General features: G+C 35.9%; 1 protein-coding gene and 1 pseudogene across 3 annotated transcripts; both read right to left on the minus strand.

Moving 5' to 3' along the window:
• Nucleotides 1–17,419: 17,419 nt before the first annotated feature.
• Nucleotides 17,420–99,594, minus strand: LOC308559361 (sodium channel protein type 2 subunit alpha). Of its 2 annotated transcripts, XM_081142086.1 has the most exons (27): nucleotides 99,519–99,594; nucleotides 97,570–97,884; nucleotides 96,473–96,591; nucleotides 88,950–89,039; nucleotides 88,077–88,205; nucleotides 87,602–87,693; nucleotides 86,260–86,532; nucleotides 83,540–83,603; nucleotides 81,990–82,131; nucleotides 81,642–81,848; nucleotides 79,995–80,282; nucleotides 74,379–74,726; nucleotides 70,893–71,025; nucleotides 66,402–66,640; nucleotides 57,546–57,719; nucleotides 55,574–55,930; nucleotides 49,776–50,255; nucleotides 40,251–40,371; nucleotides 36,055–36,209; nucleotides 34,972–35,145; nucleotides 31,317–31,439; nucleotides 29,194–29,475; nucleotides 27,823–27,876; nucleotides 26,235–26,376; nucleotides 25,768–25,865; nucleotides 22,611–22,881; nucleotides 17,420–21,068 (listed from the first exon to the last, which is right to left on the minus strand). In XM_081142086.1, exons 2-27 carry the CDS (start codon nucleotides 97,834–97,836, stop codon nucleotides 19,873–19,875), a joined length of 6,018 nt encoding a protein of 2,005 aa, XP_080998212.1. In that variant the 5' UTR covers nucleotides 97,837–97,884; nucleotides 99,519–99,594; the 3' UTR covers nucleotides 17,420–19,872. The 2 variants fall into 2 exon arrangements, with proteins under 2 accessions (XP_080998212.1, XP_080998213.1); XM_081142087.1 differs by lacking the exons at nucleotides 79,995–80,282; nucleotides 81,642–81,848; nucleotides 81,990–82,131; ... (6 more) ...; nucleotides 97,570–97,884; nucleotides 99,519–99,594 and having other exon boundaries at nucleotides 74,513–74,701.
• LOC308559748 (heat shock cognate 71 kDa protein pseudogene) lies at nucleotides 59,181–60,878 on the minus strand (annotated as a pseudogene). Its single transcript has one exon. The product of its transcript is annotated as a heat shock cognate 71 kDa protein pseudogene (transcript).
• Nucleotides 99,595–116,490: the final 16,896 nt, after the last annotated feature.

Below are 116,490 nucleotides of genomic sequence, written 5' to 3' on the forward strand. Positions count from 1 at the left end.
TTCCCATTCTTGCCAGCCAAAATTCAATCTCTTGTGCAGAAAATCCTGTACTATCTCTGGAATGCTCTTACATCTTCCTTTGTAAGGTGGGCTCTACTGTGACTATGTGCCTGAGCATGTCTAGCAAGTGGTGCTTAGTTCCACCAAGGCCCCAATCTCCTCTATTGCTTATTTCTGAGCTTCCAGAGAATTGAAGCATTTTTAGTTTTTCAGACACAGGTTACTTTATCTGGGAGTCTTTCCACTAGACAGACACCTTAATGGCAATGATGGATTAATCAGCTTTGGTGCTTAGGATGCACTTAACCAGGGCTCTAGGTTCCCTCTCCAGTAGTCAGCACATCTATATGGAACTGAGATAGATCTGTCTCTCCTTTCCAGATACTGTTGCTGGATATCTTGGGATGCAGGAAGGAATTGGTGTGAAGATTCAGCTGAGAATTTACCCTACTTCTGGATCCATTGCTATTTCAACCATGTGCTGGCACTACTCACTACATGGAGATTCACTGGGATGAGATACCTTTGTGTCCACCTCCCAGATCAATAAAATCAGAGCCCCTGGTTGAGCACTGGTATTTTTTTTTTTTTAAGTTGCCCAGATGATCTGGGCTGAGAATCACTCTTGTAGGGAGTCATCTTTATTAAACATTAGAAGTGTGCCTTGTGATATATTTTGTGATGTAGGACTTCCTTAATCTTTGCAGCCATATTCTCTTCTTCAGATTTTAGCCACTTTTGATCAGGTTGATCTTATTTCCAATCCTGTGGAGTTTATTTATTTATTTATTTTTTAATATGTCTTTATTGATTTTGGAGAGAGAGGAAGGTAGAGAGAAACATCGATGTGAGAGAAACATCGATTGGTTGCCTCCCAAACACACCCTGACCGGGGAACAAATCTACAACCTGGATATATATCCTAACCAGGAATTGAACCTACAACATTTTGGTGTATGGAACAATGCTCCAACCAACCTCAGTTGGCCAGGGCCTGTGTAGCTTATGAAACAAGGAACAATACAAGCTGGGGTGTCTGAATATAAAATCTCAGAAATGACCAACATTTTATCTAAGGAAATAGAAACTTTACTTCTTATAAGAATGGTCTAGTAGTTGATAGTTACCAAAGATCTATTGGAAGTTTCTTGATCCTTTATAGAAAGAGCACTTTAAAAGTAGAAAATAAAATGCAATGTGATAATATAAATTTGGTGAAAAACATTATTCTTGCAGTTTGGTAGATAATTTTCTCCTCCAAATTACAAGTAAACCCTAAGATATCCATCAAAATAATAATCTAGTAGAAGTAATATATAATGTACCACTTTCCTTGAATTAACAAAACCCTATCTGAAATTCAGAGATTGTTATGTTTTTCTGCACAAAAGAGCTTGGAGTTGTAAAAAAAAAAAAATTGCAATGAGCACAAATTAGATATTTTTACCCTACCTGCCTCTCAGATGTTGGACCATATTATTTACTCAAAGTCTCCCTGCCACTTCCTGATCTGCAAATACAAATGCCTTTTTGCCCTATGAACAAAGATATAAAACAGTTTCCAGATACTTTATCCCCATGGAGGACATGCTTGCAAACTTCCTTTCTGACTTCTTAAGGAAATATTTTTATCAAGTCATCAATACGTATGGTTGAAGAGCACTAGAGTTTTTGTCTAAGATCCAGCACTTTAGTTTCTCATCTGTGACATGAGACTTTGGTCTAACCACATTTTGAAGACTGGCAGCTCATGCCCTAATTTTGGCCAGAAGATGTGTTTTATTTGACTGGCTGCACATTTTTTGTGTCATCAGTTGCCAACATTTGGGGTGTTTACATAGAAGTCCATTTTTTTATTTTCTAGAAAAAGATTGGTAGATTTGGCCTACTTTCTTGCTTGGCAGTAATCGGCTGGAGCCGAGTCTGCCACACTGCCCCCTGTAGATGGATTTGTGTTTCCTAAGGCATCACAGTCCCCAGCAAGCCCTTCACTCACGGCAGGGCTTCCTGACTCCAGGAGTTTTAACACTTGTAATCTGTGTTCTGATAGTCTCTGAGGCCCCCCAGTTCTGAAATTCTGTATTTCTCTTTTTCCCAAAAGGCCAACACATGGAGCAGAAGATGAAAGGTGGATGGGAAGGGACAGAACAAAATGAGGAGGAAGTGAGGCTCTCGGAGTGTGAATGTGTAATTTCTCTTGGATTAAAAAAATAGACTTAATCCCTTAAAAAATTTGATGCATAATTTCAGAAGGAGTGGGAGGTGAGAAAGACAGACATCACAGTCATTTTTACCAGGTGATGTGGTACTTAGAGAAATGCCAAGGCAGAAAAGTAACTACCAAATGTAATTGTTATTTCAAAAGTTAGATTCGTTTTCTTTCAGATTATAAAAATCATCTCTGTTAATTTTAGACTGTTTTGAAAATTCAGAAATGTATAAGGCACTACCAGATTAAGATCCATTCAGCTTTAATCTGCAGAGGGGAGCCCTGGCCAGTTTTGCTCAGTGGTGAGAGCCTGTGGACTGAAGGGTCCCAGATTCGATTCAGGCCAAGGACATGTACCTCGGTTGCAGGCTCCATTCCCAGCCCTGGTTGGGACATGTTTGGGAGGCAGCCAATAGATGTGCCTCTATCACATCGACGTTTCTCTCTCTCTCTCTCTCTCTCTGCCACCCTCTCTGAAAAGCAATGGAAAAAATATCCTCCAGTGAAAATTAAAAAAAAAAAAATCTGCAGGAGGGTAAAATACTTTATTTCAATTAATTATGCCCTGGTTGGTGTGGCTCAGTTGGTTGAGCCACATACTCCAAAAGGTCACCAGTTCGATTCCCAGTCAGGGCACATGCCAAGGTTGCGGGTTTGGTCTCTGGTCAGGGTGCATATGGGAGGCAACCAATCAGTGTTTCTCTCTCACACTGATGTTTCTCTGTCTGCTTGTCTGTTTTGCTCTCAAATCAATTTAAAAAAACAAACATATTTCAATTAATTATAACAAGAATTTATTGAGCACCTATGTGTGTGTTAAGTTATACAAGAGATACAAAGACCAACCAAAGAAATACTATTGAATGCCTGGGAGCACATAATATACAAGGAAAAAAAGAAATAGAAGTACATACTCAACTGATGCAAAGCAAAAGAATACAATCTGTAAAAGAAAAATACCAAATATAGTAATTTTAAGGTCTGTAAGTCAGAGAAGCTTGCCAGCGAAAGAATATAAAGAATTTTATATTTTCCAAGACAAAACAAACAAACAACACTTTCAACTGTTTAGTTATAGCAAATAATGTAATTAAAAAATAAAGGATTAATTTTAATGGAACAATCACCTATCAGTGTGATGCATATACATAATTATACTTCATCAAAAGTAATCCAAGACAAAAAATAATACAGTATTGCACAAAAAAGAGTAGAAAGTGGAGCCATTCCGAATCACTGTGGTAGTAGAAGAAATGGCATTAGATTTCACAGTTTACTACATGAATATTATGCTTTGACCAAGACTTAATGGGACCTAGTGCTGAAAATAATTACCATAATTTAAAATACCTCTGTTTGAGAGATTTTCATTCTCATATAAGTTATAAACCAACCAGGACATAATTTCAGTAAGTTATGAATAATACTTAGGAGAAAAATGATCATGTTTGGACATATACTGGTAAAGAAAGAGAGAGAAAAAAACACACCTTTCTTTTGATTTAATTTAAAAATGATAATTGGTTCATTCCTCAAAGGACCTTAATTCTGAAAAAATTTTGCCATAGCATTTTTGTGTATGTAAAAGCTAATGATACCCTAGATAATAAGTTCCCAAATGAAATAATAAACAATTTGACACTACATATATTGTTTTCAAGTCCACAGTGTTATTAAATTATCATTGCTTTGCAAATTAATATTTGCTTTCATTTTTGTAGTAAGGGGCCAAAGGGAAAATAGGCTCAACGTGAATGCAAAACAGTAAATATGAATCACTAAAATTTGTGGCTGTTTTTCCCTAGAATCATTTCCTCCCTCATAAAAAATATGGCTTATAACAATAATAAAATATTTCCCCCAGATTTTTATAGTTTTAAAGAGTGGTATGCTTCCCACAGGCTCTTTATTTGTCTAGAAAATTTAGTGGAAACAGCATACAGTCCATTGGATAAAGCATGTGTAATAAATATGATCCTTCAAATGTACTGCAGATTTATCAAACGTACAGTTGTCAACCTAATCAAGTCATTTGATGGATCAACATTTCCATTACTAAGAGGAAATGTACACCTCTGAGCTGTATACTATTCTCTGCAGACCAAAAAATGTGGTTGTCATGGCAACTGCAAACCGTAGCGAGCCTGTGATGACCCAGTAACAGTATAATGGAAAACATCTGCCAGGAAATCGCGGACTGGCACAAGGTCTTTGGGAGGAAGTACTTGTGAGAATTTTACCTTAAAAGATTTCCTCAATTCTAATCTCAGACTCCCCCAGTGCGAACGTTTTAAATGGGGCTCTTATTGTCAACATCCCCAGCACACAGCATAAAGGGAAACGCAGAGAAAATGTGAGATTTTTTTCACTGTCAATAATACAATCGTCAAGGATTGAGTTTTTTAATATAAAGTTGTTTATTATAAAGTTCCCTCCCACCCCCAAATTAATTTCTGATTCGGTAGGTTAGGGTGGGGCCTGAGAATCGGTGTTTCTAGGGTTCCCAGGTGATGGTGTTGCAGCTGGCCAGGGACCCACCATCTGAGAACCACAGATCTAAACCAAAACCCTCAGAGGACTCGAACAGCTCGCTAGCAACAGAATGTTGAGAGGAATAAAGAAAATGTCAGTTTTTACTACAAAGCTCACTTCAAGGATATAAACTGCAGAGGTTTCTATACTTGGTCCCGCATGAGAAATCACTTTCAAGATACAAATTCCAGGTCCTACCCCTAGAGCTTTGGGTTTAGTTTGTATTGGATGAAATCCAGTGTCTGGATATTTTTAACAAGCATCCCAAGTTAATTCTGATGTAAGTCTGTTCTACTTTGCTTGGGAATCAGTGATTTGAGGCAAGTTGACACTTTCTGGTGTATAGTAATAACCTCTAAAGCTTGCTTTAAAACTCTGATCGTTACCCTGGTTATTTAGATTCAGTGGGTCTTGATGGGATCCAGAAATTTAAATTGTATCAAGCACTACCAGGACTCGGTGAAGGTGACGACAAGCATTAGTATTCAAGACATCTATTGAAGAGGGGGGAAGAAAATGTTAGATCTCTCTCTCTCTTTATTTTTTATCTGAAACTGAGAAAGACATTGGGCTGTCATGGGTCACCTACTGTGGGAGGGAAGGTGAGCCTTTAACATGGAGGAGGGGCTCAAAGCAATATTCTCATTCAAGTAATATTACAATACAGTTCTTTGAGAATCATTTAGGTGAACTTATGGATTTTTTTCTCTCTTAATTTTCACTAACCTAAACCTTCGGAAAATGGAGTAATGGCTTACAAAGAACTGTGATTGATTAAAGACATTGCAAATAATGCAACCACAAGTGAGCCATCTGAAAATGGCCCAGCTGACACATTTCTTACACTCAGCTTAGTGCAAGCCATTTCCCAACCTAATTAAGAGAAATAAGCTAATAAGATCCAAGAAATTGATCAATAAAAGGAAAATAACCCTTTTCTGAAAGAAATACAGGCTGTGGAAAGAGCAATTTGAGCATAGATCTTTCCATTGCCATACAATTTTCTTGCTAAAAATCTGCACACTTAAAAACACGAAAACCAACTTTTTTACCTTGATTAAAAAATCTTCTAAGCATCTCAGTGGGCTTTGAACCATTGTTTAAAGACATAATTAATGCTTGATTAGCTTAAACTTCAGGAAACATTAAAACTTGCTTGAATTCCAACAAAAATCTTTAGTGAATAGCATAGAGAAAGAGTAGAATGATTTGGTAAGCAAAGTAAAAATACAGACATTTTTCCCATTTTTATTTGCATTTTTTTTTCCCAGCTAAAATGGGTTGCTAAATCCAAGTATCTCTAAACCAAACTTAAACTCAGACCTACAAATTTCTATAATATAAAGTGTTAGGCCAAAATGTTTTTATAAATAATGAGGCATATCAATTTTTGCTTCTATAGCATAATGTATATTATTTATTTTAAAAGGAAAGGCATTTTGTTCCTTTAAAAATTAAAATAGTTATTAAAATAATGTTTATATTATTCTTGGTACATTTCTTTAAAAATTCTATTGCATTTTTTGTAATGTAAGGAATATAGAAATATATTTCTTTATAACGTAAAAAAATTACATATACATGCACTGGGGATATGTTTTTGAAAATATCTTACTGATTTGGAGATTAGACTTTTGAAAAACTGGATTAGAGAAAATACTTTTCCTTTGAGATCTAGTCAATAAGTTGGAAATCCTTTCTTTTCTCATCGATGAATTAAAGATATGTACTAATTTATGATGATAATGAGAATATTAATTATCTCAGTATCATAAACATTGTATTAATACTACCTATAAGAGATGTTAAAAACTTTTATAATTATCAAATAATTATTGGGTTAAAAGTAACTAACTGACATTTATTATTCCTTTTGTGAGTGAACAGTGTTTAGTCTCAGAAAAGGCGATGGCATTATACTTGAGCAGATATTTATCAGGATCTTGAAATTGAAAGCCATAAAAATTAAATACTTTCACTAAATTATGTTAGCCATCTTTGGGAAGTTGATGAAAGATTTTATTAGTGAAAAATATGTCATTTGATTATCTATTTTACACTGAATAGGCTTTAAACAAAATACAGTATAATTACTTTTTTAAATGGTTACAAATGATATACAACACATGCTTCCCCCAAATGGAATGTGCAGTCTAGTTGGAGAGGTAAGAGATAAAACTGTACCCTATATATTGTTTTACTTGAATGAAAAGCGTATCACACAACTCGATCCTCGACAGTTTCCTCTACCGTTCGGGGTGCACACTGTGGGTAGTGAGTGACATTCTCACCACTGCAAAGATAACAAATAGCACTGGCAGCAAAGAAATGCTTTGTTGAAAGTTTATGCCATAGTTAGCAGCGTGGAACCTTAGCACAGCTTTATTAGTTTTCTACTGCTGTGTAACAAATTATCACAGATTTAGCAGCTTAAAACAACATCCATTTATTATCTCAGTTTCTATAGGGCCAAAGTCCAGGCACCGCATTCCCATATTCTCTGCCCAGAGCCAGCAAAGCTGCAAGCTAGGTGTCAGTCAGGGCTGGAGTCTCATTTGAGGGTCAGGAATCTCCTCGCTCAAGCTAATGTGGTTGATGGTAGAATTCATTCCTTGCAGCTATAGACTTCATGGTGTCTTGTTCTACAAGGTCATCCATCAAAAAAATGGCTCTCTTAAGACTTCACCTGTTTTTAAAGGGCTCACCTTGATTAGATCAGATCCAGGAAAGTTAATCTCCATTTTTGTTAACTCAGAGTCAACTGATTGGGAACCTAATAACTGGGAGGCTATCCCTTTATATTCACTAATCCTGTCCACATTCAAGAGGAAGGGATTAAATAACACGTGTACACCGGAATGTGCAGTTTTGGAGACTGTCTTAGAATTCTGCTTTTCACAGAAGGTGTGGATACAATCTTTAGTCACCAGATTTTTCAGAGAAAATATCAATTTATTCACACATTCTTTGACTTACATTCAGTATTATTTCAGCTATGCGCTGAACTCAAGGGATTGTTTCTTGCTTATAGTCAACAATGCAGCTCAAAATAACCTTGATCTGTAACAATTTCAATTAGTTTTTCCAACCAAGCACCAAATCTAGCTCTTTTTGGTAGAGAGGCTTTAATGAAAATGTTGTAATAAAACTCTTTTGAATGGTCTGTAGAAGACTTTTGCTCTTGGTTGGTTGGTATAATGGTCTGAAGTCTAAAAGACAGTAAACCTCTGGGGGGGTCAGAAAATTCTGTGGTACCCTTTGTAGTGAAACTTTCCCCTCCAACTCGTGGATGGTGACTGCTGCTCTACTTTGTCACAATGTTGCCTTTCGTAGAATTCAGTATGGATGTAATCATACAGTAGACATGGCCTCCTTTACTCAGCATGATGATTGAGATTTCGTTCATGTCGTTGCATGTATCAGTAGTTCCTGATTTTATTGGCGAATTGTATTCCATCCCACGGATATAGCACAATTTGTTTATCCACTCATCAGTTGGTGGAAATTTGAGTTAACATCTGTCTGGGGCTATTAAGAACAAAGCTTCAACAAATGTTCACATAGAAGTAAAACTATTTAGTAAGGAAATTGTTAAATTGGATGGCAAATATATATTTAACCTGGTAAGAAATTCCCAAACTGCTTTCCAAAGGGACTACCATTTGCACACCCAACTACAACACTGCATGGGGGCTGCTTCATTGTTCTCACCAACGCTTGGTATTATCAGTCTCTTTAGTCAGTCTAGAGGTTTAAATCTAGTATCCTACTATTTTCTTTTTGTTTGTTTGTTGTCCAAAATTATCTTTTCCTTTTATTCTTTTTTTTTTTTTAATATATCTTTATTGATTCCAGAGAGAGCAAAAGAAAGGGAGAGAGAGAGATAGAAACATCAATGATGAGAGAGTCATTGATCGGCTGCCTACGGGCATGTGCCCTGACCGGGAATCGAACCCTGATCGCCTGGATCCCAGGTCGAAGCTCAACCGCTGAGCCACACCCGGCCAGGCTTCCTTTTATTCTTTACTTTCTTTTAGATTGAGTACTTTTACGATTTTATTTTATCTCTATTATTGGTTTATTAACAACACCTTATTATTTTATATTTAAGAGGTTGCCAAGGGTAAAAGGAACCTTTTTATTTTTATACAATCTATAAATAATGTCATGCCATTTTACATTTAGTATAAAATGTTAAATTAGTTTATTTCCATTTATATCTTTGTACTATTTTTGTAAATATCTTACTTCTACATATGCTTAAATCATTCAATGTGTTACTGTTTTTGCATTAAGCTGTTACCTTTTAAAGAACTTAAAATGAGAAATATATATATTTCATATTTACCATCAAAATTTAGCATTCCTGGGGCTCTTCATTTCTTCATGTGTGTGAAACTCAAACTTCCCTCCCGCTTGATGAACTCCCTTCAACATTCCTTGTAGTGAAGGCTGCTGCTGCCGAATTCTCTAAGCTTTTGTCTGTCTACAGTTTTTCCTTTACCTTTGTTTGTGAAAAACAGATTTGCTGGGTACACAATTCTGGAATAAAAGGGCTTTTCCTTTATTTCAGAAGAATCTAAACACGGGCCTTGCTGTGCTCTGAGCAGTCTGCCCTCATTCTTTTCTTTTGTGCTTTCTATTCAGTCTTTTTTCTCTGGATATTTTCAAGATTTTCCTTTTATGGCTTGACTTTCAATAATTCGATTATAATATGCCTTGGTATGGTTTCCTTTTTTGTTCTGCTTGGGGCTGTTGAGCTTCGAGTGACTGAGGAAGCCCCAGCTCTGGCTAACAGACCACAGCCCCGTGAAAGCCGAGGCGGAGGACCCAGGTGGGTGGTGCCCAGGTTCTCACCCCACAGAAACTGTGTGACAATAAATGTGTTCTTTGAACCGCTACGTTGAGGTCATTTGTTATTCAGCAATTGGAAACCAATGCATTATAATAACAATATCTGAAAGTTATTTCATGGAGATTACAAAAGGGTATTTCATTTGATGCTTTTTAGAGTAACTGAATTGAAACACCTCAGGAAATCTATATATAATTTATATATTGACTAGAGTAGGTTCTGGTATATTTACAGTTTTTCCTAAATAAAAGCCTATGAGTAAGCTTATATTTCTGGATTTTTGACTTATTTTGCCAGGCTCCACATTGAATCTTGTCCCAAACCATATACTGGCCTGCCTGCTTGTTTCAAGGAGGACATGGTAGTGATAGCGTTCTGACTTTGCTTAGAGGATGGTCTTTATGGTATTACCAGCTGGTTCCTTAGAAAGACTCTACTTCCTCTTAGTGTGCCTTGAAAAATGCTGACTGTTGACCTTATTAAGTAACCCAAGAATGACTATACAATCATATAATTTTATGGTACTACTCAAAATGCTTTGGACTGGAATTACTTTTGGGACTATGTTTTCCTGGTCTAATTTTTCTCTGCTACATTTGGGATTTTGTTGTACACAGTACCAGAAGGATATTCTTTTTGTAGGAAGAGTAACTTATTGCATGGTTTTGGAGCTGAAAATAAATATTCCACACATGTGGAGGCATGACACTTCCTGTATTACTTTGTTAAAACCCCAGGACACAGAAGCTCAGGGAGATTATGGTCTAATTATGTTATTCCTGATGCAACTCCCACAAATGTAGCTTTATTACTTAATAAATGACAAGTTGCCAGGCCAGGCGTGGCTCAGCGGTTGAGCATTGACCTAGGATCTGGGAGATTGTGGTCTGATTCCTGGTCAGGGCACCTGCCCAGGTTGCGGACGTGCAGGAGGCAGCTGATCAATGACTCTCATCATTGATGTTTCTCTCTCCTTCTCTCTCCCGCTCTCTGAAACCAATAAAGGTATATTTAATAAATAAATAAATAACAAGTTATTTCATGAATCAGAGGAAGAAATTTATAAGACATGAGCCAAGTTAAACAGCCAAATTTTGCTGTTCTCATGAAAATATGAATAAATACTTTCAAGACTCTCCCAAGTACTCACAGTAATAATAAAAAATTATTTGAAACTCCATATTGATATGAATACTTGGACACTTTGCTTATGTGAGTCTCTGAAATGCTTTCCATGAAACTTTTCTTTAGTTACATGATTTATTCATGTTGGTTAAATTTTTAAACTGTGAGGTCTTTGCCCATGCAAAGAAATCTTTTCTTAATATGGATGCTTCACAAACTTTTTTCTTGTAGAGATACATTCAAATGTAAAACATTGTTTTTCCAGGAATGTTTCCAGAAAATGTATGTTTTCTTCTTTTAAAAAAAATCTAAAATAGATGCCAAATAAGTGAAAAATGTATTTGTAAGGCTAACTCTCCTTGTTCTCCGTTAAAAAAAAAAAAGAAAAGAAAAAAAGCTAGTTATGTTTCTTAATGAAAGCAGCGCCTCCTAGTGGATAAGTTTGTAATAATGTTAACTTTTTTTTTAATATACATTTTTAAGGTAAACTTCACATCATATAACCATTTTAAAGTGTACAATTCAGTGGTCTTTAGTTTACTCACAATGTTATGCAGCCACAGGCTCTCTGGTTTCATAACTGTTTGACCATCCCATAGAACACCCAAAAACCAGAGTGTAACCACTCCCTGTTCTGCCTACCCCCATTTCCTGGTAAACTCTAATATGCTTTCTGTCCCTATGGATCTACTCATTCTAGATATATCACAAACAAAGAATCACAAAGCATGTGAACTTTGTGTCTGGCTTCTTTCATTTAGCATAACATTTTGATGTTAATTTAAATTGTAATATAAATCAGTCCTCTTTTCTTTTTATTGTTGAATAATATTTCATTGTATGTACAGGGGTGGTCAAAAGTAGGCTTACAGTTATTTGTATGGAAGAAGACATGCAGATTATGATTATTCCAATAGCTTTATTAACTCAAAAGAATGTCACCATGCAACTGTGAACCTACTTTTGCCCACCCCTGTATATATCACGATTTGTTTACTAATCCAATGTTAGACATTTGAGTAGTTAGCACGTTTTTGCTGTCATGAATAATCCTGTTATAAACATTTGTGTACAAGTTTCTGTCTAGATATATGTTTTCCTTTCTCATGGATAAATACTTAGGAGTGAAATTGCTGGGGCATATGATAATTCCGTGGCTAACTTTTTGAGAAACCACCGGAAAAAAAACACACAACGGAATATGATTTCCTAAGATACTGGCATGTTTTGCAAGAGAATGCTTGTTAACGTGGGAAATAATGGCAATAGTTAAAAACCTACTCATAGTTCCTTTTAATAATGCCAATTTTTTTATAGGAGTTCTTTCTATAATTGAACATTGAGTGATAATGTTAAATCCCATAAATTATCTCTAATAATATAAAATGTCATAAGGTCTACTTCTCACATGTAAGAGGATCCAGAATTTCTTTGAACCTCTGGCATGGGAGAGATAGAAAGCAGAGTATGAAAGACCCCAAAACACAGTGGATCAGAGACATCTGAAGGCAGCAACCTATGAAGAAGAGGGGATTTGAATCAAGAGAGTGCAGAGTCCCTATTCATGCAAACTCACCTGTGACCAGCAAGTAAATGTCAGGTAAAGATCATGGGTCTCTGTAAACAAAATCCTCATTTGATCATGCTGTTTGGATTCTTATGGATTTTCTCATTAATTAATGAGTTAAATTAAATCTTTGACATATATTAATTTTTTATTCATATGAAAGTCATGGTTTTAGGTGTGTGTGTGTTTTTCATTATCATTTTATAGAAGACAATGATGTTATCTTCAAAATACTAAAATAGAAAAAAAATACTACCTTAGAGTTCTATATCTAGTGAAAATATTCTTCAAAATTGAAAGTAAAAGAGAGATACTTTTGGACAAATTAAACTTGAGAAACTCAATAAGAGCAGACATACTGTAAAGGAAATACCAAAGGGAGTTGTTGGGTTTTTTCCAGGTAGAAGGGAAGTAGGTAGGTAGAGCTATAGATAGGTTAAAAAAAAAACAACAACTAGGAGGAAAAGAAAAGCATAAATATTTTGGGAAATGTAAGTGAGTATTGACTGTAACAATGTCTTTCAGAGTTTAAAATATTTATAAAATGAAAATACATGACAATAATAGCACAAAGGAAGAGAGGGGAGAAATAAAAGTATTCTCATGTCCTAGCAATGTACAGAAACCGGTAAAAGTACTAATTTATTTTAGAATTTAATAAGTCACAAAAACATGTGGCAATTGCCGGGGCAGCTATATGCAATATAGTAACAAAATGTATAAACTGGAGTAATACAAATAATGAATCCAAAAGAAGTTATAAGTTTAAATCCAAATGTTTTGTGTGTGTGTGGTTGATAAAAACTGTCAGACTGAATATAAAACAAAACTCATCTATATTCATTATTGAAAATGATGTTATAGAAACATTAAAATAAAACAATAAAAAAGATATACCATGTAACCACCATCCAAGTGAAAGCCATTGCAGCTATAATAATATCAAAGTGAACCTAAGGCAATCATTAGTACTAGAAATTAAGGAGCCTATTTTATAATGATAAAGGAGACAATCTATGAAAATGTAGCAATTTAAAATTTTAGGCAGCTGATATATATCATATAATCAAACAAAAATAAGTTAACAGGAATAAAAGGAGAAATGAACAAATTCATAATCATAGTGGGTGATTTTTACACACTTTTCCTGGTAAATGATAGGAAAAAAAAACATAAAAAATTTCAGTAAAGGTGTATTTTGAATGACATGATTAATAACCTTGACCTATTAAACATATATAAAACCTTGTATCTAACCACTGAGTAATGCACTGTTTCAAATACGCATAACAGTTATATTACACTTGATAAACACTGAGCTCCAAAGAAGTTCCCCTCAAAATGTTCAATAATTAAAATCATGCAGAATATATTAATCTTAATGAAAGAAAATTCAATTAGAAATAAAAACAAATATATCTTGGAAATCCCTCAAATATTTGCAAATTTAACAGTACTTTTCTAACTTTCTAATAAGATAGAAAGAAATCAGAATAGAAATTAGAAAATATTTTTAATTAAATGGTAACAAAATAAATTTAGCCAAATTTGTGGATGATATTAAAGCTGTGCTTAGAGAGAAATTTGTAGTCTAAGTGCATTTGCTTAAAAAAGAATAAAGGCTGAAAATAAATTTTAATAATTTAGAAAATAATGGTAAATCAAAATCAAAGAAATAGGAAGAAGGAAATGATAATTATATACATAAAGAAATATCAAAGGACGCAGAGAACGTTTTTAAAAAGCCAAAAGTTGGTTCTTTGAGAGATTGAATAAGTAGAAAAAAGAAGTCGCAAAATACAAATACTAGAAATAAAAAAGAGGCCATTACTACAGATCTAGAGGGTTTTAAAAGATAATATTAAGTTATAAACAACTTTATGTTAATAAACCTGAAATTTTATTTGAAATGGGCAAATTCTTAAAATAATTAGTGTTATAGAAACTGAAACAAGAAGAAACAGCAAATTTGAACTGTCCTTTATCTATTAAAAAATTAAAACATAATTAAAAACTTGAACCCCCAAAACAAATCAGCCCCAGAAGGCTTCACTAGTTAATTATTCAAATAATTAAGGAAACTTAACAACAATCTTCATCGCTACTAGAGAGCAAAAAGAGAGAAAACCATTTCCAACTTGTTTTAAGAGGTTAGCATAATCTTTTGATCAAAACCTAACAAGCATAATAAAAGAAAGAAAAATTACAAACCAAACTCTTTCATAAACATACGTGCAAAAATATAAAACAAAATACTATAAAAAGAAAAAATCTTAAAAGCTCTATATCTGTTAAAGGAATTAATATCTTTAATTAAAAACCTTTGCATTAGGAAGACTCAAGTTTCAGATAGATTTACTAATGAATCCTATTGATATTTATGGGAGAAATAAGTCCACTGTCACAAAAATTCTTTTCAAAATGAGTACTAACTCATTTTATAACTTGTTTTATAAGGACAGAACTATGCTGATAACCCAAACTGACAAATTATCCAGAAAGAGCACTACAAAAAAGAGAAGAAATATTGAGGGAGCACTATGTAAAGTGTATGATTGTCTAACCACCATGCTGCACACCGGAAACCAATACAAAATAAAATTGAAATATAAAAAAATCAGAGAGGGACATTAGGAGAACATGGAAAAAAATTTAGAAATTTCAGCATGTAATCCTCAGGAATTCAAGATAGAGAGAATAAAATATAGGAGAAGAAAGGCTTTGCTACTCACGGACCTTACTAACAGAATTCCTCACACATTTCAAGAAAGGAAATAGAATACTAAATAAAGAAGTAGGCGGGAGCAACACACTTATGGAAACAAATTCATTAATATGCAAGGAAGTCTAAGAAAGTCCTGCCTACACACATTCACAATCATAATTACTGTTTAATTTGTTGGGTGTCGGAAAAGGTAGAATTAAAACGGTGGGCCAAAAATAACAGAAGAGACGGGCAATGGTGTGTAATTTGTTTTAGGGGACTTCAATGTTCCAGATAAGGGTAAAACTATTGATTATATTTCACTAATTAGGTATGCAGGTTAAAATTTAAGAGTAATCACTTGCAGAAAGAAGCAAGACAAAAGGAAGAAAAGAAGGAAAAGGAAGGGTGTGTATCTTCCCAGCCATTAGAGATGGGAAAGAAAATAAAGAGAGAATTAATGCAGAACACAAGAAGGAAGGGAAAAAAAAAAAAAGAAAAAAACTTTAAAAAGGCATGTAATAAGGTGATAAAATAAGGTAAGTTATATCTGTATATAAAATAAATGTGAGTAGATTAAGATAGGCTGTTAACAGAAAATGTCAGATTAGATTTTTTTTTAATCCAGGTATATATCCTTTTAAAAACATATATTAAAAGGTAAGAACACAGACGTCTTTAAAAGTAAAGAGATGGGAAAATGGGATCTCCGTAAGATTTGGGGGGAATAGAAAGGGCAATGCCGCAGCCTGCGACTCTCAGGTTAAATGGGCAGATGTCCCGTCTGATTTGACCGCCTATTCTATTGCTCAAGAGCAAGTAATCACCGCTCGCTGCCAGCAGAATCGATTCCAGGCTCTTGAGCTTGACTTTCAAGGGTCTTCACCTCAGGCTTCCTTTGGACAGTTAAGTTCTTCTTTGATCTTAGCTGTTCTCACAAAGCTGGTTATGTAGTAGGCACTCAAATATTTAGTTCAGGTGAAAGAAAACACACAACACCACCCACTATCCACGAATCACTGTCACATTTACAGGCACGATGCCCTCTTTACCTTTTTCATAGGTATTTTTTTCTTTAAAAAGAATGGGAGGAGAAACACGTGTGTATTATTTATTTAATATATTGACAATTAAGCAAAATGTCTTCCCCTCTAACCTCTTCCTCTCCTCCGTCATTGCTGTAGGTATAACAACAGAAGACCCTTTTCCAGAGGCTGATTTGTAAAGCATCCCCTCCCCTTTCTTACACTACATCCCTCCTTCTCCTCCCCGTAGTTCTTCCCTCTTCCCTCCCCTCGCCTTCTCATCCCCTCCCTATTTTCTCTGCTCCTTTCTACTCTTTGTAGATGAATCCATATTATACCGAGATCAGGAAAACGAGTGAAGATGAGAGGTGTTCTACGAAGGGAGAGGTTGAGAAGGGGAACCTTTCCTGTTTAAATTCGTGACTTGATAATGACAAACTGAAAGTTTGTTTTAAGGTGATGAATGTGAGCTGCCTCCCATTGGGCCAGATTCATGATTCTACACAAAAAGGCACATAGGATTCACCTGCGGGGCTGTTCTATGAATCCATACTGTTTCCCAAACCAGCCCCTACTCATCTCGTGCAGTATGGACAAGGGGTGGTTGCGGTGCCATGTTATGTGTGTGAGTGTGTTTGTGTCCTTTGAAAACTGTCTAAACTTTTCTTATGGAATCCCTTTTCCCCCAACGACGATCCTAGAAGAGAATCTGACATGAATGTGTCAGTGTCACTCTATAAGACAAACACCTCCAAAGCCATTATGCTGGGAGCCTCATGTTGTACATGATGAGTTATAATCTCTGAAGGGAAGAGGAACATTTTCTGTAGAATGTTTTACCTATTGGGCAAGGATGCCATGACTCATTAAGTCTCATTCTTTCGAATGAATCACCACCAATTAAAAAATTAGATGCTTAAGGTTCTTTCTCGGAAATATGAGTTCAGGTGGTCTGGTCTTGGTCCATGCATTGGAATTTTTAAAAATCTTCTCAGGTAATTCTAATATGCAATTAGAAACGAGAATCATTTCATAAACTGCTCATAATTAAATGGGAAAACCAAAACTGTCATTTTGTTTATGTGTTATGAAGTCTCGACATCTAAGCTCACTTAGAATTTTTGGCAGGTTAACTATAGAAATAGATACTATATGGATTTTTATAGTGACAATAGATTATTAGGGCCGTAAGTGCACAAATCAGTTATCTCCAGATTGTAATAAATAAAAAAATTGGTAAACAGAAAAGAAACAAGAATATCCTGAATGAAAAAATACTGAAAGCCCAAGGAAGAGGTGGAAATGTAGATCTAGAATACATAGAGAAGACACTAAAATGAAAAAGAGAAAACACCGAAACAGTAGGTAGATGGGGAGGAGAAAGGATGCACAACTTAAAATGTTAGTCAATTTTTTATTAATTTTTTTTTTAACTTTCCACTACCCAATTCCATATCTAGGCTTTTGACCAATATTAAAACTAGACAATCCAGTACACTCTTCTTAATTAATTTCCATTCCATGAAAAAATTTAAAGATGAATTATTATATTTCATGTGTATTCTTTACATTTATCTTTTTCCAACAGATCATTTTTCCATGATAGAAATTTACCTTTTAATGGCATTTCAAAGATAGAAACAAAGACAGAACAATTAAATACAAAAACAAAAGCAAAACCTTTATTCTTTTGGCTTGATTGTAATGTGGTTTACCGTTCTTTATGGTAATAGCATTTTCCTGCATGCATTTCACCAACACACTACAAGTCAATAGCTTTAGTTAGAATCTACATTTAATGTTGCTTGTGAAAGAAACACAAAATGTTTTGCTATAACTGGTAATATAATTTCACTACTTGGTTCTGTAGGGGGAAAGAAAAGCTTGGGCGTCATATCGTATCTGATGAGTATCTGATGCTTGTGGGTCAATAATAAGATCTATCTGTATAAACAAACACTGGAAAAGACTGATGATTTATTCAATATAAAGACTAGGTGGAAACATCTGACCAAGCAACGCCAAGAACATCACCTGATCCTTCCTTAAGCCTTTCGATGATAAGGCATTACTATCTGAAAGCAAATAAACATTGGACGCAGTCTGATATTGGTTTCACATTGAATTGTGTGCAAAGCTTACAGTACTAATGAAAAAGCGGGAACCTACGCTGCAATCTTAGTCTTTGTTTCTTATTTTGTGAAGTGCTTTCATTTAAAAGTGCTAGGAACAGAAACTAACAATAGTGACTGTGACATCAACCTGAAGATACTTTTTAATTTCTCCTTTTATGTACAAAAGGCTGAAAAGAAAATAAAATGAACTTTTTACAGTATTTATATTTTCTTAGAAAACTCTAACCATATATTTTTCAACAGGTTTAAGTGACTTGCAACGTGTTTGTACAGTTGGGCTTTTTAACCATAGAGTGTTCGTTCATCAAGCTTGGAAGAGGAAAAAGCACGAAGCTCTCCTTCGCTGCAGCCTATTGCTTCATGACATGGAGAATGAGGTCTTGGTAGAACAACTGGTGTCACCGTGCCACTGACATATGGCTTCCCACACTAGACTTCTGAACGTGGAAGGAGCACGACACAGCAGCACAGGCGAGGAACATGCAGCAGCGACAGCTTCAAACTATATTGGAACCAGTTACGTCGTGTTACCTGTTGAAAGCTGGAAACTATACTCGCTGTGGTACATATTTGATGCAATAAATACTGTGCTTAAGTCATCATTTTTGTTTGCTCAAACATGCACCACTGGGTAAAATCACTATTTACAAAGCAGACTTTTATTTTTTAAATTGACATACGCTATGTCAACCTTACCAAGAGCAGAAAATGGCTAACCAATACCTCAGGAAAAAGCAGAATCAACTTTATAAAGTGGTGGCGGGGATGCTTTTTGGTCAATTCGGGTTCTTAGAAAGGACGGATAGAATGCTTTTATTTTATGCCGAAGGGCACTTATCAAAAATGTTATAGTCATGCTGCCGGGACTCTGAATGACTGTGCAATGGTGTGTGTGTATCCATATGTATGTACATACACACACATATACATATGTACATATATACATGTACATATAATGGATTATGTAAAAATAAAACAGTTCTTTAATGCTTGTGAATTCTATGGATCATTTACAGGCACATTAAATTTTTTTCTGGATGAGACACCTTAAAAACATGAATAGCTATTTAAGCACCTCAAAAATCTAAAAACATCCTGAAGCAAGAGGTAAACTCTTTCCTTCTGTGATGTGATTTTTTCCACGTGTGAATGAGAAGTGCAGCATGCCTTCATTTAAAATACATCGTTATACAATAGAGAAATGTAAAGATTCCCTACCTTTAATCCCTCTCCCCGAACAGAAACCCATTTACAAAAATAGTCACATATAATAGTAAACAACCTGTGAATTAAAATGAAAAAAGCGATAAATTCACAGCATACATTTTGTAGAAATATGGCAGGTGCGGCAGTTAAACATGAACAGTGGTGACAATTACTATTATCAAGTGTCACGTGTTGAATTTACATAAAAATTTAACTTCCCTCCCCCCTTTAAATTGGTTCCTATAGTCTGAGTAGCCATTACATCTCTGCTCTTCAGCAGTGTCAGCTGGTTGTGAAAACAGAAACCTCCTGTCAATGCTGATTTTCTGGTTTATTGAGTCCCAGTTTGCTGACCAGAGGTCCCTGTCTTGTTAGAGGCACTGACCTTAAGTATACATTTGTAAAAACAGTCAGTTTGGCATAGACCTCCTGTGCGAGTCCTGTTGACACTAATATATCACCACCACAGGCTGTAAACAATTGATCACAAAATGAAATATTCTTTGTTTCTTTTTTACTTTTTACTTTCCCTGATATCTTTCCCTTTGTCTTCCTTTTCTGACTTGTCTTTTTCATATTTGTCTTTCTCCGGTTTGGTCACACTATCATAGGAAGGTGGAGAAGTTGTGGACGGTGTCACATCGGTTTTCTCTGGAGTTGAGTTCTCATTTAGTTTATCAATGAGGATATCTTCTTTGATAGGTGTTCCATCAACTTCTTTGTCTTTGTCTTTCTTATATATAGATGAAACCTTTTTAACGTTTTGCTTCAAGAGGTAACATCTATAAGCCCTCTGAATAACTGTAGCAGACACCTCCTCTTGTTTGCGTTTCAAAGTGGTTGTGATGGGTTCATAGGAGACTTTGGATGGATTCGAAGCCATGAATCGCTCTTCCATCTGTACTCGAAGGGCATCCATCTCTCCACTCTCACCCAAAACACGCTTTGTAAAGGCAAATAAAATGTCGAGGCAGTGGATCCGGTCCCCACTGACCATGGGCAGATCCATGGCAATGAGCTGGACCTTGTTTGGTTTTGCTATGAGAAGAGGAGGATCCAGGGCAGCTGCAAAATCAGACAGCTTGGAAAACTCTATAAACTGGGTCGCATCAGGATCAAACTTCTCCCAAACCTCATAGAACATCTCGAAGTCGTCCTCACTCAGGGGCTCTGCACTTTCTTCAGTGGCAACACTGAAGTTCTCCAGGATGACAGCGATGTACATGTTCACCACAACCAGAAATGATATGATGATGTAACTGACAAAAAAGAAAATGCCAACAGAAGGGTTCCCACAGTCTCCCTTAACTGAGCTGCCAGGGTGATCTTTTTCAGGGTCACAGTCTGGAGGGCCACTATTAAGAATAGGTGCTAGCAAACCATCCCAGCCAGCAGAGGTGGTAATCTGGAACAGGCAGATCATGCTGTTGCCAAAGGTTTCAAAGTTGAACATGTCATCAATTCCAACTTCCCTCTTAACATAGGCAAAGTTGGACATTCCAAAGATGGCATAGATGAACATGACCAGGAAGAGCAGGAGGCCGATGTTAAACAACGCAGGAAGGGACATCATCAGAGCAAAGAGCAGTGTGCGGATGCCCTTTGCCCCTTTGATCAGACGCAGGATTCGGCCAATCCTGGCAAGACGGATCACTCGGAACAGGGTAGGGGACACAAAATATTTTTCTATCAGCTCAGCCAGAAACATGCCTGTGGAAAACCAAGAGACGACAACAAAAACAGTGTTATATTTAATAGCAACACGTGAAAATTTACATTGCTAAGATAAACACTAACTAGTTTTACAAAATGTGACCATGAGAATTAGGTCTATACATACATTAATACACACACATACATGCACAAACAATCTGCAATATTTGTTCAGCAAACTAAAACTGGTATGTTTGGTGTTATAACATTAACACCTATTTACACATGAAAGCATTAATAGCCATTTTTCCTAGTTCATGAAAAACATCTATCAAAAGACATACTCAATCACTGAAGGTCTAAATATGTCACAAAGTACAGGGCAGACAAGCACAGAAATGGATTTATATTTCTAAAATACTAGTTTTGGTATTTGTGTGAGAACTAATGGATAAAGCATGTGATTTTTGGATCAGGAATATGTGAGTTCTTACTCTTCTGAGATGGCTGTGATCTGTTTTATTTGGGAGGTGATAGACTGGTGTACAGGGGAGAATATGGGCTTTGGAGACGCACACACTTGGGACTGAATCCTGGTCTTGATTTTATGTATCACTAAATGGTGATAGTCTCTTGGTTGTGTGTGTGTGTGTTTGGTTTGTGTTGTTATTAAACTTAACATTTACTGAACCCTTTCTTTGTGCTAGGCACAGTGCTAAGTGCATTTATTTGAATAATCTCATTTAATCTTCACAACAACACTTTACAGAAATATTTTTTAGAAACCAAGGATTGGAGGAGAGGTGAGGTGACCTGCCATTGGTCACAGGGCTGGTAAGTAGTAGAAATAAGAAGACTCCAGGCCTGGTATGTATGACCCTTGAGTCTTATCCTTTAATCCTTTATTGCTACCACATAGCACTTTTGTGAGGATTAAATGAAATGGGACATTTTTTCAAAGTTCCGTTTTACCAGAGAAAGGGTGTAACTAGTGCAATGCTATTTTTCTCTCAATGTGTATGTTCTTACTCCTTGAGTAGGCAGGCCCTTGTCTTAAATCTATTATATTTACTTGTAGTACTTCATTTAATGTTCCATACATAAATAATTAATGTGTATTAAAGATAATGAATGTTTTGAATTTTTGAACAAATTTCTGCTTCTGAAGTATATCACAAACCAAAAAACACACAACCTGAAATCAAAGATAACATGAAGCTTCTATGCATGTAAATATATATAAACACACATGTGTACTATTCCAATTATCAAGGAGATCTTATTTATGGAATATGTCCAGAGACTTATATGTGCATGCATGTATGAATTGTTCATTCAAAGCAAATACTTGTCTATACAACAGCAGTATTACTGATTATTACGCCTTTGTTGCAGTTACTGTCTTCTAAAATAAGGCAAGATGATAAATGAAAGCCAAAAATAGAAATTCTTTTTTTTAGACATAATTTCATGCACAGCATGCAATTAGGGAAATGATAAGCTGAAGAATGAACTGTTAAATTTTAATTTGTGATTTCTGGATGAATGAGAAAGATTCACTACTAACTTCCTTAATTGAGTAAAAGCACCTCTTCTTACCTACAATGGATAGAATGACCACCACAAAATCAAAAATATTCCATCCAATGGTGAAATAGTAATAACGAAGAGAGATTAGTTTCAGCACACATTCCCCAGTGAACAGAACAATAAACACCAGATTAATCCAGTAGAGAATGTTTGTCATTTCTTGACTCTGGTCATCAGTTTCCACCATCATGGTGACCATGTTCAGGCAGATAAGGATCATGATGCTGATATCAAAGACTTGTTTGGTTACAAAATCGAAGACCATTCCTTGGAATTTGTTCTGGAACAAAGAGTATGTAAAAGTTCATATAGAAACTGGAAAAAAAATCAAGTTCAACTTATCTGATTTTAACACAGCAATATGAAAATGCAGCTTTTCTAAAAACATACCACATCTGTTTTATACTTGGAAGAATTTGATATATTGGTACTCAACTGCCTCCAAATGTATTCATTTTATTCATACTGTTCATGATACCAGATTTTATAAACTGACTTTATGTTAAGAATCACCGATTATGTTCTCAGTGTCCAGAACATCATCATGTCTATGATGGATAGTCAGTAAATATTTACAGTTACAATAAATCTGTCATCCCATGTGTTGGAGGTAAGAATCAAAATTAAATTTGAAGATCTAACAAATAAATACTTCTCCAGCTTTTTCTGTCATGGTCCCCCCCCCCCCCCCCAGTTTCTGCCTTTATATTCTCTGTCCAAAGCCACAGCATCTTAAATTCCACTTTAAGGTTTAGCTGAGATGATTTAAAATGCCAGGGTGTAGCATATGCTAGAGGAAGCTATATAACCCTGGAGACCTTGTTCACCAAAGATTTATGTTCTAGCACTTCATCCTGGCCCTTGACAACAATTAAAAATTCTTTGTACCTCAGATGCTCCCAGGATAGTTATAGACGTCTCAGAAATTTCCCATTCTCTTGCCCTTTGTTCTTACTTCTTTTTTGAGAACATTAAAGTCAATCGGTGGAAAGAAATTTCTCTGATTCCTTTTGCATTTTATATTATCTTAATTTCTACATCTAACGTTTTTGATTTTTTATATTTTTAAATCCTCATTCGAGATGTTTTTATTTTGTTTAAAGAGAGTGGAAGGGAGAGAGAGAGAACATCAGTGTGAAAGAGGAACACTGATTGGTTGCCTCCCGTACACACCTTAACTAGGGCTTGAAACCACAACCTAGGTACATGCCTTGACCAGGAATCAAACCCACAACCTTTTTGGTGTCTGGGATGATGCTCCAGCCTCCACACTCATCACTGAATAGCTCAGTCCCTGATCCTCTCTACATGTACCCTTGACCATTCCTGAGCCATATCCTGTGCATCTGTATTCTACATTAATTCCTTTATGAAAATCTTTCTCAAGAACTCCTGCTTTGCTTTAACTTATTCTCTCAGTCTTAAGAAACTTTATTTTACTACTTTTTCTGAATATTTATTCTCTCTCAGAACCTTCACCTCCTTTTCATGGTCAAATTCTACAAACTAGCACCTCCAATTTTCTCTCCACCCTCGTGCCTACTTCACATCCTGCACGATGCTATTATTCATCCAGATTCTGTGAGGCAGAAACTCTTAAGTCATATTTGTTGCTTCCTTCTTCACTTCTCATATTCAAAGCCATGAAAATAAATATTTCAGTTGAGAATAGTGACATTGGAATTAGTGAGTAGTAAACATAGGGTTTTCTGGGTTAAATGAATGAAGGCAACCGCTATGAGTCTGAAGAAATCGAACTTAATTAAGCAATGCAACACAGTATAATGAAAAGAACAGCATGGCAATGTGAAGAAGAGACTTTAGAGGCTGGTACAAGAAGATTAGAGACAAAATAAAAGTGGGCCACAGACAAGAAGGTGAGTCCATAATGTTGGGTGATGCCAAGTAGGACTGGAAAACGGGAGGCCGATGAGCCAACAAGAAGACTCACTGGGAGGCAGCTATAAGTGTAGGAAAAGGAGGGCACGTAGATAATACAGACTCTAAAGCAGTTGATGTTTTGTGGAATTATTGGTTCCAATAATGTAAATGAAAGTCTTGTAAATGCATTTGGAAATACAGATTTAGGTCCTATGGGATGTCAGACTGAGAGGATTTTAGAGTTGTCAGAATTCAATGGGGCGCTGAAGCATAGATTCATTTTTGAAAGATAATTAGAATAGAAAAAAAAAAGTGCTGAGCATGAAGCCTTGGGCACTTTCGTATTATAGGAAGAGGTAAATCAATGAAGGAAGAGATTGATTAATAAGGCACTGTAGCCCGGCCAGCGTGGTTCAGTGGGAACGTACTCTGCTTTTCTTCCCATCCATTCAAACTGTATTATTTCTCAAAGACGAGGCTCAAACTGTACATTCCTTGTTTTATCCAGTAAGGCTACCTGCCTTCTCTGAGTTTGTGGCCAACCTACAAACTGAACAAGGGCATAGACACTTTCATATTATCACCAATCAATTCATAGAATCTTAATTCCTGGAAGGGAGGAGTTCTGAGACTTAATCACTGAGGTTTTCCTTCAGAAGTGATAAAAAATTCAGGGACTTTCCTGACAACAATTCCCTGAAGCAACTAAATAGAACCTGTAGCAAATGGCAAACATATCATTGGAATAGCCATAGAAAGTCATAAAAAGAATCATGTTATCCGATTTAGGGGCAAGATGCTAGGGGGAAATATGTGATTTTTTTAAAAAACAGAAAAAAACAAAATCTGTGACTTATTTCATTAATGATTCCATTCAGTCTGCAGAATTAGACAGAAAATGGGACATATTTGAGATGTACCAATTATCCCAATCAGCCCCCACTACACTCTGAGCATATGCAATATTTTGACACTATATATATGAATGTTTTCTTCTCTACATTATTAGAAGCTCTTCAATGATATCAAGCTTATGTAATACTATTGGCATAGAAGTCTGACATTTTTATTTTTATATATATTTATATGTCTGTACATATAAAATATATATTTATACATAGTGCATATATAAAATACATATACTTAGGCTATTTGATCTAGCTGGTCACATCCCTAAGGTAAAACTTTGTTTTGCAAATTCAAAAAAATACTAGTATCTAACAATCTGAGCTGTGAAAGTGATGGATAACATAGCTTTTACTGGTGATGAAAGTGTTATTCTTACAGCAGGCCGAGGGATGGGTTTTTGTGGTTTCTTTGAACCCAACTTTTTCATTGCATTATAGTATTTCTTCTGTTCTTCTGTCATAAAAATGTCTTGACCTCCAAAGTAAATAAATGGAAAAAAAACCTTGTTAAAATCATGCTCTTTACTAGTTATATAATCCATCTTAGTAACTGTGTGAACATTAGCCCCACGTTCTATTCTAATGTTGCTAATTAATATCTGCATTTATAGAGATGCATATATTCAATACATGAATTGTGCCATATTAGTCAGATTTCTATACTGGAAATAGCAATACATGCTCTCTTAATTATCAATTACTTAAAAACTTATAGCTAAGTAAGTCTCTCAAAAGAATTTATGAATTTTACACTTTTTCTTTTCCTTGACTGCATTTTGGAGCCAAAAGGAAACTATGACACGTTCAGTTCACATTTTAGAGCAAAGATGATGTTTTAGTATACTTATCTTCTTTTTCTGTTGATTGAAGTTATCGATGATGACACCAATAAAAAGATTCAGAGTAAAGAATGAACCAAAAATAATAAAGATGACAAAATAAAGATACATGTACAGATTGTCTTCGTACTTGGGTTGTAATTCTACCTACAAAATATAAAGAATGACAGCTATTAGACCTAATACTTGTTTCATAAAAAAGACATCAGTGAATTTTCAATTTTCAAAGCATGTCTCAGTCACTGGGAATAAAATTAATTTCACCCAATAAATGCCAAGATTATGAATGCACTTTATAAGCAAAGACCCCTACCCAATAAGGCATGCAAAGTAAGGATTTCCTCCTTCAAAAGAAGAGATGTCATGTTAAAACCTTTAAAATTTACTCTCTCTGACTCAGTTTCCTCACCTGTAAAATTGAAATAAGAAAACCTAAACCTCATATGGTAGTTGGAAGGTTAAATATAGTAGTAATATATAAAAGTACTTAAAACAGTGTTTGGTCAATAGTACTATAATAGCTAAGTATAAAGATTTGATTTGTATTACACATTTCTTTTGATAGGTATGTGCGGATATAAGTACATCAGTAGGATCTTTTCAATCTGAATATGAGTCTATTGATTCATCCTACTAAGTAGGCCTTAAGCACTGGTTCTGTATGATACCTTCTCTTGTCCAGCACACTTTTGATCAAAAAATGTGTGATAGTTGGTTTGTGCTTTGGCTGTAACCTACAGCTCAGGTCTTCAGGATATTGTTTGAACCAACTAAGTTAACCAGTCACAGGAGATAATGGATGCAGGTAATGACCTATTGTGTCATGAAATCACTTTAGAGACTAATGGCCAACATGCGTTTTGTTTTTCCCCCCTAATGAAATAGAGTAAAATAAGAAATATTATAAAAACACCTATTCTTTGGTGAGATTTTATTCCATTTATGTGTGTGTTGTAGAAAGTATTATAAAATGATATTTTTAAATTATATACAATATGTACAATGTAAATGTAAAATATAAATGTAAAATATAATAAATTGTTATAAAGTGAATTTTACAACCCAGGACATTGTCAAGACCTCAGAAACCCTTGGTGTATCCTTTCCCAAACATAAATTCTACTATCCCTGCTAGAGGTAATCATTATCTTGACTTTTATGGTAATTATTTACTTGCTGTGAATCTTTTAACATATTTTCTAGTATCTAGCATGGCATCTGGCACTTAAAAACTTGTTGAATGAATTTGAGATGAGATTTTATTTTTGGCTCTGATAGTTATGGTTATTTGTGCACGAGAAGCCCTCACAGGCACCTTCTTCATCTGACCAGGTTTTACCAGCTTTGGATCTTCCCCGTAGTAGAAGGGATCTGGTTAATAGAGGAAAAAACAAGCAGAATACAAAGCAAACAAAAACCTCAGTAGTGCTTCCCTATAAAGAAGAAGCAAGAAAATAATATTTTATTTTTGTAATATAGATGTGCTTTGTAAATTGACCCAGAGTTTCATTTTATTGATGATATCATGAAAATATAACACTGTGGAAATACTCACTGGAACAATTAAGCAATTTTCCCTCTAAGTAGACTTACATTTCGTGAATCGACAGCTGCATACATGATATCCATCCATCCCTTAAATGTGGCCTGTAAAAAAGTCACATCATTTAATTTCATTTTCCTCTGCAAATTATAATTTTAGAAAAGAAATTAAGCATCAGATTGATAGACCAAGATTCATTCAAAACAGGTATATACAATAATTTAGAATTAATATCTAAACTTTTTGGGCAAAGTTTTATAATATATGCTTTGAAAATGTTTCAACTTTATACTCTTCTATGACATCTTTATATACATCTTTCACATCTTTAATTAAATCCTCATAGATTATAACAATATGCTATCATAAAAGCAATTATTAACAACCTTTCTATCTGCTGCGCTTATAAGAATATAATATGAAATTTGATGAAATAATTTAATGTATGTGGTAATAGCATCGGACAAGTTGAAAAGTATTGTGTGTTTGATCTTAATGCTTTTTTCCCTATGTTTTCTGTTTTAAAAGGTACTATCACTAATCATGAATCATGATGGTTTGTACCTAAAAATCTCCTCAATATTGTTGAATATACTATTTTGAGGCACTAATCTATAAGAAACAGTTTTGTAACCTGAAATCAAACATTATATTCAGCTGCAATGTACTCTTTTAAGTATTTGTGTTTTTTTGTGTGGGCATAGTAATCCTGAAAACAAAAGTGTTGTCCATTTTTTTTTTTCAGTCCTTAGTGCCACTAAATCTTTCCTTCCCTCAAATATTCATATAATGTTGGGAATTGTGTGGGTGGATCATCTCAGGGAGCATGTGGGCATAACTTAGGGTGGTCATTTGAGGAGCTGAATGAATTTTTATGAATTGATAGTGACATAATAGACTTGATAGGAAGGTTTTCATTTGCAAGAGAGCAATCTTCCTATCTGTTCAAGCAGCAGGCAGGAAGATGGGAATGAGGTGGCAATCTGCGTGAAGGATGTAAAGATGCGGAGTTTGGTTAGGGTGGTGGTGAAGGTTGGGGAGGTGAAGACTTGACAAGGGTATCTCCACTCTCAGGTGCCTGAGAAAGAGCACAGGAATCTACCACTCCCCACACACACCTTTCCAGCCCCACCCTAGGGCCTGTGCCTCTTCTTTCCTAAAGCAGAGACGGGGCAGTCAATGGGACCCACATAGAAATCTCAATAACAAAGTACTTGTGCTGGGGTCTAATGCACGGCCTGGGAGATTATAAACGTTGCAGAGCTGTCCATTCTCAGCACAGCGAGGGAAAGCTAGTTCAGTAATTTTTGAGAAAGAATCGATGCAGATGGGCCTGAAGAAGTATATATTTACAAATACAGAAAAAAATTTTAGATTCATTTTAATAACACACCACAGAGAACAATAAAGTGGTGACTTACTACTTGAAGCAGAGAAAGATATCCAAGTCCTACGTTATCAAAGTTCACTTTCACATTTTTCCACCTGGCGGTTTGATTGCTCTCTATGAGGGCTTTGCATTCGCTGTAGTTGTTGACCACGCTTACGTCAAACATTTCTCCAGTGGTGTAGTTAATACAATGATAAAACTTGCCAGCAAAGAGATTCACTCCCATGATACTGAATATTAGCCAAAAGATCAGACAAACCAGAAGGACATTCATTATGGATGGAATGGCTCCTAAAAGGGCATTCACAACAACCTGGCGTGAAGAAAAACACAGGTGAGGGGTCAACAACATTTACTTATTTTTACCTATTTTTAAACACTAGAAAAAGAACAACAGTCAAATGATAGAAAATATATCTGTTCTTAAAGTTAAATATTGGGCAAAAACTAGTTTTCTGGAAACTAGTCTCCAACTAAAATTTTTAATTATATTTCAGAACCGTATAAAATAGATAGCAGGTTGTGGAATGCTTTGCCAAGAGGTACGGCTATATGCCTATCCAATTTTCATCGAAGAATGGGACTAATTGTAAATGCAAAGAATAATTAAGAGTACAAATAGTGACATGACCACAGAAGCAATGTTATCATGTGAATATCACAATTTTTAAAAATCATGCAAACCATAAAATTTACTCTCCCAAATTTGAGAGTAAAAGAGAACACTTTGAGGGTCAGTTTCCAGGGGGAAAGGAAACATTAATGATAACTATTCTGAGACAGCAAGTGTAAGGCAGAGCTTTCCCAAGCAATGTAGTAGAGGGTCAGCCTACATATAAAAACTCTGGAGCAAAGAGGTTGAAGCATGGAGACTGAACATGTGCTGAGGAGAAAGAGTTTGGAAGTCAGGAGATCGGTATTTTAGTTTGTATCACAAATTAGTTATGCACCTTTGAGCAAGTTATTTAACTTTTCTGGCCCAGGGATCCTCCTTTGTGGAATCCCTTTCAAAAATAAAAGAAAGTAAGTTTTAAAGAACTTATTACAATGTTAAAGCACTCCTAGGATTTCAACTCTCATAATTCAGAGGTGCTTAGACTTGACTTTTAAGTTCACTACAATGAATGCTCACAAATGCGAGGAGATATTGTTTAATACAGTTATAGTTTTCTTTTTAAAAGCTGGGCAGCAAAAAAATAACACATGTGTTTCCCAAGACAGTGAAATCTATGGAAGGATTAAAGATTTAGGTTCTTATATATGCAAATTCGATAGAGAAAATATGAAAATTATTCTAGTACTGAAAGTTTGATTCAATTTTTTACAAGAAAAACCACTACTGCAAAAACAGCAATTTTAAATTGGTAAAGTGACAAGAATTTAAAGGCTAACAATTCCTTTCCATGCAACCTTGTGCACACAAACACACAGACACACATTTACCCACACTGTTCATTTCTGGTGGTGTTTGCAACATTCGCAGAAAGCCCCTAAGTAACTATTTTCAAATATTGCAAAAGGCATAATTTTTTTTAAAAGTTCCTTTTTAAATAGCTAAGTCCACTAGGACACAGCTTCATCACTTCCTCAGTGCTGAAGATATGTGGTCTCAGATTTTGTGCCCCAGCGATGACAAATGACAAGCACAGATTCCTCCCTGTTCTTTGTCCCACCTTTCTAAATGAGTGGTAGATTTCCACAGCTGACCTACTTTCAGCCAGCTCAGCCTGTGTTTGAAACCTAAGAGGCCGGATTTGGACTTCGACAGGCTCAAAACACATCAGTCATATGAAACAATGAAGAAGTGATGAGACATGATTTGGTGGTTTTAAATTGCAGTGAGTGGGATTTCCTGTACATTTACAAATGGAATAAACATAATTAATCTTGACTCACATCAGAACTCTACACAATATGATAGAGATTTCCCAGAATGAAAAATCTAGTAAGAAACAATCACTCAGGCATTATATTCTGTGGGTGTCCACAACAGTGTCAAGTTTATGGATGTCTGACAAATATTAATGATTGATTGGTTATGTCAGTATGAATGGAGAAGACACAAATTCTCCATGGGTATGTCATTTGTAAGGTACAAAATGCCTGTCTGTTCTTAATTATAATTCCAACAAATTCTAAAGCATTTGGTCTTACCCTCATGCCTTCAAACCGGGATAAGGCTCTCAGTGGCCTCAGAGCTCTTAGTGTCCTGAGGGATTTGATGGCACCAAGTTCTGAGTAACCCAAGGCATTTGCAGTTAAGCTGACCAATGAGACCTATACAGAAAAAGCAACATGATTTTCTTATTTACAAGCAAAAGTGCTTACACAGTTCAGCCTTGCTCTATGCAATAAACTGGTAATTCTCAAGCCACAGTTGGTAACAAAATCACCTGGAGAGCTTGTTGAAAACACAGATAGATCCCTTGCAGTGTCTGATTCAGTAGGTTTGGGGTGGGGCCTGATCATCTGCATTTCCTAAAGTTCCCAGGTGAATCTAGTGATGGTGGTCTGTGAGCCACACTTTTAGAACCACTATCAAAAACTTACAAAAAAGAAGATATACAGGCTCTCTTTTTCAAGATTCTTGACAAGAACGTTTTTATAAATTAAATGTGAAGCAAGAAAAATAACGACACATATGCAGTCTTCCCTTAGGTAACTATAAAACTTTACCATTTTTCATATTATTAAGCAGACCTGAAAGGGAAATTAAAATTTGGTACAAGCCCTGGGTGGCATGACTCAGTGGTTAGAGCATTGGGCCGCACACCGGAGGGTCTCTGGTTTGATTCTGGTCAAGGGCACATACCTGGGTTGCAAGTTCAATCCCTGGTCCCAGTTGGGGTGCATGGGGGAGGCAACCAATTGATGTGTCTCTCTCATATCGAAGTTTCTCTCTCTCTTTCTCTCCCTTCCACTCTCTCTACAAATCACTGGAAAAAATATCCTCAGGTGAGGATTAACAAAGAACAAAAAAACAAAAAAAACCCTGATACAAGTACACAAGTAACTATGCAAAACACTGGTGAATCTCAACATAAACACACTCAGAAAGATCAAAGCTTCTAAACAGTGGCTTTTGTCTTCATGTAAATTTTAGTGAGAGGATATAGAATCATTAATTAGCTCAAATTAATTTATAAAAGCTGATATTTTAATATAACTAATCAGAAATTACCAAAACAATTTAGTCATGTATACAAATGACTAATGTAGTTAATAAAAGTTTTAAAATCTCAGCTGAAAAAAGAAAGAAATAACTGTCAGGTGGCACAGAAATATCTGACATCCTTTGAAAATATACAGAAAACTCATTAAAACTATATAAGCTAAGAAAATACATATTCTCTTAAAGTGCACCTGAATTTCAAAAGTAGATAAATAAAAATAGATGTATAATATAGTTTTAAGGGTCTGGTATTAATGGATATTTTTAAAATATATTTTTTAAGGAAATTAAGTGAAACAGAACAATTTTACAACAAAACCTGACTTATTCAAACTAATTTTGCACATGTAATCTAAAATAGCAAAACCTTTAAATTTGGAATAAAATTGAGCTATAAAAATATTTTAAGTGGTTTATATATTTTACCCAAAATCTAACATTTTAGGCTTTGTTAGTCTCCCCTTCACAGATAATTAAAAAATAAAGTTCCTAATTGGTCTTTTGGCCTCTAAATAACCCCCATTTTATCCCATCCATCATTTATACCACCACCAAATATCTTTCCCTCAAAGAGTGAGTTTTTCTTGTCACTTTCCATAGAAAATCTCCAATGGCTTATTTTTTACTAAATTATAGGTCTAAATCTCTCTGGATGGCATCTCAGGTTCTTCAAGCTCTTCCCCACCTTCCCTTTCTCATCTTATCACCCAGTGACAGAACGCTTTCCCTCACTCTGCGGCACTGCTGCCCTCCAGGGCCACTTGTTTCTGGAACATGCCCTGTTGGCGTGCACAGTGTCCTTCCCCTAATCTGAACGCGCTGACATTCTTACTCCTCACACTCGGGCTCACACAGCGCTGCCCCCATGAAGACTCTCCTCTCCCTCAGTGCAGTGAATGGACTTCTAATACAAGTGTCATCTTCTAGTCATAGACCTATCTGTCCTCACCGTAGGCCCAGAAAAATGACATCCAAATGAGTATCTTTAGTAACAAAATAGATGATCAATAAATATATTGATGTAAGGCAAAGTATTGATTAATGATTAATATTATGATTAATATGATCATAATAGTTACTTTTTAAATCTAAGAAGATAAATATCAGGATATGTTAAGTGATATGTACACCAGCTGCAGGACAACTAGATTTCTCTTAAGAGTTTCTTTATATTCAGGTAGTATTGACTTAATGCTTCTATTATTACATAGCTATATTAAATATACTTTATTATAAATTTACCAATCTATCTTAACCACATACAGAAAAAGTGTCATCTGTAAGTTCATTATGCAAATAAAAGAATGATATAGTCTTGGTATATTTTTCCATTGTTTGTAATGTCCAAACATATGGGTTTTAAATATTATTTATTGTCATTTTATTGCCAGAAATTTTTTCATGTAATTCTGCATATAACTTTATATGTTATATTTAATAGTAGATTTGTTTCAGGCAGGTTAAGAAAAAAATAAAACAAAGATATTTTTCTCTTTTCAATTAAAAGAACTCTGTCTCTTATACAATTTTTTCTTCTGTTTGGTGATTAGAAAGCTCATACTGGATTAAAAGTTGGTATTTTTTCTACCTGAAACTGTAAAAAATAATTTTTTCTAAGAAAGTGTCTTTTTTTCCTCTTTTGTTAACATGATATGTAAATTTTATATATCAAAATATGTCTTTAATTATGAAGAAATTATTAAAATAAATAGAATATCCTTTGTTATGCACTATTAAACACATTTGCTTTCCTGAAACTTCCAGCGTTTTCTTCCTCTATGTTGATGGTGAGCATTGATCTGTTCTGTTCCCCCACATCCCCATTCCTTGTGCTCACAGGCTCCCCTAGACTTTTCTAGATGAAAAGCCTTTAAGTTCCTTTCCATCCATTCTGAGTGAACTACTAATTTGAAAGACACTTAAGAAGTAAATCTCCAAAACTAAATAAACATGATATAAACTTTTTTTATTCAGTTAAGATCTTATATTTGTGAATAAAAGGTGAGATGTTCCTCAAACTTCTCACTCAGAAATAAAGAAGTAACCTCAGGTTTAACGTTTTAAAGCCTCTTATATTCTGGTACTCCATCTTACTTTATCTTCAACACCAGTGCAGTTTAATAAAACCTTTACATAATTAGCTCATAGCCAATCTGTTTCAACCATCAAATAAATCAAAAGGTGCCTTTTGCTATTTGGACTTTCACATTTCTTTGTAATTAGTGATCTATCTGTGGGACAGACACTCCTCAATGCTCTCAGATAATAACAAAGAGACTAATGCCAAAGATGTGAAGAATTTAAATAGTTATTGTATTAAATGAGAGTGAAAAAAAAACAACCTTCTATATTAACATATTATTTGTATAACTTGGGATTTTAAATATTAATTTGGAACTAAATCAGTAATTATAATAACAGCATTTGACTATTTCATCTATGAAAGTATAAGTATTTTAATTGGCAAAAAAATGTTTTGGGACTTTTTATCATTAGAAAATGAATCATCATTTATGCTTGGGCCCATGCAGACAGCACTGCCGAGTGCCTACGCTCTATATGCCAGGCGCCACTTTGAGGACCGCCGCGTGCCATCACATGCTGATGGAGTGAAACAAGAAAGAGAAGTATACTCACATCCACAATCAAAAAATCTAGCCAGCACCAGGCATTGGTAAAATACATTTGAAAACCATATGCAACCCACTTGAGAAGCATTTCCAGGATGAAAATATAAGTGAACACTTTGTCAGCATATTCTAGCATAGTCTTAATGGTTTTTCGCTGCTCAATATATATATCTTCAAAGGCCTGTAAGGAAAAAAATTCAATTCAATGTCATTGTATTAACTGTCTCTAATTGATAGCTTATTAGAAAATACATACTGCAAGCCTTTTCTCAAGTGCCCGAGGTGGGAAGCCTTCGTGTTTTCCATGGCTACATTTTGCTTTATAGTTGTCTACATGGAAATGACTGCTAACCGGGCATTTCAGTCAACCAATAAATTTAAATAATTTAAAAATTTTAGTATCAGTGTACCTCCAAAAAGTTTAAAACTTTTACTGCCAGCTGCTTCTCTCTACAGCAGAAAGTAACTGCAAGTAGACCTATTTCATTTAGTGCAGTCACTGGAAAGTACCCTTTCACTAATGCAAATGCAAAGCAAGGAGCCCCTTTAGCCTGCGGAAAGAAACTGAATTATAACCTCTCACTCTTTCCTTTCTCTCTCTCTCTCTCTCTCTCTCTCTCTCTCTCTCTCTCTCTCTCTCTCTCACACACACACACACACACACACACACACAAGCTCTATGTTAGTCTACCATTAGTCAGTCTACCATTCACTATGGCTGGCACTAGTGAACCAGCATGAACAAAACCGGTGAGCTCTGTGCAGCAGCGGAGTTTATGTTGAGCAGTTTGATATTTAGCCGATAAGCCCATATCATGGCTGCATAGTCATTCTGAATAAGAACTGTCTCTGTTGACTGAAAGTCAGGAGGGTACTTCTTTAACTGCTACAAAAACAACAGTGTTCTGAGTTTGATTCAACCTGAGGCCTACTGCAGAACAACGCATTTACTGAGCCTATTTATTGAGCCCCTCACAGCTGTGCTAAAATCACCACGCAATGCCTCTCATCCTCACCAATAACTAATTGTGCAAACATGGAATCGGAGGCTCCCAGAAAGGAAAGGTAAAGGAGATCACAGGTCACCTACCAGCGCCCCGCTGCTCAGCAGGATCATGAAGACTATGAAGGTTTCAAACCAGTTATGCTCCACAATTTTGTAGCAAGTTTTTCTCAAGTTCCACCAGAGTTTTCCTTTGCCTTCCTCTATGCTTATCTGACAACACTTAAACTTCCGTACACAGTCTGAAATATGTCAGAGTAAATGAAGAAAAAGAAAATACTCTTTAATTACATGCATTTGTGTTGGTGGGAGTTTCATCTATATTATTATCGGATACCTTGCAAATGACTTCATTTTTTGGAGATGGCCTCCACTTCCAGAAATAGAAATCCTCTATATGGCTTTTTAATCACTCATTCCACAAAGTTTTTACCATAGATTATATTATATTATAAAAACAGAAAAACAGAGAGAAAACTGAAATCCCCAGACGTAGAAATTTCCATCCTATTCTTATCTATGAGTGTGATTCCATTCAAATATGGACATTATTTATATTTGAATTCTAATTACTTCACTTAATGATGTAATATAAACATTTCTTTTTTAAAAAAAATTTTTAAATTGATTTTAGAGAGAGAAGGAAGGAGATACAGGGAGGAAGGGAGAGAGAGAGAAAGAGAGAGAGGGAAACCTGGATTGGTCACCTACTGCATTGCTGCCAATGGGGGATCAAACCTGCAATCTGGGCATGTGCCCTAACTGAGAAATGAACCGGCGACCTTCCAGTGCATGAGATGATGCCCAACCAACTGAGCCACACCGGCCAGGGCAACATTTCCTTTTTATTTATTTATTCTCACCTGAGGATATTTTTCCATTGCTTTTCAGAGAGAGTGGAAAGGAGAGAGAGAAAGAAATATCGATGTGAGAAAGAGAGACACATCGACTGGTTGCCTCCAGCACGTGCCCCAACTGGGCTGGGGATCGAACCTGCAACCGAGGTACATTGGTGCCCTTGGCCAGAATCGAACCCAGGACCCCTCCATCCACGGGCTGACACTCTAATCACTGAGCCACACTGGCCAGGGCAACATTTCCTTTTTATTACAAGTAAACAGAATATGAAAGGTTTCACAATACCTCTAAATAAGAATACCAGACTTAACCAGAATTTATATAACTATTCCACTATTATTGAACATTTGTGTTGTTTTAATTCTATTATTAGCAACAATGTAATAAAGCTTATCAACAAATATTTTTTTTCAATACCTGCTGTATTCAATAAATTATATCAGACAAATTATATTACTAGAATGTATAAAATATAGCGTTGCTCTAAAAACAGTGTGCATTTTAAGCAAGGGAAATTTGCCCACAGGTTCTGTAGTTTTAAAAAGCAACAATTATCACAAAATAAATAAGGTATTGTGAGAGTTTGTCGACAGAGATTAATTTCAGCTTTACGGAGGTAATGGATTTGAGACTGGACTTTAAAGGATGTGTAAGGATCAGTTCTAGTACCTGGAGCTGTAAGGAATGCAGAAACAATGACACAAGTAAAACTTGGTGACAGGACAGTCTGGAAGTTGCACGACGGGGAGAATTAGTAATCAAAACTAGAAAAGACACTGAGAGCCAATCTGGAAAAAAAGGCCTGAATGAGTCACTCAGAAAATTTAAAGTTTATGTGCTGTCTAATGGGGGAAATATTGAAGGATTTTTTTTTTTTTGTAAGTTATGAAGATTTACCTGATAAGAACACTGATTTAGAATTATCTATGCTTATTTTAAAAATTGTATAAATAGAAGAAAGAAGATGGAAAAAAAGTCGTGAGTCTATGAGATACAATCAACTGCACATTAAGAGTGAAAGCAAAGGTCATGGTGGTGACAGTGGTCAGGGATCAAAAGATACTGAGTTGGCAGGACCTGGCAGCACATAGAACAGGTGGCATTGGTGTGTGGGAAAGAGAAGAATCAGGACATAGGGTTTTAACCACAGTGGGGGGCTCTTATTCAATGATAGAAAAATGGATACTTCATCTTCAAGGATCATAATATTTTATGAGTAGATATTTATCAGATGCTACTTTATATTATAACTAGTGAGATCATATCCTTTGTTTCATGAACACTTAATGAAGTGCTATTAATTGTTATTAGTTTCATATCTACAAAAAGCAGGATTCCCAAAGGATTAAGAAGAATTACATGCACTAAAAATATTCACTGTAATTAATGAAATGAAACTGTAGTTAATATTTTCCTTCCTAAAGAGGATATGAGATTAAAAAAACACTGCTTAACCAACAAAAGAGCAAGTTAGTAGGAATAATAAATGCCAAAATATTGAGACACTGGTTTACCTCTAAGGTGGAAGAAAGGAAGGAGTCCAAAAGAGGCCTAATCTGTATCTTTTTATTTTTAAATAAAAACTCTAAAGCAAATATGATAGAAGTATTCAAATTGTTCAAGTTGGTTGGTCAGTATCTATGCATTATTCATTATTACTATCTATAATGTTATGTTGGTAATACTTCATTCTTAATTTTTTTTAACCCTAAAAGACAAACGTTGATAGCATCATAATTATTATGATGCATATATTGTGACCCTAAAGTAAGCTAACTGTCTGGGAAAGAGTAACAACTAATAACACAGAAATAATTTTTGTGATGGTATATACCATTTGAATGTTTTGCAAAGTCATAATTTTTTTCATAATCAAGTAACGACATTGAAATGTATGCAGATTTTTTGAAGGCGTAAGAAAAAAGTGGCTTCCCTCATAACTTATGCTAAACAAATAGCTCTCACTCTAAAATTATTTAAAAATTGATCATTAATACTTAAATATTAATTTTCACCAATGCATTTAAGTCCAAAATCAATAAGTGTATGCAACATAATCTTTTGTAATAACCTTGAAACAATCTGTGACATCAATTGTAATTTCCAACATCTGTATAATTGCATTTTTAAAAAATTAGCTTAAAGTTTAAATTAAAACAGTTTTAATATTCTTAATATCAATATTAAGAATATTCTCCCAAATGAAACATTTTTAGAATTAGTTGTAATAAACTAGTAACAATTTGAGGCAATCACTATTATTAAAATAAACTTCTATTTCAGCAATTACTATATGGGATTGAATTTGGGACTAGACATAGTATGAATTATTAAAATGCTGTTAACTAAAAAATGAGTTAAAATCAAGTGAGCCCCAGGGTTTTAGAGAAATGTTTCTGTTTCTACAATAGTAGTTTCTATAAGAAATGTAAAGAATTTTGTGTCCTGTGGTCCTGCACTCATTTTTTATGCCTCTGTATTATGAGCAGTGCATTTCCGCACTGGATCTGGATTGGCCAGGTGAACAGGGCAGGAGCAAAGCTGGCACAAGTGGAAGCTTGACCTTAGTATTTAGGTTTCCTCTCTTGCCCCTTTGCCTTCACCGTTAGAATAACCCCAGGCCAGTGTGTGGAGAATGGGATATGAGCAAAGTGGCGCTGAGTCCCCTCAATTGTCTCATCCAAGACCTCAGACTGTGAGAGAGCCCAACCAAGATCAGCAAAACTAGCTAGTTGACAATGGAATTGTGAGCAAAAGTATGTTTGGTGTTATATGCTAAGAAATTTTGTGTGGTTTGATACACAGCATTATTGTTCAAGAGATAATTGGTCCATACCTCAAATAACATACTTTTAGCTTTCTGCAGAAAATCCTCTTCAGATTACTCCAATGGCATGGTGCCCCACATTATATAATATATATTAACTCATACTATATTTTGGCATTTAGTTATCTATTTAAATACAGAACTAACAATTTTTTTTTACCTTAACAAATACAGGTAACCCTTTATTTTGGGACAGTTTTAAATGTACCCTTATCAGTTAGTACCCATTATGATCTGATAAAACAGTAATCAGAAAGCTACTCTGACTTTAAAACTTTTTTTTTCTTTTTTAAAGCTAAAGAGAGAGACAGGTATGACTTGGCTTTCTCTTCTATTAGAGATTCTAGGAGGCCACCCAAAATCCCAGATAGTTAGCATTTCTAAGAGTTGAAAAGGATCCACAAAAATAAGAATATCTGATTGCATAAATTAAATCTTACCTTTTTAAAAATCGTCTTTGTTTTGATATAGAAAGAGCAGAACAAACAAATAAATAAACAGTGGTTAAATAGACCTAGATAATTAAAAAGAGAGGGGAGAGAGAATAGATGGATAGCTAAGAGAAGCCTAATGAACACGTTTGCGTTGTTTCTCCTACCTTCTGTAAAACAAGCTTCAGGTTCCAGGGATTCTTCAGGCTCCACCTCAGGCTGTTCTCCCTCAGCGGGAGCTCCTATATCAACTGTGCTGCCTTCAGATGAGCTAGTTGCATTTAGCTTCTGAAAATCAATTTCACAGAAAAGCTTTTAAAATATTTTCTTTACAATATATAAACTCAAAAAGTGTGCCCTCAAGTCTTCAGGATGCATTTCCTTGATCTGTAATTTAAGAATATCTTAAACAAAATGCCAGTCTGCTTTAGTAGAGGTGGGGGTCACAAGATTAGATACAGCACTACAGGATATTTTTTCTTTAAATATATGGTGCTCACAACTTAAATAATTTTTAATTAAGACCATAATAGAGATTCTGAAATAAAATCCTGCAGAGAGCTTATGTAAGCTGCCAGAGTTGTATGGTCATCTGTGATCTTGCTTTTGTAAATTAGTTTGCAAATGGTATAGTGTCTTTTATTCTAAAATTGTGACCCAACCAACGAAAGCTGCACAAGAGTATTTTCATGTCAAATGCAGAAAAGATTTGATCAAGTGCACATAAACAGCAACAATCTAAATTTATCCACTTTTCATTGACATGAAAACATATACCACTGGTTGTTATTAAATATATTCTATAGTTTTCTAATTTCAAAAAAGAGCAGCACATTGTTAGCTTTATAGCAAGAGCTGATATTTTGCATTCTCTTTGGCCAATGCACTCCTGTGTTTCATTGTGCATTTGGAAACTACTTGTTACTCTGGCACTCTTACCTGTTTTGTTAATACAGGCAGAAATACATCTTTGGTTGTTGTTTTGTTTTCCTTTAGATTAAATCAAATACCATTTAAAAATATACTAGAAAGAAATTGTTTTAAACCTTGAAATGCAACAAAATTCAGCCAGGTCAGGTCCTTCATGGATCAGCATAAATGAAGGGATCGCAGTCGTTAACCTGGTCTTAAAATGCTGCAGGAATGACACAGTGCCAGGTATGAGTGCCACATGGAATCAGAGTAGTTTGGGCCACAGCATTCTCGAACCTGTTACAATGTTATTACCATTAATGCATAGCATTAGGAAATGGCTGAGCTGGTAAGAGTTCCATTATAAAGGGGATGAGGTAAGCACATGATAAAATGAAAGTTGAACTATGTTAAACTATTATAAAATAGATGTTGTAGTCAGTACTAGAAATAGTCTACTCACATTTGGCTTAAGGATTATATGAATTACCCAGGGAAAATGGTTCGTTTATTAAATGAAAATAATTTTCTTTGTATAAATTATTTACTTGAGAGTGGTATTGATGAAGTAAAATATTTATAGATGATATATGAGACTGAAAATGTTTTGTTTGGTCCTGGCTGGGGAGCTCAATTGGTTAGAGCATCAGCTGGATGCCAAGGTTGCAGGTTCTATCCCCGGTCAGAGCACATACAAGAAACAACCAATGAATGCATTAATAAGTGGAACAACAGATTGATGCCTCCCTCTCTCTCTCCCCCTAAAAATCAATAAATAACTATTTAAAAAACAGAAAATGCTTTGTCTTATGTAATTTAACAATACCAATGATAGAGTGTAAATATCATATATGTCTGCCTTCTTAGAACTAATTTGGGGATTATTTTTTAATTTGACCAAATTATTGAAATCAAGAATTATATATTATAAGGTGTTAGTAGGTTGTTGATTCATTTTTCTAGTTATCAAGTATATTGCAATACTAGGCAGATACTCAATTATAATATCTTTGTGAATAAAATTTAAATATATTTTGTTTTCAGATGAAACATCAAAGTGAGATTTATTACAAATATCCTAATTTCTTAGACTTTTTCTAATTTCCTGCCTTTTGTTTTGATAAGTGTAGCCTTGTTTATATACATAATTGAGTAAGAAATGACTTAATTTCCCTCTCTTTCTAACCCATCTGATTCACATGAAGTTGTTACATATTAGGGACCTGAAAATACTGATCTTATCATTTGCAAGATGTTGAAATATGAAATAAGTAATCAGAAACACTGAAGCACATACATATCTGCACAATCAGAATTGGAAAACATTCCTTTTAGGAACAAGCATCACACTACAAATACAAATTAGAGGCAGTCCTTGGGGTGGGCCCAAGTCAAAAATGAGGCTCCACATTCAGTGTGCTCCACACACTCAGTCTGGCATTGGTGAATTACTGCATCAGAGCCTACGCCAGGGCCAGGTATGTTGAAGGTACTCTATAAATACTTTTTAAAAACGAATGAATAAATGAATGAATGAACTTCATAACATAATGAAGGTTAGCCCTTGACAATGATTGGAAAGAGTCAGCAGACAAAATATTCCAGGGAATCTTTGTTCAATATGTTCAAAAGTTCCCAGAGGATCCTATAACATCAGCTTACCAATCCTTTCATTTAGCTCAGTGACTTAGTATTGACATAGAATTAATAGATGATTTTTAAAACATATATATATATATATATATATATATATATATATATATATATTGATTTTAGAGAGAGAGGGAGAAAGAGGAGGAAGGAGAGACAGAAACATCAATGCCATCAGTTGGCTGCCATCTGCATGCCCCCTGCTGGGGATTGAGCCTGCAACCTGGGCATGTCCTTCCCTGGCGGGAATCGAACCAGAGACCTTCTGGTGCATGAGATGTTGCTCAACCAACTGAGCCGCACCAACAAGGGATAAGTGTGTTGTGTGTTTTTTTTATGGAAGCTGAATATTTATGTACTCAAAGGTCATGTTATTACTTTTTCAAAAGTGCAAAGTAAGATATTTTGTACTTCTAGAAGACATATCTCACCAGACTTAATCTTTTGAAATAAATGTCATGCTCTTGCCATCTCTGTATCTCTAGTGCCTGACACCAATGTCTGTGTTTGATAGATGTTTGTTAGGTAAATGAGGGAATACTACATGGACTCTTATTCCACCACTAACTATTTCTGACACCTCCTATCTAATACCTTCACATTCAAGGTGTACACATAATATTCTGACTTCAGGTGCAGAATAACACAGATCCTTCAAGATTTTGAATTGTGTAATGACCAACAACACTTAGAATTAGGAGTGCTGTCCCAACACCAGGCTTCCAATTATTCAGACCTGAGATGAGTCTATGAAGTAAACTGTAGTTTAACTTTGAAGTCAGGGAAACTAATAATAATTTTGACAGTGTTTTCTCTCTTTTCCCTGTGTACATGGATCTACAGTCCCAGCAAGTGAAGGGAAGCTCTTTAAGGAGAGCAAGTCTCCTCCTTCTCCATCTTTCCTCTGCTGTGGAACAACACAGGTCCTACCTCTCTCATGTTTATTTGAATATCTTTACTTGGTTTACAAATGAAGGATTTAGGCTGAACATTAATCCTCAACATCAACATTCCAGTGTCTGTTTAGAGAAGGAAATGGGTCTTTGATCATCTTGTCAAAAGTCATAATGAATCAGTAGCCGGACTCTAGATCTTCTGTACCCCATTTTGCCAGAATTCCTTAGGGAATTTCTTTGATGATTCATAGGTAAACCCAAAGTTTATCAATTTAAAACATTTAGTAGAAGTGACATGTAATTAAATACTGTAGGTTTAAAATAGCTCTTGTGATATTATTGATTCCCATGTCTCATGACTATGAACTTAGTATAAGTTCAAGTTATATTCATATTCTTACATGTAATAATGTAGATTAGAGCTAAAGATGCATTGGGATATTTCATGAAAAAAAATTGCTTTAAATGATAATCCTGAGATGTAGGCAAGAAATTCTGATTCATAAAACCTTTCTAGATAACCTCAATTCAGTGACTTTCTTAAAATCACAAGAAGTAAATATCATAATAGTATAAAATACATTGACTAAAACAGTAAAAATTTGTAAAGTGCCTATAAAAACCAAATGAATCAAATTAAAAATATAAAAATCTTCAACTTCAGATAAGGTCATAATTACAATCAATCCTAACTACAGTGCCAATTCACCAATTAGAAGGGTCAAACACTTATCATTACATGGAACTATTAGTACCCATACACAAAAAAATTCTCAAATAAAGGTTGCTGCTAATACTTCAATCTGGGCATAGTTTACTACAAAATGCCACATGAGTAAGAGATCAGAATATTAACTGACTAGAAATAAAGCCAGGTCTGTAATTTCAAGTTCTGTTCTTGACCAGTGCTATACTTCCCCTTGCTAAATTTAGAGGGGTAGTTTATTTTTTTATTATCTGAGAATATTTCTCATGAAACCAGTAGACCAAATGATATTGTTAGAGTAGCCCTTACCTCATTAAACTTTAACAAAATATGAAACTACTCTGGTGTCAGGATAGTAAAGATATCAAACAGGAATCGCAAATTTTTATTTGCTATGAATAGCATTGGCAATCATTTAATTTAAATGAAAATATTAAACCTTTTTTAAGTGAAAATCCTATTACAAGGCTTGTATTATTTAAATTTTTCTGAATTCTTCTAAGAGCTGGGTTATTATAGTTATAGGAATTAAGCAGGGCAAAATCATATTTTGCTAATAAATAAATATCAAGACACAAATATTTCAGTTTGTATTTTTAAAAATATAGTTCTTTTACTTTCTACATCATTGATAAATTATTAACATCAATGTATCAAAATAATTGTCTTTCAGAAAATACTTGCAAAAATAATTAAACAGAAAAAGGGAGAGAAAACTTTACTTCTGATTAAGTTTTTCATAAGCACACTTGTTTCTCATGAAGTTATTGCTAAGGAAATGTAATTATTAAAAATTGTATGTAATTTAGAAAAAAGAGTAGTATATTCTAATCTGAATCAATAAAAATGAGATTTTTCAAAATAAAAAGATCATTCAAATACAGATTAAATCAAGTATTCCATATCTAACTAAAAGTTTGGTCTTTAAGAGTGGCAATCCTTTGTTCCACATGGATCCTAATTCTACTCTCTACTTAAAGAGCTCTGGGTCTTTCTACATGAAAAGTTTTAACACTGGAACAATGAAAGTGATGGCCTTGCTTGCTTTGGGATAATCTTAAGGCCAAAGTCACACTTTAGTACTCAACAGAGTGGTTGGTGTTGCTTCCTTAGTAAGAAAGATGGAAAAATCAAAAGTATCATTATTATTGTACTACATTATCCAGAAAATCTTTTATTCTTCATAATGAATACATTACAAAATTCTCTGATCTATGAATCACAGGATCTTAAATCTCTTTCTTGGGATGGCAAAAGTAACCCTTATGACCTAACCCTCAGCAGATTACCAGTGCCCCAAGGGCACACATATTTGGCTTATTTTGTTCTTACAGGATATTTAGAGCGTTTTCCTTCCTTACTATCCTACTGGAAAAGATTCCCTTGAGAACTTCACATTCTCCAGGATAAAATCATCGATGGTTTCCCATTGAAACCATTCGGACATTGCTTACCCAAGCCTTCCCTATGCAACTTTTCCCCTTCCCACCACTTAAGTATTAGAATTCATTATGTATACATCTTTAAAAAACAGAGAATGTTTCCCAAGGGAGGACCAGAGATCTATTAAAGAAAATTGGCAACTGTAATAATGTGAGAATTGAGAATAAATGGTCAATTTTAATCAGTTCCTATTTAGTTTGTGTCCTTCTATACTTACTGCAGCCAAATCTCCTTTCTGTCTTATACCTCTCTTCAAAGGAACTTGGAAAATGGGATACTTGGAGAATAAGGAAACTAACCTTGTCTCTTTTCAAGAAACTGAGAAAAATATGCCATTATCCTAAGGAGTCGTATAGTGCGCTTTTCCTGAAGAATTAATACATAATAGGGAAAAAAATTATTTCTAGTCGCTGTGCATATGTGTTAAATTGTGCACAATTATACTATATCTTTGGTCTCATTCTATATATCTTTCCTCCAATATATGAGGCTCTATCTTTCATGAATGTAGAGTGTCAGTGACTGAATATTTTGTTCCAAAGTATAAGAGGATGCTCCAAGAATGGAAAGACCCTTGCTCCTTCCAAAGAAGCAAAAATGTTTATGGTAGGGTTGTTTTATAGTTTTGATGACAGAAGAAAAGGAAACTGCATCTAAGTGAAAAACTAATAGTTTTGAAAAATAATTATTAGATTGAGTAATTTGGTTAGCATATTTTGGCACAAAAAAGTGATTTCAACATCTGGAAATGAAAGATCCACCAAATAGATCTCACAGAACAGTATTACACCCATTTCCATAGTTACATGACAACGGAGGTCCCTTCTTTTCAAAAACACCAAAGGGGCAAGGGCTCACAATGATTCTCTTCCTATATAGGAGTCTATAGTAGGTGGCATATTTAAATAATATTCTTCAGGAGAAAGTTTCCCAGCAGGCTGGATAAAATAAAGGAGAGATAAAAACACAAAGGACTTAGGAACAATAGGATAAAAAAAGTGGATTTCAGATCTATTTTCAGAATGAAAATACCACCTATAAGACTGTCTTTCTTATTGTTTTTTGCATAAAAAACATATTTCCTGTTGTTTTTCTGTCTTAAGAGTTTTAGGGGTAAACAGCAGAATCTCCAAGGGGATCATATTATAAATGCAAAATACTTTTAGTCAATTGCTAAATAAAGCAATGCTATTTTCTCTAAAATGAAGCAGATAAAAATTATACCCATGCTGCTAGCAGCCAAAACATAAACATTCCAATTCATTTACGTTATTATAACATAAAGGCATCCTTCAGGAACTTTGCACATGTATAAAGGATTGCTTTAATTTGCAGATTACCCTTCAGAAAAACTTAATATGATACCAAACAAAAAAATTACCAATAAAGTACAACTCATTAAGGCTATGTTTTAAAAAAAATTGAAAAAAATAAATAAAAAGGGGGGGGGGAATGGCAAGAAAAAGCTTTTCTGCAAGAGTCTTTCAAAGAGTACCTACATCTCTCCTTTAGACCCTTAGCATGTTCAAAATTCTGTAATGTTAAATGGAAATTAAATAATCCATAAAGGCATGCACTTTTACTTTTCACTGCACATAATTTCCATTGAAAATCTATGTAAGAAAACTAGCAGCTAAATCATGTTTTTAAAAGTTGGGTTGCCACACTTGCCTGACCATGCTTTATGACTCAGCATAAGAGCAGCTGTGCATGTTTTTATTTTACTGCCAATGGATGGGCAAGGAATGTAGCTGAGTAACATGCAGGCCAGTCAAAATTCATTTAGAAACTGATTCTATTTATATATGTACAACTTGCTTAGGTAACCTGGGTAAAAGTGGTGGCACGAGCCTCTGGCTGGTTAAAAACCCCCAGAGCTGCATTCTTGATGGCTCCAGCTTGATTTTACCCCTGCGAGAAGTAAGAATGGTAAGCAGTGAAGGTCACCATATTGCACTAGTAAAGTTCACTTCGAAAAATCATTCGAGCATGCTTTCAGCGTTATTAAAACGCTCAAGAAAAATCAATCATTCAAAATCACAAAGTACAAAACGAATTACATTAAATATAGTAAAAAGTAACGTAGGAGTTAAAGCGTACATGATTATGACATGAATTTAAAATTACGTATTCTAGAGAATCTACAGAACTATCAAAAAATCATGCAGATTTGGCAAAGACAAAATGGAAGAGATTAGTTCAAAACCTAAACAACCTCTGGGTCTCCGTGGCTAATCTGCCCTATAAAAAGGAAATCATTTAGGCATTCCAAAAATTAAAAAGTGCTCTGTTTTTTCCCTTTAATTTTTTTAGCCACTTAGAAAAAATATCAATAAGCCTCACACCATTTTTTACAACTCTACATGCCATGCAATATTTAACAGCATTATCCCATCCCACCAGTTAAAAAAAGGACCAGATAAAAATAACCTGAAGACAGAACACTGAAACAAATATTTCAGGTGGAAATATTGGGAACCCTTGATTGTTTCAATTCTCTTGTTGTCTGGTGTTAGAGAGATCATGTAAAATACCAAAAGGTTAAAACCTGCACATATTTCCCTTCCTACCTATTGCCTAATCTTTTATTAGCTTATGAGTCTATGTTTAGGAAGTTTGAGATAAAACCACAATTGAAAATTTCTCCAAATAATAAATTTTAACACCCAGGTAACAATCTCTAGGGTGGGAAGATAATTAAAGGACTCCACAGCTGAACCAATAAAATAATTCTGTTTATAACAATCAGTTGTCTGCCTCCAATTCCAAAGTACCGACTTCACACATATGATTTTGGAGTACTTAAATCAAAAACAAAGGAAAAATTTAATGACAACAGGAAAAATTGGGAAGACAGTTTGGGTTTTTCTGCTATAACCTCCACCTTACTGGACATTCCTTTCACAGCAAATGCAGTGCTTTGAGGTGAGGAAAAATGTGTGGCCTTTTGGAGAAGCCTGAGGCCTTAAAATTTTTGAGTAAAAGACTGGATGACAAGTTACTCACACCTCAAAAGATACTCAAACTTAGCCAAAAGTTTAAAGGGACTGACGGCTTCAACATTTGATTTTTTATAATTCATTCTTAGTTTACACGATAGTCTAAAATTAAACATACATAAAAATAAAAATTGACTTCCTTTACTATAAGGGAAATATTAACTGTTAGGAATAATTTCAAAACAATAAGAGGAGGATAGATAATAAAATTTAATGACCCAATTTTATTTTCTAAATGCTGACTTCAGTTTCTAGTCATATAAAATACCAGAAATTAAGCCCCACCCTTTCAATATACCCCAACAAACTATGCTTATCCAAAATTGTATTAACTATATGTTAAGATATTTAATTTTAAGGTAATTGTCTTATTAATAAACATTTGACTTCAACTAACTACAGCAATTCTTTGCCCCAGGCTATAAGGTTTTAAAATGTTCCCTTTGAATTTTATCAGTTATTTTGTGAAACTAGTAGCTATAGCCTTGTTACTTATATGTTAATTTTAGTATCTACACTTAAATTTTCCCTGAATTTATGATTCCTCATTACTGTCTTCACTTCCTTAAAAAAATTATTTACTCCAAAAAACATGAAATTATATGTAAATATCAAGCCAAGATTACAATCCAATTTTCATGAATAAATATGATGTGCAAAGTAAATCAGATCACATTTTATGAAGTATTTCATAAGAGCCAAGAATGTAGCATAAACAGAATTGGAACTAGCCTCTTGCCCAAGTATTTTTCTAGTCCATACCAAAAAAACCACTGTTGTGTGAGAATCGTACGGAGGATAGTGGATAACCTGAGGCATTTTCAGCAATCTAAATTTATATTTAAATATTAGAAAAATTCATAATCATCGGCATTTTCATATTAATTCAAAATAGTAAATACTGGGAAAAAGAGCATATATTATTTGTCTAGCTATATTTTAATCTAGCATCAATGCGTCACCAGTTTGCCACAGCAACTGTATCAATAGATATTTCTTATTTTCTTTGTAGAAAAATATATAATTTTAAAAGTCTGACATTTTAAAGCATAATACCAAAATATCTTCTTATTTAAAAATTCCTACCTCTTTGCTTTCCTCCATATCTGATTCGCTGCTGAACTCTTCAGTATTTAAATTTTCAAAGTCCGACTCTCCCACAGCAATCGGCACGGTCACGGTGAGGCTGGGGTTGTTGATGAAGGACATGTAATCACTTTCATCCACGACGTATTTCTCTACACTGCTGCCGAGGCCACTGGTCGTCCCATTCCCATCTTTAAGGTAAGTGAGGTCTTTGCCTATTTCTACGGTGGTGTGGTTGGAAATACAGCTGTCTTTTTTGTTATTGAGATCTTCAAGAGGTTTAATTTCATCTAAAGCTTTCTGCTTTCGGACAATGGCTTTCTGAAGAAATTCATGCAGTTTTCTTTTCACATAATCAATTCCTTTCTGCATCCTTCCCACAGCAATCTGGAGGTTGTTCATTTCGTTATCGTCATCGGTGGCGGCAAGGTTGTCGGAGCTGAAGGAACTCAAAAGCAAGGCCAGGAAGAGGTTCAGGACCTACAACACAGGAGGAAATTAGAGATCAAAATAGTCTGCCGTTTCAGTGGCTCTTGACTGAAGTTTTCCAAATTGATTCTTAAACTTAATTTTTTTCATAATAGGTATTTTTTTCTAGCTCATACTAAACTATGTTGGAAAAAAAAACGGAGTGAAATAAATATCTGGCCAATATCAAAGGATACTATTAACATTATTTCCTTTTTAATCGTTGTAAAGTTACCGAAACCATTGTTGCATAATATATCTATATTGTCTCATTCCAAAAGAGAAATCTTAGGGATCTAGATAATAATACATTGAAAAGAAAAAAAAGTTTTAACTGAATGCAAAGTACTTTGCCCATGTAACTTGCATTTTCCAGGACAGTGATATTTATTATAGTTTTATTTTTAAAACCAAAGACGATTCCAATATATTTAAATAGGATTTGATTTTTATGCATTTATACCAATTTTTCCACCTAGATAACTTGCCAAGTTAGAAAAAACAGACCTTTTACTAGATCAAAATCCAGATTATTTATTTTTTGGTTCAGAAAATCATAGTCGTTAGATTTACACAATGGTTGAAAATATTACAAAGAAATGGTTATTATACAATAATAATGATGTCAATATTGAGTTTAAGATTGTGGAATAAAGGCATTCCCATGAATACGACCACTAATTAGTCTATAACTTGCATCTCCAAAAATAGGCCCCATTGGTATGAGTGTGTGAAAAGATTAGTGACATATTTTGATTTACATCAAATTTTTTTTGGCTATTATGTCTGGACAACTCAAAATAGATATAAAACCAAATTTCTGTAAAAAATAAAAAAGAAAGAAAGAAAAGATTGGTGACTGTGTACCCACTGTGTTCTCATAAAGAGGTAATTTACTAAGAAATCAGGGCACCAGACTGTCATATAAATTTTTTCAGGATTTGATTGACAATATCCATGAGTTCCTGATTATTCAAGCATTCAGAACAAAAGAAAGATATAGCTGTAAAAGGGGGTCAAAGACAAAAAGAAAATAGTACAAAAGAAGGATCCTAAGAAAGAGTTTAAGTAAAATTTCAATAAAAAAGATGCAACATTCTTACTACATTCTTATCTTTCCAATAAACTAATGAGACTTGGAACTCCTTTGTTTAACTAGTTAGTCTAATCAATGGTAGGAAGAAAGGTAATAAAACAATTGATGACCAATAAGGACTGTACCTAATTTTATGAGTCTATACTGACACACCTCTCAGTTGCTATACCATGGCTCCTGGAATTCATACTATGATCTGCTCCTTTACACCTGGAATTTACCGATAAATTTATATTTTATTGTGACTTGTCTGACTTATTATTTAGATGAGAAATAGATGAAAGAGAGAAAAAATGCTCAATTTTGGTTTTTATCTGTAATAAAACTGAATATCGGTGTCATATTGTTTTCCGGACCCGATGGCTTCAGATTTATGAATGTAATGTCTTTGTCTAAGTGGAAATTTTCTTAATATAATCAATCAACCCTCCCAGAGTGAGGTCCAATCTATATTTGTTTTTCTAACTTTTGGGGCAGGTACCCTATTTGTGAAAGTGTCATTTTCATTTTATGTAAACGGCCTGCTCCTTTCCCTTATTAAAATTAGAGTGCTGGGAAAAAGTTGAGTTTCTGTCAGTTATTAACTATATGGCTCTAGAGAAGTAGCAACACAAATCTGAGCCTGTTTCCTCATCTCTAAAAGAGATATAATAATTTTCCCAGTGCCTAGCTTATAAGATAGTTGTAAAGATTTAATTAAAGAACCATGTGGCCCCCACACAGCTACTGGCACACAGTGAACCCTTGAGAAGGTTTAGCTGTTATTATGATACAACCTACCTCTGCAATACTATCTTTCAATTTACCTTATTTTCTTAGAAATATTTATGTGAGCCAAGTTAATCTCTTTGTCTAGACCTCCTCTGTTACCAAAGGGTCTATGCACAACAGCTGACCAGGGTGGTTGGCGAGGTCAACAGTAAGGGAACACAGTTTAACAAGCTCACTCGGGGACTGAAATCCTGAATTCTGTTTCACACGGACAGACTTCTAACTCATTGAGTGAAATCAACCCTTTCACGTGGCCCTTTCACGTGGAATAAAAGTTTTAGCTTAATTTCCATTTGGGGTCCAAGATTGAAATACGTTACCGGTATCAATGCTTTCGCCAACCTGTTTCACAATTTGTGAGACCCAAAACTTTCACAATACTCCTGTGAGCTAATTCCCCACCTTCACTTAGAGAAGGAGACTGGGTCAGCTGCTTCTAGAAGTAGTAACCTCCAAAAAGTCACATTCTTTTTCTGCAACACCTGCCTTGAACCTGTAAAAAGATCTCTGGCCATAGTATAAAAAAACCAAGAATGGTTATTAAAAAATCCTGGCCCTGGGAAGAGCAGTCTGTGGCCCCACCTCTGTCTTGCCTGTGGACCTGGCAGTGATCACTCACACCTCCTGTGGTGGAGCTCCATGGGGTATTTTAACCGTATTTAAAGGGGGCTATGCCAGCTTTTCCTTGGGGACTTTTCTCTCTGTGGTGAGCACGAGAAGGAAGAATTGTAGGAGGCAGTGCATCAAGCTCGTTCAATCTCATTTCAGCAAATGTGATACGAACACATTTCCTTAACACTGATAAAAATCACATATCACTACCTTAGGTACTCCAGAAATATATCCAGTATATCACAAAACAAAGGAACTTTTTTTAAAACTAATACTCAAAAAAGGAAGAAAAACCTTTAATTTTTTTCTTAAAGGTACAGATTTTAAATTTATGCCAGTAGACTGAGATTATTATTTTACAGGCTATGTCTTTTTATGTATGGATAGCAATCCAATTAATATTAAATGTCATCCATAGGTATAGATACTAACTGAAATTCTGTTTTCAATTTTAATCCTTTGTACAATGACATATTAAAGAGATGGATCTTATTTCAGTACACTTAATAGAAGATATGTGATATGTTTTTTTCTCTTTAAATCCAGTCTGCATTTTCCTGGTATATAAACTTTACTGAAATGCCACTTGCACTTTGTCATCTTCCTGATAAAAAGCCATCTGTAACTTTGAATTGAGTATTAAAAAATTCAATTTTGTTATGCATAGTCAGCCTTTTCATAAATTAAACTCTACATAGCCTGGCCTCAAACTTCCTTTCTACTACTCCCACTATGAATTCCCTGTTATGGTCTGATCTGTTCATGTATTATTGTCATAAAGGACTCAGTTTTCTGCCTTTTCATTTCTTCTTCCAATGTATGCCATATATATTATATATGTTATTTATAATTTATATTATATTTATTATATATAATCAAATCTCTAATACAAACTTATGATCTTTTCTTTGTTTCTGTTCTATTTAACCCTATGACCATTTCTTTCTGTTCTATGAAATTTTGCACTTTTCTGAAAGCAAATTGTATTGGGGATGGTGGTAGCTTTAAAATACGTTTATAAGTGATTTAATACTCCTCCTTTCAAAATTTAAGGCCTAATTCCTCTTCTTAAGGGCGAGCTCTTAGTGACTACTTTCTAAAGAGTCACTTTCTATAGCGGAAGTGACAGTATGCAACTTCAAGATTAGAACGTAAAGAGGGTTTTCTCGTTGCCTTCTCTCTTCATCACCTGCTCTGGGAGTAGCCAGTTGCCAGGTCATAAAGATACTTAATAACCCTAAGGAGAGGTTCATGTGGACAGAAACTAAAGCCAATAAGGAATTGGGATCCCCTGTCAGTAGCCATGAGAAAGAGCTTTCTTGGAAGCTGATCCTCCAGCCTCAGTTAAGATAACTGAGGCCTCAGCCAACATCTGGATGGCAATCTTATGATAGATCCTGAGCCAGGACCATCCAGTTAAACTGGTCCCGAATTTCTGACCCACACAAACTATGAGATAATAAATGTTTGTTGTTTTGAACCACTGTTCCTATTTCTGGATTGTACACTGTTCACGTTTCTTATTACCTGAAGAATAGGTCAGCATTATCTAACCTATACCGAGGAGGTTGCAATCTAATAATGTATAGAAATAAAATGATAATCTTCTGTCTTTTGTTACCCTTCCTTTTTTTCTCCCTTTGGGGAATTCAGGGGTATTCTTATGTGACATGAAATTAAGTTTATAAATTACATACTTTAAAATATTGCTTATGACAACCTTTGTTCTGTTACACTGGAATGGGACCTAATCAAGCAACTCAGTATAGTTGCTTAACTATAAAGTACAAGAACCTAATCCCTCCCACAGGGTCTACTGTTCCTCAACCACTGGGTTCACTGTTTCCTGATTTTGGATGGTCAGTCTTTCTTCCTATCAAGTTAAAATCTACACCTCAATTAAAGATATTTCAGGTCCTAACTCCCTGACAAAACCTTTCCTGGTGATCCTTGCCACTGTAAATCAATTTTTCCCTTCTGTGAACTTGACATAAGGCACTTTGTTTTCATATCTTTTGACATGTATTAGATACTTCCTATTTTAACTTCTGTTTGAGTAAATGAATTTATGACTGTGGTATATTTATTTTCTTATCATCTTTCCCTTGCCTCCAGGGCCCAATGCAGAGGTACTGGGCCTGGCTCATTTTACATAGAAATGATAATAAGTACTTCTTGAGTCAATGTTACTTGTTCATACTGTAGTTTCTAGGCACTCAGGACTCCGTGTACTCTTAATGGACTGAGAAAATCACTAATTTTTTTTTTAACTCCAATTTGTTGGAAACTCAGATTTAAAACAGTTTCAAGTGATACTGTTGTTAGTACTTATAAATAAAATGAGTGGCAGTTCTTAATAACTCTTCCATGTTTTAGCACAAGAACTGAAAGATAAAAGCCAGAAATGGCTCTCTCTGTGGAATAGTAAGAGGTAGTGATGAAGAACAACTTTGGCTCAAAAGGTATCTTAAGAGTTTATGTTATAAATCCTTTTGTAGTTCATAAGCATGATGAATGGGTGTTCACACTTTTGTATGAGATGTGCCTCCCTCAAACCTTGTTCCAACTTCAGCACATTATCCATATGATGTGCATTAAAAAAAAGTTTATGTTATATATGTCAATTATATTTCAATAAGAGAATAAATAAATAATTTAAAAATTTCTAAAAAGAGTTATGTGGATTTCAATAGTCTAAACTATACATGGCTCCTGAAATAATGAATAATTTAGAATTGGAAATGGCCTTGATAAAAAACAAAACAAAACATATAAAACATTCTTCAGCTGAACATAGTTTTATATGGTTACATTATATTTTACTGAAAATGAGAAAAATAATTTTACATACCACTAGGTTTCCAATGACCATGACCATCATGAAGACAGTAAGGCACATGGTTTGGCCAGCGACCTCCATGCAGTCCCACATGGTCTCTATCCACTCTCCACACAGCACGCGGAACACAATCAGGAAGGAGTGGAAGAAGTCATGCATGTGCCAACGTGGAAGCTCACAGTCGTTGGAAATCTTGCAGACACATTCTTTGTAGCTCTTACCAAAAAGCTGCATGCCAACCACGGCAAAAATGAAGACGATGATGGCCAACACCAAGGTGAGGTTGCCCAGGGCCCCCACTGAATTGCCAATGATCTTAATTAGCATATTCAAGGTGGGCCAGGATTTTGCCAATTTGAAAACTCGGAGCTGGAAACAAAATTAAGAAGGCTGTTACTTCCTGTCTTCTAAAGAATCTACAAATCTATTTATATGGAAAATCTACAATGTCTCAGTTGTAGGGTTATGAATTATTTGTGTGTCAAACTATTATCTAGCAAATGTATCAGTTTATTTGATATCATGGGGTATTATTCATTTGGAATTAATCTACAGTATAAATAAAATAATTATGTTGTACAGTTTTTATTGGTATTTTAAGAATAAAAGACACCAAATTTCCCAGAATCTTACATAAGCATATGTAATACTCTTTTGTTTTTCTGTAAGGAATTGAGGTATTTAAGATTAATGGTAATTAACTAAGACTTTCAGAGAGGTAAAAGCTCTCATTATTTAAACCAAAGTGGATATATTGTTTCAGTGTACTTGAAATATTATGCTAAAATGCAAAAGTGCAGATAAAATTTAAAAAATTACATAAGGTATAAGAGAAAAAACAAGTAATTTTTAGAAATTAAGGTTGCTTTAAACTTACTATATCTTTAGCTGGCTGTGATATTAGGTTATATTTTAAAGATTTATTATATTCAAAGAAGAAATACTTGGTCTTACATAAAAGCTGCATTTTGTCAACCTTTATGTCTTCAGTGACTTCATTAATCAACAACTCAGAGTATGTAAATGGCTCTCCATCACTGTCCCTGACTCATTGGTTGTATTAGGTCATAGAGACCTCTAAAATGCCATTTATAGTTAAACAGCATTAGCATTTTATTTCTGTTGCTTCAATAAATGTCAGGCCCAGAGCACTGCATTATTTAATGGCATCTAAGTGACTGAAAGAATCAAAAGAAGCACCATAATGTTTAATTTATTCCCAGAGAATAATTAATGCAAAAAGCCTGACATTCTAAGCAAGATGCTAATAATATTATGCTTCCTATTTCCTTAAACTGCATCACATTATCACAAAGATTTACTAAACATTTTTAAAAGTAGTTGGGTCAGGGCATGTGCAGAAGGCAACTGATCGACGTTCTCTCTCACACTGATGCTTCTCTCTCTCTTTCTCTCTCTGTGTCTCTCTTTCCCTTCCCCTCTCTCTAAAACCAATAAGCATGTCCTCGGGTGAGAATTTAAAAAAAAGATAAGTTACCCAGAAATCTACTTTTAGCAACTATCTACAACCTCTGTTATTTGGCAATAGCTCACCAAAAATTGGAACTAACTCAAATAGAACAATAAAGCATATGAAACTTTAAATGGAAATGTATCAAGTGACATTTTTGTCTCTTAATTTTATTTTTATTTTTTTATATCTTTATTGATTTCAGAGAGAGGAAAGGAGAGGGAGAGAGAGAGATAGAAACATCAATGATGAGAGAGTCATTGATCGAGCCCACAACCCTGCCATTCAATTACTAAGAAGATAACTGTTGTCTGTTCATTTGAATATAATTAAGCTATCCATTTAAACTACGATGTAGAAGAAATTACCATTCAGTTGCGGGGCAATCTGGTTTGTTTTAAAAATCTATTCAAATAATATTATAACCATGTAAAATCTCATAATGGTTACTAAAAAGGGTGGCAACAAATTAAATTAATTATAAAATATTATGGATATGCCCAGTTAATTTACCAGCCGGAATGATCGAAGAACTGACAGTCCTTCCACATTTGCCAAACCAAGTTCCATTAAACTAAGGCTCACAATCAAACCATCAAAAATATTCCAGCCTTCTTGAAAGTAATAATATGGATCCATGGCAATTATCTTGAGAAACATTTCTGCTGTGAAGATCCCAGTGAAGACCTAAATGAGAAATGTTTATTACATGAGTGAATAATCTTAAAAACATAAATAATTATTGAGCAATTTAATTTACTGCCAACAAATCACAATTCTGTATTTTAAAAATTGGTTCAGGTCAGCAAACTATATCCTCAAATGATTTGTATTCTAATCAATATTTAATTGTTTACAATATTTAAGGTTTATCAAGTGATGAAGAGTGAATGAGTTAAGATAATAAAATTAATATTCTAATTTTTATATTCTTATATAAATGGCTCTGGAATTAGTGATTCACACCTCCCTGAATACTTTTCTTTCTCTAACAAATTATTCAATATTAAATTTCTTCATAGGTCTCTGTCCTGGACCTTGTTACTCTAATTTTCCTTTTACAATAAGTTTAAATTTTGAGATTTTTTTTTTATTCTAGCATACCTCCTGAGCTCCAGAACTACACACCCACCTGCCTATTCAACACCTCCACTGGACGACTATTTCACAGGTACCTCAAATTCAACAGGTCCAAAATTTACCTTACCACTTTTTCTGTACACCCTTGCTTCTCTTCTGATATTTTCTAACTCAGTACACGTAAATGGAATCACCCTCTACCTTGGTAACCAACTCAGAAACCCAAGCAAGAGTCTTACTGAGTTTTCCACATAGTTCTTGAATATTTTAAGTTGAAATTCACCCCTTCCTGTATTATATTTATTGTCCTTTTATTATTGAGTAGAATTCCAATGTTTGAATATTATATGGATATTTAGATAATGTATAGCAGTTTTTGTCTCTTTTCTAAGAAATCTTTGCTACCCTAATCAATTTGCTAATCTTTTCATATGTTTTACACTTACATAAGCTATTAACCCTTGCTTTAAACAGTAGTCTTTTAAAGAAATTAAGATAAAAAGTATTTTCTATTTACTCACATTTATTTATAGTGACTATCATTCCCAAATTCAAATTTCCATCTGATGTTTTCGCCCCCTCCAGCTTGAAGAACTTCATTTAGCAGCGTTTTTTTTGTATGCACCAATTTTAAGTAGTTTTATTTAAGACATCACATTTTTCATATTACTATAGAGGGCTTAAAAACCGCATTTTTCCCTTTTCCTGTGCACATATTCCATATTCAAGTATGAAGAATGCTCAGTTATTTAGAATATAACAGCTCAACTTTTAAAATTGCCATGAAATTTGTTGTAAATTTGGGTCTTTCTATATTTTATGTGAAACAATGCTAAATCTATGCTCAAGGTTGGCTACATCCACCTCTTTGATGGTCTCCTGCACTTAGGTACAGCTTGGTAATGGTGAAGTTGCAGACTTTTCCCAGCTCTTTCTGCTGGTGTTCACATTCTTCCTTCTTTGCAGTCTAGTTCGATTTATCAAGCCAGTTGATAATGTCATTACACTTCTCAAGAATCTTCTATTTGTCTTCATCATTAATCTTGCCCTGAAATTTTTCATCTTCAACAGTTGCTTTCCTGCAGAATGCATAGGATTCAACTGAATTCTTGGAAGACACTTTGTCCTGCTACTTCTCATCTTCAGCTTTGTACTTCTCAGTTTCTTGGACCATGGGCTCAATGTCTTCCTTGCTCAGATGACCCTTGTCGTTAGTGACGGTAATCTTGTTCTCTTTTCCTGTACTCTTAGCCACAGCAGAAACATTGAGAATACCATTAGCATCAATATCAAAACTGACTTTAGTCTGAGGATCACCATGAGGTGCAGGAGGTATGCCTGTGAATTCGAACTTGCCAAGCAGGTTGTTATCCTTGGTCATGGCACACTCACCTTCATTAACCTGAATGTGCACACTAGGCTGTTTGTCAGAGCAGGTAGTGAATTTCTGTGTCTGCTTGTTAGGAATGGTAGTATTGTGCTTGATGAAGACAGTCATGACTCTACCATCAGTCTCAATGCCAAGAGAAAGAGGATTGCCATCCAACAGTAGCAAATCTTAAACATTTTTGAATTTGTATCCAGATAGAATGGTTGCCTGGACAGCTGCACCATAAGCAACAACCTCATCAGGGTTGATGTTCTTATTCAACTCTTTTTCATTGAAAAAGTCCTCTAGGAGCTTCTGAATCTTGGGGACATGCGTAGAACCATCCACCAGGACAGTATCATAGATCTGGGCCTTGTCAAGTTTGGCATCCCAGAGGGTTTTCTCTACAGGAGCCAGGGTGCCACAGAAAAGATCAGCATTCAATTCTTCAAATCGAGCATGGGTGATAGAGGCATGTATAGAAGTGAATTCCTTCATAGAGTAAATCATTCTTAATACTGGCACAGGTGCTGGAAGGGAGAGTGCATTCATAAGCAGTACGAAGGTGACGGACAGCTCTCTTGTTTTCACTGATGTCCTTCTTATGCTTGTGCTTGAACTCTGCTATAAAATGTTTGACTATTTGGTTGTCAAAGTCTTCTCCACCTAAGTGGGTGTCTCCAGATGTATATCTGAGCTCAAAGATTCCATCTTTAATTATGAAAATTGACACATCAAAAGTGCCACCTCCCAAGTCAAAGATCAGTACATTTCTTTCAGTTCCAAACTTTTTGTCTAAGCCATAAGCAGCAATTGGCTCATTGATAATTCTAAGTACACTGGGACCAGCAATAGTTCCAGCATCAGTAGCCTGACTCTGAGAGTCATTGAAGTAAGCAGGTACTTTGACAAAAGCATTGGTAACAGTCTTCCCATGGTAGGCTTCTGTGGTTTCCTTCATCTCTGTCAAAACCATAGATGACACCTCTTCTGGATAGAATTTTTTTGTCTCTCCCTTGTATTCTACTTGGACCTTGAGCCTGCCAGCATAATTCACCAACATGAAGGGCTAATGCTTCATATCAGACTGGAAAACAGCATCATCAAATCTACATCCAATCGAGTGTTTGCCTTCAAAAACTGTGTAGGTAGGATTCATTGCAACTTGATTCTTTGCAGCAGCATCGATCAATCATTATCAGTAAAGGCAACATAACTTGAGGTGATTCGGTTTCCCCGATCATTGGCAATTATTTCCACTTTCCCCTGTTGTAAACACCCACACAAGAGTAGGTGGTGCCAAGATCAATGCCAATGGCAGGTCCCTTAGACAAGTTTGCTTCAGTGTTTGTGCATGGCTTGTGAAGATCAAGATCAGAACAGCTGTTCCCGAGCATTTCTTATAGCATAATTTCAGGGCAACAACTTTTCTCAGTTTTTGTTTATATTAAAATTCTTTATTTCAGATTAGCTTTTAATGGACAGTTTCATTGTAGAAAAATGGGTTTGCTTTTTCTTTCTTTTATCAGGTCACTTTCTTAGGGCCTAAATTGTTTCTAATGAGATGTCAGTCCCTTGTGTATTACAGTCATGTGCTGCTTTAGGACAGGGATACATTCCTAAGGCAATTTTGTTGTGTGAACCTCAGAGGGTGTGATATAGCCTACTACACACCCAGGCTATATAGTATAGCCTATTGCTCTGTAGGGAAGGACAAATAATTTTTTCTCTGTCTTTTTGGCTTCTTGACTGAGACATCCATGCAATGAAAGAGATTAACAGGAGAAAAAAACACACCAACGTTTAATAACATGTATACATAGGACACCCAGGAAAATTGAGTAATCTACAAAATGACTGAAGCTGCAACCTTAAGTACCATCTCCAGCTAGAGACAAAAGGTGATGTTGGGGATTAAGGGAATCATTTGTGAAAGGTTAGCAGGAAAAGCACAGTTAACCGGGTAAGATTGTTATGCAAATTTAAGTCCTGTCTTCTGCTCTGATAAGAATTTCTAGAGATAAGGTCATGCTCTCTTCCTGGTACAGTAGGCAAGTACCCTTCTAAATGGAAATTTCCCTTACAAATGTAAATGTCTTCTGTAAATGTCTTCTTGGTTTACAGAGCTTCTAATCCTTATGCAAAGGAGGCATATTTTTATGTAACAAATTCAGTTCCCCTACAGTTCCTAGGCCACACACCTGTACAGCATGTTATTGTACTGAATACTGTAGGCAACTGTAACACAACATTAAGTATTTGTGTTATGTAATGCAATGTACTATGACATTACTATGGCTATGACATCATTAGGTGATAAGAATTTTTCAACTCCCATAATTTTATGGGACCTCCACCATAGGTGTGGTCTGTCTTTGGCTGAAATGTCATTATGTGGTTGCATGACTGTTTATAAAGTATTTTTCTTTAAAAAAAAAAAGTTTGAAATTTTCTTTTCAGAAGCTTGACTAAGCTGTGCTCAATGTAGTTTCCTTTATATTTATCCTTGTTGATGTTCACTGAACTCTTATAATTTTATAATGTTATTAAAGTGTCTAAGTTAATATTTTTCAAAAATTTTGAAAAAATGTTGGCCATTATTTCTTAAATTATTTATTTTGTTCCATTCTCTTTCTCTTTTCTCCTCTGGGTCCCCTTATACAAACATTAGACCACTCAGTAGTATTCTACAGATTAGCGAGACTCAAGTTCATTTTTTTCTTTCAGTTTTTTCCCCTGCTGTTCAAATTAGATAATTTCTATTGATTTGCTTTAAGTTTAACAACCCTTTCTTCTGGCATCTGCTAGTTTCTTATAAATATATCTGAGACAGGCTGAGGCTCTCCTAGAAAAGTCGGAATTTCTGTCGGTTGCCCCTCAAACACTGTACCTAATTAGCACCAGACAAAGAGGCGCCAGATAAACGCTTTATCTGGAAAAGGGATTTTCTCAACCCTAAAGCAAGGGCATGTAAGCCCAGGAAGACCGACTGGTGACCTTACCCTCATTAAAACAGTGAAAAAACACAGCCCTGGGTGGAGATTTAACATGCTAATGCAACATGGGTACACAGGTGCCAGAGTCCCCGCCTCTACATACTCAGGCGTCAGGCAGAGGCGTCATCTTTCCTGCCTCAACTCTTTTAAAAGTGTGTCCCGGCTTTTGTTCTGGGAGCAGCAGCCACGTCTTTTCCCCTTGGACACCGTTTCCCTTGGGAGCACAAGCTGTTTAATAAACCTTCGCCTGAGTCCTGCTTTTGTGGGTACACTCTTGATTTCCATCCTGGGAGTTACCAGGAACCCAGGGCACAGGGAACACCACATCCAGTGCAGATTTCACTTTAGAATTTGTAATTTTGGGTTCTAATTGCTTTTTGTAGTTTTCATTTTTATAACTTTATATTCTTCATCTCTTTATTCTTTGTGACCATTTTTCTTCTTCAGATTGTTAAACCTATATAGCTCCTCTAAAATCCTTTTTAAATAGTAACTCCTCTAAAATTATTTTTTTATAATTCTATCCATTCAGTCATTTCTGAATCCATTTCTACTGAGTGCTTTTATTAAAAACTATGAGTCACATTTTCCTGTTTCTTCACATAACACGTAATCTTTTATGTGCTGTGGATGATGAGTTGTAGAGATTCGGATTCAATTATTTTCCACTGAAGAGTACTGATATTATTTCTAGCAGGCAGTTAAATTGCTGGTTGGCCGCCTGGAACTTACAGTACCTTGGTTTTGTATTTAATTAGCGTAGGTCTATTTTGTTTTGCTATTTGTCCTTGTTAAATCTGGTTTCTCACATAGTTTTTACTCCTAAAGTGTAGCCCAGCTGGGATTTCAAAGGTATTTCCCCAATTTCTTTATCTTAGTTGGCTTCAAACTCACAAACTCTGTCAGCAAGGATTCCCTTCTATTCTATCTTTTGGAACAGTTTGTGAAGAATTGGCGTTAATTCTTTTTCTTTTTAATTGATTTTAGAGGGAGAGGAAGGGAGAGGGAGAGGGAGGGAAGGAACCAAAGCACACCCTGTGTGTGAGAGAGATCTCTCGCGGATCGCTTGCCTCCCGCACACGCCCTGGCAGAACTGAGAGCTCGGCCCTTCAGCGTATGGATTATGCTCCGGTCAACTGGTCCACGCTGGCCAGGGCTTGGTGTTAATTCTTTAAACAGTTGGTAAAATTAACCAGTAAAACTATTTTGGCCTAGGCTTGCCTTTGTAGGAACATTTTTTTGATTACTGACTCAGTTTTTGCTTGTTAAAGCCTTTTTCAGAGTTTCTGTTCCTTCTTCAATAAGTTTCCATAGTTTGCTACTTTCTATGGATTTTTCCATTTCATCTAGGTCATCTAACTTGTTGGCATAAAATTGTTTGTAATATTTCTTATACTCCTTTTTATTTCTGTAAGGTCAATAGTGAGGTTCCCTCTTCCCTCATCCCTAATTTTATTGATCTGAGCCTTTTATTTTTATGTCTAGTTAAAGATTTGTCATTGCTGTTGATCTTTTCAAAGAATCAAAATTTCAATTTCGTAATTTTCTCTGTTCTCCTATTCTCTATTTTATTCATTTTCACTCTTCATTATTTCTTTTCTTCTGCTAGCTTAGGGTTTAGTTTGCTCTTCTTTTTTTAGTTTCTAAGGGGTAAGGATAGATTATGGATTTGAGATATTTCTCTTTTTTTACTATAGGCATTTACAGCATGAAGTTCCCTTAAAGCACTGTCTTCGCTGCAGTCCATAGTTCCCATTTGGTGCGTTTCATTTTCATTCTTCTCAAAGTATTGTCTAATTTCTCGTTTGATTTTCTTCTTTCTTCTCTTGGTAATTTAGGGATATGGTTTTTTTTGCTTTTTGTTTTTTTAAATGTATCTTTATTGATTTCAGAGAGAAGAAAGGAGAGGGAGAAAGAGAGAAACATCAATGATGAGAGTCACTGAACGGCTGCCTCCTGCACGCCCCCGACTGGGATCGAGCCCACAACCCGGGTGTGTGCCCTGACAGGGAGTTGAACTACAGTCTCCTGGATCCTAAGTCGATGCTCAACTGCTGAGCCACGCCCAGCCAGGCTAGGGGTATGTTTTTTAATCTCCACATATTTATAAATTCCCCAAATTTATTTATGTTACTGATTTCTGATTTCATTCTATTTTTGTCAGTAAGCGTACTTTATATGATTTTGATCTTTTTTAAGGGGCTTGTCTTATGACTTAACATATAGTTTATCCTGGGTAATATTCCATATGAACTTAAGAAGAATGTGTATCCTATCTCTATATATTTTACCATTCCATGATTCACCTCAAATACAAATTTACCTTCCTTAATACATAAGACAAGTCCCACTTTGAATTGTCCATTTGTTACTTATGTCTTTCTAGCAACTACTTTCTCTTCTTCTGGTAACAGCAGACCAGAATAACTTACTGACTTAGAAATGACCATGTAACTCCAACCAGGTCAATGATAGTCAATTCTTGGGCCTCTATTAAAGCTACTAGTTAGGAAGTACAATTATTCCCCACAAAAATCTATGTTGGTAGGATAAAAGTTGTGTAGATCATTGCCATCAATAGAATACCCTGTCAGAGATGAATGAAACACATTGGGAAAAATTAGGGCAAGAAGCTGACTCCCAGTGACACTGACTGAGAACCTGAATCTAACCAGGTTAAAACCTGGAGCTATGCCCAAATGGACTTTACTTACTTGAGGTAATGGATTCTTTTTATTTTGGCTTAAGCCCATTTGAGTTGTTTCTGAGAACACCTACCTCCACAAAGCTTACTTTTATCTCTTGCTCATATTTTAGAGATAATATTGAAGAGATTCCTATGTAGATGATAATTTGGACTAGGTAATGTTATTGTCCTTTCTTCCTCTAAAGTTCTGTGATTTTTGACTATAGTCTCTGAAATAGCTTTTACAGTCTGTGATGCAGTGCTCAGACCTTCCACTGCTACGTCAGTTTCTCATGGGTACAGTTTCCCAAATGGTAAAATGCAGACAATCACAGTATCTACCTTAGGACTAACTTTGAGGGAACCTAGAGAGAAGAATTTCATGTAAACCATTTAGTACTGTGCCTAGTATAAAACAAATGGGCAGCATATATTAACTTTATCATTGGATCAGTTAAGACCAATCTGAAATACAATAAAAAACATAGTGGTTACTTCGGAGCCTAAAAATATTGTACATTATACTTTACAATATATTATTTACTATCTATATACAACCTGTTTATATGTCCATATATCAAGTTGGAAAGTGCATGAGAACTAAATAAGCCTCATATTTTTGTTATAAAAATTTATTCATTTTGTATGTCTGTAAAGATCACTTTACTTTCATTTCTATCACTCTATCATGTATCCAGTGAAAGTTAATACAGAATTTTAAGTAACAATATATGAAAAAACCATCATTTATAAATTCCTAATTTTACAGAAGAAATTCAAACAGAAATAATAACTCCTATATGATGTTTTCTCCCCAAAGAATCCACCTTCAGGTATTATAAAAGATATTTCAAAATTATCTGACTTGGCATATTTTATAATTTGTTTGGCAAATGTATACATGTCCTAAAAAATCTATTCTAAATACTTGAAAAAAATACATCAGGATCTTTTTTAAAATCATAGCCTAATGTCCTCTATAATTCATAATCATCTTTCTAATGAATGGGCAATTTTAATTTAATTCTAAATCAAATTGCACATAAAATCTTTGAACTTTTTGCACTCCTTAACTGTGATGATATATTTTTGCTATTCAAAATGGGATGCTAAACTTTTGCTGTCCAGGTGTACATGACCAATTGATTCATATTTAATTTGAGAGTGACATTCATTAATTGTAAGAGTAAAATTCATGATGACAATCATGAAGTCTTCCCATGGAAAGTGAGCCTTACCAGGTTCCCGACTGACAGCACACTGCTGAACTGCTCCGTCATGGGATAATGCTCCATGGCCATGAAGAGTGTATTTAAGACAATGCAGATGGTGATGGCCAGGTCTACAAATGGGTCCATCACAACCAGGTTCACAAGATGTTTCACTTTTAACCATGGCTTACAGCAGTCCCAAATCAAACACATGTTAGCAAATTTATACCAGCAGGGTGGGCATTTCTGCCTGGATTCTTCAAGTTCTGGAAGAAAAAAGTTAGAATACTCATGAAAACTGTTTCTTTTCTAGTAAGAAGTCTTTGGTTTCAATTGAAAGTGATAATTAAAAAATCTAAAGTTATTCAAAGGCGTTATGGGTGAATCTGATGGTGGAGCAGGAAAACACTTATAATGGATCAGCTGTCATAGAAGGTATGGGCACAGAAAGGCTAATAAACTTGCCAAATTTACCTTGGCTAAGCATAGTTTCCAAGATTTTATTTGCAGTATTAAACTGTCTGATAATTACCTTCAAAGCTATTAGAAACGAATGGGTAGGACTTGTGTTAAGTATATTGAAAACTCATCCATGTTCCAGATAAAGCAAGATACACATATATTATTAAAGAACTCCTCTCAAGAGATTTCCTAAAACCTTGATCAGTCATGCTGAATCTCAGTTTCTATGTTTTGTAGGTCAGTGCCACCAGTCTTAGACAAAAAGTTTCTAATTAAACCTTATTAGATATAGGCTTGTATATTAAACTCAACAAAATTCATTTTCTTAATTTAACTAGACGGTATGAAAGAAGAGAAAATATCCACTCTAAGAAACTGGGATTCTCACTATATAATAAATCCATGTTTCACAAAATGGGACTTATGTACTACTGGTAAAATACAAGAGGATTTTAAGTGGAACATGTGTAGAATTCATAAATTTTCATGGTATGCTTTTGTGTATTAAAATGTATGACTATCATACCAAACCTATGATATAAAGTTTCATATTAAAATATTTATTTTTTTAAAGTACAATGATTTCAAAAAGAATTATAACTAAATAATAAGAGAAAGAAGATAGAAATGCACAGATCTTGAAGATGATACTCAAAATACTGAAATTTGGTAAATATTGGAAAATAATTTTAGGGAATTAGGAAGTGGGAAATTACTCTCTTCCTTTGGTAAGATGATCTCTTAATCAGCTGTTTCGTGGGAAAAGCATGCAGAACTTGTTTTCTGACAATGTCATTGCTGCACAACGGACTTACTACCTGCTGTTAAATGAGGCCACCACATCTTAGCACTAAAATAGAGGGAAAGGTTCTTTTTTCGTTTATGGCATAATTGACTCTGGTAAACCACGTCAGTGTTACTACTGTGGCAGTGGAATAGCCCTCTAAACATGGTATCGTTTACTAGGAAGTAAACTTTGTAAAGGAAGAAGCAGCATATGAAACAGACAAACACAACCATAAGTAATGATTTTTTGTTCTGCTGATAAGCATTCACTACCAATGAATGCTATAAAGTTTACTACTTCCTTAAAATAATTTCCTGATAATTTTTAACAGAATTCCATCAGCAGTAGATTCTTCAATGGTCTTTTTAGATATTGAAATTCTTTCAGTGCACAGTGTATTTGTATTTCTTTTAACATGCAATTTTGTAAACAATAAAAAATAGTTGAGTTTTAAATCAGAAAAATGTAAATATAATTACTATGGGCTACTTGTTGTGTAGATGCTTTTAGGACTCCCAAATAACCTTATGGTTATGCTGAAGATGAAAAGATATTGTCATTTACAGCAAGTAACAAAAGAGAAACGAAAAAAATCTCTTTGTGTACAGTCAGAGTAAGTATTTTTAAAATGCTACCTGATATTTGTTAGATAAACAGAAGGAAACAGTAATTGTGTAGAAAAGTAAATAAATCAGAGGAAAGTTCAAAAGTGGAAATTCAGCCGGTGTGCTCATCTTGACACCAGGAAAAAGTGTAGCAAAGCTGTTTAAGTTCTAAAATAAAATCTTTCAATTATTCATACCAGAAAAAAGAGAATTTTATATTTTGAGACAACAAAGCACTCAGGAGGGAACTATAGCCATGTCTCCATTATTCCTGTGTGGATTACCCACACTGAGAGCCATTCACAGCTCAGTTCAGACTTCTCCTGGCTCTTCTCAACTCCTCGGGTGCTTCTAACTCACCCTCCCACTATCCTTCCCAAGGCTGTGACCAGGAAACATTTCTATGTGGCTTTAGAGTTTTGCTTGAAAGGCAAACAATTCATTTTTGCTCATCTCCTATAGTCTCATTAAGTAGGAGCCTATTCATTACCCTGGACAATGGAGACTTGGCTGTAGTTCCAAAGAAGGAAAACAAAAGCTGCCAACCAAATCGACAAGCCTGCTTCATAAAAATGGAAGATGAACTAAACCATAATTAGACTTAGAAGAAAGGATCCCCAAATAAACAGGTTATGTCCACCTAAGAAACCTTTCCTCCATTATCAGGAACAAAAAAGAGACTATAAAACAAAAGACAGCTCTAGTATGCATGTGTATTGCTAACAACAGACTATGATCAATGCCACATTCAAAGTTTTTAGATATAACTGAATAAAGAAAAGTAAGCTTTTTCATCCTATACAAACAATGAAAAATGAATAAAACTTAGCCACTGTTCCTCACGAAAATATAAGGTCAAAAGCTCTGCAGATATTAAAATCAAACACTCAGTCTCCCGCTTCCTCAGTTACACTTATTTCGAGGACACCTTTCTTCCTGAGCAATTCATGAGACATGTTCCCATGGAGGGTGGGTGGGTGCGCTCATTTTGAACTCCGTATCTCAGTAAGTGGACAAGTTCAGTCTTGTGGTGGGTTGATGTTCTCTAAGTAATTTCTTATGTTAGCTCAAAGTTAATGTTATCAGAAGTGCAAAGTAGGACTGTTGATTGAGACTTACCCTGTCTCCTTCTCTACTTCTTGCTTTAGGGAGCAGACATGCTGCTGACATCGGTAGCAGAACCACTGGCAGCTTCCTCTCAGTGGTTTTGCTATGGCAAGGAGCAGAAGACCAGAGAATCTTCAAAAGATTTACCTGGAGGGACAGGGAGGAGCAAGCTACTGGCAGCTGGGAGGGAAGAGGGAGTGCAAGCTAACGCAGGCGAGGTTGGGGAAGAACGGACGGAGTTTAATATTCCATAGAAATCAGTGAAAAGATTTCCGATACTGCAGCAGGACATCATGAAAACTGGGTGTTGTAATACTGGCATGACTGTGATTTATACTGCTATCTACGCTGTGAGTTTCTTCTGGCTGTGACTTCTAGGTTTTTTGGTACTGTTATTAGTATCATGGGATTTTTTTCATTCAGACTGAAAAGTAATTATTCCAAGAATCTATCCACTATTAAGAGAAACTATAACTAAAGATAAGAAAGTCATGCGCACATGTGCTCTCTCCTCTCTCTCTCTCTCTCTCTTTTTCCATCTTTCTTTTTCCTTTGACACATCTACACACACACCACACACACACACACACACTGGGAGGGGTGGGAAAGGAAGGGAAGGGATAGAAAGGGGACAAGGGAAAGAGGGGAAAGGAGGGTAAGGGAAGAAGATAGAATATATTTCACATGAAAGTATTTTCCAAGTACTTGACATTGATATTCCAGCTCACTCATAGTATGGAAAGGCACAAACATGTAAGTTAACCAAAACAATGAATAATGATAATATTTATTGACTGCCTTCTACATGCCAGGTACATAAGTGCTTCATATGATGCCCCATTTAATCCTTACAACAACCTCATGCCTAAACATCATTTCCACATTTTATTGATGAAGAAAGTGAAGTTTAGAGTCATAAACTAGCACATTTAACACATAGTAGAGCCAAGAATTGATCACAAATCAAGTTGTCTTCAAAGTCTTTCTTTTGGCCTTATAAGATCCAGATCTCTAAACAATATGTTAACTACTCAGACATAATCTGCAACTCAAGAGAAAGCTAATATAATATTCTGGTCAGAGAGAGGCAAAAATAGATTTACAAAAATGTAAAAACATTGCTTCAAAGAGGTTTATATCAAACCCTAATTTACAGTTTTCATTTACATTTCTGGTTAAATCGGAGGAATTTGTAACCTGTGTCTCAAGCAGTTAATGCATTTCAAATGGGTTAGCATCATTATTAAAATAAGAATTTATCATTACACTCTTTTCAATGTCATACACGCAACAAATTTCAAAGGTTAGTATTTATTCTGTGAAAGTAGTATTCCAAGTATACCTTGAATTGGCAGTAGCTTCCTCGAGGCTAAATATAAAAATCTATAGTAGATGGTAGAATACATGTGCTGTACATGGATTTTACTTTTATTTAGTAAAAGACATAATATGATGTGGTATGAAGTCAGAAAGAATTTTCTTGGAATTTATGGACTTATTTTTTTCATCATTACCAAAGCACCGCCAAGTAGCTATGCTGTAAGACCTCTGACATACCTTCCATGGTGTTGGTCAAAATACTCGCTATACTCATTGCTCTTTGCCTTGCTGTAGGGTCTTCCAACAAATCCATGGAAACATGATAAGAACTGGACCGTCTTTTTCTTATTTCTGTTTCAGTAGTCGTCCCCTAAAAATAAAATTTCGGATGAAATAACCATTATTCTTAAAGAGAGTGGGACAGAAAGCATTCCTATAACAGGTGCTACTTAAGCAACTGTTCACCTTGCTTTCCCTGACATGAACAGCTTATTAAGACATTGATGGAATCATCATTCTTGGGAATTTGTTTGAAAGCCCATCAGGTTCTTAGTTTTAAGGAATGCCTGGGTTTGCAACCAAGATAGACTTTTCTGGTTCCCTTATCTTGGAGCGTTAGGCTGGAGGGACCATGCCTACTATTGGATAGATGACATTTTAGCATTTCAACTAATTCCACTCAGAACTTTAGTATGAAACATACTGTTCCTTAATTTACTCTCAGATTGAGTTATTAAGCCTTTATAGACATATATTCATGTGGTTTAAAGTACAAAAAGTATTTTTTTAAAATATGTTTTTATAGACTTTGGAGAGAGAGAGAGATAGAAACATTGATCAGCTGCTTCCTGCACGCCCTCTACTGGGGATTGAACCCAACACCCGGGCATGTGCCCTGACTGGGAATCAACCCAGTGACCTCTTGGTGCATAGGACAATCAATGCTCAATCCACTGAACCACGCCAGCAGGACTACAAAAAGTCTTTTTAACTTTCTCTAGTATGTATCAGTAATAGTTTCCTTAAAATGAGAATTCCACTGTAAAATACTTATGTTCATTATAAACAGGCAACATTTCCCAACATCCTTAAAAAACAAACAAAAAAACCCCACCAAATATTAGAAGTTATCTAACTTTTTTACATTTATAAAAAAGGCTCCAACAGCAAAAGAACTCATCCTTGTCATTGAAACTGAAATTTAAGGCAATAACACCAATGTGTGTGTGTGGGGGGGGGTCTTTGATTTTTAACAATTATATGATAATTTGGTACTTTTCTATTACAAATTAAGTTCACCAAAGTTTTAACATGGGAAAATTTTAACATGGTCTCCTACTTTAGGAGATCAAACAACGAAGTTAATTATCACAGAAACAAACATTTCAAATGCAGGTCTGAGCTGCCAATAATAAATAAGAAGCCACTTTTAGTTCTCTGAAAATTTCCCTGAATTCTAAAATAACAACATGAGTCCTGTTCACCTACTTTGACCTTATTGTGATATGAGTAAAATTATTCTTATAACATGTATACCTCTAATGCATATACATACAAAAGCAAAGTTTCCATTCAACTGATACTAGTCATTAATGGTAAACGTCCATATAGGTCACTGTAAAATTAATTTTACAGTAAAAGAGAAGTAAAATTAATGAGAAAAGAAATGACCCCTCTCTGAAAGTAAAGCTCTTTAAATCAAAATGTTGTCACTCAAAATTTAAAATATTTTCTCTGGTCAGGAAAAGGCAAAGTTTTTTAAGAAAAATATAAGGTCACTTAAAGGTCATCTAGTTCCTTCAACTCAATACAGAACTATATGTGCAATAATCCTAGATCTGTCTAATTTTTAATGATAGATTCCAAAACCTCTAATGATATCACTGAGTAAATTCTTTAAATTAAATTACTTAAATTGCATTTATGTGTAGAGTACAGGATATTGGGTGCTTTGGAGGGTGTCATTTGCCTGCGGCTGTTTATGTTTTATTCTCATTTCCTCTTTGCAGTCTCTCAAGTTTATTTCTTCTGTCTGCACCCCCAGCTCAGGCTGCACCTCAGTGCCCTGCCTCTCAGAGCCTGACTGCGAGACTGAAGAACGGACATGAGGGAACTGGTAATAAGGGGATCGCACGAGGCTTTGTTTCAAACTGGCCCCGATTTGCCTTCCAAGATTTAGTCCATCCTTTCTGACAGCACTGGAGTTTTATGGTAAAGTCCTGATAAACGCTAACTACTTTCTGACAGACTGACATTTTCTGTGTATTTATGTAATAAAGCTGTGCACTTGCTTCGTTTGCTCACTTAACAAAATTGGTGACGCTCATGCTTTATTATGTGTAAGAACCATGCGGGATGCTTTTCAAGAAAGAAGATTCCTTGACCTAGCTTTCCTCAGTTTTTTGGTCTGAGTAAGTCTGGATTGACCCAGGAATCTCCATCTTTTTCCTTTATACCACTTCATTGAGGACTGATTGACATGGAAAAAGCTGTATGTATTTAATGTAAACAACTTGATGAGTTTGGAGATAAATATACAATCTTAACTATCACCATCATCAAGGTCAAAAACATTTCCATCACCTTCCAAAGTTCCCTCCCACTCCCTTTATTGTTGTTGTTGTTAAAAAACACTTAATATAAGATCTATTCTTTCAGCAAATTTTAAGTATACAGTATAGCATTGTTAACTCTAGGCACCATGCTATGTACTTGACCTTCAGCGCTTATTTATCTCGCATAACTGAAATTTTGTAAACTTTGACCATTAGACTCATAGAAGCTGAGAGGAGAATGGTGGTTGCTGGGGGTAGGGAAGAGGCGAAAAAGAGGCATCTCCATGTTTAAGAAGCATCTTGGGAATTCTGATGTCAGTAGTCTGAGGGTGAAGTATATTTTGAGAAACGCTGGGTTAAAATGAAACTGTTTCCTTAGCCATCCCTTCTTTGCCATTTAAGAAAGTTAAAAATATTCAATGGGAGGCAATATTGCAATGTTTATACAATGTAGTTTCAGTAGCCAGCGTGCCTAGGGTCAGGTCTTAGTTCCGCCAGTCACAGGCCTCAGTTTTGTCACCTGCAAAATGGGGAGAATGTCACTAACTATATAAAGGGTTGTTGGGAGGATTAAACGAATTAACACGTGTAAAGGGTTCTGGACAGTGTCTGGCAGTGAGTTCTGATTATTTTTAAAGAGAAGTTCACATTCCCTCTGCATTCTTCCTGGTTCCTTCAGTACGAAGTCCTGCTTTTTTCATGATTTGATTTGACTCAAAGATACCTGCACATTTCTTTGGGAGAAAGAGGCCATGAGGGAAAAGGGAAGAAGATAATGGCGATATCTCCAATGCAAGGTAAGAAGCTCCTCTTATAGGCGACTGAACGCTCACTGCATGTGATTTTAATGGCACTTAAAGAGCTTGTCTAACTATAATAATGGAATTGTGTAAAAATTAATAATGCAAAGATTTTAATATGATTCCGCAAATTATAAAATACAACCAAATGACATTGCTGGAATATTTTTATATTGGCAAATGAAATCTTATTTAATACCAAAGTGATGTTTTACAAAGGAAATGTCAATAATATAGCCCTATAAGTATCTGGTATTTAGTAGAAACCCTTTTCTATAGGCCTAGGACAAATAGACTCAGCAAAGTTCTTAGAAACCAAAACCACTCCAGCCTGCTCCAGCCTCAGCTGCTGTTTTCATTGGCCTCACCTCTGGCAGGAGCTGTCCAGTGGGAGACGTGAGGGCTGAAGGGCCCCCCACCAGGGACACCACTCCGTTGCAATCGACTGCGCTGTGCATCTTCCCATTCATGGTCAGAATGGGGAGCACCCTGGAGGCGCGGCTGGCCTGGCTGACGTTGCTGTGGCGCCGCTCTCCGTGTCTGTGGGGCACAAACAGAGAGTCTCTTCTGCTGTCGTTGTCTTCAAACGTGCTGTGCTCGTCGTCAGCAAAGTCATTCTCAGAGCCAACGTCCTTCGTTCGACCTCTGAAGCTGAAAAGACTCGCTCTACTGTTGCGTCTTGGAGAGAAGAGGGAGCCACGGATGCTCAATAAAGACTGTGAACAACAAGGAAGGAAACAAAAAACAAAACAGAATTAAGAGCTGGCATCCTGATAAATAGGACATGTGATTCATTGTTTCAAAATTGTTGACCTGCCTACAGATAAGTCATTGGACAGGTGGAACCAAGGGCTCCCGCAGTACCTGCTGGTGGTCTGAGCTCTCTATGTTCACCTGTTTCATTTTGCTTTCCCTTCGCTCGGTTCCTTCAATTTTCCTTTTCTGTCATTTTCTTCTACTTCACCCATGCCTTAAGATAGTCAAAGTACCCCTCTACATTGTTTATCCCATTACTGGCACCCAAAACTGAAGTTTTTGCTAGACCCTTCTCTAGAAGCTAATCTGATTTAACAATCCAATGGAAAGCAATCAAATACACATCTACATTTAGATCCTTTGAAGCCAAAAATATACCCAGTTAGAGCTCACTAGTGACCACACCCTGATGCAGATCTCACCACAGAGGAAAATAAAATTCATCTTGCTAGTAGTTCTGTTTAATTATAGTACAAGAAGCTCCTTCGCTGCTCTCTGCATATTTTATAATGTCTTCATGAATAAATTAAATCAAGCTGAAAGAACTGTATGACTCATTCTCTGATTTTTACTCTTCTATCTTAAGAAATCTGAAAAATACCTATTTACAAAAACCTCGTTTTCATTAAGTGTCTGGTCCCAATCATTTAACAATTTTCTAAATAGCTACATTGTCACTGCCATTGTGCAGTTTACCTTGATTCTTAGCTCAGCAGCAGTGAGCACAATGAATTATTACAAGTGTACTCTTCTTATAACTCTCCTGCAGTGAGCACTTGTTTTTGCTTGTCCAACATCTACTTCTCCTTCTGTTGACATTACCCTGATTATCTTTGAGAAATGATCCTCGGGCAAGACTATGACCCAGGCACAGCCAATGGGTATTTGTAGTCTGTACCTGTGGCCATAGAAGAATGGATTATATATGGCCCATTGACAGCCACCTCTTATTTTTATAATTGTTAGGAAATAGGTACATTTTAAATTAGGGTTGGTAAAAATGTTGAATATAAGTGTGGAGCTGCAGTGGGCTTCTTGCCACCATATTGGAGGAACCTGGGCAGAGGTATGGAGAAAAACTTGGTCATAATAATATGTTTTGAGCCCTTGGGTCCAACCATGCCGAAAACTGCTCACAGGTATTATTTATATGATCTAAGAAGTCCTCTTTTTTTTTTTTTTGTTTTAAACAAGGCTTGAGTTGGATTCCTGATTATTAATAGAAAGAATACCAATGTCATCATTTAAATATTACTAAATTTTTTTCTCTAAAGGATTTAAAGTTACCTAAAATTATTATTTTATACCTATATATTGTTTTTACATTTCCTGACCAGTAAGTATGTTTTAAATTTTATTTTAAGCTAAAGAGTAATTTTTATCAATAATGCCTATAATCATCTTTATGATGGCTGTAAACTTTCAATATTGTCTTATGTTATGTAGTCTTCTTCACTATTTACACAAAGAAGCACATCTAAGAAGACTGATATGCTCCCCCAATGGAAGTCATTTCTCCTTTTCCTGGTCCCATATTTTTCATCTTATCAACTTCATTAGTAAGGTTTCTTGTTTTCCATATAAGTATTTTTTAAAGATTTTTAAAATTGATTTTTTAGAGAGAGAAGAAGAGAAAGGGAGAAACATTGACGTGAGAGCCAAACATTGATCAGCTGCCTCATGCATGCTCTCTACCAGGGCTCGAGCCTGCAACCCGGGCATGTGCCCTGACTGGAAATTGAACCAGCACCCTTTCAGTGTGTGGGATGACACCCAGCCAAATGAACCACACTTGCCAGGGAAGTTATTTTTTAAGTCTCTCTTAAACTACTCAATTTCTTTCATGTCTCTCTTCACAAGGGACATTGAATTAGCTATAAGAACATAACAACTACAGGATTTGTGACCTGTTATCATTAGCTCAAAAAGAAAGAAAGGCAATAAATGCTTGGCAATAAGAAATAAAGTAGAAATTATTTATATGTATCACTCTTACTAAGAGTTTATATCTTAAATTACAAGCACTCCACTCAATTAGAGGCAAAGGGGGGGTTGGAGGAAAATAAATTATAAAATTGTACACAGGTTTTTCAAGGTTCAAAGGTGAATTATGCCATATTAGAGCATTATTCACATACGACAGGAACATGAAAAATGATTGTGTCCCATCTGTTAGCATCAACCTCTACTGCTTACATTAATTATGTAAATCCATTACAATCAAATGCTGTGCCACAAATAAAGGATGGTCAGTAAGAAAAATCTGCCATACCAACTGAATCTCTAAAACACAAAACTTCTTGGTTCTTTACAAATAGGGAGGTAAATAATAACTTACGAGGTTAACTGTATCTTAAAAGGGTTCAAAATAAAACATCCAGATTTTCTTAAGACTTCATTACAGATTGAACTCGACTGCCTTCTCTTCCTTATTGCATGCTAATAAGTCAAACTGAAGTCTAAAAAATATTTCATACAATTCACCTACTCTACTGAGAAAATTATAATCTTGCAGTAAAAGCCTCCATTATATATTTTTTCAATATGAAAGTAGAAGCGGTTACCAATGCAATTCAACACAATTGCCTTTCCATCATGTCAAACAATAGCTTTTAATACTTTGGGGTCTTGGAATTTTGAAAAATCTAACAAAAGCCATGGGCCATTCATCTCTGTGTCCAGGTTAAGAACCCCTCCCTAGCTTGATATTTTCTGTATTACTTCCAGGAACCTGCAAAATGGAATTAGTGTGAATTCAGAATGATCTGTTTCCCTCCCTCCCTCTTTCCATCATTCTTTCTCCCTTTTTTCCTTTCTGATGGTTCTCTCTCTCTCCCCCTCTCTCCCTCCCTCTACATTTTCTTAGCTATTTGTTTGACTATTTCTTTATCATGTTAAAATAAAAAAAAAGCCTATCACTTGTTTTATAGATATCACTTAAGAAACAAATATCAACTTGAATCAGACATTCCATGTTGTATAAGTCAGTGATCACTTATAATGTCCAACTAGCTGGGAAATAGAGGTATGAAAAATATAGTACTGGGAAAATGTTATATCTGTGAGCAAAATTTGCAGGAAGGAAGAACGGAGCCTAACCTTTTCATGCTTAACTATCCCCACTGGTTTTTACAGCCAGAAGTTACGGGGATTTCTCTTCCCAGCACTGGAACTTTGTGCTGGGGATTCTGGTGTGGGGCTGGGACCGCTGGTTCCTCCTGGGGGAGCTCCACAGCCGAGATATCCCTCCTGATTTTAAACACCACACATGGGTGTGGGACATGCTCTTTCCATGCCTCCCTCCTATAGGCACCAGTATTATAAAAATGTTAAAGGGTCTTCTTTAAGAAGAATAAGAAAAAAAAGATTACCCTAAGTAATAAAATGTCAATAAATACATATCTATCAACAATTACTTTAAATGCAAATGGATTAAATTCTCCAATCAAAAGACATATGGTGACTGAATGGATAACAAAACAAGAGACTCACTTCAGATTGAAAGACACACGCACTGCAAGTAAAGGGATAGAAAAAGGTATTTCATGAAAATGTTGTGGGTAATGGAGGAGGAGAGCTGGGGTAGCCATACTTATACCAGACATATGGACTTTAAAACAAAGGCTATAAAACAAAAGACAAAAATGAACCCAGCAATTCTACTCCTGGGTGTTTATTTAAAGAAACCCAAAATACCAAGTCGAAAAGATATATGCACTCCTATGTTCATTGCAGCATTACTTACAGTAGCCAAGCTCTGGAAGCAACCTAAGTGCCCATCAGTAGATGAATGGATGAAAAAGAAATGGTGCATGTATAGAATGAAATATGACTTAGTCATAAAGAAGAATGAAATCTTCCCATGTTCAACAACATGGGTAGAGCCAGAGGGTACTGTGCTGAGTGAAATAAGTCAGACAGAGGAAGAAAAATGCCAGATGATTTTATTTATACATGGAATCTAAAAAACAAAACAAATAAACAAGCAGGACAGAAACAGGCTTACAGATACAGAGAACATTTTGACAATTGCTAGATGGGATGGGGACCAGGGCAATGGATAAAAAAGGTGAAGGGATTAAGAAGTACAAATGGGTAGTTACAGAATAGTTATGAGGATGTAAAGTACAGCATTAAGAATGTAAGTCAATAATATTGTAATAACTACAGATGGTGTCAGATGGGTACTAGATTTATTGGGATGATCACTTTTTAAGTTATATAAATGTCTAACCAGAAGATAGTACACCTGGAATTAATATAACATTGTATGTCAACTGTAATTGGAGGAAAAAGAGAATGCACTCTTCAAATGAAGTTGGCACGTGGATGGAACAACCGCACAGATGGTCTGAAAGAGTCCACAGTCCACTACTAGGAACCTGCCCCTCAGAAAACTCACCTTTCCCTGAGTTCAGGCACAGTAGCTAAGAAGAAATGGGAAACATCTGCTGATAATTCCCCATGTGGAAAATTGCCCTGAGATGTTTGAGTCTTTAATGAAATCTCAAAACCACAAACCTTCCCATGCCCAGTGGAATCCATGCTCTAAAAATGCTTTCCTGGAATCAAGAAATTGTGTGGAAGAAAAAGGGCCTCTCTGGCAAGTAACTTCACAGAGTGATCTGATCATAAATTCCTAATTGTGCGGGTCATGGTGGGTAGTCACGCCCCAGGAATATAATAACTTCTTTAATAAAAGGTGTATCTTTGCAAGCTCCGTCCACCGTTTCTGTGCATTTGGGTTAACACATTTTTTAAATGGCCCCCTTCCACATCCCTCCTCCTAATAACTGATCACACTCTCAGATCCCTCCTTCTAAATCGTGAGAGCGTATTACCTTGATTACCTTATAATCTGATTCACACCTTGTTTTCTCCCACCTTCACGTACTCTTCCTTACATTTCCTCCTTAATTCAAATGCATAAGAGAAACTACAAAATTGTCATTCTCGGGAGCATGTGAGATCTTGCTTCCCCACATATGTTTTCAGTTTGGCTCGAATGACCTTATAAAAAATTACCTACAGGTTTGGAAGTTTCTTACATCAACAGTTGTAAAACACAAATTCTCTGAGGTCATCATCACAACACTTGATGGTCGTTACTGTTCTGAAAGCAGTGTGCCATCCAGGGGAAAGGCAGTCTTATCTCTACCAAATTCTGGCACATCTTTAAAAAAGTTGTCTGTTATGAAAATGCAATTTATGTCATGTAATATTTTTACCTGGTGTGGAGAAGAAAACCTCTTTTCGTATGTCAGCCTGCTTCCTTCTAAGGAAAATCGGAAACCTTTTCTTCTAATGCTGTCTTCAGATTCAGATTTGCGGACTCTGTCTTCCTTCTCTTCTTCTCCAGACTGTTCTTTCTGTTTCTTTTTCTTCCTTCTGTTTTTCAGCTCTTTTTCACTCTTGGAGCTCAACTTGGATGCTACTGAAGAACTCTCTGAGAAGACTCCTAGCCCACCCGCACCGCTGAAGTCTCTTGATTCCGCAGATGTTGCTGCAGCTGCTGCCTAGAAGGGCACGAAGTAAATGGCACCGGCATATAAACTTTGAGGAACTCTATCCATGTTACTGGTTAGTTTACCTTCAGTATCATGAATATGATCTTGAAATACAATGCTCCATTCTGGTACATATTTTGGAAAACAATATATTGCCATCATACCAATTAAAGAATTAAAATGAACAGACACGTGGAAGATGAAACACGTGACTGATGAAAACCTTCAAGCTCTGTCCTCACACTATGCTTCCTAACTATCTAATAATATGAACAAGACACTTCAATGTCATAACAAAATTTTCTCTGATTTAAACAGTGTCATAAGAAGGAAAGAATTTAAGAATTAAAGGTTTTCTATTTTAACCTGATTATCACACTTTCATTTAACAATGACTTTCAGTGCCAGTCAAAATTACTGAATTTAATGCAGTCAAGTGCTGTTTTATTTTAATGAACTTTTTTTCTCTTTGGCTTAAATTATTTCATTAAGAAAGGCACAACAAAAACATATTACATATAGGGAAATCCCAGATCATGTCATCTATGAATTTGTATATTACAATAGTACAATTTCTGGAAAGATACAGTATTCAATTGTGTTGTTGCTACCCCCATGTATTTTATTTATCTGGTCTTTATTCTATATTTAGGATACTCAGTGTTAAAAGAGATCTAAATTCAAGATCCATGAAAAGCCAAAAACTATGCAATTGGACTAGTTAATGTCATTAAGTCAAGCAAATATAATTAGAGACATTCTTGCCTTGTTTGAAGCCTCATCAAGTACAAATTAAAGGACTTGTGGGGACTAGGCAGAGAATGTATTGATTTACTGTGCTCGCCTACTAGTCTTCCCCTTATGCAATCCACAAGCTTGCATTTAAATACTCTTCAAATAGAAAATAAATATTAAATAAGTATTTCTTTCTAGACTCTAGAATATAATCTTCCTAGTTTGACACCAGTTTCCTGACCGAATTTCCCATGTCTAGTGACACTAATAAAGAAGCAGCTATAACTGATCTCCTCCTCTCCAGAAGATTAAGAAAATACTTTGATTGAGGGCATATTGGTCTAATTATTTTGTGAGCTTGAGTAAATGAGGGGTCACAAGGGAGAAAAAAAAAAGTCAAAAAGCAATTACAAATCTCCATGTTTTGATGCCATTAGTATTGACAGTAATTATCAAAATACAATAATAATCTCCTAATAACCAAACAGGCTTCCAAGCACACATGACATGTTTTAAATAGCAATGTAACCACTGCTGATTTTGTCTCCTAAATGCCACTTGACTTCACCAGTGTGGTCAGAAAATTAATTGAGATAAACAAACACAAAAGAGCTCAGTGTTTGCTAACTGTACCTGAGCTTCTTCTTGTTGCTTTCTTAACTGTTCAAGCATCTGCTGAAATTCAGCCTCTTTCTGCTCTGCCTCTTCCATGGTGGCCTGATTCTGTTCCTCATAGGCCATGGCCACTACAGCCAGGATCAAATTTATAAGGTAGAATGAGCCCAAGAAAATGACCAGCACAAAAAATATCATGTATGTTTTCCCAGCAGCACGTAGTGTCTGCAAAATGGAAGAGATATTTTATTAAATATTATATAGGATGTGATGAGTTCAAACTCTAAGTAACAAAGTATTCTATAGCAGTTCTCTTGATCTCAGTATTTCAAGCTTCTCAGAAGAATTCATTTTATCTGTTCTCACCAGTTGATAAAGGTTTTCCCAGAAGTCTTGTGTCATGAGACGAAATAAGGACAGGAAGGCCCAGCTAAAGGTGTCAAAGCTCGTGTAGCCATAGTTGGGGTTTCTACCAGCCTTCACACAGATGTATCCTTCCGGACACTGGCTGAAATTAGGTTAAAGCAAAGAGGGGAAGTCAGTAACTGCCAGTCTGCTGGCTGGCTTTCTGGTTTTTACAGATGCTGATGCCTATTTCATACAACACTGAGGAAAGCAGATTGCTCTTACCTTTCCCAGCACTTACGTGGACTGATTTACATAATAACAGAATCTATTAAGGTTATTTGTGAACTCCTCTGTGATTTATCATTGTCGTTATTATATTTATCACATCTCCATATGAAAGCAGTCATGTCATGATTAATATTTTTGGGGACTTGGGGGCGTGAACAGAAAAATGAGTCTACAGAGGAAAAATTAATTTTCACTGAAGATATCTAGAGGCAGAAGTGTGTGTGTGTGAGTAGAGAAGAAGGGTGAAGGAAAGGTCAGTGGAGGGACAGTGAAAGGAGGAGATGACTCTGCATAGTGAAGATGTCATATGACCTTGACGATGACGCTGGCGCTGACCTTGGCTTGATATTGTGCCTGACATTTCAGGGCTGCATGATCAGGTGCAGGTTTCCTAACCTTGCTCCTCTTCGGGCACTTCATGTGTGTGTGTGTGTGTATATGTATATATATAAAAGGTTTGATAACAGAACCTGCCTCACAAACAAACAAGCATTGAATATGATATTGTATGTAAAGCACTCAGTGTAGTACAGACAGGAATTTAAAGCACCCTGTTTTACTGATCACTGGGATCTGAAGATAAAGGCACTACAATCTTTATCGTATGAATCAAACGCAAAGCCTCCAAGCATTGAGAATTTAGCTACAGGTATTAGTTACTAACGTTCACAGTATCATCTTCCATAGAAAGAACTCACTGAGTGTTATGGTAGCTGCATGTTCACTAACCTATTTAATTCTTACAGTCACCCTATTATTATACCCTTTTATTACCTAAGGAAACTATAAGGTAAGCCGATGGGACATTCTATGGTGGAGTCAGGATTTGAATCCATGCAAACTCTGGTCTCTGCCCTTAACCACTTAGCTAAAATATGCTAGGACAGAGGCTCACCATGCCTCAGACACTGACATCATCTTCAGAGAGCATACACTTTAAGCCATGGGGACCACACTAGCATAAAATATCACACTTATAAAGGTACATGTTTATAAATTCTATTAACTTAAGCTTATTATTTATATGCACTGCTTTTCTATTTTCCATTGAACTAATTTGGAAGATCAGCCGTGACCTAGCATGGAAAAAGAATGCTGCATATGAGTGTGTGAAAGAAGTGAGAATCCACACTTACCTCAGCTATTTTGCGAGTCAGTGTGAAATGGAATTTCTGGAGGCTTTGAATGAGGAGCAGCAGGGGCCGGGTGGGCGGGAGGTGGCAGGTTAGGGAGGCTGATGGAGCAATGTGGACCGAAACTCAATATGAAACATCACTTACCCTGCATCCGAGCTGTTGCCGCAAAGCAGAGCATCGTTTTGCCCTTCCAAGAAATAAAAGTGACCTATTTAAAGAGTGAAGAATAGCAAGCATCATTAAAAAGCCCTCAAAACACTGCAGCTATTATGTTTAGAGAATAAAGCTTATAATTTTCCAATTGTAATGAAATAGATAAAATAATAAATATGTATATGGATAAATGAAAATATTTTAATAATAACTGAATACTAAAAATATATCATAATATAACATTTTAAATTAAACAAATGTTTAGAAAGTCCGTTTTAAAATTTTTTGGAAGGAAAACTATTATAACATTTTTATGTCAGCATTTACTGTGAATATAAACTCAAATTACTTGAGATGCCTCAAAAAGAGCTGCCAAATTAAGGCGGTGTTCTTGACAAAAAAAAAAAAAATTGAGAGAAAGATAAGCCTTGTTGCTGTTAAATGCTTTCATGCAAATAAGATTTTACTTTACGAATACTTTTTGCCTGGACTCCAAATAGATTCAGACATTTTTCTCCTACTCATTTTAACTTAATTTCCATTGAAAAGTGGGCTTAGGTGTTTGCTCTTTCTATAATGCTATAAATAAGTGTTTTACTTAAGGTTTTGGCTTGATGACTATATTTCAAAAGAACTAAATAGACGTTTCTCTGGAGATATATATTTTCTAATTACATCTAGTTCTTATTCATATAGAATACCTTACATATAACTTTAATAAGTTGCAAAAGTGATCTCAAGAAACACACACAATTTTAAAAAACCACACACAAATACCGCACAAAAATTATTATGATTGTTTTAGGAAAACTTAAAGTCTGTATTTAAGAAATATGCGAATATATTATGCAGGGAAACCTGTGTCATGGTTTTGCAATAAAACAATAACAAAATTTTAATCCTTACCTCACAACATATATCAAAAAATAATTCTAGATTTTTTTTTAAAGATTAAAGATTTAAAAACAAGCCCATTAATATGATATGAAGGATATATAAGGTTTTAAAATAGAGAATATATAGGTGGTTGCTTTATATGTAGAATATTAAGGTGAATATTTTCGTTATCTCTAAATCAAAAATTTTTCTAAACTAAAATATAGAAAAAAAATTTAAAAAATTAATGAGGCCATTGCCAAAAAATCAAAATCACGTAGGCATCAAAAACAAGTAATAAGATGAAAAACATGAGGTGGAGGGGATCAATGGGGATAAAAAAAAAGGGACATCTGTAGTACTTTCAACAAGAAAGATAAATTTAAAAAAATAAATGATGGCGCACACACACAAAAAAGATGAAAAACAAGCCCGAGAATACAGTTGCCAAAACAATGTTAATATACTTGATAAATTAAAGTTCATATGAATTCCCTAAACATACTATCACCTGATAAAATAATGGGTAAAAATATCAACAGATAATTCACATTATATAAAGTGTATAACTTGCTAATGATAGTAATAAACATATCTTTAAAATTTTATTGCATTAATAATTAGGAACAGAGGGTGCACTTTTTCTTCTACCAAAAGATTTAAAAATATGGTAACAGCAATATTAGCAAGTGGTCTGACCTCTCTGGAGGTCAATTTGACACTGTCTCCATAGGCTTAATCTGGTCCTACTCTTGACCCAAAAATATTCTATTAATGAAAATCCATTTGAAGGAAACAATTAGAAACAGAGAAAATATTTATGTGCAAATATTATCATTGTGCTATTATTATAATATTAATAAATGGAAAACCTAATAAGTAATAAATTGTTTGCTTTATTTATTCATTTATCCAATGAATCTTAATCTCCCCAGTATAAATCTCCGTAAATATTCTTCATAAAAATACCAGCTCTTAAAATATTAATATAATGCGAGAAGAGATAAAATTTCAAATGGTCCTATAAACCATGAAGGGTAGCACAGAATAAGTGTCCCATTGGAATACTGATCATCAAGGGATCAGCGGAAGTTGATTTGCTAATTGTACATGGAGAAGATGAGACTTGGATACCTAAATGATGGAGGGGCTGGATTCAATGGTAAGAAAGTATGCTGAAGTCTATGGCATTATACATTTATTTTTATGTCCATCTTTAAAAATAAAATCAAACTATACTGCTAAACAAATCTAAAACAATGACTGACACCAAAGGAATACATTGGGACAAGAACATTAGAGAGGCAGGTCTCAAGTTTACTCTTTCCCATCGCCAATGAGAAAATGGCCAGATTGGGGCTGCTTAACATTTTGATGAGCACACACATTCAGATTTCACCCTGGTGGATAGTTTCTCTACTTCCAGAGACATAATATGTACTCAATACATATACTGAGTCAACCAAATAAGACCGTGTTATTTTTCCCCAGTCTTCTTAACAGTACATTTCAGTGTAAAATTCTGAATAGTCCAAACTACTGACTTACTAAAGATGACTGAAAACGCCTGATCAGTGCCTGCCAAGTAAACACAGCTTAATGTGGTACTGCTCTCAACACTGCTTTAGAAAAAGATAACGCATAGGATAACTTTTATCATGTTGATTGACAGATAAGGGAAAAGGTATTATTTAATTTCTGTATCACATGTAGTGATTTATCTTAACTTGGTCTAAATCATTTGGTTCACAAAAAAATTGAGACAATTTTCACTATGTGTATTCTTTAGTATTTAAAGGATTAAACAACTTAATGGTTAAAAGAGTATATCTTACTTTTATCCTCAATATATTCATCCCAGTTAAACATGCTCACTGTCCTATTGAAAATGGTACCGTTCCCATCCAATGAGTTATTAAAGAAGGAAGTGACGTTTATTTCAAAGGAAGAATTATCTGGGGGCCATTGCAAACATTTATTCCGCAGGTTGCCCATAAACAACTGTAGTCCTATTAGCGCAAACACGCTCAGACAGAACACAGTCAGGATCATGACGTCAGAGAGCTTCTTCACAGACTGGATCAGGGCCCCCACGATGGTCTTCAGGCCTACAAATAAAATCAGAGGGAGAAGTTTAAATATACTGTTTAACAGCTATTTTACTGACAAAACATCATGAGCTTGTCCTGGAAAATAAAAATGTCATGCAGAATGCCAAGAATATTAGCTTAATGTTTGTGATCGAATAACATTTTCATGAAAGGCCTGCTAGCCGGTGAAAATGAATGAAAGCAGAACTCGTATGTTCATTTGAAAACTGTGAATGGAAATGAACCAAAGTGTATTTCCAAACACTCCTTAGAACAAAAAAATGATTTTCTTATTCATGCTTAAACATCAACCTTTTGTAAATATTTTGCTTATATTTGCAGATGTCTTACTCCCTTACCTCTTAGTGATTTTAGAAATATCTATATGAATAGTAGTAATAGATCTTTAAGTCACTGAATTATGAGGTTATATATTTGTGAATTCTATAAGCTTGAGTATGGGTTAAAAAAGGAAGACATCTGAAAACTGAGCCTCATGCAACACTCATGCTATCCTTTGCTCTTTCATTTATCTGCAGGTAAGAAAATTACCAGTTTTTACCTAAATGTTCCAATTCCCATCAGTTTGAACGCCTCATAGTTTAGCTTCTATGCAGAAAGCTTGATGTTATAGGATGCAGACCATGTAGCCTGTTACTGCAAATGCCTCATGCAAAAACTTGTTAAACTCAAAGGCTGATTTAGAACAGTTTTAAAGAAAGCAACTAGTAAAAGCAAAAAATCAAGTCCATCCCAAAATATGATGTACTGATTCTTGCTTTTTTACATATTTATTTGCAATAGGTGACAAGCAACAAGGCTTATGCACAAATGCAGCTAAACTCAGCCAATGCACCAACGCAGCTAAACTCAGCCTCGGTGTTTAACCTAGCTCTCACCTGGAATGACTGAAATTGTTTTCAATGCTCGGAGAACTCTGAATGTTCTCAACGCTGAGACATTGCCCAGGTCCACAAACTCTGTCACATATCTGCAATAGGGGAGTTCACACACAAACACAATGACAAAACACAAGAAACAGTTGGAGATATAAGGGGCCTACCACCTTATACCGGTTTCTTCTTACCTGGAATTACAGAAATAGTTTTCAAAGCTCTCAAGACTCTGAAAGTTCGAAGAGCTGAAACATTGCCTAGGTTTACAAATTCTGTTATATACCTGTAGAATTAAATCAGAGTTATTCAGAATTTAGGGAAATCTAAGTCTACGTTGGTCTTACATCAAGACCTTTGTAACTTCATTGAGTGTTGCCATTAGGTTTCCCAATTAAGAGAAAAATGGCATTGTCATCAAGCATAATCTCTGTTACACGGGAAACTATTATTTTACAGTGTTAACTGAAACCAAAGCCATATAATTTATTATGTTAGTTCCTAATTTCTCCAAAGTACATCATTTAATTGGAAGGAAAATATTCTAAATTCATATGATAACTACAAAAAATGCTTGATCTGTCAGGGGAAGCCACCAAGGAGAAATATAATGTAGGCTTCCACCAATGATTTATCCTTCCAGCATGGAAAATGTATTAAAATACTTACGCAAAAGTAATGACTGTAAAATCCAACCAATTCCATGGGTCCCGTAGAAATGTGAAATCTTCTAAACAAAAGCCCCTTGCAAGTATTTTTATAAGTGATTCAAAAGTATAAATCCCTGTAAAGGTGTACCTGAGAAAAAACAGCCAAGCCCACATTAAAGATCTAGTGCGTAATTTACATGTACATATCTTAAAAGAGACTTAAACAACAAAAATTGGAGGTTTCTATATGGGTCTAGGTCTGTCTCCCTACAATGTAGAGTCTAGGTAGGGATTAAAGTAGAAAAGAAACATTACATTTTGAAAGACATTCTCTTTGGATTGCAACTAAATGGGTACTGTACTTGCTATATCAACTTGAAGGCCCAAATAATATAGTTCTGTATGAAGATATTATCTAAAATACACTGGCTTTCGGTCTGATTGAAGCAAATAGGTATTAATCCAAAAATTGAAAGAAGTATTGATGTTCAACAAAATATGCATTATTAAGATACATGAACTATATACTAATAAAACATAAAAAAGTAATAGCCATGAGTAAAGGAATATACAAACTAGGTCTAATTTTTGTCATTGGATGTTAGTAGTCACTGATCTTCAAAAGACTGTGAGACTCACAAGGAACATAAAGGGCTACAAATATTGGCCGTCAAATCAGTGCAATAATTTGAGCTACTGAATAAGCCACCACTGCAAGCTTTGTCCTAGAGGACATTAGTGCTTGAAATGAACTTAAATCACTGTCTAACTTGTCCAGTTGGGAGGAGCTAGTATGATTTGTTAGAGAAACTGAAGTCTCAAGCTGTTAAATGCACAATTTGAAATACAAAGGGATGAGCATATTGAAAGATATATTTAATTTTCTACTCACTCTACATTCTTTGTCCAGTCTGGAGGATTACTCATTGTCATAAACACACAGTTGGTAAGAATGGTGCACATAATGAGCACATTGAATAAAGTAGAATATCGTCAAGGAAGACAAAGTTCACTGGAAATTTCATTTTCATGCGCCACCATGCCTTTTGCCACCATGAAGTTTAGAACCTTTATGCCCTTAGACTTTTATTATTGAGTTTGTTCTTTCCATTTCTGTCATTCAACAACCTCATAGCTAGGCCATGTAGAACCACGTCACCACCTATTTTGAGGCTACTTTGGTGCTTTTTAGTAATTAAAAAGATTAAGTGCAAAGCAAAGTGTTCATTAGTCAATAATTTATCAATTTAATTTTTTTAAATGAGAGACTCAACTCACTCAACCACAACTACGAATTCAACATTTTATAAATCATGATGAAATTTGGCAGAATTCAAGTGATTAATTAAGTGCATTGTACCCCCATTCACTCTGGTGGAAAGTCTTTAATAAGATCTGTTCTATGTGGAGTATATAATATACTGTAATAGCTTATAAAATTCTGAACAGTAAGAGAAAATAGCTGATATTTGTGTTGGCATGTCTTGGATTTGTAACTGTGGTCAAATTACCCGTTAATTTTTCTGAGCCTTGGTTCACTTCATTATAAAAGTAAGAAAAAAATAACTATTTTGCAGGATTTCTGTGAGGATCAAGTTATTTAAAATATGTTAAAGCTACTACACTTAATGGGTCTGGTACAAAGTAGGTGCTCAATAAATTGCTTTCCTAACTTCCTGAATCGTAGAGAACATTACTCATAAAAGAATATCTAGTCTGTTTCACTCTACCCCACTATGCTTTTGTGGACATAGTCAATGTCCTTCACTTTTCCGAAAAATAACAAAACTCTTTAAGAAAATATTTGGTAGTCAGGTAATGAAATGACTTTCTGTTATATTTGATAAAAAGCACTAGAATTCAATTGCAATTATACAAAGAAGAACCTTTAGCAATGTAAATTTAAACACAAAAAATCCCAGAGAATAAATGCTACTCATAAGCCTTCTCACCTTTATTTTAATTATAAATTTTCATATTACTTGCACATAAAGAAATATCACATGATTTTAAGTGCGGTAAGAGGGGACAGTGAGTAGCCAATGTTGCATTAAACTATAAAGGAAGTTTCTTTGCACCTACAGCTGGCTTTAGTCAAAACAATAATAGATTTTTTTTGTTTTTACTAGTAGCAGTATATTGCACAAGCTTAATTCTCAGCTTGTCCAAAGGCATCCACATGAAAACAGTCGTAAGTGAATGATGCAGATCAGCCACGTGAGGGCACTACAACCTAGAGAACACAGAAAAACACCATTTCAAGGAAGAATCATCTTTTTCCTTTACTGCTGAAAAGAAACAAAACATAAGATAAAATTAAAGATGATTTGCTATTAGCATATAAAACTCCCTTTGGCAGATTAGCACCATTCTGAATGCATGGTTCTCAGCCTCCAGGGTCTTCAACACAGTTCTGTATTTCCCCACTTAGCTCCATTTCTTACTCACTTTGGACAATTTCAAATATTTCCCACTCTCCTCCGACTTCCAATCTTCTTTTTCCCCCCTCCCACCTCAAGCTGATGACCTTATTTCCTACTTCACTGAGAGAAGAGATCAAACCATTCTGCCATATCTCTACTCCTCACTTCCAAATTGACAAACCTCTCTGTACTGGGACCCATCCTTTCTCCTTCCTGTTTCAATAAGGGAAGTTTTCAATTCCTCCACCCATACTCTGTGCACCTTCTATTTTCCAGAATACTTCAGAAATCTCGTCCTTCTCTTATCTTTACTATTTCCCACTCTACTGGTCGCTTCCTGTCAACATAAACTTGTTTACGTCTTTCCTATCTTGGGGAGAGAGAGAATGCCTTCTTGTAACCCACAATCTTCTTTAACTACTTCCAGCCTCTTCTCTCCATTCATAGCCAAACTTCTTAAAAGAGATGTTTATCTTTTCCTCAGCCTACTAGCTTTTCTTTCTGAAGAGAACAAACTCTCCATGTTTTGTCACTAAAATGAGAAGGATAATTTTGAGTTTTTATTTGACTTGCTCACCCAGCAGTTTTTGACAAAGATGATTCTTTCTCCTTTCATTATGCTCTTTTCACTTCATGAGGTCCCAATCCCCTGGTTTCTTCATGCCTTGTGGACAACAATTTGCTTGTATCATTTGAACCCTTGTAATTCCTTTTTGAAAAGAAGGACATAGGATATCTCAGCCATTTCCCCCCCTCTCCTGCTATATTTATCCTAGTAGAGTAGAGCTAATCACACATAGCTTCAAGTACCACTTATGTGCCCCCTGATCTCAAATATTTCTCTCCAAGTTAGACCTCTCTTCCGAACTCCACAGACCCGATTGCCCATATGATATCTGCACTTATGTATCTCATTGATACTTCAAAATCATTTCAAAGATTTTGAGTTCTAAACTGAACTGAAAATCTTTTCATTCCATCCCTCTGCCATACCCCCCCCCCAAAAAAAACACCACCCTGCTCCTTTGACATCTCTGTATCTTATAAAATGTCCCATGTTCTAGCCAGGAACCTAGAAGCAATCTTGGGTTTCTCTTTCCCTAAACTTCCACACACAACTTAGCACCAAACATTGTCAGTTCTACCTGCTATCTCTGGATTCAGTCAACTTTTTTTCATCCCCACATTACTACATAGTCCAGGTGTGTACCAAGTCTAACCTGGATTATTGCAGTTTCCTCCAAACTGGCCTTTCTGACTCCATGGTTGGTTCCTTTCAACCTATTCTACATACTGAGCCAAAATTATCTTTGTAAATGTAATTCAGATAATTTCAATAGCTACCCACTATTTTAAAGTGATGATCAAATGTCTTATCATTGTCTAGACCCTAGAAGGCATGACTTCTGTCTACTTCTCTAGTTTTGTATTCTTTACTCTTCATTGCACTCTCTCTTATCCCATATTCTTATAATTGTGTTAGAGCATCTAATGAAATATGCCCTTTCTTAAATAAGGGTCTTTGCAAATGCAAATGCCATTTCTTCTCCCCTTCTCTCTAAGCTATATCTCAGCCCAACCTTTTCTTCAACTTGAGACTCCTCCACTGAACATCTAATAGGCATCTCAAAAATAACATGTTCAAGTCAGAACTCTGGATTTTACTCACCATTGTTATCCACCGGAAGTCACCCCAAGCTCAGTCAACAGGAACTACATTTTTCTTTCTTGAGCAGACCCAACACTTGGACTCATCCTTAGGTCTGCTCATTTCCTCATATACTACACCCATTTTCTCAGCAAAACCTGCCAGCTCTTCTGCAAAATACACCTGAATCCGATGACATTTTGCCATCCTCATTGTTTCTACCATAGTCTAAGCCGCCAGCATCCCTTGACTTCATAATGGCAGTAGGCCCCCAATCTGTCTTTTTGCTTCTACACTCCCCCCTTCCCCCATGCATCCTATTATCTGTGAAGCAGATGGGGTGATCTTTGTAAAATGAGAGTCAGTTCATAACGTTCTTCTGCTGAATATCCTTCAGTCATCTCTTCCCATCTCATTAGAAGTAAGCATGGTGTCCTCACCATGGACTACAGCTTCAGCCCCTGACCTCCACTCTCACTGACCTTGTCTCCTCCTACGCCCTGCCTTTCCGACTCTGCTGCAGTCACACCGGGTTCCTTGCTGATTCTTGAACACCCCAGTTTCACTTCCACCTTCATACTTTGTCCTCATATTTGCCATTCCCCTTACATTTACTTTCCTCCTAAATGTCCATGTCTCACTCCCTTATTTCCTTTGAATCTTTGTTCAAATGAGGACTTCCCTGACCATATGATCACTCTTCTCTTTTTTATGCTGCTTTATTTTTCTTAATAGCACATATCACTAGCTGGCATACGATTTATTTTTACCATCTTTCTCCTCTCAAATACACACATACGCATCAATGTAACTACATGAGAATGGGACTTGGCTTTGTTCAATGTCTCATCCTAATGCCTAAAAGAACATCTGCCACATAGTAGGTACTCAAAAAATATTTGCAAATCAACATATAAATGAGTAATGAATGTAAAATAAAAAGAGTGTGCATATGAAGTTAAAATCATAAAAACAGACATGAAACACATTTAAAATTCTGGGAATTTAAGGAATATAGATTATTTTTAACTTGTTTACTATCTAAAAATATATAACCATGCTTTAACTATCAAAAAAAATACTAAGCACATCAAAAACATTTTCAGTTTTCAAAATATATCTTGCCAAAAATATAGTAAACATAATTTATTCTGTCAAAATCAAGAAACAAACCTAATTTTTTTAAATCTTCACCCTAGGATATTTTTTCCATTGCTTTTTAGAGAGAGTGGGAAAGAGAGAGAGAGAGGGAGAGAGAGAGAGAGAGAGAGAGAGAGAGAGAGAGAGAGAGAGAGAGAGAGGGAGGGAGAGAGAGAGAGAGAGAGAGAGAGAGATGTGAAAAAGACACATTGATTGGTTGCCTCCCGCACGTGTACCAACCAGGGCCAGGGATCGAGCCTGCAACTGAGGTATGTGTCTTTGGCTGGAATCGAACCCAGGACCCTTCAATCCTTGGGCCTATGCTCTAACCACTGAGTCAAACCAGCCAGGGCAACAAAGCTATATGAAACAAGTTGGAATTTTTGTTGTAAATAGAGGTATCAACCTGGGTTTAAAATACAAATTTCTTTACTTTGAACGGTCACTTTCTGGTTTATAAACTAATGATAATGAACACACAATGATCTCTTAACTGTGTCCAAACCCACTGTGACTATCCTTAAGCATTTTTAACTTACAGCAAAGGGCACTGTGCCTGAAGTCAGAAAACCAAGATTTGAGCCTAGGGTTTGCATTGTGAGAAATAAGAGACAAAACCATTGGGAAAATCTCTTGCAAACTGTACAGTATCATATATGCTAAAGTTTACCAGGATTTATTATCAGGTGCACCACTATCACCAAAAGACTAAAGAGTGTATCTACCTTAGACTATTAGCTCAACTGTTTTTTCTTTTCTTATTCCAACTTGAGATCATCAGAAATACAATGTTTTAATTCAGGCAATTAGAGATTTTAAAAAATCTACTTTTTCTACCTTGGAAGAAATTTGTGGCTATCAGCCAATTTGTAAGCTTCTAGGCGAATCGACCATTTGGCAAATCTTAATAGAGCTACTTGGCTGCCCTCACACTTCAACTTGCATCACCGCAGCTCTTCTAACAACTGTGTCCCTTGGAGGATTTCTTTGGAACCAACTGCAAACCCTCAAATTCAAGTTGTTCCTTAGTTCCTAAAGAGCCCTCACCATAAACTGTGTTCTCAATGCCCAGATTCTCCGATCAGAACTTCTGAAACTAGCCTCTTTCTCTGCCAGTGGTAATTTCTCTTTCTGGAGGGTCATAAATTAAAATATATGGGCTCTCTAGCCTCCTAAGATTTTTTAGGGTAGAGATTATGGCTTTTATCACATTCTCAAAGAGCTCCATGCAAAATTTTTGAAACAAAAAGTTGCCCTTTTCTTTAATATTAAACTTTCTTAATCTCATCTCACCATTCAGATTCAGAACAAAATAGATTTTCCTGACCTTTTCACACCTTCCATTTTGTCACTTGTTTTGCATCTGATTTTGTAACCTGTGGTTCATTAGTTACTTATTTATTCAAAACATACTTTACCAGAGTATCTGCTCTGAACAAAGAATTAAACTAAATCTGTGTGTTCACATAGTTACATGTGGAAATAATGTTGACATAAGGGGCACATAATTATTTGTAAAATATAATAAATAATTTATGAAAATATTTATTCAGTGCAAAGATTATAAGTGTTTGAAGCATAATAATAGAGCATAATTTATAATTCAGGAGACCCAAATCTAAACCTCAACCTTAGCATTCATTCCTAATGCTAAGTCAAAGACATATATATTTTTTTCTCCTTATACAACTGGGGCCTCTTACTTGAAAAGCAATAAGGAAACATACTGCTTTATATAACTCAAAATAAATTACTAAATCTTAAAACAAACAAATACCAAATTAAAATACATTGATGTCTCTGCAAAACTTTGAGGGAGAGGGAGAGGAATGAACTAGAGGGTTAGAAAGAGACTGAATCCCAGAATGGCATGCCGCTGAGGAAATCCTTTACTCCAACGCTGGGCAAGTCTGGGGACATGATTGGCAGCCCCTCCACCCGGCACTGAAACCAATTCCCTGGTACTAAGCTTATCCCATCTCCTGAGTTCCACACTTTATGTAATTCAAAAAATTATTTGAGCCTGCTAGGGGCAGGGAGCTTTTATACTGCAAGCCAGAAAGCCAAGTCCTGGGCTCACCACGTCCTGGGATCCCAGGCAAGGCTCTTCTAAAGAAGATGCAACATTAGAAGTTGCCCAGTCTGAGGCTTTACTTAAATTTCAGTTTCCCCTTCCGGAATCTCACCTCTGGCTGCTGATGCATATCAGTCCTCATTCAATGCTTCTGTGATCTTCCTGCAAATGCCCCTGCCTGGCATGGCCCCAGTCTTCCAAACTTTTGCCTCCTTGGTTTTTCCAGGGCTGGCCCTCAGGCAGACCACTGGCCCCTGCCTGGAATAAAACCTATCCTTCACAACTACTTTATGTAACTTCTAGGAGTAAATTAAATTACCTTTTCCTACCAAGGTGTCATCAATCCCTAGGAAGTAGTAGCTGCTCCGATAAGGAGAATGAAGATTAAAATAAGAATATAAACTAAAGGGGTAGACAGGCATGAAGCCTCTGGAGAGAGATAATTGTAGCAGGACCTGTAACTTGAATAGAACATAAGAACAAGTGACAAAAAAGGAAAAAAAAAAAAAAAGAAACAAAGGAAAGAAAGAAGGAAGGAAAAGAAAATAGAAAATCACTGGGAATACTGCTGGGAATTGAATTTTGAGAAATACTCAAAAGGCTAGTGTGTACACAGTCACAACTGTAAATACTTAGCAATTCAAAACTTTCAAATGCTAAAACGAAAAACCAGAAAATAATAAAATTCAGACCAAAAAAGAAATAAAATTGAGTAATTCAGATTATGCATATGTTTTCCAAAAGTAGAAGCAATAAACAAAATTAGCTCAAAAAGTTTACCCGTTACATACATAGCATTGTAAAATCTGAAGAGGAAGACTGTACTGGGAGAACCTGGTAAGACGGTGAAAATTAATACAGAAGTCTTGGAAGTAGTAAGCAACTCCGAAGGGAGCAGAGGCGCAAAGAAGAAAGAAGCAGTGAGTCAGGAGGAAGAGAAATGCTTAGAAGATGGAAAAACTGCTTCACTTACCTATGATCCTATTTTGTCATATGCTAACTGTTGAGTAAGAGGAGAGAAAAAGAAAGAACATATAACATTGCCAACCAACCACATATATTAAAAAAATTCCCAGCTCAATAATTTGAAGAGCAAAATCACACTAAGTAACTATTTGAAAAAAGGATATGAATGTACCAAAATCTTAATAGCTAATTTCCTAATAGGATTGAAGGGAGTTAAAATGTACAGGGCAGAGGTGGCACTGAATCGAGAGATTGCTTTCCCTTTATTCAATACTATAAAAGTCTGAAAAAGAGAAAACACAACACATAAAACATGATTTAGAATATGCATCAAGGACATTTTAAGAGAAAGCCCAGACCATTAGTTAGAAATAGAGCCTTATAAAATAATGTAGTCACATACTAATTACCAACATAAGACATCATGATAGGTGCTGTTACTTTCTGAGCACTGTATAGTCTCGTAAATTCAGTAAATGACATGAGGATTTCAAGGAGAATGTAAAAAATATATAAGTTAGTCAATGCCATATAAATTCTTAGCATCTTAATCAAGTTTTGATACCAATATTTTTTAACGGTAATTATCATTCCTGAAAAGCACGAAATGAAGCTATTACTTCTTCCTTTAAAAAAAAAAAAGAAATCACAAGAACTTCAGGGTTCTCCAAGAGTGTTTTTGGATCAAACTCTTTTTTTGGCACTCACAATTTACCTGCTGTTATTTCTTCTGGAGAGAGCCACAGAAAGGGCAAAGTTTATGTGTAGCACGGAGGCATGAACCTGCTGAAAATCCAAGGGCCTCAGATAGAGCTTGAGATGGTCAAGAGGCCTTTAGACACTCGGGGAAATACAGGGTGGGGCGAGAGTCGGTTTATGCTACAGTTTATTATTGCAGTGCTGTTTATTAATTATTGTATGTTTTCCATGTCAACAACCATAAGCCTCCTTTTGCCCCGCCCTGTACAAACCTGACTCCCCTTTTCACCTTGGCCCCAGCGCACGAGGTGGGGGGCTGTCCCTCCCCAGCGCCCACTCTGCAGAATGCCTCTGGTTCTCCCCCTGTCCCGGGAAGGTAGGTTCAATGAGCTTCCAAAACGCTGCTGGGATCAGGGGTGAACTCCATGGTCCGGCCCACCAGCCCCTTCTGCCTCCTGATCCGCAGAGGAGGGGGCACCTTGTTCTTTGCCAGACACCCCTGGGAACAGCCAGAGCCACTTAGGAAGGCGGGGAGGTCAAGGCACCTTGGCTAAGAACTCACTTTCTTGCTGATGTAGTAGGGGTCCAGGTCCTCCAGGGGCTCCGACACCATCCCCGGAGGGATGTCTCCGTAAATGAACGGCAGGGACTTCCCTGCCTCCAGGTCGCTGTTGGGCTTGGGGCCATCGCCACCCTCCTCGTCCTTGCGCTCCTGCTTGGGCCTCTTAGCTTTCTCCTCGGCGATGCGCTGCTCGATGGCAGCGAGGGACTCCCTGGTAAAGAAGCGGAAGCTGTCGGGGCCTGGCGGTACCAGCACTGACTGTGCCATCTTTTCATCCTGCTCTAATCACTGTTTAGCTCCTTGCATAAGAAAGTGCTATGGAAACAAGAGGCAGAGACAAAGACAGACAGAGAGAGAGAAAACAGGCAACGGCCGTTAGGGAGAAAGGTGACTGGCGATTGCATGATGTTGACATACACTGTATAAACCAAGCCCTCTGCAACAGTGCTTCACTGAGGAAGCTGTGTTTAGCATCCAGGGGCCCGCTCGCCGTGCGCTCCCTTGTTTGCCTGGACATCTATGGCACATATTCAGGAGACTGTCTATGAGGTCATCTCATCTCCCACTCCCAAAATGTTGGAAGTGAAAATGTCCAATTCAGAGCTCGGAAATGGAGGCTTACTGGTCTGTGCTTGCTGTTTCACTTGTGTGAACAATTTGGCAGCCATCTTTTCCAACATCCTTTCTGAAAAAATATCAGAGATCCAAAACAAGAGATGAATCATCACCCAAAATTGTAGACCCTGGGCTGTGCAGGGATCTTGCCTGTTATCTATCCATTTTTTCCCCCCCTATGTTCCCTTTGGCCTACTTTTCCACCCCTAAGAGCTTATTCAAAAATCAACGCACCTGGTAACAAGCTCTGGAAATTCTGAAATGCCAGGCTGTGGAAACACAGGTGGATGGTGCTGGAAAGCAAGGGAGCAGGAAGGAGCAGGGGATGCCCGGTCGCGTTTGGAACTGCTCGGAAGCTGCACAGGAAGGGATCCAGCTCCTGCCAAACTGGGCAGGAAGTCACCCCCGTCAGAGGTCTGGAGCTAGGACCCCCTGGTTTAGCAACCTGCTGTTAGCTATTGCGGTTGCTTCTTAAATGAACAAATTTGCAGTGCCTTAGAAAACGCTGTAGAGATAGCCCATTTTCTCAAATAGTGCCCATTTCGTAAAATCTACATAGCAGCTTTGAACTTGAAACAAAAAACCAAAGTTGAAGACAGTTTATCCTTTAAGCAAATTCCTATGCTGTTGGTCTTTGCAATAACATCCGTGAAGTTTTACTGTATTCTAATCACATTTTACTAGATTAACATATATAACTCAACAGAGCACACCCATCACTCCGAATGTCATCCCTGAATCGGTGGCAGGGTTTCTACGCTTTTTAAAATAATACAACCCAAATCTTAACACCGAAATGCCATCTGTATTCAACCACTTATCTATTTTTCCTTCTTTTAAAAATGTCAATCCATTTTAACCCCCACTTTACAGGAATGAGAATTGCCATTTAATTAAGTGAAGTGCATTTTCTGAGGGTAAAATCCATGAATATCTGGAGAGTTTCTGCAGCATATGCCAGATAAAACAGGGAAGTCTAAAATAACCGAAGCTGCTGTACCATCACATTTTTTGTTTTTGAAGTAGACGAGGTAGGACCTTTCAGCCCCCAGCTAGCTGCCTGCCTGCAGTATCACAGAGCCTCCACACATCCCTCCTTTCCCTCCCCCAGCCCCAGAGACCCTTTCGCCTGGAGACAGGCGTGCCAGTCCCCCCCTGGAGTGTGCACGGAGACAACTGCCATGCCTGGGTGTTCTAAGAAAAGAGACAGGCTCAAGCATGCAGCCAGCAGTTTCAAAATGAAAGTGGTCCTCTGCACATCCCCCCAAGGATTCCACTGGACAGGTACAGAAGCATCACAGAGAAAAAGCATAATAAGAATATTAAAACATTACCCCTGCAGAATCTTTTATACTCAGATTTTGGGGTTGATAAGCTGGCACCAAGGAGACTGCAGCTAAAATTCCATCATGCTTTTTTGCTTTTTTTTCATTTTTTTTTTTTTTTTTGTAATTCTCCTTCAAAGACCACACCTAACTTCCTGTAAGAGGATTCTGGTAAGTGAAGTAAGAACAGGCATTTCCTGTGTGCGGGGACTACAAAGTGACATTCTTATAACGAGCACTAGAGGGCGGGGACCCGTGGAGAGAAACCCCTCGGCGTGTACACGAGGATCTATGCTTGCAGCAGCCGAAAGCTTTCAGTAATGGAACTCTGGTTTGCTGATTTCAATTATTAATTTTGTTAACGAATAATGCTTCTGTTTGTGCTTTTTATTTGCTAAGCCAGAAGTCATTTAATGAATACAAATAATTCGAATTAAAAGTAAGAAGAAAGTAAATAATGAAGGGGTAAAATAAAAATTCATAAAACAATTACAGTAATGAAAGTCTTAACATACAGCGCGATTTAACATTAGGCTCAGCCCCAGAGTATCTGAAATCCAATAAACCGCTTTGCTAATTAAACAAGAGATGGCCTTTGTGTTATACAAGTTAACTTTCTCTAGAAATAAAATCAACCTGATGAGACACGAATTTTATTTTATCTCTGATTTAAGTGGCTGAAAAGCAACCAGAAGAAAACGGAAAAGTCAGTGGGATCTTAAATGCCAGCCTTTCAACTAGTAAAAGAGCTAAGATCTGAGGGCTTGCTATGTGCCAGTCACTGAGAGGGCTCAGATGTCTGCAGGTGCTATGTCATTTTATACTCCCCACAATGCTGTCAGATAGACACGTTCGTGGTTCTTATTTGACAACAGAAGAATTTAAGCACCCCGAGGGCAGGAAAAAGTCACTTAAGATCATACAGGCAGAATTCAAACTCAGAGCCTGACACCAAAAATCTATGAACTTCATTTGGTCTTAAAAACAAATACCTGCTCATGCAAACAAAGCCTAAAATAAAGATTAAATAAAAATCAAACAGTGGCACCAATTATAATCAGAAAATGTCATGATTAAATTCGCATATTTTGCCTATTTTCTAACTTCACCATTTTCATTCAAAAATGTAATTGTTGGAAATGAGAAAGGAGAAGATATAGCCAAAATAATTTTTTAGTCACTATAGCAGGAGTCTTTTGGTTATAAGAAACAAAAGAATGACTCAGATTGGTTTAAGAGGAAGGAAGGAAGGAGGGAAGGAAGGAAGAAGAGGAGAGGAGGAGAGGGGAGGGGAGGGGAGGGAGGAAGGCACTATCTTAAGAACTACAAAACCATGTCTATAACAACCTGATGAAGTAGATACTATGATCATCCCCATTTTAAACATGAGGAAATTGAGGCACCAAAAAGTTCAATAATTTGCAACAAGCATAAGTTCTCACAGGTGGAAGTAATAGAGCCAGAATTTGAACCCATGCTCTTTGGCTGCAGAATACGTGTTCCTAACCATAATGCAATGTTTCTCAAGCCTTTTTCCAGAATCATCCACTCTCAGAGACACACCAAGATATATATTAGCCATAGAGTCACCTCTTTCTCTCCTATTGATACTAGCCAGTTAATGTTTCTAAAGATATTTAAAAGGGTGAACATGAAATGTTTTTCAAAACACACAAGACCTAAGATGAGCAACATCTGAATATTTTTCCATCTCAAAAAAACTTTTATGAAATACAGATTTGAAATAATATCATAGTCTCTTGTTTCTGATTTCCCATGATAAGTTTTTCTGAATTCATGCACATTAGTATTTCTTTCATTGGCTCTGACCCCTGTTAACACCATCATGATATTTTATGTAAATGCTAAGTGACATATTTACATGATTTTTAAACTTCATTCAGTTATACTACTTTTCAGACAGAAGATTTTGTATTACAACTTTTAAGGCCAGATACTATATTTGGAAAACCCATAAATAATGGAAAGGCAAACAATATTATTTTAAGTAGTCAGAAAGGAAAAAACATTAAGAATTAGATTTCTAAATTGTGCTGACATTTCTTTGTTTCTCTTTCCATGTATTCTTTTATGTATAAAAGAGGAAAATTAATTTTCTAAATTAAAATATAAAAGAAAATTAAGCCATGTTATTACATATGATGATATCTACAAGAAATAGTAAAGTTATATAAAAGATAAGGCAATACAAAACAAAGATATGTAGTCATAAATAGTATATGATTCTTTCAACAAAGATCCACATTTATAATAATAAGTACCCTAAAGTTAAATTCATACTAAGAAAATTATTGGCTCATTAAGTCTCATAGATAAGGAAATAGTTATAGTCAATCCTATAATTAATGACTGTGGGTAAGTGCTCAAAAAATTTAGAGGATTTTGTTTCCAAGTTAAGAAAGCTGAGAAATACTACAGAATTTCTTTTTTCTGAAATTTATCTTTAATCCTATTTTATAACTGTAATTTTTAATTCTCTTCAGTACCTTAAAGTAATGCTGAAAACAAAAACTAAGCAAAGAATTGCTAACTGTTATCAGAAGGTCTAATTTCTGGATTTTCTAATTTCCTTAATCCATAGGTTAGAGTCTATTTTCTCATGAACTTTCTGATATTCACTTACCTTGTTTTTTTATATCTTTCACTCTTAAACCTTGATCCACTAGCTCATTTCTGGAACCAACAATTTCCACTAGAGGGAAAAGACCTGAACAACCAGACTTGCATGTTTTTCCACTCTAGGTTAGGAACAGCGTAATAGGAAAGGAAGACAAAGGCTCTGTATGTACTATTTAGATAAACTGTCATTTCTCTTTAAATGCTAGGTTTAGTTACAATATAAAGCCCCTTATTTTCAGTATTTTACATTCATGTAATATTTATTAAGCAATATTCTTTGTAAAAGTATAGGCGTTTCTTTAAATTATTATGTTTTATACACATTTTGTTTTTCTTTAATAGAAGTACACACCAATGTTATCATGATGATCTCTGAAAAATTATCCAATGTACTGATAATCACTTTATAATCAGCTTTCTTGGGGGGGAAAAAAGCTATATGTAAAGAGATATACCTTTCTTAATCCTCAGATGTATTAAATGCATGTTATAGAGACATCCATGAATGACTTCAACCCTTCCCAAATGACTTATCAGCTGGAAGGCCACCCTAATCTGATCACTTATTCGTTTATTTTTGATGGCTAGGTCATACTAGAATCACAGAATTCCACTTCTGGACATTAATAGTCAGGTAAAGAAGACTTCTTAAGGAAGATCCCCCTGAGAGTGAGGAATTTCCATTTGTTCCAAATGCCTAAATCTTTCCAGCTCAGTTTCCTTCATTCCTGTTTCATTGAGGACTTCTACTAAAACGCTCCCCCTTGGCCCTCACCCTCTCCCACAGGGGGCAAGATCTGAATGTCTGGGCACCTTCCTCAGGAGAAAACAGGCAGGCAGAGCGGGAGCAGAAGGGCTTTGGGATGAAAAACAATGCTTAAAACAGAGCTGCATTCCAAAATGCCCTCCATACAAAATGTGTGTGTGTGTGTGTGTGTGTGTGTGTGTGTGTGCGCGCACACGCATGTGTCTGTCTCAGACAGAGAGAGAGCTAGAGCTGAGAGGATGGGAGCCTAAGGGACCACGGATTTGTTTCTTCCCATTACGGTAGCTCAACCTGAATTCTGGCATCTACTCGGCTCTTGATGTTGGTTATCTCATTTCATTCCTGTAATATTTTGTGAAGAAAGTGGCGTTTTCCCTTTTCCAATGTGGTGGCGACCCTGCTTTATTCATGGCCACACACAGCCAGCATTAAACTCACACGTGTGTGATTTCAGTTCTAAATACACTTGGTTGTACCAATATCCCTCGGAAGTGAGAAATGTACTGTTGATACAGAAGTTGAGAAGAGTCATGTGAAATGCGCCTGATTTCTTAAGTCGCTGGATCACTGTCTATACCCAAGATATTTCTAGAATGCCGTAGGCTTGCTGCTGTTGGACAGACTGGTCGCCCACCAGGAACAGCAACGCTACTGTGGGGCTAGCTTACTTCTGCTGCAACCAGGCTTCAGCCCTCTGAGCCTCAGTTTTCTCATCCATACAAATGAAGGCTCATTTTGAGTTTTATGAAATAATTTTATAAGAAAAAGATAATCACTATGATTGGGACACAGTTGAAGCTTAATAAATGTTGGTTTCTTTTCAAATTTTTAAGAGATATCTTAGCCTTTTTTCATTTCTACCTTTTATTAAAGTTATGTATGCAAAGCCCATCTCCCCTCTCATCTTATCTTGCTCACCTTTCTTTGTGGTGTCCACAATATCCAGTTCCTATGGTAGTTTTAGATATCCTTCCTTTGGGGTTGCCACTTATTAGACAGCAAATTTACAGTTCTGTTTCTTTTTTTTTTTTTAAGAGAGAGAGAAATATCAATGTGTGAGAGAAACATCTACCAGCTGCCTCACACATGTGCCGAGTATGTGCCCTGACCTGAAATTGAACCCGCCACCTTTCAGTGTATGGGACACGCTCCAACCCACTGAGCCACACTGGCCAGGTTGCAGTTCTTTTTTTTCACTGAGCATTTTTGGCGGTCAGTTTCTTGCTACATTTAACTTATGCAAACATCATTCATCTTGAGGGGCTCTTATAGACTTACTATTATTTGGTAGACACCATACTTCTGAAGAAAAAGGCTGTAACTTTAGAGGCAGACAAACCTAGTTTTATCCTTACTCTGCTAATTTCTAGCTGTGCTTCTTTGGGCAAAGGACTTGGATTATAGTAAGAATTAAAGAAGATAAATGAAATACTCACGACACATAGCAAATGCTACTCATCTGATTTTTCCCTGTGCCCTTCAACACATCAACACATAGCGTTGTACTAAGCAAAATGCATAAGACCAAATGTAAAGCTAGAAGCCTGACCTTTCAGAGTTTACAATGTAGTTTATCATATAGCCGAACAATTTTTAAGTGTTAACCGATGACCAGTATTTTTCCAGATGCTTAGAATACAGTAACTAACCAAACAGACAAAAGCAGACAAAACTCTGCCCTCATGAAGATTATATTCTATGTGTCCTAGTGATACAGACTCCATACGAGTAAGTTAAATATTGAATACAGCAACTGGGTTAACTGCTATAGAAAAAAATAATCCAGGGAAAAAATAAAAAATATCAGGGTAGGAGGCTGGGGGGCGGGGGAGAAGGGTGTGTTGTAAATTTAAATAGGGTGCTTAGGGAAAGGCTTGTTGAGGAAGTGACATCTGAACAAAAGCCCTTGAAGGACGAAAGGAAGCCAGCCCGGTCTTGAGCCTTCCTGGATGATGGGCTTCCCAGCACAGCAAGTGCATGAAAAGAGTTATAGAAAGGCACTCACATTCGGAAAGGCCTATAGAAAGGTAAATGACACGGAGAGAATGAAAAAATGACAAGACGAGGCAATAACACCAACAGGAAGAAGAGAGAGTGGGTAGCAGGGACAGCGAGTACAGCAGCAGATGCTGCGGGCCCGGTTAGGCCTGCCATCTGCTTGCCCAGCAGTTTCACCGGCGATACCTGTGACATAAATGTCAAGATCAGGGCCCAAGCCAGACCTGAGAAGCAACAATCGGACCAGAAATAAAGGAAAGCTCACTGCCACTCCGCGCCCTGAGCCTGAGCCCGGAAGGGGCCTGCAAGAAGCAGGAGAGCGTGCCCGGCGGCTCGGGGAAAGGCCAAACCTGGGGGGCCGTCTGCAGGGGGGCCCAAGAGCAGCCTTACGGCCAGGGCGAGCGGAGCAGCCAGATTTAGCGGCGAGAAACAGCTCTACATCAGGCAAGCAGACAAAACAAAATGTTGCCTATCTAAATGCCTAGAAAGATTTAAAAGATTAGAAAAGGGCTGCTCTTCCTGTCCCATGACGCAGTCTTAAAAACACACGGTAGCACCAGTTACAAAACAAATATCGCTACAAAACTTTTTGTTTGTTTTCCTGTGTAAAAAATGTGTTGGTTTTCCAGTGTGAAAAATGAACTTGTCTATCTAACATGTTGGCAGCTATTCTCACCAGCACATTTCCTTACTTTTAATCACTCCTAACGTGTTTTGGAGAGACCACAGAAGCCACTCAGCTCACTTCATCTCTTTACCCTTAGGCTTTTCCTTTCTATTCTCCGCTTCTCCTCTCCCCCTCCTTTTACCCCCTCAGGATAAATCCCTAAGTTTGCTGTTGGAATGAATTCATATTATTTGAAGTAAAATAATTTTTTGAACTACAAAGCATTATAGGGAAATTTATTTTTTTCTTTTTCTTAATATTATTAAAATATCAACTTTTGCTTGCAGAAATGAGTGGAGAAAGGGAATTTTAAATGTAAAGAAATTATCTGTATTTTAAAGTTTCCCTATATAACTCCATGTATGTGAATTATAAAAGTATGGCTAGAACTCCTAAGATGGTTTGATTTTTGAATAGCTCTCTATCGTGTATGTAAATGGAAGGCCCACCTATGTCAGACCATGTGATTTCCATCCGACCATATTGTTGCACCAATTTCATCTGCAAGCTAAAGCAGGAAAGCGGCAGCTTGAGGATGGAAAAAGTTAAAAGGCTCAGGAAAACATACCACCTCCCTCCACTGAAGCGATCATTTGCCTTCTACATATTCATTTCCAGGCTCATATTCGTGAATGACATTTCCCATTTATTTTTCTCAGTCCCAAACAAACAAAATATATTGAAATCATTAGAAGCAAGGACTGATCTATAAAACAGCTCTGTCACTTGGATATTATCAAAGGGCAAGATATGACTCACATAGTTTCTGAGAAGTCAAACCGTGATCACAAATTGCAAACTGGATTTTCTTTTTTTGGTTGAGAGAGAGAAGAGAGAGATTGGGTTGAGTTTAAAAAGAAAATATTCTTCCAAATAAAAGAATTTGTAAATTGGAAGATCTGACTTCGATTTAGAATTGACCCCTTACTTTTTTTATGGCATTGAGCAAAGTTTTCCCTTATATTGGCACAACAACCAATGCTACTTAAAATAACAGGTTTTGTGCTTGAAAGGGAAGGCCCCCCAAGGGATCATTCAGAGAGACTACTTATATTTATTAAGAATTGAACTAAAATCAGAGACAGATGGCTTTGTCTCAGGTCTCAGAACAGAGGTTTCACAATTTTCCTTTGTTTTCCATTCAACTCTTTAATCATTGTCTAACTTACTCTTTAGTTATAATCTCTGTCAGTATTAAGAGTATCCAGACTATTTCTGCTAGTGCTTCATTGGATGGAAATGGAAGCACCATACACACTCTTATATGGGATTTATTACGAGAAAATTGCAAAACATTTATCATTCTTTTTGTTTATTGACATTGAAAAGATAAATATCACATGATCTCCCTCATGTGTGGAATCCAATGAACAAATAAACTGATGAACAAAATAGATCCAGAGACATAGAAGCATGGAACAGACTGAGGGATCTCAGAGGGAAGGCAGGGGGTTGGGGAGTGGGTGGGGAGAGATTAATCAAAGAACTTACATGCATAAATGTATAACCCACGGACACAGACTATAGTGTGAAGGAGGCCTGGGGGAGGGGGGTGCGGAGAGGGTGCCAGGTGGAGGGGATCAATGAGGGGATAAAAGGGGACATCTGTAATACTTTCAACAATAAAGATAATTTTTTTTTTCTTAAAAAGGGATATTTACTTTTTAGTTCAACCAAGATCCAGGAACTTAGTTACAATTGTAGGAAAACATTGCTGATGGTGGGCATTATCCCTATAATTCTCAGCCTTCAGTCTGCTCTTCTGCTTATCCCCTTCCTCAGTTCTTCTAAAAAATATGTTAATTTGATTAATTAGTTCCTGAGACAATAGAATGGTTAGAAGGCATGAACACACAGATTTTTTTAACCATGTCGTATTCTAATTGTCATTCAGTATAGAACACTTTAAAATTTTCTTTATGATTTGTTCTTTGATCCATGGATCAATTATTTAGAAACGTGTTGTTTAGTCTCCAAAAAAAATGGGCTTTTTCTAAAGAGTTTATTGTTATTGGTTTTTAATTTTATTCCATTCTGGTCAAATACTTTAAATGAATTGACACTTATTTTTGTCCTAGCCTTTGGTGAATGTTCCATGAGTACTTAAAAAGAACATATAATCTGCAGTTGGTTATAATATTTTGTAAGTATTGATCAGTTCCTCATGTATGATAATTGATATTAGTCAAGTCATCTATATACTTATTAATTTTTTCTACTTGTTCTATTATCTATTGAGAGAAAATTGTTAAAATCTCTAACAATAATTGTGCATTTTTCTATTTGTCACTTTAGTCCTGTCAATGTTTTCTTCTATTTTGGAATTCAATGATTTTGTTATACAAATTTAAGATTGTTATGTCTTGTTACAAATCAGTCCTTTTACACTGTGAAATATATTAATGTAATAATCTATGTTAGTATTCCTTTTCTTAAAGTCTGCTTTATTTGATATCAATATAACCATATTAGTTTTCTTTTGCTTAGTGTTTACATGCTATATCTTTTGCTATTCTTTTACTTTCAATCTGTCTGTATTTTTATACTTAAAATGTGTCTCTTGAGAACAGTGTATAATTTGATCCTGTTTTTTATCCAGTTGCTAACAATCTCAGAATAGTGAAAATATAAACCTACAAAAAGACCTATGCAAGACAAGAATGTTTGGGGGGACTTGATGCACAAGAAGCAGGTACCCTCGCTAATCTTCATCTTCTTTGAAGTCCAATTTCATGTGAAGGCACCCCAAATTTATACAGGAAAACAACAGGATAAGAGTTGTGTTGAAAAATTGTTCTGCCCTGAGATACTGAAGCAAGAGGAAGACTAAAAGCAATGATACTAGCGAAGAATCTTTTGCAAGGCAGTTGGAGATTAAATTGCAGGGGTAAGGAAGGGAGCATGGTAAAAAATGAATAGTTCTGATTTTTCATTAAAAAAAAAATTGAATGACTGGATCAAAGTGTAGGTTAGAGTTAAGGGTACTGGCAGATGTATGGATGTTGAACAGATTTATAGTTCATTTAAAGACATATTTTGATAGGAATTTCCACAGTAACAGACCCATGTCCATAGGTCAGACCAAAGGGCATTCCAATGCCAAGCAGAAGTCATGTATGGCTTTAATAATTTTAGATGACTCACCTTCTGTTCCATTACTATAGTGCTATATGAACTATTCCATTACTGCCGATATTTAGGTGTCAACTTTAATACACTCTCTTTTTTGATTAAAGAAGGCTTCCCAGGGGTTTCTGTATAATATTAAAGCTGATCTTTGTTACCCTATGAAATCTCTTCTAGCTCTGAGATGCTTGGGTGTTAATTGAATTAGATTTTGGGATCTCTTTATCAGATTGAAACTTACACTTAATGGTTTTTAGAAATTAATAAAACTAATTCTTTAAAAGAAAAGAAATTAAGTCTACCTAATTCTGCTGTGCACACTGCTACCAAACAGTACTTTTGTACCCAAGGTAATGAAGTCAATAGATAAGAAACAAGTTATTCCCTCTCTTCTAAAATTTTGAAAACTTGCTAATAAGGGACTAAAATTGTTACCTCGAACAGAATCCCCAAAGCCAGTCTAGTTTTGTCCATATCTACAATGATAACTTTATGTTTAATTAAAAAATAATTCTCAGGCTCTACAATCTAGGGGTGGTAGATTTATTTTACCTTATGGTTAAGAAAAGGATAGTAAGGTGTGCATAGCATTCTATGCTACATATACTCTAGTGTGGTAAAAACATTGGAGTTAATTTTGATTTATATATAGGAACTCAAAATATTTAAGATTTAAATCTTATTATATATGCTGACAGACCTAAGAGCCCATGTGTCACAAATCTTCTGCCACCTGAATTAGTAAAATGAAAATATTAACATGGGTTTTGACAACCTCCTAGCGTTCAAACTGTACTTTAAATATTCAAATACACTGATTATAGCAAGCAAGACTTTCATTTTATTTTTGGTATGTTTGGCTTACTCTTCTTTCATAAAATTTTGTCTTTCTGCATTAGTAAATAATACATAAAAATTTGGAAAAAAAATTGAGTGAAGTTTGGTCAACAGACATAGGCTTTGATAATATAAAGATATTTATGCTTTTTAAGAGTAGGTGAATATTTTCACAGTTTATTGGAGTTTTATAGTGATCTTTCCACTATAGTTTTAAAATGATCTTTCCAGAAATTAGATTCATTATTAACTAAAATAAAGTATTTTTAAAAATTATATTTAAAAGACATGTACTAAAAAAGTAAAAAAAGAACCCTTTTCCTTCATTTAAATTTTTTTAGTCTGGATAAACATAAAAAATAGTATTAAGAAAGAATATTCTGACATTTTGAACAGTTAGCCAATATAAAAAGTGAATGAAATTTTTACTTAAAGGAAAACTGAATTATGGATTGACCAAAGAGGCCAATAATTTTAAAAAGCCACACTTATTGAAAAATTTAACAGAAAGTAGCTTGATCACTAAGGGATAGGGTGGAAGAATATTTTATAAAAGTCCCAACAAGTATTAGAGATGGGCATGAAACACACACACACACACACACACACACACACACACACACACACACACACAGAAGAGCAAAACGTTCCCTTGGTATTTTATGAACAGTAGTCTGTATCCTTTTACCATTTCCAGGCAGGATGGCTAGCTTTAAGACCTTATGCTAATTTTTTTTTTTTTTTTCACTTGAAACGCTTTTCAATAATTATCAGTTAAAAAAAAAATAGAAGTCATTCCATCTGAGAGATAACTAAAGCACTGAAAAGTCAACTTCATTGTAAGGATTGTGCAATACCCAGAGAAAGAGTAAACATTTACTATTACAAACCAACACTTTAATATGACTGAAAGATCACTCCTTTTCTCCTTTTCAACCAATTCAAACACATTCACAGCCATACACAGTGATGCAGAGTGACTAAAATAAAGGGATGCCGGGGCCAGGTGTGAGAGGGGGTGGTAGTTTGCAGCAAAAAGGGGGCCCACATGGAGCATTCTGTGAATGACTCTCACTTTACAGGTATGGACCACCACTGAGCTAGTTAGCCTATTTTATTTTTGCAAATAAAACAAAATTAATAACACAGAGAAAGTTAAGAATGCAAGCCCAAGTTTAAACCATTTAACAGCACACTGGTGTCTATCTAGTGTCTAACCTGTCTATTTTACTAATAATTCAGAACTAAAGTGGAGTGTTGAGCAACCTCTTGTCTTTTAAATGAGGAAATAACCTCATCCTTCCTTGTTGATTTGCTCTACAGCTTTTAAACACAGATATCATCAACAATGTTGGTATGAATGTGCACTAGAAGAAACATAGTGCTAGAAGACTTTAGAGAGAATTTCATTGTAATGTTGATAGAATGAAAGCTTATGGAATTTAAGAGTTTAGGTAGTTATTGTCAGATCAGGGACCAGAGCTCTGATTTCCTGACCCCTTTTCACTGGTAATAATTTGTTATCTGTAAAGAAAAGATCAATTTATGAGGTTTTTTAAAAGAAAGGGAACAAAAATTATTCAAACAGAAGGATAACAATGAGAATTGTTTTTTACTCAGTAAATAAAAATACATAATTTATTAGAGTCATTGAATACTTCTGTTATATCTCTTTCCTTTATTCATGAATAATCTTAGGATTTGAAGGCATTTGCTTAGAGGTAAAATAGACCCTTGATCACAGACATTTAATTGCTCTCCTTCCAATTTGCCCTCTTATGTGCCAGATGCCAGTGAAAAGAGCATTTACACCTTGAAATGAGTTGAGAAGGGAAAATGTGCATCATTGCTGGAAACTAGGAAGAAAGAGCTGCGGTGCCATAAGTATCTTTTTCTAGATATAGTCCAACAGGAACAGATTGAAAAAATGCCAAATTTTGCAGGACTGCAGGCTCAAGGATGATGATTATAACTCAGAAATAAATGATAGATGTGTCCGTAGAACAGCATAATCACAATGGGGCCCCATGGCAAGGGTTTGGAGGAAGACTAGCTTTGCAGCAATAGTAAGACACTGAAGATTTCACCAATATTTCTGAGATGTCCACCAGATGTGCCCAGTTTACAACAGGTGCAGACAGCCATGCCAGACAAAGAATAGGGATACTGCTCCCCAGGAAGGCAACTGAATCCAGGAAATAATGCCTCACTTCCTAGGATTCAGTCCCGGCTGCAAACCTACATCGTCCCTGCCTTGATTAGTTCTTATCTTCCTTAGGCCAATGGACCTTGAACTGGAAAAGCTATTACAAGCTGGAATTTAAAGATATCCCTTCTGCCTAAAAGATTTTTCGATCTCTATAGGAAACTAGCAATACTTTATAGAACCATCTAAAATCCCAGTGTTACTCAGTATAGAATTTTCTATGTCAGTAGGAGTGAGCACAGAAAAAGCACCAGACATAAAAAGGTGTCATTGTTCAAATAAGGGGGTATTTTCTTAAAAATTGGTGCAGATATCTCCTTATGAAACAGAATTACCAGAAGAAACAAAAAACAACATGTCAATGTTAAAATCTTCTCTGAGATCAAGAGGATATTTTAAATATGAAACCAAAGCTGGCAATTCACAAGAGAATCCACTTGGAAACAGCAAGGATACTTTAAAAATAGCTATATTTAGCCCTGGTCCGTGTGGCTCAGCTGGTTGGGCATTGTCTTGTGCACTGAAAGGTTGCTGGTTTGATTCCCAGTGAGGTCGTATGTCCAGGTTTTGGGTTGGATCCGCAGAGGGGGACGGGCAGGAGGCAGCCAGTGGATGTTGTGCTCTCACATCAATGGTTCTTTCTTCTCTTTTCCTCTCCCTTTAAAAATCAATCAACTATTCTTTTTAAAAAAATAGCTAAATTCATAAGTACAATATAAACAGCAAATAGCAGATTTGAAAGTGCAGAAAATTAAATCCATTAAATAGAAAACTCAAGAAGTTTCCACAGATTTAAGTGGAAAAAAGAGAGAAATTTATTATGAAGAATATAAAAATATATGAGACAGAAGCTCAGAAGATGCTCTAATTAAAGAGAATAATTTCAGAAGGGGAAACTCAAACAAACATTGTGGTTGCAATAATTTCTAATCTAAAGAAAGAATAAAATTTTTATATCAAAAGAGTCTACAAATCAAAAAGGAACATAAAATAACATGCAAATTAATTAAAATAACCCCAAATCTAGGCATATCCTGCTAAGCTAGAGAAGGTTAAAAGATAAAAATATGAATCATTGGTTTCCAATGGGGGAAATTGGCTAATGTCCAAAGAGGAAAAAAGCACAAGCAAACTCCTTGCTGCATGTTATCTCCCTCATGTTAGATATCAGAGAATAAAAGAACAACAAATTTTAGAGAAAATTATTTGTATGCCAACAGATTGTCATTCTTTTTTTTTTTTTTTTTAATATATCTTTACTGATTTCATAAAGAGGAAGGAGAGGGAGAGAGAGAGATAGAAACACCAATGATGAGAGAGTCATTGATCGGCTGCCTCCTGCCGGCTCCTGACTGGGGATCTAGCCACAACCCGGGCATGTGCCCTGACTGGGAATCGAACCGAGATCTCCTGGATCCTAGGTTGATGCTCAGCCTCTGAGCCACGCCCAGCCGGGCTAAACTGTCATCCTTGTAGGGGGACATGAGAGAAACATTCTCACACAGCAAGAGATAAGCAATGTATCCCTCATGAAAAGATGATTCTAAGGTATACTTCAGCTCTACAGAAGATGATGGAAAGAATGGGGAAATTGTAATATATATATTTTTAAATATATTTTTATTGATTTCAGAGAGAGGAAAGGAGAGGGAGAGAGACAGAAACATCAATGATGAGAGAGTCATTGATCGGCCGCAGCCCGCAACCCAGGCCTGTGCCCTGACCGGGAATTGAACCCTGATCGCCTGGATCCTAAGTCGACGCTTAACCACTGAGCCACGCCCGGCTGGGCCGGAAATTGTAATATTTAAAAAACACTCAGCACATGGAGTTAAACCACAGGGCTAAATTAAAATATTGTTGTCAACATGCTACACTTATAGAAAACATTTATTTAAATTAATATGAAATACCAAATTATGTATTTTTAACAATTAGAACATTGTTAAACAGGAAAAACAATATTTTTATCCTACATGGGGATAGTTAATAGATACTGTTTCATTTATGATGCTGACAATTTCTTTTAAAAGAATAGAATGAAAACAGGATTATGTATTTATTCCAAATAACTAGAAAAAAACAGAGGAAGAACAAAAAAGAAGAAAAAGCTATAGCTGACATAGTCCAATAGGCAAATTGGGGAAAATAATAAAGAATAAAAGTAGAAGCCACAAAACAAGATATGAGAAGAAAGATCATATATACCTAACACTTATGGTAATAAGTTGTAAATTGGCTTATTCACATTAAATAACAAAAAGTATCAAATTAGATCACAAAGCAAAAGCTGAACAGATTTCTATTTATTTAAAAGAAGCATGGAACAAATTGCCAACATTAAAAATAAGATATGGGCAAAAATATATCAGGCAAATACAAACAGATAGTTTCATTTACATATCTTTTTTGGTTTTTAATAATGAGCCGAATGTTTTTGAAGAGTAAACCAAGGTCAGGAATTTGAAAAACCAGAAGCTCGGGGGAAAATGATGAACTACACTGGATCAGAGATTAACCCGATTGGCTGAGTAAGGTGTTGTCTCAAACAATTCTAAAATTAAGAATTTAAAGTATCTTATAAGATATGCATTCCCTGCTATCGTGATGTCAAGAGAGTATTGAAATCTATATTTTATTACTTTCTATAGAAGTTAGGTCATTTTTTTTAGATTGCATTTTTGAAGATAGGTAATGATTGGCGAGGACAGACTGTGGGTATTTGTGTGTGTATGAAAATGTATATTTGTGACTACTATTAATTCTGTTATTGATTATAAAAATTACTTATAGAGTAAGAAAATTTCTTATGAATAAGATTTGGGGGGAAGGAGAGAGAAAAAGAGAGAGAAAGATATGCCCATCAGTATATTTATTATCTCTGGATATTTTCTCTGAAAATTTTATATATAGTGCATCCATAGGCTTTTACAAATCACCAGGTAGTATATTACAACACTAAATTTAAAAGCTAGTTAATGCAGTTATATTCCAACACGCTATTGATAGCTATTTTAGCAAGTCACTTGAAATAGGACATAATTATATCACGAAAGTAAGAAATTTCAAATAGTGTCCTGATTGAAGTTTTAAATGACTAGAACTCAATGGATATATTGATCACTTCCTACGGAAGGCAGTATATTTAGGGGGTGGGTAGCTTGGTAGAACTTCAAGACACAATGTTTGCCTTTACACAGTTTCACATAAGAGATGACCCAGGTGCACATATATCTGGCTAGTCCACATTATGACAGTGTATTAAAGCTGCAGGATGCAATGGAAGTACAGTGGTAACTCGGTTTTCGAACATCTCTGTTGACCAACATTTCGGTTTACGAACACCGTAAACCCGAATGTAAATGCTTTGGTTTTCCAGCACACCTTGAAGTCGAACATGCCACAAGGCTTCTGCTGAGGGCAAGATCCTGAGGCCTAGCTGTTGGCTGTTGATCCTTCGGTTTTTGAACGTTTCTGAACTTGAACAGTCTTCTGGAACAAAGTACGTTGGAAAACCGAGGGACCACTGTACAGAGGAAAATGTGACATTGCATGTGGAAATATCAGAGGGAGCATTATAGTAGAAGTGACATTTCAGTTAGATATAATTAGTACAAAGTTCATATATATTTTCTAAATCACCGGATATTATAAAAAATTTTTGCTACAACACTGAATTCTATTGAGGACAGAAATATATTCAGTGGAAATTTTTTTCAGTATATGATCGCACGGAAAGTGATACATTTTCTAATAGTGAACTGGTATATTTATGTTAGACAGAACTTTCTATAAATAAAGACTGGCCTTTAACAAGGACAAGATTTAGAAGAAAACATGCATGAAAATTCTCTAGGAGAGCCAAATTGGTTAATTTAAAAATCCTAGTGGTTTAGTGAAGTGATGTCAACGTCATGGTGGCATAAGACACCTCTTGTATTTTCCTCCCCCCACTCAACAATGAAAATTTGGCATCTATCTACAAACAAAAGCGTCTCTGTGGGAATTGTGGAATGTGGCACCATATGGCAAAGGACTCGGGAGGAGTCTCACCCACCCGTGTATCAAGTAATAGGCAGGCAGACCTCAGTGCCCGCTGTGGTCCCTGCAGAAGCCTGTGGACTGATTCCGGCCCCTCTCAGCCACAGTCCAGGAGCACCTGAACAACACTGACTTGGGAAGTCATCCACAGACAAGAGACACTTTGTGGAAGTCCAGGTGCCCAGAGGAGAATTTCCAGCACAACAGTGGAGCAAAAGAATATAGGAGTTGGGGTGCATTGAAGTGAATAGGAGGAACAGCTTACTTTTGCCCGCATCACGCATCCCCCAAGGTAGCACAGCTAAGGGCTAAGTGAGACTTTCTCAGCCATAATTTCTCCCCTGGGAGAAAGGAAAATGGATGGGCAAGTGAATTCCCAGCTTCCCCAGCTGTGTGAGACTGCCAAAGAGACTCTTGCAGATTCCAGGCCAGTAAATTGGAAGCTCCATGACTGGGGGAAGGAAGGGGATTGGGAGAGCAGCAGATAAAATTATCAAAGGGCATTAAAGGCACATGGTCCCTCAAGGCAGCTTTATCAGGACATCCACCCAGAAGCCACTGGTAGTGCATCACCCACTGATGCCTGTAGCTGGCCTGAGTGCTGCACCCACATTGTCCCCACTCTGTAACTACAAAATACCGACCCAGAGATTCTGGACGGAGGAATTCAATGAAATAAAATGAAATATGCAATAGAGAC

The sequence above is a fragment of the Miniopterus schreibersii genome, assembly GCF_964146895.1.
Source record: "Miniopterus schreibersii genome assembly, chromosome: 7".
Taxonomy (NCBI): Eukaryota; Metazoa; Chordata; class Mammalia; order Chiroptera; family Miniopteridae; genus Miniopterus; species Miniopterus schreibersii.

Excerpts from the sequence above, each read along its gene's own strand:
- LOC308559361 (XM_081142086.1), bottom strand. The coding sequence starts at position 97,836 with ATGGCACAGTCAGTGCTGGTACCGCCAGGCCCCGACAGCTTCCGCTTC. Across the intron at positions 89,040-96,472 it reads ATTAAGATTTTGGTACATTC|TTTATTCAATGTGCTCATTA; the intron begins ATATCCTTTTTT and ends ACGATATTCTAC. Across the intron at positions 66,641-70,892 it reads TTTGACCAACACCATGGAAG|AACTTGAAGAATCCAGGCAG; the intron begins GTATGTCAGAGG and ends TTTTTCTTCCAG.